At 39.5% G+C, this 112,336-nt stretch overlaps 1 protein-coding gene across 1 annotated transcript; it reads left to right on the top strand.

The window, feature by feature from the left end:
- Positions 1-4,978: 4,978 nt before the first annotated feature.
- PRKAR2A (protein kinase cAMP-dependent type II regulatory subunit alpha) lies at positions 4,979-108,816 on the top strand. The gene is made up of 11 exons (XM_037850474.1): positions 4,979-5,471; positions 52,025-52,060; positions 61,144-61,196; positions 64,431-64,514; positions 73,396-73,502; positions 78,100-78,253; positions 84,573-84,674; positions 84,853-84,927; positions 102,596-102,661; positions 104,521-104,662; positions 104,930-108,816. The coding sequence occupies exons 1-11, from the start codon at positions 5,216-5,218 to the stop codon at positions 105,061-105,063; spliced, it is 1,209 nt and encodes a 402-aa protein (XP_037706402.1). The 5' UTR covers positions 4,979-5,215; the 3' UTR covers positions 105,064-108,816.
- Positions 108,817-112,336: the final 3,520 nt, after the last annotated feature.

Here is a 112,336-nt window from a genome sequence, read left to right as displayed (position 1 = left end):
TTCCCTAGGAAATAGTTTCTTCATAGTACCCAGCACCGCACTGGGTGTCCTACAGCCAGCATTCCCTTGCCCCAGGCAGCACGACTTGATTGCCCTCTCCACAGCTGTCTGTAGGAAAGCTCTATGAGCTGCCTTCTACATGCAGGGCAAGTTCTAGGACAGGAAGTTCCTCTGGCCACCACCAGACAGACTGAGCTAGACATACATGTTCCCAATATGTGCCCAAGTGTTCCTCTTCTCCCTCTGGAACCAGGACTAGGGATCTGCACTGGGAGAGTGTGCCGGCTCAACAGGGGGGTAGGGCCAGCTGTGGCGCCCAGAGATCCGACCTTTAAGTTGCCTTTTTCTTGATTCAGTGCTTGCCCTGTGTCCGCAGTCCATTAACTGTTTTCTGGAGCTTTGAGAAAGATGTTTCTGCCAGTTCTTGGTAGTTGTTCAAAGCTTATGTTGGGGGATGGAGCCCTGAAGCATCTCACTTTGCCGTCTTGATCAGGGAGAGGGCCTCAGAATCACTTTTACAGCGTGTGCTTCTGGCTAATTTGCTCTTGGAAACATCTTCCATTTTAAAGTGGACTGTTTTGGTTCCTTGGTGTTAGTGGTGATAGATTCTTTTTTTCCTTTGATGTTCAATAGATGTTAAGTCAAACAAGGAAGCCCCTGGAGGCACCTTCGTGAAGAGAGCAGAGAAGATGGTGACTAACTCCCTCCTGGGTTGCACTTTCTTTTTATGGTGCACTTTGAAATGCCACCTGTTCTTGATATAGCTCTTCTTTTCCCTTTGGGAGCAAGAGGGGTTGTAGTGGAAGTTGGGGGTTTTCCCAGCAATTTCTCTGTCACGGAGCATCTTGAGTCAAAGCCAAATGGTGATTGTTAAAACACCCAACCAGTGAAAACAGCTTCACCCAGGCACAAGGAAGGGTAAAACTGGGGTGAGGGACAGGGCAGTTGTTGCAACAGCAGCCTGTTAGGAGCAGAGTAGCACCAGTTTTCCTATAAGTTTGTACCATCTCTATCTCGCAGTTCTTTCCCTATAGCCTTGAAGGTCAGAACTCCGTACAGACCACCTTTTCTAACCTCCTTATGGGTTCCTTATCCCTCCTAATTATCCTCATGTACCTCAACATTTAATGGATGGGGATTTTTAACCTCATTTTACAGAAGTGGGAGCAAGGACAGACAGGCAAGTTCATTGGCAAGTTTGTAATAGAGTGGGGATTGGTTTCTGGGTGTTCATAGGCCTGAAAAAGGCCCAAGATGTTATCAGAGTCTGTCTTGGGCTGCTTGACCAAGGCTCTAGGAGGCCTGTCCATATTGCAGGGTCAAAGCGCAGGCACTTGGCCTGTGGGTCAATCAGGCTAGGGATGGGACATAGAGTCCAGACAGGCACTGGGAAGGCCCCAGGGCCAGGTGCTCCCTGGGGGCTCTCTTTTCTCCTTTCTCTGCTGTGGTAGCATGCAGGCCTGTAGCTCTCCAACTGGGATCCCCTGTGCTTTCTAGAGTCTGTCCTTATCCTGAGGTGTTCCAGAGGCAGACCCAGGGTCCACTGTAGAGACTTTGACACTTTCTCAGGACAGTGTCTGGGAGAGGAGGGACTCACAGGTACAGAAGGAGATTGCCTGGGAATTAATTGCTCCCTGGAGCATGGATGCTTATTAAAATAGCCAGACCTCCTGGAACAAAGGCAGTGGCTTCATGAGGAAGGGCTGGTAGAGACTGAAGGATAGTTTGGGTGAGGGCAGAGGAAAGACAGCCCTCTTACCAATCCTTTCAGTCCATGGAGGCTCATGAACACTTCTAAGGAGAAATAGAAACTGATAGTGTTAGGTATCAAGACTGAACCAGGATTTGTGGGGGTGGGGTGGGGGAAGAGGGGGGTTGAGTGGCTGAGAGGAAGGGCCCTATTGGGCAAAGAAGAGAGAGCAGTTCTTTCTGGGGCTGAGTCCCCTCAGCAGGGATGGGGCAACAGAGAGGGCATAGCGTGAAGCTGGGGGGATCTGGGCCCAGAGGAGGCTTCCAGAGAAGTCTGGGAGGAATTTGGGCCTCTTCCTTCTTCCTGCAGAGAGAGAAAATAAAACATTTTAAAAATAATCCTATCAAGAATACATAAAATCCATTGTTTCATTGGAAAGAGCAGTTGGTACCCTACCCATGTTCCTTTTCACTGAGACCCACTGCTGTTGGGCTAAACAGTATGTGCCTCCATTGTGTAACTCTGCATCCATGGTTATAAACATCTCTGAGAATTGTCCCCATTGTGACCACATCTGTGCCTGTGGCTGGTGATGTGGCAGTCTCTGCAAGATGTTAATTGTCTGCTGGGTAGTGAGTAGGACTGGGTTGGGTAGAGCACCCCTCAGGGCTCTGGGACCTCCTCCTTTGCACCCCAGGCTCTGTATTTCCTTTGCTCTTGAGGGTCTGTGCTGCTGGCCTTTTTCACCCACTGTCACTTGCTGTTGGAAGCTGTTTCACAGCTATTGAATACACAAGGGTTTGGTTTCCTTGGTAACCCTCAGTACAGCTGGACAGGCTTTAATGTAGGCTGTTAGGCTGTCCTAGGAAGGTAAGGGTTGAAGGATGTGGAGCTCAGACCCCAGGGTTCTATCCTGCTCCAGAGTCCTGTTCTTTGGGGAGCTCAACTGGGCTTATATGAAGTCCCTTGGGGCTCTACTTGCTACTGAAGTGTTGCCTAGAAGGGTGAAGACTTCCTGGGGACCAGATGCTGGGGAAAGGGAGTCAGGCTGGGGCTGGAGGCTGGCTGTTCATCCTTCCTTTGAGTCTAAGGCTTGTCTATGGAGACAGATAGGGTTCCCCACTCACTCCGGAACCAGTGATGCCTTTTGAATACCATGTTTGCTGGATGAACGGACAGGAGAGATGGATGGCCAAGCTGTGGAGAATCTTGAGAACAAACCCTGCAGATGGTCCTGCTTCAAGTAGAGGTCAGTGGGACCCGCTGGCACTCAGCTCTGCCATTAGCCCTGGTGTAACCTCTCTCCAGCTCTCTTTCCCCTATTTTGAGATTAGTGTCCTAACTGTACAGGTACCTGTCCACTTTTAAAACATATAAAAACTGACAATATAGGCAAATAGAGAGCGGAGTTGTGAATTTGCCTTTCCAAAGGGTTGGTTGTAGGACTGCTTGAAGAGGAGCAGATTCCCAGGTTTGGTGGTGCAGGGGGGGGGGGGGTCATATCCTGGTTTCCTGGGTATCTTTGGCAAGGGCTGACCCCCAAAGTTACCGTGTCTCCCTAGAAAACTCTCAGATGGGTCAGTCTACCCAAGAACAGAGAAGAGTTGAGGGACCCTGTCCTGTCTCTCCAGCCCCTCATTGCCTCTCCTTAGTAAGGTCTTCACAGTCTGAGATAAGAAGCATAGCTTTAAAGCATAGGATCCCAGTTCTGAGACTGAGAGGTCAACACAGCAGTTTCAGTGGCTCTTTTTGCTGCATGGAAATTTATCATTCAGTTTATTCAGGAAAGTTCCAAGAATGTGCAATGAGGACCCAGCAAGGAACAAATCAGACATTGCCCCTTCCCTCACAAAGTTGATGGTCCAAGACTCCTCTCAGAGGTCAAGGGAACTTATCCAGGAAGACACTGTTGTCGGAATCGCCAGCCTGCCTGGCCCAGAGCCTAGGCTGGCCTCTGTACCAGCTGGGATCTTGTGCTCCTGCTGCCAAAACCTCAGTTCCCAGAAGTATTCTCAGCTCCTGGGTGTGTGCCAAGCCAGTAAGGGAGGTGCTACTGTGTGCGTTAATTAATACAGGGTAATTAGCAGGTGGAGCTTAACCATCCCGAATGCCCTTCAGGTTCCCAAGCCTATAGCTACTCACTTCCTGGCTAGGCCCATCAAGGAGAGGGAGGTTTTCATCCTATGCCCACTGAGCCTTTGGTCAGCGTCTAGTCTTTGACATGGACATCCCAGGAAGGTCTCCATCTTTTTCTGTTCCTTTCCAATTTGGCTGGGGTGGGGGTGTGCAATTTGGGAAACAGCCTGGCCTCTCCTGTCTACCTATACCCACTCCCTGGGGGCAAAGGATAGCAGTGCCTTACATTCTGCTCTACTCCATCAAGCAGTGCTGGCCCAGGGCCCAGGGTGGAAAGGGGAGGTGTGTGCAGATTTAGACCTGGAGAACTTGGTGGGAGTACTCAAGATGAGGAAGAGGCACAGTGGCACAAAGTCCCTCTTGCCCTGGCCTTATTCCCTTTTTTGTCCATACATGTTTGGTCACATAAACTCTTCCCAGGTTTATTTCTCTGCCTGTGGCTCCAAAATTACTATCTCACTCTAATACAATACTACTACTACTTTGACTACTACAACTACACACACACACACACACACACACACACACACACACACACACACGGCCTTCCCCATTTGACATCTCTCAGATCTCCTGCCAGCCTCCTAAGTGTCCTATGATCATTTCACCATTCCTCTCTGTGACCAGGGTGGCTCTGACTAAGCCAGGCCTTTTTCTGGCTGTCCTCTGTACGCAGATAACTTTCCTCCAGATCTTCCCCTGGCCAGATTCTACCAGGCCTCGGGGTCAGCTTGACTGTCACCACCTAACATGGGCCTTCTTAATCTCCACCAAAGCCAGAATCACACTGAGGTGGTTGTGCGTGTCCTAGCATTTGGTTCTTGGCGATACCCCTGGGTCCAAGTAAGTGCCAGAAAACAGAAGGCACTCAGAGTGTTCGGAAAGAATAAATGAAAGGTTTTATGAGCAGGTGAGAGGCGTTAACCAGAACCCTGCCTCACCGGTCGACCATTCATTTCTTCCTTCGAGGGTCGCGCGCCTGAAGGGAGAGGAGTCAGCCTGAGCCCTATCCCCGCAGCGATCCCCGACGGCCCAAGACGGGTGGGCGGCGCACGCGCACTGCGGGCTGGCGCTCGGCGGGGGCGCGCACGCCCGCGGCCAGGCTGCGTCACAAGGCGGGCGCCTGCCCCGCCCGTCCCGCCCGCCCGTCTGTCCCCGCGGCAGCCGCGGCGGTCCAGTGACAGCGGCGGCGGCGCTAGCTGGCCGAAGTAACGCAGGGTCGCGCGGCCCGGAAACGCAGACCCGGCCTAAGCGCCGCGCAAGTAAGGCCGGATTGGGGCCGCGCTTCAGATTACCGCGCGGCCGCCGGGTTAGGGGCCGGCGGGAAGAAGTGCGGGAGACACTGGCCGCTGGCGGCCCGTATCCGCCAGTCTCCGCGCCGCCGTCGGCATGAGCCACATTCAGATCCCGCCCGGGCTCACTGAGCTACTGCAGGGCTACACGGTGGCGGTGCTGCGGCAGCAGCCGCCTGACCTCGTCGACTTCGCGGTAGACTACTTCACCCGCCTGCGCGAGGCCCGCGCCTTGATCTCTGTCCCGCCCGCCGCCGCCCCTCCTTTCGGCCGCCACGAGCCAGAGCCTTATCCCGTCGCCGACGCCAACGCGGACGCCGACACTGAGGAGGACGAGGACGAGGACTTGGACGGTAGGCGGAGGGTGGGGCCGAGGTTCGCTGGGGACCCGGGGTTCGCGGTGGAGGGGCCGAGGGACTGCTTAGCGGTCGCTAGAGCTCTAGGGGCCGCTGTGGCCGGGTGTCGCACCGGGTCCGAGCCGACAGCCCTGGACCGGTATCTGGGCGCTCTCGAGCGGAGTTTCTTGGATTTCCCGGAGCCTCCGGCGTGATCCCCGCGTGCGCCACTTCCAAACCAGCGGTTCTCCTATTCGAGGAGTGTATGGAATGATTTGCCAGATCAACCGGGAACGAAACGTGCGCGCTTTTGGACTGGGTGGTCGCGTGGCGCTGGGGGGCGTGTGTGTGGGGGGGGTGAGTAGGAGCCCACGTCGGCCTCGTCTGAGGATCCTCACCTTTTTTTGGGGGGATCGTTCGCTTCGTTTCGTTCCGAAGACAAGAGTATTAACACTCAGTGACTCATGCTTCATTTTCAGGACAGTAACTTTGGAATTAATTCATTTTTTTAAAAAGTTACGAAAAACGTTCAGCACAGAGAGAAAAGGTGACATGAACCCTGCACCCAGATTCAACAGTTGTCAGTATTTGTCACAAATGTTTCAGCTATACCTTTTTCTTTTTTACCTTTGCTGACATATTTTTAAAAATTCCCAGGCAGGTCATTTCACCCCTGCATAATTGAGTGTGTATTTTCTTAAAATATGGACGCTGAGAATCTCCTTTATTATTATATTTTTAATTTGGCTAAAATAATTGAATCCAGTTTGGTGAAGGTGAACAGTACAAATCTTGTTTAGTGTGTGGGTTGAATGAAAAGAAGAAAAGTAATATTTTCTACAAATGGTTTAAGCAAGAATGTTAAGAAGCAATTCCACTTTCCTTGGTTGTTTCAGTATAGGCTTTATCAATATAACAATAGAACCATTCTGCTTTTACACAGCCAAAATTTAACAAAACTGTTAAAACATTTGAGAGACAAAGTTAGAGCCTTAGAGTTATTAGATCACACTGAAAAGCTACTACTTAGTTGACTCTGTCCTGGTCCTACATTGCAGCTACTGTTAGCAAGGAGTTAATTAACGGTCATTTCTGTGGGAAATTGTAACTTCTGTGTGCTGGACAACAGTCCGTAAGTTTATTCATGCTAAAAGAGTGGAAATTATTCTTCTGTGTTTCCCTTGACTTATTGCGTAAGACATTATGGGTTTTTAATCATAAACCTGGAAATCGGAAATTGTTTTTTTTCCAAATTTTTGCCACAGGTTTGCTTTTATGGTCTTAGACGAGTTGTTAAACCTGTTTCATGTCAGATTTACTGGTCTTTAAAAGGGGAACTGGGACAGCAATCTCCCAGGGATAAATGTTTTTCAAAAGCTTTATCTCAGGATGACTTCTGGGTTTTTGTGTTTTTCCCCACAGTTATTCTCTATAAATCACAAAGCTGTGCCCATTTTGCCATGGCTTTTATTTGCACAACACAGTAGTTCATAGGAATATTTTAGAAATTGGCCTCTGATGAATAAAAGTTTCAAAGTTTTTGTATCATGTCTTCATTCTTTCTCATCTTTGATATCTTTTTCAAAATTGAGTTGACTTAAAATCTTTGTAACACTGTGCTCTGTTTTATTGGTATTTATTTTTGGTTATTCCTCTTAGGTGGTTGTGCTGCTATAATTATAGAAATCAACACAAGGTGCACTATTAAAAATACATTGCACATCCAGTGACAACATTAGAATAATAAAACCACACTTCCAAAAGTTAGAAATAGGATATGTGGTGTTAGAACTGAATATAGTAAGGAGGTTTTGCTTAGTAAAGTCCTATATACTGGCATGACTAACCACCATTTCAGTTTATAAACTCTATGCTAAATAGGAAAGAAATAATTTATTAGCTGTTACTAATTTGTTTTAATAAAAACTTTGATGTCAAACTGTCTACCAAGGTATGAAGTATTATAATGGATATTTAACTCGTGGGAAAGCCTGAAGAGTTCAGACTTATAAGTTATTTGAACTGCATCCTCATAAGAGCAAGAAATTCTTATGTTTTTATTGAAACATAATAAATGTTTCATATTTGATGAATTAATTTCAGTAATTACCATAAAGTCATGATTCACTTTGGTAATTACCCTAAGATATTTTATACTTGTGGTTCTCCCCATCATTTTTTTGGTAACATCTTTGATGAGATAGAATTCACATACCATACAGTTTACCCATTGAAAGGGAATAAGTCAGTGGTTTTTAGTGTATTCACAGAGTTGTGCAACCATTACCGTAGTCATTTTAGAACATTTTCATCATGCCAAAAAGAAACCCTATACTCTCTAGCCATCACCTCCAACCTTCTCTCACACTACCCCCAACCCTAGGCAACCGTTTATCTACTTTCTGGTCTCTATAATTTTGCTCTTCTGACATTTAATATAAATGAAATCATATAACATGTGATCCTTTGCACCTGGCTTCTTTCACTTTGCTAATGTTTTCAAGGTTTATCCATGTTGTAATACGCATCAGTTCACTCCTTTTTTTTTTTTTTTTTCAGTTGCCATGTCTCTTTATTGAGGTATAATCTGCATACCATAAAATTTACCCACTCTTAGTGTATGGTTTGGTAAGTTTTAGTAAATTAACACAATTGTGTAGCCATTATCACAATCCAGTATCAGAATTTTTCTACCTCCCCCAAAGTTAAAAGTTCCTTCTTGCCCATTTGCCATCAGTCCCTCCTTCCATCTCCAGTCCCAAGCCACCACCATTTTGCTTTCTGAGTCTGTGATTTTGCCTTTTCTAGAAATTTTGTATGATTGGAATCATACATTATGCAGTCTCTTCTGTCTGGCTTTTGCAACGTCTCCTAATGTTTGTAAGTTTCATGCATGGTATCGCATGTGTCAGTAGCTTGCTCCTTTTCGTGGCTGAGCAGCGTTCCAATGGATGGCCAGATCACTTCTTGTTTATCTAGTTTCCAGTTTGGGGCCATCGTGAATAATGCTGCCATGGATATGACACACAAATCTCTGTGGGGACACGTGTTTCCGTTTCTCTTGCAGTTCACTCCTTTTTAAAAAGAAATTATTTTTAATTGTGATACAATATATGTTACATAAAAATCAATTTAACCATTTTTAAATGGACAGTGTACATTAAGTACATTGACTGTACTGTGTAACTTTCCCACCACTGTCTATTTCCAGTGTGTTTTCCTTATCTGAACCGAAACTCATGTCCATTAAGCAGTATCTCCCCAATCTTCCTTCCCCCACCCCTTGAAACCACTCTTCTCCTTTCAGTCTCTATGAATTTGCTCATTTTAACTATTTAATATAAGAGGAGAAATATAATATTTTTCTTTTTTTGTCTGGCTTATTTCACTCAACAAGATGTCTTCAAGGTTCATCCGTATAGTAGCATGTACCAGCACTTCACTTCTTTTTACGTCTGGATAATAGTCCATTGTATAGGTATACCACATTTCATTTATCCATTCATCTGTTGATGTATACTTTGGTTGCTTCTATTTGGGCTGTTGTGAATAATATTGTGATGAACATTACTGTGCAAACTCAGACTCTGTCTGAGTCCCTGCTTTCAATTCTTTGGGGGTATATACCTCGGAGTAGAATTGCCAGACCATATGGTAACTCTATGTTTAACCATTTGTGGAACTGCCAGACTGTTTTCCATAGCAGCAGGAATCACCCTTAGTGTGTTTGCGTGCAGAAAAAAAGGAGCCAGAGGAGGGGTAGCAAGTGATAGAGCAAGGTCTTAGAATGGGTGGGTGAGCCAGAACAGAGGGAAAAAAGTAGGGGCATCTCATATGCAGATACTGGAGATTAAGTGTTACTTGTCTTAGCTTGTTATTTAACCTAAATGCATAAATCAAGGTTTTACTTCTCTGTGCAATGGATTCAAGACCTTGTCTTTCACTTGAATCTCAAATAAGTGAATGTTTAAGCTAAGGGAGAATTATCTCTTTGAAACAGATTTATTGATTTTTCTAGCTTATCTGTCTGTTTTGAATGCCATGAATATGTGAAAGGGAAACAAATGCATTCATTTAAAGGTTTCTATAATATAAACTTTGTGTGGTTCTTTCTTTTTATTCATTGTTTTAATTGTGAACTTTAACATACATGCATAGCAGTGATAACTTTCGAAGTATGATTCCATAAGTAGTTAGAGAGCAAATCTCAAAGAATTTCATGGTTCACAGTTCCACAACTTCAGCCATTTCCATTATTGTAAAATATACATGTAGAAGGGTGTTACTTTTGATGTACAGCTCAACAAGCAGTTTATATAGGTAATTTCAAAAATTGTTAGGTTTACAGTTCCACAGTTTCAGTTCTTTCTTTATTATGCAATACAAGGTATAGACAGAAAGGTGAAGACCTTCTAGGCACAATTCAATGAGCAGCTATAGAGCAAATCCCAAAGGATGCTATAGGCTACAGTTCCACCATGTCATTTACCTCCTTCCAACCATTCCAACACCCCAGCACTCAAAAAAATATATAATTATATAATGTTTCAGTATTCATAGACCTTTGTTAAATCTTATCTTGTTTATTACTACCCCTTCCTCACTTAATTTCTTTCTCCATATTCAGGGTGTCTAGGCAGTGAGCACCCTAACTTGTTCGTATTGAAAGGGGGTGTCAACAGTATGGGGAAGGGGGCCGCATCTGATAGTTGATCTTAAAGAAGCTGTAGCCTCTGGGTTTTAGGACTTGTCTGGTATAGGAACACTCTGGTGGATTTAAGTTTCTGAGAGATAAAACTTAGTGAGTGCATCTTTTATAGAATCACAGGGACCTAGGTATTTGGGGACTACTTTTGGTAAGGGCATGGCATACTATGGCCATTTGGAATGTCTAGCTGGAGCTTGCATAAGAGAAACCTTCAGGATAGCCTCTCAACTCTGTTGGGATCTCTCAGCTACTGTGACCTCAGCTTGTTACTTTTCTTTTTTTCCGCCTTTTGGTCATGTAGGCATTTTCAATCCCTTTCTGCCAGGACAGGCTCATTCCTGGGAATCATGTCCCACGTCACCAGCGAGATTCATTCCCCTGGGAGTCATGTCTCTCGGGGGGAGGTTAATGAATTCATTTGCTGAGTTGGGCTAAGAGAGAGAAAGGCCACCTCTGAGCAACAAAAGAGGTTCCCTGGATGTGCTGGTTTGGATGTATTATGCCCCCCAAAACCCATGTTCTTTGATATAATTTTGTGGGGGCAGACATTATTAGTGTTGATTAGATTGTAAGTCTTTGAGTGTTCCCATGGAGATGCGACCCACCCAACTGTAGGTGATAACTCTGACTAGATAATTTCATTGGAGGTGTGGCCCTGCCCATTCAGCTTGGGCCTTGATTAGTTTACTAGAGCACAATATAAGCTCAGACAGAAGGAGTGAGCTTGCTACAGCCAAGAAAGATACTTTAAAGAATTCCCAGGAGCCGAGAGAGGAGCTGCAACTTCAGAGACATTTTGGAGACGGCCTTTAAGAGCAGTCTTTTGCTCCTGAGAGGACAGACATCACAAGAGCAACTAAGAGTGACATTTTTGAGGAGCTGAAGCCTAGAGAGGAACATCCTGAGAGGAAGCCATTTTGAAACCAGAACTCTGGAGCAGATGCCAGCCACATGCCTTCACAGCTAATAGGTTTTCCAGATGCCATTGGCCATCCTCCAGTGAACGTACCTGTGCCAGTTTGAATGTATTATGTTCCCCAAAACCCATGTTATTTGATATAATTTTGTGGGGGCAGACATTATTAGTGTTGATTAGACTGTACTTCTTTGAGTGTTTCCGTGGAGATGTGCCCCACCCAACTATGGGTGATGACTCTGATTGGATAATTTCCATGGTGGTATTACCCCACCCATTCAGGGTGGATCTAAATTAAATCGCTGGAGCCACATAAATGAGATGACAAACAGAAGGAACTCAGTGCAGCTGAGAGTGACATTTTGAAGAGGAGCTACAGTCAAAAGGGACAATTTGAAGAATGCACAGAAGCTGAGAGAGTAGCTGCAGATGAGAGACTGTTTGAAGACGACCGTTGAAAGCAGACTCTTCTTCCGGAGAAGCTAAGAGAGGACAAACACCCCAAGAACAACTAAGAGTGACATTTTTGAGGAACTGCAGCCTAGAGAGGAATGTCCTGGGAGAAAGCCATTTTGAAACCAGAACTTTGGAACAGATACAAGCCACGTGCCTTCCCAGCTACCAGAGGTTTTCCATACACCATTGGCCATCCTTCAGTAAAGGTACCCAATTGTTGATGACTTATCTTGGACACTTTATGGCCTTAGGACTGTAACTTTGTAACCAAATAAACCTCCTTTATAAAACCAATCCATTTCTGGTGTTTTGCAAAAAGGCAGCATTAGAAAACGGAACAGATTTTGGTACCAGGAGTGGGGTGCTGCTGAGATTGCAAATACCAAACATTTTGGAACTTTTTAAATGGATAAGAGGAAAATTCTGGAAGAATTGTGAGGAGCTTGATAGAAAAGACCTAAACTGCTTTGAAGAGACTGTTTGTGGAAATATAGACTCTAAAGATACTTCTGATGAGGCCTTAAACAGAAGTATTGAAAGTGTCATTGCAAACTGGAATCAGTTGACTGATGTTTAATAAACCAGCCTTCTGGTTTATTAAGCAGCCACAAATATCCTTGCAGTAAGGGTTAGGCCAGTGCTTGCTTGACAAAAAACCTGGCCACATTACCTGGCCAAGTTGACATATGAATCTAACCATCATAACAGGTATACTTGCCCATGTGAGAATCAATGAATTGATACAAAATGGCCTTAGTTTACACCTCTCTTGAAGGGTGAGAAATCATTTCAAGATTAGATATTACTCAGTAAAAATGGATCAGGGCCTCAAATAAAGCAACTTGAAGGAACATAATAGGGGAAATATTTTGCTCATTAAAAGAGTTTTTTTTTTACATTTTTATTGTGAAATATAACATATATACAGAGCAGTGATAACTTTCAAAGTAGGATTTAGCAAGTAGTTAGCAAATTTCAAAGAATGTTATGGGTTACAGTTCCACAATTTTGTTTATTTCCTTATTGTGAAATATATATACAGAAAGGTGAAACTTTCAAAGTATAATTTAGCAAGTAGTCATATAGGTAATTTCAAGAGATGTTGTGGGTTACAGTTTCAGTTATTTCCTTATTGTAAAATATAACATGTACACAGAATGGTGATAACTTTCAAAGTACAACCCAATGAGTAGCTATATAGTAGATCTCAAAGAATGTTATGGGTTACAGTTCCACCATTTCCATTCTTTCCTTCTAGCTATTCTAATACCCTAGCAATTAAGAAAAATAAAATTATCTAGAGATTCATTATTCATAATACTTTGTTAAATTCTATGTTGTTTGTTGCTACCCCTTCCTTTAGTTTAATTGTTTTCCTAATATTCAGGAATGTCTAGGCAGTGACCACCCTAACTTGTTTGTGTTGTTGGGGGAACATCTAGTCAATGTTCTTGAAGACGCTATTGCGTCTTATCTGGCATAGGACTTATCTATGGCATATTGGGACTTATCTGGCATAGGAACACTCTGGAGAATTTAAGTTTCTGAAAAATAAACTTAGTGAAACTTTTATAGGGTCTCAGATAGGGACCTAGGTATTTCAGGACTACTGTTGGTTAGGGCTTGGCATACTGTGGCCATTTGGGATATCTAGCTGGAACTTGCATAAGAGTAACCTCCATGATAGCCCCTCTGTTTGAAATATCTTAGCCACTGTAACCTTATTTTGTTATCTTTCTTTTCCCCCTTTTGGTCAAGAAGGCATTTTCAATCCTTCGATGCCAGGACCAGGTTCATTCCTGGGAGTTGTGTCCCATGTCACCAGGGAGGTTTACTCTCCTGGGAGACATGTCCCATGAAGGGGGGAGGTTAATGAATTTATTTGCAGAGTTGGGTTTAGAGAGAAACAGGCCACATCTGAGCAGCTAAAGAGGTTCTCTGGAGGTGACACTTAGGCATAAGTATAGATAGGCTTAACCTCCGTTTTACAGCCATACGTTTCACAAGAGCAAGCCTCAAGATCAAAGGCTTGTCCTATTAAGCAGGGGGTTCCTAATTCTAACATATATTCTGTCCAAGATGAACAATGACTGTCTCACATTAACTTCACTTAGTTGTACAATCATCACCACTATCAATTTTAAACAATTATAACACGGAACACCCAAAAATTTCATTAAGAATTCTTTTATAATGATTTTAGGTTATGTGGTTATAGGAATGAAAATAGCTATTGGAATAGTGTTTTTATGCAAACTTTATTGAGATACATTCACACACCATTTAGTCCATACAATCAGTGGTGCACAGTATCATCCCATAGTTGTGCAGTCATCACCACAATCAGTTTTAAATGTTTTCATTACTCAAAAAGAAAAATAACAGATAGAAATAAAAAAGAAAACCCAAAACACCCCAAACCCCGTATTCCCTCCCCTCATAGTTGACCCCTGTTTTTGGTGTGGTACATTTATCAATGAAAGAGTATTATGATACTACTGTTAACAATAGTCTGTAGTTTGCAATAGGTACATTTTTTCCCATATACCATTCAATTATTAACTCTTTGTAAAAGTGTCATACATGTGTTCTGGTTCATGAAGGAACTTGTTTATATTTGTAGTGTTAATCACAGATGTCATCCACCACAAGGTTCACTGTGTTATACATTCCCATATTTTAACCTCTTGCTTTCCTCTGGTGACATACGTGACTCTAAACAACCCCTTTCAACCACATTCACAGGCAGGTCAGCACTGTTATATTTCCAGTAATGTGTTGTTGTCATCTCTATCCATTTCCAAATGTTTAAGTTCAACCTAGTTAAAAATTCTGTATATACTGGGCAACCACTCCCCATTCTCTAGCCTCATTCTATCTCTTGGTAACTTGTATTCTAAATTTTATGGCTGTTTACATATTCTGATTATTTCATATTAGTGAAATAAAACAATATTTGTCCTTTTGTGTCTGAATTATTTCACTCAGCATTATGTCCTCAAGGTTCTTCCATGTTGTCGCATGCTTCGGTACTTCATTCCTTCTTACTGCTGAGCAATATTCCATCGTATGTATATACCACATTTGGAATAGCTGTTTTTTGGTCTTTTAAACATGTAGCCTGCTGGGATTGCTCTTGTATATCATACATTCACAATAAGTTTTTCTAATATAATTTTTTCCCATCTAGTATAAAATTGTGTGTATGGCTCTTTAAAATTAAAAAAAATGGTCAGAGTATTCATGGAGCTGTCTTCTGAGTTTTAGAGGACTAAGGGGGTAGGGTGGAAATGGGTCTTTGGAGGGAACTTCAGGAACAGAGAGATGTCAAACCTACTAGTGTGTATGTGGGGGAAGGAGAGGTGGCAAATGACAGTGGTTTCAGAATAAGTGGCTTTGTTTGCTGGATGTATCTGCTACGGCATTGCTTTGCAGGATGGGTTGTATCAGAATCATCCTGTCTGATAGTCCCCCACTCCCAGGCATGCTGGTTTTTTCCCTACTTGTTTTTAAAATGGAAAATGTCAAACATTGACAATAATAAAAAGAGTAGTATAATTAACTTCCTTCTACCAATCGTCCATCTTCAATTATTAACTCCTTGCTCGTGATATGATAGTAAATGTTTAACAAAATGGCTCCGATTTATAGCATTTTCTGATTCCGATTTATAGCATTTTCTGATTTCCCTGGGGTAAATGCTCTCACTATGGCTGGTTTCACATTACCAACATGATGTCACTAAACACAGATTTGGGGAAGGATTCTCAGAAGCAGTTCTCTCCAGCTGGTGTGAGCTGGCTCTAGCACATTAGTCATTCCTACTCAGACTACACCCCTCCCCATTACTTAAAAAGTCCCAGAAATAATTTTACCCCTAAGTATTTCTGCTTATTTATCTAAAGACTTTTTAAAATTATATGCAAAACTTTTAGTACTTGTAAAATAATTAAAAATAATTCCTTAGTATCAAATATCCAATCTGTGTTCACATTTCTCCACACATCTCCAAATAAGGTTGCTGTATCTCTTAAGTCTCTTTCAATCTATAGGATCTCTACCCATCTCTCTCTTTTACCTTTGAAGCTCATTTGTAGAAGAAAGCCAGTTTATTTTGTAGAATTTTCCACATTCTAGAGCTTGCTTTTTGCATCCCCATGATGCTTGCATCAAAGTTCTCCTGTCCCGTTTTTCCTCTAACTTGATAACTCTATAGCAGTGGCTCTCAAATAAGGTTTCGGGATCAGCAGCAATGGAATCACCTGGGGAAACTTGATAGAAAAACAAATTCTTGGCCCCACCCCAGACTTATTCAATCAAACTCTGAGGGTGAGACCCTGCAATCTCTGTTTTAGCTAGCCCTCCAGGTGATTCTGGATGCACTCTGAAGTTTGAGAACAGTGCTCTCCAGGCTTGATCAGATTCAGGTTTTTTTTTTTTTCCCTCTAAATTTATTTCAAAGCTGTTGATGTGTTTTCCATTCGGAGGCTCATAGGGCTAATCTTTTCGTTTATGATGCTTACAGTCAGGTTGATCATTGCCTGAACTAGATCCATTAATTCACTCCGGATTGCAAATGGCAATGTTCTAATTCTATCATTCCTTCCTTATGCATAAGCTGGAATACTTTAAAGAAAAACTTCCGCTCTCAGGTTATCCTACTGTATAGTTTGTTCAGGAAAGACAGGATAAATGCTTGAGATTTTCTTTTTATTTACTTATTTTCGGATTAATAAGTTGATTCCTTAGTATCTTTCAAAGGTGACCAATTTTTTTTTTTTTAAATATCAGTATGAACCCAAGAATTTAGCCATATTTCATGTTTCACCCCATTGCTATTTTGTTCTTTGAACAAATCCTTTGTCCAGTGGGAATCTCTTAAAGTTGCTTCTTGATTCCTTTTGACATGACCCTAGTAGTCTTCTATAGCTTCCTTGATTTCTGGTAGGAGATTTTCCAGTCATGTTCTAGACCTGGAATCAGCAGTTTCTTCCAGGAGCCCTATTTTCTTTTAGGCAGAAATGGTAGAGACCATAGACTGGATGCTAGATGTGCTGATTGCTTCTGGGGCTAGTTGTTTTTCCAATTCAAATTCAGGGCTACAGTGCTTTTACTTAACTTAACGTATATGCTTTCTTCAGTGCCAAAAAATCCCAGTGCTTGTTAACACTAACATAATTACCCTTTTACTTTATCCATAATGCACACATAACAATCTCTGAATTGTAATACTAGCAGTGTGATTTCTAAAAGCAGTTTAACATTTTCTTGAATTCTTTTTATCTTTAGGGTATACCTTACTAGGATGTCAAGTTAAATTCACATAAAATAGTTCTTCTCTGTGTGGTTCTCCTCCCAATTTAATATACAGTTAGGTTTATTTGCTTAATTTTCTTTGTTTTAGGGATTGCTTTTTAAAAATTTTATAATTGTATAAAATATTTACATAGTTCTGAAGTCAAATCTACAAAACAAGGTATATTCGAGAAGTCTGGCTTCTACTCCCCTTCACCCAGTTCCCTGTCACCCCTGTAGCAATGGTTTTCAGCCTTGACTACCCAGAAAATTCATTTGGGAACTTTTAAAAAATGCTGATACTCAAACCCAATATCCAAGCCATTGATTCTGAATTTGGGAGATAGTGAGAGTGAGACCCAAGCCTCAGTAATTATTTTCTTTTGCAAGTTTCTAGGTGATTCTTATGGGCAGTCAAAATTAAGAAACAGTGCCATTTAACTATCTTTTTTAAATAATAAACTTCCCAAATAAATAAATACACACACTCAGTGTTCTCCATTTCAATCCTGTCCCCCCTTTCTTAAATAACAGGGAGTGTACTATTGCACTTTTCATTGAACAACCTGACCTGGAGAGCATTTGTGAGACACTGTGCATTTAACAAGTTCCTAGGTTATCCTGCACTGGGCTGTAGCTAGAGAATGTCAACGTGTGATAGATAAAGGATTTTTTTTTTTTAAAGCCACAGTTGAGTAATTTTTCTTGTAAAATGTATTTTACAAATAGATAAAAGACATCCTAGACACGTTTATATAATTCTAAAAGTTAAGAATCCCTGGGTGGCATGGACACAAGTGTGACTTTCAGTCTGCATATTGATAAATGCATTTAAACACAGCATGATATATGAGTTCCTTTTTTTAAAATGCAATTTTATTGAGGTATATTCACACACCATATAATCCATCAAAGGTATACAATTAATGCTTCACAGTATCATCATATAGTTGTATATTCATTACCACAATCAATTTTAGAACATTTTCATTACTCCAAAAAAATAATTAACTTAAAAAAGAAATAAAAAAGAACACCCAAAATATCCCTTACACCTTATCCCCCCTGTTCTGGTTTGCTAATGCTGCCATTATGCAAAATACCAGAAATGGATTGGCTTTTGTGGAGTATCTACTTCTCCATTCATTGTTGTCAGTGTTTGACTCATATATTTTGGGGCACTCTGGCTCGGTGCCTAAATATTTATGATTGTTATGTTGTCTTGATGAATTGTCCCTTTTATTAATATACAGTGTCCTTGTTTCTGTTAATTGTTTTATAATTGAAGTCTAATTTGTCTCATATTAATATAGCTACTCCTGATTTTTTTTCTAGTTGTTGTTTGCATGAAATATCTTTTTCCAACCCTTCACTTTCAGCCTATTTTTGTCCTTGTGGTTAAAATGAGTTTCTTGTAGATAGCATATAGATGGGTCCTGTTTTTTAATCCATTCTGTCAGTCTATGTTTTTTTATTGGGGAGTTTAATCCATTAGCATTTAGTGTTATTACTGTAAGGGCAGTAGTTTCTTCTACCATTTTGTCTTTAGGATTTTATATGTCATATCTTATTTTTTTCTCTCCCTCCTTTTACCCTTCCTGATAGTCTTCATTTCTCTTATTCACAAACTCTCTCAGTGTCTGTCTGACTGAAAATATTTTAGTCTCTCCCTCATTTTTGAAAGACAGTTTTGCCAGATACAGAATTCTTGGTTGGCAGTTTTTCTCTTTCAGTATCTTAAATATATCGTACTACTGCCTTCTCGCCTCCATGGTTTCTGCAGAGAAATCTGTACATAGTCTTATTGAGCTTCCCTTGTATGTGATGGATCGCTTTTCTCTTGCTGCTTTCAGAATTCTCTCTTTGTCTTTGACACTGGACAGTCTGATCAGTAAGTTTCTTCGAGTAGGTCTTTTGGGATCTGTTCAGTTTGGGGTTCAGTGTACTTCTTGAATCTGTAATTTTATGTCTTAAAATTAAGATATAATTAAGAGTTGGGAAATTTTCATAAGATTTGGGAGATTTTCAGTGATTATTTCTTCTGTTATTCTGTCTGCCCCTTTCCCCTTCTCTTCTTCTGGGACACCCATAACGTGTATATTCGTGTGCTTCATGTTGTCATTCATTTCCCTAAGGCCCTGCTCATATTTTTCCATTCTTTTCCCTATCTGTTCCTTTGTGTATAGGATTTCAGATGTCCTGTCTTCTAGTTCACTTATCCTTTCTTCTTCCTCTTCAAATCTGGTGTTGTAAGCCTCCATTGTATTTTTCATCTCTTCTATTTTGCCTCTCTTTCCCATAAGTTCTGCCATTTGTTTTGGGTTTTTTTTTTTTTTTTTTTTTTTTTTTTGAACTTCCAAGCTCCTCCTTATGTTTGCCCAATGGCTTCTTCTTTTTTTTTTTTTTTACATTTTATTTTGAAATAAATTCAAAATTATAGGAACAGTTGCAAAAACAATACAAACCCCATACACAGAACTCCAGCATTCCCTGACACCCCCCCCTGATACCCCGATCCACTGACTTTCACATGTTGTCACACCACTATTTCTTTCCCTCCCTCCCTCCCTCTCTCTCTCTCCCTATCTATCATCCGTCATCTATTGCTCTGTCTTCTGAACATATGAGAGCTAGCTGCACATATCCTTGAACAAACACTATAATTCACATATACACTTCCCATGAACAAAAACATTCTTTTATGTAATCCCATTAAGCACAACTAAGAAGTACAAGAGAGTCAACAATGATACAAAGCTTACATTCTATATTTCCTTATGTCTCAACTGTGTCCCTTTGAGCCTCCTGTCATCCATCCTCAGATCCCATCCAGGGTCATCCTTGGCATTCAATTGTCATCTATTTAGACTGTTTTTTTTTTTTTTTCCCTCAATTGTGGAAACATATATGCAACCTAAATCTTCCCATTCCACCCCCTCCCTAGCCTTCCATTAGTGGGATTAATCACATTTAGAATGTTGTAATGCTATCACCTTCCCACCATCCATTACTAGAAATTTCCCTTCACCTCAAACAGCAACCCTACACTCATTTCTTAACTCCCCATTGCCCCTTCCCCCATTTCTCTTAACCCATACTCTACTTTTCATCTCTATCATCATATTATCTGATAATTTCTTTGTGTTTACCATGGGTCTTAAAATTATACTCTTAAATCCATAACAATCTTGTTTTTCTTTGATACCAACTTAACTTCAATAGGACACATAAACTATGTGCCTATACTCCTCCATTCCCCCACCTTTATATAGTTCTTGTCAAAAATTACATATTTTACATTGAGTTCAAAACCACTGATTTGTCATTAGAGTTTGTGTATTTTATATCATGTAGGAAGTAAATAGTGGAGTTACAATTCAAGAATTATTGACTTCTATTTGTATTCCATTGTTGTCAGAGATTGTGCTTTGAATATGTTCAATTGTTGTTGTTTTTTTTAATTTATTGAGGCTTGTTTTATGTCCCAGCATATGGTCCATCTTGGAGAAAGATCCGTGATCACTAGAGAAAAATGAGTGTCCTGGTGATTTGGGATGTGAGATTCTATATATGTCTGTTAAAATTCTCTGTGTCTCTGTCTCCTTTCTTTGTTTCTTTGTCGGTAGGGCTCCTTTTAGTATCTGAAGTAGGGCAGGTCTTTTACTGGCAAACTCTCTCAGCATTTGTTTGTGAAAAATTTAAGCTCTCCCTCAAATTTGAAGGAGACTTTTTCTGGATAAAGTATTCTTGGTTGGAAATTTTTCTCTCTCTGAGTTTTAAATATGTCATGCCACTGCCTTCTCGCCTCCATGATGGCTGCTGAGTAGTCACAACTTAGTCTCATGTTGTTTCCTTTGTATGTGGTGAATTGCTTTTCTCTTGCTGCTTTCAGAACTTGCTCCTTCTCTTCAGTATTTGAGAGTCTGATCAGAATATGTCTCGGAGTGGGTTTATTTGGATTTATTCTATTAGGAGTTCACTGGGCATTTATGCTTTGTGTATTTATATTGTATAGAAGGTTCGGGAAGTTTTCCCCAACAATTTCTTTGAATACTCTTTCTAGACCTTTACCCTTCTCTTCCCCTTCTGGGACACCAATAATATTTTATTTTATCTGTTGTATCCCTGAGATCCTTTTCAATTTTTTCGATTTTTTTCTCCATTCTTTCTTTTGTTCTTTCATTTTCTGTTCTGTGAACCTCTAGGACACTGAGTCGTTGTTCAACTTCCTCTAATTTTGTATTATGAGTATCCAGAGTCTTTTTAATTTGGCCTACAATTTCTTTTATTTCCATAAGATCTTCTACTTTTTATTTACTCTTGCAATGTCTTCTTTATGCTCTTCTAGGGTCTTCTTTATGTCCCTTTTATCCTGTTCCATTGTCTTCTTCATGTCTTTTATATCCTTTGCCATGTTTTCGTTTCTTGATTGTGATTGTTTGATTAATTGTGCCAAGTACTGTGTCTCTTCTGATATTTTGAATTGGATGTTTGGGATCGGGTTCTCCATATCGTCTGGTTTCATCATATACATTAAGATTTTCTGTTGTTTTGGCCTCTTGGCATTTGCTTTGCTTGATAGGGTTCTTTCAAGTTGTAAAAAAAAAAAAATACCAATCTAATTTTTCAGAAATACAAGTTGGTGGCTTACACTTTCTCCAGTTAACCAGCAGATGGCATCTGCGAGTCACCTATACCCCTCAAGTCAGTTCTCCCCAACTCTGTCTCTGTGTTGTGTGGGGAAATGATTTTTGTGGGGTTCGGTTGGTGAACTCAGTTTGGATTTGTTGTTGGAGCTGTCCGCCCTGAACATGGTGCATGTGTCTGGGTGGTTACAGAGGCAGGGCCACTTTAATAGTCAAACTTCCCAGGTGTTCCCAGAGATTCAAGGCTGTTGCAAGAGTCTAAGCCTTTGTTTCAGTTTTGCCCCAGCTTTTCTCTATCACTGACCCACAAACCACCGGCATTGATGTAGCATCCCTGGATTTTCCAAGCAGTCCCCCCTTCTCAGCTGTGATCTTCCAGGACCTCTGCTGAGGGAAGGCTGTGCTACGTCACTAGTGCGCGTCGTCCCTCAAGGGAAGCCCTGGGCTGCCGGGCCCTGCAGGGGCGCTCTCTGCCTGATGCAAAGATTAGCCTATAATTCTTGACTGGTGTAAGTTCTGAATGAAAGGCAGGTAGTAGAACTGGACCCCACCCCTTTCCTCTTAGAGAAGATAGATGCCCTAGGGGGAGGTCATTAGCATTTCAATGGTCTCTCTCTGCCTGTGCCACACCCCTGTCTGGGTCACAGAACTGGGAACTGAAAATGGCTGAGGCTTTCTCCACTGAGTCAGAAAAGGAACAGAGCTAGTCCGAGGCTACCCTCTGGTTCTCCAAGGTCAGTCATCACCCAAAGCCTCTGTCTACTTGTTGGGGATGCGTACCTCATAGTGAGCAGTTCCCACTCGCTAATTAAAACCCCAGTTGGAGCTCAGCTGAGCTATATTCGCTCACTGAGAGAAAGCTTCTCTCTGGCACCATGAGGCTTTGTAGCTCTGGCTGTGGAGGAGGGGTCTCCCGATTTGGATCTGCAGTTCTTACTTACAGATTTTATGCTGTGATCTCGGGCATTCCTCCCAATTCAGGTTGGTGTATGATGAGTGGACGGTCACATCTGTCCCCCTGCAGTTATTCTGGATTATTTACTAGTTGCTTCTGTTTTTTTTTAAGTTGTTCCAGGGTGACTACTTAGCTTCCACTCCTCTCTGTGCCGCTATCTTAGATCCTTCCATGCACCCCAGTGTCTTCTTTATATTCTTCATTTCTTATGCTGTGTCTTTCCTCAGCTCGTTGATTTGATTTTTTATTTGATTGAGATTTGTTTGATTATTAATTAGTTGTTTCAAGTTGTGTATCTCAGTTGAAGTGTTAGTTTGTTCCTTTGGCTAGTCCGTATTTTTGTTGTTTCCTAGTATGGTTCATTATTTTTAGCTGTCTAGGCATTTGATTTTCTTGTTCAGTTTATTCTGGAGCTCATTTTCACTCTTTTACCTAGGGTTTTTTTGTTGATCGGCTTTGTTCTCTATCCTTTGGCATTCAGTTCCATTTATTCTAGACCACTAACATAGCTTCTGTATAGTTGATCAGAATTTTTTCACCTCTTGTTTTTCTGGTTCTTGCTCTGCCTCTGTGTAACCTTTTTCTGAGAGGGTCTCCTCAGATATGATTGACCCCAATCAGATTTTCCCAGTCCAGATAGGCCCAGGTCTCAGGAGGAGGGTATGGAGTTTCCCTGAAAATGAGACCCCACAGGTTGTGAGACCCTCCTGTGAAACCTCTAGACTATGTGGTTTTCCTATCCTGTCCAGGAGAGGTGGTGCTTGTATGCCTGTGGCTCCCCACCAGTGTAAAGAGTTGTCACTTTAATTCTTTACTGACCCTGTCCCTGCCAGGGGCATGGCTGACTCAAGCTGGTTTCTGTTTTCCAGCCCCTGGGGCCTGAGTTCTCTGAAGGGGGGCCACCAATTGAGCTGGGCCCTGCTGCCTCTTTTCCTGGGGACATTATGCCCTTTAGGGAGTTGTCTCCCCCACTAGACTCATTGCTTTGCCTCTCAGACCTATTTTAGCTCTGCCCTTGCCTGGTCAGGTCCAGTGGCCACTTGCAAATATCTGAGGCTTTCTGTAATGAGCTACTTGGAATAGTTATTTCAAAAGAAAAGAAAAGAAAAAAAAAATCCCTTTTCAAGGCCTTTTCCCAGCCCCCAAGTTTTGTCAGTCCCAGTATGGGCTACTTTAAGATAAGCCCTTTAGGCTATTATCTCTCTCACCTGAACAGTGACTCTCAGACAGCTTTAATTCTTAAATCCACCCTTTCCCAAGGCAGTGCTGAAGCAGGAGCACTGATGGGCTATTGAAAAGTAAAAAGATAAAGAGTTGGAAAGCAAGAAAGGAAAAGAGGGAAAAAAAGAAAAAAAAGAAAAAAACCCTTTTCAGAGCCGGACCCCAGCTCCCCAGATTTGGAAGCCAGAGCCCTAATTGGTACCTGTTTCCATGTGCCCCTCCCCTTTTATTGGAGCCCAGCCCTTTTCCAGTATTCTGAACACCTCCAAATCCAAAAGTCTCTGTTTTTTCTGTTGTGGATGTCAGCCCCGCCTTCTCTCTGCCTGACAGATTCCTCTAGGATTCCTTTTGTGCTTGCTCCTGGTTTATCTGTGCTTGGAGTTTTTATTCAGCTGTCTGAATTTGTTAATTCTGAAGTTAGGGCTGGGTTGAGCCCCCCTCCTTGCTCCCATCACAGATTGTTTCTTTTTCCCTTGGGAAACCACCTCCAAGACAGTCTGCAGTGCCTTGTGGGGAGGGGTGCGAGCCCCCTGGCCAGGGAAACTTTTACAGTTTTTCATTGTGATCTCAGCCATTCCATCTGTTCCACATTGGTGTGCAATGAATGACCGGCACAGAAGTCCCCCAAAACACGGCTGTTCCAGACAATTCTTGGCTATTTACTAGCTGCCCTAGAGAAGTAACTAGATTCCACACCTCACCACTCTGCCCTCTTGTCCCGCTTCTTCACTGGCTTTTATAAGGGGGACTTATTAGGTTTCAAAGTTATAGTTCTAAGGCCATGTAAGTGTCCAGACTAAGGCATCAACAAGAGGATTCCTTTACTAGAGAATGGCCAGTGGCGTCTGGATTGCCTCTGTCAGCTGGGAAGGCATGTGACTGGCATCTTCTTGTCTTTTGCTCCTGGGCTGTGTTTCAAAATGGCTTTCTCCGAAATGTCTCTGGGCTTCTGTCTTCACTCCCCCCTCTCTCAGCTCCTGTGCATCCTTGCTTCTTTTTCCCAGGGCGTTTCTCTCTAAGCATCTTAAGGTTCACTCTTAGCTTCTCTGGGGCAAACTCTGGGCTTCATCTCTTAACTTGGCATCTCCGAATATCCTTCTGTCTGCATTCCAAGGGTCTCCAAATGTCAGCAAGCATCTATTTTGACTCTTGAGTTCTCTTAATAATCCAGGGAACCAGTCAAGACCCAACCTGAATAGTCATGGTCCATACCTCCATGAAAATAATTTAATCAAAGATATTACCCACAGTTGGGTGAGTCATATCTCCGTCGAAGCACTCAATCAAGAGGTTCCGCCCAACAAGGTTGGGTTAAATAATCATGGCTTTTCTGGGGTCCATAACAGTTTCAAACTGGCGCACCCCCCCATTATTTATTTATTTGTCCTTATTTTATTACCCCTCTGCCCATACACTGGATAAAAGGAGTGTCAGTCACAAGGTTTTCACAATCACACGGTCACATGATAAAAGCTATATAGTTATACAGTCATCATCAAGAATCAAGGTTACTACAGTTTCAGGTATTTCTTCTAGCTATTCTAATACACTAGAAACTTAAAAGAATATCTATATATGCATAAGAATAACCTCCAGAATGACCTCTCAAGTCTATTTGAAATCTCTTAGCCACTGAAACTTTTATTTTGTTTCATTTCTTTTCCCCCTTTCATTCAAGAAGGCATTCTCAATCCCATGATGCAAGGGCCAGGCTCATCCCTGGGAGTCATGTCCTACATAGAGGGGAGGTTGGTGAGTTTATTTGCAGAGTTGGCTTAGAGATAACAGGCCCCATCTGTACAACCAAAGAGGTTCTCTGGGGGTGACTCTTGGGCATAGTTTTAAGTAGGCTTAGCTTCACCATTGGAGAGATAAGTTTCATAAGGGCAAGCCTCTAGATCGAGGGCTTGGCTTTTTAAATTGGGAGCTCCTATTGCTTAACAGAATAGCAGGAATTCCCCAGGTGAGGAAGTTTAATAGTTCCACATTTTTCGCCATTCCCTCAAGGGGACTTTGCACATACTTTATTTTCTGCCCACGATATTCTGGAGTATATTGCGGCATTACATTAGCCTGTAGAGAATAACAAGATCTATTCCCTATTCTAGGTTCCATGTAATTATACATTGTTTAAATAAACTGACCAGACAGGTTAATTAGTGTGCTACAGAAAACGTAAATATTTTACCAAATAAACCTCTCTTCCTTTGGTCTTTCACAGAAGTTTAAGTTTTAAAAAACAGTCAGTATCATCCTTTACCCTGTATTCTAATTTTCCTTAGTCCTAACAAAGTCAGTTTCATTCATATCTCTAATTGTAGTCTGATCTCTTTTCCAGCTTCTTTAACGGTTGCTGTATGGAGTAATGCTGACTTCCATTGCTGCAGAACTCTAACTCTGAGTCTCGGATACACAAATTTCGAGGGAACTACCAGGTTATACACAAAGAACTCAGCATCTCAGAATTTAGAAATAAAAGTTAACACTCAGGAATAGATGTGACTGCTGTAAGAGCTTACAGTCTGGGCATCTTTACAATAAGTCTTATTGAGCATTCTGTACTCCTTAACCATCAATTGCCTAATCTCTGTCCCCATTCTATCCCAAGATAGCCTATGCTCTCGAATTCAGTTCTCAGCATTTGCTTATTATAGTTTGTATTAGTGAGGCTTACAATTTTTGTCCCTTCGTTTTGGGATTGTTTCATTCAACATAATGTCCTCAGGATTCATTCACCTAGTCACCTGCCTCACAATTTCAGTCCTTCTTGCAGCCACTCGATATTCTGTTGTATGTTCTGGTGTATGACCACCACAGTTTGCCCCTCCATTCATCCATCAGTGTACCCTTAGCCCACCTCCATCTGTTGTAAATCGTGAATAATGCCACCATCAACATCAGTGTGCAAATATCTATTTGTGACTCTGCTTGTGATTTCCTTTTGATTACTGGTCTGTAACTTGTACTTTGTGTTTTAATTGCAACATACGTGGAAATGTGTTAAGAAAATGAAAATGGCTTAATTTCTGTGATTGTTTTTTATTTTATTTTACTTTGGTAACATATATATATGTCAAAATTTCCCATTTTAACCATTTTAAGTATACAATTCAGTGTATTAATTATATTAACAACAATTGTGCTATCTATTTTATTTGATTTTATAGTTTTACTATATTTTTTGGCATCAATTACTGAGGGTGTTTTTTTTTTTCCTCCATTGTAATCCAAGTGCTCAATAGGTATTGTGAGTGCCAACTTGTGTTCCATGAACTTCATACGGTTCTGTGGCCACATGAGTTTGGTAAATGCTTCTCTGGGCTGGGGAGGGGCATCATCATGTTTGTATCCTAGGTAAGCACTGTGGAGAACTGGTCTAAGGCAGAACCAGGCTGGATGTGGGAAGACCCCTTTGGTCTCCATTGTAAATCATTGTAACAGTATAAGTGAATGATGATTGTGGCTTGAATTGTGCTGATCTAGAGTTAGGTTTGTTTTTCTGTTTTTCAGGTCCAGAAACTAGACACTTTAAATATACCCATATATGATCAGTCCCTTGATGACTGATTCATAGATTAAATTCACTAGAAACTGACTTATACAGGGTATCAGGTATATACTGGTACAGCCACTGACCTTTGGTATTTTTATTCTTAAAAGGAAAATTCTTGACTACCTTTCAAAGGTGTTGTGCCAGTTTGAATGTATTATGTCCCCCAGAAAAAGCCATATTCTTTGATGCAGTCTTGTGGGGCAGATGTTTTTGGTGCTGATTAGATTTGCATGGAAATGTGCCCCACCCAACTGTAGGTGATAACTCTGATGAGATATTTCCATGGAGGCATGGTCTCACCTATTCAGGGTGGGCCTTGATCAGTGGAGCCATATAAATGAGCTGACAGGCAGAGGGAACTCAGTGCAGCTGTGAGTCACATTTTGAAGAGGCGCTACAGCCAAGAGGGACACTTTGAAGAGTGCTCTAACACTGAGAGAGGAGTTTCAGCTTACAGAGACATTTTGGAGATGGCCTTGGAAAGCAGACTTTTGCTCCGGAGAGGCTGAGAGAGGACAAATGCCCCAAGAGCAACTAAGAATGACATTTTTGAGGAGCTGAAGCCTAGAGAGGAATGTCCTGGGAGAAAGTCATTTGAAACCAGAACTCTGGAGTAGGCACCAGCCACATGCCTTCCCAGCTAACAGAGGTTTTCCGGACACCATTTGCCATCCTCCAGTGAAGGTGCCCAATTGTTGATGACTTTCCTTGGACACCTTATGGCTTTAAGACTGTAACTTTGTAGCCAAATAAACCCCCTTTATAAAAGCCAATCCATTTCTGGTGTTTTGCGAAAAGGCAGCATTAGCAAACCGGAACACCAGTCTATGTTTTTGAGAGGACATAGGGAGTAATTAAAGCTATCTGGTGGGAGAGGGTGGTGGCACTGCCCCTGAGGTAGGGAGCTGGGAGGAGCAGGTCTGTGGAGGTGACTGTTGAATATCATTTGATTTTGTTGAGGATTTTTTATTTCAATTTATAAGGGATATTATTCTGTGAATAATAGTGATTCTTCACTATTAACATGTTTAGTAACACTTAACCCTTTTATTTTTTCTGGCTTCACTTAGCACCTTTAACATGGCTCCTAGCAGCTATATAACTTTCTGGTGATTGGAGTTAATTGAGGACAGTCTTTGTGGTCTCAAGGAAGATTTGAGACTCTCTTGCCAAAATCTCTGCTCAAATGGACTTCTCTCTTCTCTGTCCAGAAGCTAGAAAAGATACTTCCTGTTCTTTTCCAATCGGAATTATACCCTTAATTCCTTGTAATTTAATATGATGGAGTGTTGTGTCTAATTTACTACGACTAAGACAAGATTAGATAAACTTTTGCTGTCTGCAGAAGATAGTTGTGTTTACAGTTCTCGGAGTTACAAAAAATACCAGCATGTTTCAGAACTAAGTTTTATAAGTTTAAATAGAACACATGACTTCAAATAGAGTGGTAAAATCTTCTGTTCATGATTGCTATAACCCTAATTGAATAAAGGATGTGGACAATTACTTTCTTCTTATTATATTGCTACTGAGTTTTGCCTCTTTATATTTTGTTTGTTTGTCTGGCACCACGATTAAGCTCCATGGGGACAAATGGTTTGTTATGCTCTCCGGTTTAATTTCAGTGACTAGTATGTAGTAGGTGTTTAATAAATATTTGTTGAATGACTGGGGGAAAAGTTATATATTTTCCTCTTCTCTTTACTCTGTTTCATTTCCTTCCCATTTTACATTTACTTAATATTGATGTGAATCATGGCTAAGGACTTTCAATACTTTTTAAAAAGCTTTATTGTGGTATAGTTTACATGCTGTATAATTCAAACCCTTTTTAAATGTACAATTCACTTATTTTTAGAAAATTTTCAGAGTTGTGCAGCCATCACTACAATCAACTTGAGAACATTTTCATCATCCCAAAAGACCCCCTTGTGCCCATTTGCAGTCATTCCTTGTTCCCACCAACAGTTTTTGCCTTTTCTGGACATTTTGTATAAATGGAATCATATACTATGTCATCTTTTGTGCTGGGCTTCTATCACTTAACATGATGTTTTTGGTTTTCATCCATGTTGTAGCATGTCTTAATACTTCATTCCTTTTTATTGCTGAGTAATATTCCAATGTATGGGTGAACTACATGCTTTTTTTTTTTTTTTTTTTTTACAGAGGAGCAAAGTTAGGCGCTGTTTAATTTATCAGGGAAAGTTTTTTAAAGAAAGTGGCATTAGAGAACATTGAGGAAAAAGCTTGCTGCATTTCTGGGAGCCATCCAATTACTTTTCTACTCACCAAAGCCTGCCGGAGCAGAGGCAGAGAATGCTGCTCTGTGGGTGCAATTGTAGTGAATTTGTTTGTGATTACCTTCTATCAGGTTTTTAAGAGCTCACTTCATGGAGTATGGGAAGAATGAACCCCCAGTGCTGCTCAGAAGCATAAAGATTATTGGTTCACATGGGTCTCCTTGCTGTGAGTCTAGGCTACCACTTGGAATGAGCCTTGATGATCCTGTATTTCATTTCTCACTCCATATAGTACTGTGATTTGATACTCTAACCATCTCCCTACCCTGTCCTCTCCATTCTCTCTCCAAACTCCTTCCTTTCATGTTTAATTTTTTTTTTAATTAGAGCAGTTGAAGATTACAGAAAAATCATACAGAAAGTATAGAGTTCCTGCATACTCTCCCATCTCACACACAATTTTTCCTATTATTGACATTTTGCATTAGTGTGGTATCTTTATTAAAATAGAAACTATTAATTATAGTCCAAAATTTACATTAGGGTTCTATGGGTTGTACAGTTCTAGGAGTTTTTAAATTTTTTATTCTGGTAAAATATATATACCTAAATTTTCCCATTTTAACTCCTTTTAAGCATACAATCCAGTTAATGTTAATTACATTCACAATGTTGTGGTACCATTAACAAACAGTCTTTTACCAAAACTTTCTCATCATCCCAAACAGAAACTCTGTAGCAAGTAAGCATTAAGTCCCCATTCCTCGCTCCTACACCTACCCCTGGTAACCTGTATTATAATTTCTGATTCTGTGAATTTGCATATTCTAATTACCTCATATAAGTGAGCTCATACAATATTTGTCTTTTTATGTCTGGCTTATTTCACTCAACATGGTGTCTTCAGGTTTATCCATGTTGTTGCGTGTATCAGAACTTCATTCCTTTTTATGGCTGAAAAGTACTCCATTTTATGTATTTTGTTTATCCATTCATCTGTGGATCAGCACTTGGGTTGCAACCATCTTTTGGCAACTGAGTAATGCCACTATAAACATCAGTGTGAAAATATCTGTTCAAGTCTTGCTTTCACTTCTTTCAGGTATGTGCCTAGAAGTGGGATTGCCAAGTCATGTCGTAATTCTATACTTGTTTCTGAGGAACTGTCAAACTGTTTTCCACAGCGGCTATACTTTTTATATACCTACCAACAATGTAAGAGGGTTCCAGTTTCTCCACATCATTATAGACACTTGTTATTTTCTGTTTTTTTTTAGTAGTAGCCATGCTGGTGGGTGTGAAATGTTATCTCATTCTGGTTTTGAGTTTTATTTCCTTGATGGCTAATGATGTTGAGTGTCTTCAGTTTCTTCTCAGCTATTAGGATGTTTTCTTTGTAGAAATGTCTGATCAAGTCCTTTGCATATTTTTTAATCAGGTTGGTTGTCTTTTGTTTTACAGTTGTAAGAGTTTTTTTGTATAATCTAGATACCATACCCTTATCAGATATATGGTTTCCAAATATTTCTCTCATTCTGTAGGTTGTCTTTTCACTTTCTTGCGTGCTTTGATGCACAAAATCTTTCAGTTTTGATGCAGCCTCATTTATCTGTTTTATCTTTTGTTGGTTGTGCTTTTGGTGTAAGGCCTAAGAAATCATTGCCTAATACCAAGTCCTGAAGATGTTCCCCTGTATTTTCCTCTAGTTTTCTAATTTTAGTTGTTTCAGTTCTTTTATTTAGGTGTTTAATCCATTTTGAGTTAATTTCTGTACATTGTGTGAGGCAGGGGTCTACTTTGAGTCTTTTGTATGTGGATATCCAGTTTTCCCTAACCATTCTTTCCCCATTGATTGGAATCTTTTGCATGTGGATATCTAGTTTTCCCTGACCATTCTTTTCCCATTGATTGGACTAGGTTGGCACCCTTATCAAAAATCAATTTGCCTTGGATGTGAGGGTTTATTTCTGACCTCTCTTTTTGATACTGCTGGTTTATGTGTCTGTCCTAGTGCCCATACCATGCTGTTTTGATTACTGTAGCTTGGTAATAAGTTTTAAAAAAAGGAAAATGTGAGTCTTCCAAAGTCATTCTTCTTTTTCAAGATGTTTTTGGCTATTCTTATTCAAGATGTTTTAGCTTTTACATTTCTGCAAAGAAGGCTGTTGGAATTTTGATTATGCCTTATATCACTTTGGTCTGTGGGTTTGGGGGATTGAATTGTGTCCCCCACAAAAGCCATGTTCAGGCCCCAACCCCTGTTCCTGTGAAGATGAACCTATTTGTAAATTGGACCTTTGAAGATGTTATTGGTTGAGGTGTGCCCAAACTGAATGTAGGTGGGACTTAATCCAATATGGCTGAAGACCTTAAAGGCAAAGGAAGTTGAACACAGGGAGCAGCCAGAAGCTGGAAGAGAAAAGAGAAGACACTGCCATCTGCATTGCCATGTGACAGAAAAGCCAAAGACCAAAGATCACTGGCTTCCAGCCCCAGAAATGCCACAGTCTTTGGGAGAAAGCATTGCTTTGCTGTTGCCTTTGATGCTTTTCATGCTTTGCAGCCAGGAAACTAAAACAACATCCATTGTATGTAAGAATTAACTTCTCTCCTATGCATCTGGAATGATACTAGTCATATACATACACACACCATCCTTGGGAAAATTGAGGAAGTAGTAATTCAAATCATTTTTTAAGGGCTTAATTTTCTCAGGAAACCCTGACTGAGAAAACCTTCTCTGGAGCCTCAGAATCTCATGCTGGATCCTCTGCATCTAGTTGAAACAGGAGGGAAGAGATTGTAGAGGATCCTATGGGAGGATTTTTGGGGCCAGGCTGGAGTTGATACATCACTTCCACCTATATTCCATTGGCTTAAACTCAGTCACATGGTCCCTTAACTGCAAAGGAAGCAGGGAAATGCAATCTAGCTGTGTGTCCAGGAAGAAAAGGAAATAGGATTTGATGAACATTAGCAGTCTTCCATAAAACCCTTTCACTCTGCTCCCTTTCTGTGCTCTCCTTCTTCCTATTATTTATATCACATCTATTTTTTGTTTTATTTTCCCCATTAGAATGTAAGTCCCATCAAGTAGGGAATTTGTTTTATCAACCTCCTAGTACAATGTCTGGCACATAATAGGTCAAATCTTTAATTAATTTAAGCACTACTATAAAATGTTCCAGTATTAGAGGATTCTTGCCATTACTTGCCATCCTCCATCCAATAAGACAAGAGGAAAGGATATCTTGAAAAAGCTCATAAAATAGCAGAGGCAGTGAGGTATTGCTCCTCTTTTGTCAGTGTGAGAAAGGTTGCAGTGCATTCCAGATAAGCAGTTTTTGGCCTATAAGTTGGAATTTATTACGGAGTTTTGAAATCAACTTAGAGTATACTGACCAACATCATTAAAAAAAAAAAAATAGAATAGGAAATATCAGAGTTCATTGCATATAGTAAGGATAAATATTATTCCCTGAAACTTTTTTTCAGTTATAATTATATATAAATTCATATACTAGGTTGTAATATAAAATGTGATTTTTACTGTCAAAAAAATGTTTGAGAAATACTGTTCTAGGACAGCACCAAAACATTGCCTGCTCTAACTCAAACATCTGTGTGCTTACTGTGTGTCAGGCCACTGTGCTAGTTGTTAGAAGATTCCCAGATGAGAAAGATATGGTCCCTGCTTTTGAAAAGTTCCCATTCTACTTGGGGACAAGGACCAATAAAGCAAGTGCTGTTTGCCAGGCAGAGAAAGACAGGAAGACTTGGCAGACCAGGTTAAAGTAGAAGCAAAGGCACAGAAACCTCAGAGAAAAAGATCTCTGGCTTGGTGAGGCAAGAAGTGGCAGGCATTAAGACTAGGAAATTAAAATAAAAATCAGATTCTGAAAAGTCCTTGAAAGACAAGAGTTTGGACCTTGTCCAGAGATAATGACAAACTATCAGAGATTTTATTCATTGGGGGAATGATGTAGTTAGTGGTCTGTATTTGGAAGATTGTTCTGAGGTTGCATGGAAGGTACCTGATGGGGGTGTTTAAATTGAAGTTGAAGTTAGAGATGAGGAAGGCCAACCCTAAGGCAGAGACATAGAGTAAACACAGATTTCAGGGACAGATTCAACAAGCCTTGATGCTCAGTTGAGTGTGTGTGTGCGCGCATGCGCGCACTCACATGTATGTGTAATGTGAGGGAGAGAGAGTAGGTACAAATGTGTAGACGTTGAGTTTGGTGACTGAGAGGATGGTGAAGGTGAGGGGGGACTGAGTATAGACCTGGCCTTGGCCATTCAAGTGCAGAACTCTAGAAGCTACCAGAAATAGAAATCTGAAACTCGGGAACAAGTTAAGAATGTAGAAATAGATATAAGATTTTTTAGTGGATAGTAGCAGAATGAGATTGCCTTGAAGGATGTGCAGAAAAGATGGCTCAAGAGGGAAATGTGGAGCTTTTCAAAACTAAGGGCAGCAGTGGGAAAGAAAGCCAGTGAAGGAAAACAAGAAGCATCGAGAAAGATAGGAAGAGAAATGGACAAAGTTGGGGTTAAGCCAGTGGAATGGAGAATTTCAAGAAAGTAGGGCTATTCAATGATGGCAGATGCTGTAGGGAGCTCAAATAGAATGAGGAAGGACCAGAGGGCACTGGTGAGCTGCCAGCCTTTTAGGGAGCCAGAAGCAGGGCCCAGCTGCCTCCTGTGCTGAGTTCCACTCAGTAGAAACTTTATTTTCTAATGGAGGGTTCCACATGCTTTACCAAACTGCCTGGGCCATTGAGAAAATTTTATTTCTGAATTTGCTAAACTCACAAGCTTGGAAACATCTCTGTTAAGTTTATATCTCACATAAAGTTAAAGCCTCAATGTGAAAAAGTTACCAACTTTTGGGTATTGTTTAGTTTCTGCAGGTAGTCAGCATTGATACCTTTTAGACCTCTCTGCTAGCACACAAGATACGAAAGGCAAGTCAATTTCAGATGAAAGGATTTATCTGAAATTATTCAATGTGTTGATTTGATTTAGAAATTTTTGATTTAGAAATCTATGTACTTTCATAGATCACACAATGGAGAAAATAAAGATATTCCAAATTTTCCTTCTTTGGATTCTCAGTTTCCTTCCTTTTAGTGTCATTAAATGTATTATCGTTTCCTCCCGCAGAAGATGAAATCAACCACAAAAGTAGAGGAATAAAATAGTTAACACTTAAAAAAAATCTGGTTCTATCTAAATATTTTCTAATGGCAATTCCTTAGAAAATTGAAAATAGAATTAACATTATGAGCTGGCAGTCCCACTTCTTAGTACACACCCCAAAGAATTGAAAGCAGAAACTGGAACAGATATTTGTACACCAATGTTTATAACATTCACAATAGCCAAAAAGTGGAAGCAACCCAAGTGCCCATTAACAAATGAATGGAAAATACAATGTGGTATATCCACACAATGGAATATTATTCAGCTGTAAAAGGAATGAAGTTCTGATGTATACTACAAAATGGATGACCCTTGAAAACATCATGTGATCTGGTTAATACTAGGGCAAATTGGGCCAAAGGGTAAAGGCTGAAACTGACTGTGTGTTAAAACTTCAACTTTCATGTGAGACCAAGGGAAGAAATGTTTATTTGGCATAGGATCTATATTTTCTAAACAATATAACTGCTACAGTCCGTTTGTTCAAACACCACAGTTACATGGAGCTTTGAATAGGAAGTGAGATACGGTAGGTTAGTATAGGTTAGAGTGAAATAGCGACACATCCCAAAGTTATTTGGGTGGAGAATAAAAATATATATTCGGGGGCCCCCTGAGGAGCTGGGGGAGGATGCGGAGGTGTTGGACTTCCTCACCTGGATTGTTGCTGATGTCCTCATAAACACTGGGGACTGACAGCTTGACATGCTGAGCCCTCTGTCTTGGGGCTTGCCCCCGTGATGCTTGTTACTGCAAAGGAGAGGCTAAACTGTAGTTCACTCCTTAAAATATCATATAAGCCCAGTAAGCCACTTTTATAAAACAAAAATAATTCAATTATAAAGCATGGCAAGCTCAAGTTTCAAATAAGTATGTGAATACAAATATAAATACCAGACATCAGTTTGCCACAGGTTAAGAAACTACATTCCCAGTTTTATTTTCTTTCTTTCAAAAATATTTATTAAGTATTTATTGAATGCCAGGCGCTAAGCTAGGTATTGGGCATACAACAGTAATAGAGAAAGACAGGACCCTTTACCCTCCTGGAGCTTTCTGTCCTAGTTCAAGTTTGATCAATCCTTTGACCACTGAATCAACTAGATCTTTTGTACTGGAATTTTCCAATGCATTTTTTTAATAATTCAATTTTATTGAGATATATTCACATACCATGCAGTCATACAAAGCATACAATCAGTTGTTCACAGTACCATTACCAAAATTAATTTTGAACATTTTCATTACCACACACAGAAAAGTAACAAGAATAAAAATTAAAGTGAAAAAGAACAATTAAAGTAAAAAAGAACACTGGATGCTTTTTTTTTTTTTTTTTGCCCCCGTTTTTCTACTCATCCATCCATTCACTGGACAAAGGGGAGTATGATCCACATCACTTTCCCAATCACATTGTCATCCCTCTTAAGCTACATTTTTATACAATTGTCTTCAAGATTCAAAGGTTCTGAGTTGCAGTTTGATAGTTTCAGGTATTTACTGCCAGCTACTCCAATTCACTAGAACCTAAAAAGGGTTGTCTATATTGTGCGTAAGAGTGCCCACCAGAGTGACCTCTCGGCTCCTTTTGGAATCTCTCAGTCACTGAAACTTACTTCATTTCATTTCACATCCCCTTTTTGGTCAAGAAGATATTCTCCATCCCACGATGCCAGGTCCAGATTCCTCCCCGGGAGTCATATTCCACATTGCCAGGGGTACTTACACCCCTGGCTGTCAGATCCCATGTAGAGGGGAGGGCATTGATTTCATCTGCCAAGTTGGCTTAGCTAGAGAGAGAGGGCCACATCTGAGCAACACAGAGGCATTCAGGAGACACTTAGGCACAATTATAAGCTGGCCTAGCCTCTCCTTTGCAGTATAGTAAGTTTTGAAATCAGGAAGTGCGAGTTCTCCAACTTCCTTCTTTTTCAAAATTGTTTTGGCTGTTTAGGGACTCTTGCAATCCCATATGAATTTGAGGATCAGCTTTTCCCTTTCTTCAAAAAAAGACTGCTGGAATTTTCATAGAGATTGCGTTGAATTTGTAGATCACTTCAGGGCAAATTGACTTCTTAATATTAAGCCTTCCAGTCCATGAACACAGATGTCTTTCCATTTATTTATGTCTTTTTCTTTCCTAGGTTCACTTAATTCCTAGGTATTTTATTCTTTTAGATGCTGGTGTAAATGGAATGTTTTCTTGATTTCCTTTTCATATCTTGTTTATTTTTAACCCCACAAATCAGACTTCTATGTTTTGTATAGTCAAAATTTATTTGGATTCACCAAATATTTACCATTTTCTTTACTCATTATTATTTTTTTGCATCTTAGACAATATTTCCAGACTTATTTTTCTTCTGCCCTTCTGAATATCATTTAGGAATTCCCTTAGTTATGGTCTGTTAGTGGTAAGCTCTATCAGTTTTTTAAAAAATGTTTTTCTCCTTATTCTTTTTTTTATTTATTTTATTGAGATATATTCACATACCATGCAGTCATACAAAACAAAGCATACATTCAATTGTTCACAGTACCACCACTTAATTGTGCATTCATCACCAAAATCAATCCCTGACACCTTCATTACCACACACACAAATAACAAGAATAAAAATTAAAGTGAAGAAGAGCAATTAAAGTAAAAAAGAACACTGTGTGCCTTTGTTTGTTTGTTTGTTTGTTTCCTTCCCCCATTTTTCTACTCATCCATCCGTAAACTAGACAAAGGGGAGTGTGGTCCATATGGCTTTCCCAGTAACATTGTCACCCCTCATAAGCTACATTTTTATACAGTCGTCTTCAGGATTCAAAGGTTCTGGGTTGTAGTTTGATAGTTTCAGGTATTTACTGCTAGCTACTCCAATTCACTAGAACCTAAAAAGGGTTGTCTATATTGTGCATAAGAGTGCCCAGCAGAGTGACCTCTCGGCTCCTTTTGGAATCTCTCTGCCACTGAAGCTTATTTCATTTCCTTTCACATCCCCCTTTTGGTCAAGATGATGTTCTCCATCCCACGATGCTGGGTCTAGATTCTTCCCTGAGAGTCATATTCCACGTTGCCAGGGAGATTTACTCCCCTGGGTGTCTGATCCCACGTAGGAGGGAGGGCAGTGGTTTCACCTTTCAAGTTGGCTTAGGTAGAGAGAGAGGGCCACATCTGAGCAACAAAGAGGCATTCAGGAGGAGGTTCTTAGGCACAATTATAGGGAGGCCTAGCCTCGCCTTTGCAGCAACAGTCTTCCCAAGGGCAAGTCCTGTGGTAGAGGGCTCAACCCATCAAACCACCAGTCCCCTATGTCTGTGAGCACAGCAGCAACCATTGAGGTGGGGAAGCCCAATACCCCTGCATTCTCCACCAGCTCCTCAAGGGGGCTCTGCATAGAGTCTCCCTATTCTTAAAAAATAATTTTATTGGGTATATAAATTACAGATTGACATTAATTAATATTTTTTCTTATCATTTAAAAAGTGTCATTCCATGGTCTTCTGGTGTCCATTGTTGTTGAGACGTTACCTGTCAAGTCTGTCTTTTTGTAAATAGAAAAATTGCTTTTTGTATGATTTTTTTTCTCTTGCTACTTTTGAATTCTTCCCTTTGTCTTTGGGGTTCTGCAGTTTCACACTATATCCCTAGGTTTATCCTACGTGGGATTTGTTGGGCTTCATGAATTTGAGCATTCTGTGTTTCATCCAGTTCTGTAAAGTCTCTTGAAATAGTTTCTCCCCCTTTCTCTCTTTTGTCTCCTTCTGATACTCTATGTTACTTATGGTAACATAGATGTATGTTAGACCTTCTCACTTTATTCGTCATGATTTGTGATATCTCTTTCAAGCTTTTTATCAATGTACCTCTGTGCTGTAATTCTTTTAATTATATCTTCTGGTTTACCAGTTCTCTCTTTAGCTGTGTTTATTTGGCTATTTAACCCATCCTTTGCATTTCTAATGTTTTTGTTACAGTTTTCACTTTTGGTTCCTCTTTAAATCTTTCCCATTATTTTGTATGGTTTATTTTTCTTTGATATTTTCAATTCTTTTATTTCTCTAAATATTGTGTGTGTGTGTGTGTGTGTGTGTATTTTGATACAGTGATTCTGCTTTCTGCCATTTTTGAAGATCTTATTCTGGTTGTTCTTGCTGACTCTCATGAGTTATTTATTTTGTTTTCTTATTTATTTGTTATGTATGGTGAGGAGGATCTAAGATGGCGGCATAGAGAGGAGTGGAAGCTAAGCAGTCCCCCTGGAACAACTTAAAAAAAAAAACAGAAACAACTAGTAAGTAATCCAGAATAACTGCAGGGGGACAGACATGACCGTCCACTCATCATACACCAACTTGAATTGGGAGGAATGCCCAAGATCACAGCATAAAATCTGTAAGAACGAACTGCGGATGCAAATCAGGAGACCCCTCCCCCACAGCCCGAGTTACAAAGCCTCGTGGTGCCAGAGAGAAGCTTTCTCCCAGTGAGCGAATATAGCTCAGCTGAGCTCCAACTGGGGTTTTAATTAGCGAGTGGGAACTGCTCACTATGAGGTACGCATCCCCAACAAGTAGACAGAGGCTTTGGGTGATGACTGACGTTGGAGAGCCGGAGGGTCGCCTCGGACTAGCTCTTTTCCTTTTTCAACTCAGTGGAGAAAGCCTCGGCCATTTTCAGTTTCCAGTTCTGTGACCCAGACAGGGGTGTGGCACAAACAGAGAGAGACCATTGAAATGCTAATGACCTCCGCCTAGGGCATCTATCTTCTCTAAGACGAAAGGGGTGGGGTCCAGTTCTACTACCTGCCTTTCATTCAGAACTTACACCAGTCAAGAATTATAGGCTAATCTTTGCATCAGGCAGAGAGCACCCCTGCAGGGCCCAGCAGCCCAGGGCTTCCCTTGAGGGACGACGTGCACTAGTGACGTAGCACAGCCTTCCCTCAGCAGAGGTCCTGGAAGATCACAGCTGCTTGGAAAACCCAGGGACGCTATGTCAAAGCTGGTGGTTTGTGGGTCAGCAACAGAGAAAATCTGGGGCAAAGCTGAAATGAAGGCTTAGACTCTTGCAACAGCCTTGAATCTCCGGGGACACCTGTTAGGTTTGAATATTAAAGTGGCCCTGCTTTCCTGACCATCCAGGCACACGCACCACGGGCAGACAGTTCCAACAACAAACCCAAACTGAGTTCACCAACTGAACCCCCACAAAAATCATTTCCCCACACACCACAGAGACAGAGTTGGGGAGAAGTGACATGAGGGGTATAGGTGACCCGCAGGCGCCATCTGCTGGTTATTTGGAGAAAGTGTATGCCACCAACTTGTATTTCTGAAAAATTAGATTTTTTTTTTTTTTTTTTTACAACTTGAAAGAACCGTGTCAAGCAAAACAAATGCCAAGAGTCCAAAAACAACAGAAAATCTTAATGCATATAATAAAACCAGACAATATGGAGAACCCAATCCCAAGCACCCAAATCAAAATATCAGAAGAGACACAGTACTTGGCACAATTAATCAAACAATCACAATCGAGGAACGAAAACATGGCAAAGGATATAAAAGACATGAAGAAGACCAGGGAACAGGATAAAAGGGACATAAAGAAGACCCTAGAATAGCATAAAGAAGAAATTGCAAGATTAAATTAAAAAAAATAGAAGATCTTATGGAAATAAAAGAAACTGTTGGCCAAATTTGAAAGACTGGATACTCATAATACATGATTAGAGGAAGCTGAATAATGACTCAGTGTCCTAGAGGTCCACAGAACAGAAAATGAAAGAACAAAAGAAAGGATGGAGAAAAAAAGTGAAAAAATCAAAAAGGATCTCAGGGATACGATAAAACGTCCAAATTTAAGACTCATTGGTGTCCCAGAAGGGGAAGAGAAGGGTAAAGGTCTAGAAAGAGTATTCAAAGAAATTGTTGGGGAAAACTAACCTTCTACACAATGTAAATACACAAAGCATAAATGCCCAGCGAACTTCTAATAGAATGAATCCAAATAAACCCACTCCGAGACATATTCTGATCAGACTCAAATACTGAAGAGAAGGAGCAAGTTCTGAAAGCAGCAAGAGAAAAGCAATTCACCACGTACAAAGGAAACAACATAAGACTAAGTTGTGACTACTCAACAGCCACCATGGAGGCGGGAAAGCAGTGGTATGACATATTTAAAACTCTGAGAGAGGAAAATTTCCAACCAAGAATACTTTATCCAGGAAAAGTCTCCTTCAAATTTGAGGGAGAGCTTAAATTTTTCACAGACAAATGCTGAGAGAGTTTGCCAATAAAAGAGCTGCCCTACTTCACATACTAAAGGGAGTCCTACCAACAGAGAAACAAAGAAAGGAGAAAGAGGTATAGAAAATGTTATGTATGTATTTATTTTTATAAACTCATTGTGCTGGTTTGAATGTATTATGTCCCCCCAGAAAAGGCCGTATTCTTTGATGCAATCTTGTGGGGCAGACATGTTGGTGGGGATTAAGTTGGAACATTTGGATTAAGTTGTTTGCATGGAAATGCGCCCTACCCAACTGTAGGTGATATCTCTGATGAGATATTTCCATGGAGGCGTGGCCCCACCCATTCAGGGTGGGCCTTGATCAGTGGAGCCATGTAAATGAGCTAACAAACAGAAGGAACTCAGTGCAGCTGAGAGTGACATTTTGAAGAGGAGCTGTAGCCAAATGGGACACTTAGAAGAATGCACAGAAGCTGAGAGAGTAGCTGCAGATGAGAGACAGTTTGAAGAAGGCTGTTGAAAGCAGAGTCTTGCTCCGGAGAAGCTAAGAGAGGACAAACACCCCAAGAGCAACTAAGAGTGACATTTTTGAGGAACTGCAGCCTAGAGAGGAACATCCTGGGAGAAAGCCATTTTGAAACCAGAACTTTGGAGCAGGCGCCAGCCACATGCCTTCCCAGCTAGCAGATTTTCCAGACACCATTGGACATCCTCCAGTGAAGGTACCCTTTGTTGATGGACACTTTTATGGCCTTAAGACTGTAACTTTGTAACCAAATAAACCCTCTTCTGTAAAAGCCAATCCATTTCTGGTGTTTTGCTTTCCAGCAGCATTAGCAAACTAGAACACTTATGGTAGCTGGACTTTATCTCTGGTAAATCTCTTGAGACCCCAGGGCAGCTGAGGGACATGTGGGGGCACTGGCAACCAAGTTTCCCTTTACATTGGTTCTCTCCCTGGGGGTTTTCAGGCTTCACAGCAAGAGTGAATTCCAGTTCTAAACCTACCTTAGAGTGTGTTTGTCAATTTCCTTTCACCTCCAGTATGAAACGTAAACAAGGGAGTTTCTTTGCACTCTGTTATGAAGCAGGTTTTCAGAATGTCTACCATTAGTTAACCCTTTCACTAAATTTGTTGCCATTAGAGTTCTGAATTTATGGGCAGGTCTCGATCTGACCTACATCACACAGACCCTAGGCTTTGTCTCTTATTCTGCACTTTAGGATGCATTAAAACTGGCACCTCTCGGGTCCTAGGACTTGATTGGCAGTGTCCTCAGGCCTGCATCATCTTTCCACACTCTCCAGATGTATGTACTTCAGTCATTCTAAGCCTGTAACCCTTTCTCTATTCTTTGCCATGATAGCTAGACATTTAAATCAAGATTGTTGTGGTGGTTGTTGGTAGTGAGGTTTTCGAGATAATTTTCCCAGCATTTTCAGATGTTCTGTACTGAAAGAGAGTCTCTTGGGTTATAGTTTTTCATTTCAGTGACCATGTTTTGCTTTTTGTCCTAGAAATTCAATTTGTTTTTTTGGTCATAACTTATTCTCTTTATGCTTATGTCTTTGTTTTAAATATATTGTTCTTACATTATTACAATAATTCTGTAATCTTGATAACTAACCTTTGTTTGAGGTATCACCTGATATCACCTGTGCTAAATTATTTCATTGCATGTTTTTTTATTTTGTTTTATAATTATAATTTATAAAGGTGGGACTTTATGGAAATCCCATGAGGTCTGGGTTGAAGCCTTAAGCTGGGGTACACCTCAGCTTCCAACCTGAGTTAGAATAGGCACATGTGTTTCAGATGATCAAAGGAAACTCTTCCCCAACCCCGCAAGCTAGAATGCAAGCCCCAGGAAATCATGGGTCTTTGTTTTGTTCAGTATCTCTCAAATTGTCTAAAACTGTGCATGGCACATACTAGGCCCTCAAAATCTATTTGTGGAACTAAATTGTTGTCTTGCTATGCCTTGGTGAGTGGCTTAATTTTGATTAATCTGCCCTTTCATTGAGAAATAGTGAGAAATTGCTATAGGAATTTTTTTTTATTAAATTCAGTTTTATTGAAATACATTCACACACCATACAATCATCCATAATATACAATCCACTGTCCACAGTATGATAACATAGTTATGCATTCATCACCACAATCTATCTCTGAACATTTTCCTTACATCAGAAAGAACCAGAACAAGAATAAAAAATAAAAGTGAAAAAAGAACACCCAAATCATCCCCCCATCCCACCCCATTTGTCCTTTAGTTTTTTTTTGTTTTTTTATCTTCATTTTATTGAGATATATTCACATACCACGCAGTCATACAAAACAAATCGTACTTTCGATTGTTCACAGTACCATTACATAGTTGTACATTCATCCCCAAAATCAATCCCTGACACCTTCATTAGCACACACACAAAAATAACAAGAATAATAATTAGAGTGAAAAAGAGCAATTGAAGTAAAAAAAGAACACTGGGTACCTTTGTCTGTTTGTTTGTTTCCTTCCCCTATTTTTCTACTCATCCATCCATAAACTAGACAAAGTGGAGTGTGGTCCTTATGGCTTTCCCAATCCCATTGTCACCCCTCATAAGCTACATTTTTATACAACTGTCTTCGAGATTCATGGGTTCTGGGTTGTAGTTTGATAGTTACAGGTATCCACCACCAGCTACCCCAATTCTTTAGAACCTAAAAAGGGTTGTCTAAATTGTGCGTAAGAGTGCCCACCAGAGTGACCTCTTGGCTCCTTTTGGAATCTCTCTGCTACTGAAGCTTATTTCATTTCCTTTCACATCCCCCTTTTGGTCAAGAAGATGTTCTCCGTCCCACGATGCCGGGTCTACATTCCTCCCCGGGAGTCATATTCCACGTTGCCAGGGAGATTCACTCCCCTGGGTGTCTGATCCCACGTAGCGGGGAGGGCAGTGATTTCACCTTTCAAGTTGGCTTAGCCAGAGAGAGAGGGCCACATCTGAGCAACAAAGAGGCATTCGGGAGGAGGCTCTTAGGCACAACCATAGGGAGGCCTAGCCTCTCCTTTGCAGCAACCGTCTTCCCAAGGGTAAAACCTATGGTAGAGGGCTCAGCCCATCAAACCACCAGTCCCCTATGTCTGTGGTCATGTTAGCAACTATCGAGGTGTGGTAGGCCAATACCCCTGCATTCTCCACAGGCTCCTCAAGGGGGCACTACATCTTTTTTTCCTTGTTTTTCTTCTTTATTTTTTTTTTATTAACTTTCCCTTCTTTTTTTTTTTTTTTAAATCTTCATTTTATTGATATATATTCACATACCACGCAGTCATACAAAACAAATCGTACTTTCGATTGTTTACCGTACCATTACATAGTGGTACATTCATCACCCAAATCAATCCCTGACACCTTCATTAGCACACACACAAAAATAACAAGAATAATAATTAGAGTGGAAAAGAGCAATTGAAGTAACAAGGGAGTAAGAAAAAGACAACTAACCTAAGATAACTGCTTAACTTCCAACATGTTCCTACTTTACCCCAAGAAAGTTACCTAATATAGCAACATTTCTGTGAACTTGTTCCTACTATATCCATCAGAAATTAACAGACCATAGTCATTCCTGGGCATCCACAGAACGTTAAATAGCTTATCTGTTCTTCTTGGATTATTGTTCCCCCTTCCTTAATTGCTCTCTATTGCTAGTTCCCCTACATTCTACATTATAAGCCATTTGTTTTACATTTTTCAAAGTTCACATTAGTGGTAGCATATAATATTTCTCTTTTTGTGCCTGGCTTATTTCGCTCAGCGTTATGTCTTCAAGGTTCATCCATGTTGTCATATGTTTCACGAGATCGTTCCTTCTTACTGCCGCGTAGTATTCCATCGTGTGTATATACCACATTTTATTTATCCACTCATCTGTTGAAGGACATTTGGGTTGTTTCCATCTCTTGGCAATTGTGAATAATGCTGCTATGAACATTGGCTTGCAGATATCTGCTCGTGTCACTGCTTTCCGATCTTCCGGGTATATACCGAGAAGTGCAATCGCTAGATCGAATGGTAACTCTATATCTAGTTTTCTAAGGAACTGCCAGACTGACTTCCAGAGTGGCTGAACCATTATACATTCCCACCAACAATGAATAAGAGTTCCAATTTCTCCACATCCCCTCCAGCATTTGTAGTTTCCTGTTTGTTTAATGGCAGCCATTCTAATCGGTGTTAGATGGTATCTCATTGTGGTCTTAATTTGCATCTCTCTAATAGCTAGTGAAGCTGAACATTTTTTCATGTGTTTCTTGGCCATTTGTATTTCCTCTTCAGAGAACTGTCTTTTCATATCTTTTGCCCATTTTATAATTGGGCCGACTGTACTATTGTCATTGAGTTGTAGGATTTCTTTATATATGCAAGATATCAGTCTTTTGTCAGATACATGGTTTCCAAAAATTTTTTCCCATTGAGTTGGCTGCCTCTTTACCTTTTTGAGAAATTCCTTTGAGGTGCAGAAACTTCGAAGCTTGAGGAGTTCCCATTTATCTATTTTCTCTTTTGTTGCTTGTGCTTTGGGTGTACAGTCTAGGAAGTGGCCGCCTAATACAAGGTCTTGAAGATGTTTTCCTACATTATCTTCTAGGAGTTTTATGGTATTTTCTTTTATATTGAGATCTTTGGTCCATTTTGAGTTAATTTTTGTGTAGGGGGTGAGGTAGGGGTCCTCTTTCATTCTTTTGGATATGGATATCCAACTCTCCCAGCCCCATTTGTTGAAAAGACCATTATGACTCAGTTCAGTGACTTTGGGGGCCTTATCAAAGATCAGTCGGCCATAGATCTGAGGGTCTATCTCCGAATTCTCAACTCGATTCCATTGATCTATATGTCTATCTTTGTGCCAGTACCATGCTGTTTTGGCAACTGTGGCTTTATAATAAGCTTCAAAGTCAGGGAGTGTAAGTCCTCCCACTTCGTTTTTCTTTTTTAGAGTGTCTTTAGCAATTCGAGGCATCTTCCGTTTCCAAATAAATTTGATAACTAGCTTTTCCAAGTCTGCAAAGTAGGTTGTTGGAATTTTGATTGGGATCGCATTGAATCTGTAGATGAGTTTGGGTAGAATTGACATCTTAATGACATTTAGTCTTCCTATCCATGAACATGGAATATTTTTCCATCTTTTAAGGTCCCCTTCTATTTCTTTTAGTAGAGTTATGTAGTTTTCTTTGTATAGGTCTTTTACATCTTTGGTTAAGTTTATTCCTAGGTACTTGATTTTTTTAGTTGCTATTGAAAATGGTATCTTTTTTTTGAGTGTCTCTTCAGTTTGTTCCTTTCTAGCATATAGAAACATTACTGACTTATGTGAATTAATCTTGTATCCCGCTACTTTGCTAAATTTGTTTATTAGCTCTAGTAGCTGTATCGTCGATTTCTCAGGGTTTTCTAGATATAAGATCATATCATCTGCAAACAATGACAGTTTTACTTCTTCTTTTCCAATTTGGATGCCTTTTATTTCTTTGTCTTGCCGGATTGCCCTGGCTAGCACTTCCAGCACAATGTTGAATAACAGTGGTGACAGCGGGCATCCTTGTCTTGTTCCTGATCTTAGGGGGAAGGCTTTCAGTCTCTCACCATTGAGTACTATGCTGGCTGTGGGTTTTTCATATATGCTCTTTATCATGTTGAGGAAGTTTCCTTCAATTCCTACCTTTTGAAGTGTTTTTATCAAAAAGGGATGTTGGATTTTGTCAAATGCTTTTTTAGCATCTATTGAGATGATCAATTGGTTTTTCCCTTTTGACTTGTTAATGTGTTGTAATACATTGATTGATTTTCTTATGTTGAACCATCCTTGCATGCCTGGAATGAACCCCACTTGGTCATGGTGTATGATTTTTTTAATGTGTCTTTGGATTCGATTTGCAAGTATTTTGTTGAGGATTTTTGCATCTATATTCATTAGGGAGATTGGCCAGTAGTTTTCCTTTTTTGTAGCATCTTTGCCTGGTTTTGGTATTAGATTGATGTTAGCTTCATAAAATGAGTTAGGTAGTGTTCCATTTTCTTCAATGCTTTGAAAGAGTTTGAGTAAGATTGGTGTCAGTTCTTTCTGAAAAGTTTGGTAGAATTCCCCTGTGAAGCCATCTGGCCCTGGGCATTTATTTGTGGGAAGCTTTTTGATGACTGATTGGATCTCTTTGCTTGTGATGGGTTGGTTGAGGTCTTCTATTTCTTCTCTGGTCAGTCTAGGTTGTTCATATGTTTCCAGGAAATTGTCCATTTCCTCTACATTATCCAGTTTGTTGCCATACAGTTGTTCATAGTATCCTCTTATAATTTTTTTAATTTCTTCAGGATCTGCAATTATGTCACCTTTTTCATTCATTATTTTGTTTATATGGGTCTTCTCTCTTTTTGATTTTGTCAGTCTAGCTAGGGGCTTGTCAATCTTGTCGATCTTCTCAAAGAACCAACTTTTGGTGATATTTATCCTCTCTATTGTTTTTTTGTTCTCTATGTCATTTATTTCTGCTTTAATCCTTGTTATTTCTTTTCTTGTACTCGGTTTAGGATTGGTTTGCTGTTCATTTTCTAGCTTCTTCAGTTGATCCATTAGTTCTTTGATTTTGGCTCTTTCTTCCTTTTTAATATATGCGTTTAGTGCTTTAAATTTCCCCCTTAGCACTGCTTTTGCTGCATCCCATAGGTTTTGGTATGTTGTGTTCTCATTTTCATTCGTCTCTATATATTTAGCAATTTCTCTTGCTATTTCTTCTGTAACCCACTGATTGTTTAGGAGTGTGTTGTTTAACCTCCAGGTATTTGTGAATTTTCTAAGTCTCTGATGGTTACTGACTTCTAATTGTATTCCATTGTGGTCAGAGAATGTGCTTTGAATAATTTCAATCTTTTTAAATTTATTGAGGCTTGTTTTATGTCCCAGCATATGATCTATTCTGGAGAAAGTTCCATGAGCACTAGGAAAGTATGTGTATCCTGGTGATTTGGGATGTAATGTCCTGTATATGTCTGTTAAATCTAATTCATTTATCAGATTGTTTAGGTTTTCAATTTCCTTATTGGTCTTCTGTCTGGTTGATCTATCTATAGGAGAGAGTGATGTGTTGAAGTCTCCCACAATTATTGTGGAAACATCAATTGCTTCCTTTAGTTTTGCCAGTGTTTCTCTCACGAATTTTGTGGCACCTTGATTGGGTGCATAGACATTTACGATTGTTATTTCTTCTTGCTGAATTGCCCCTTTTATTAGTATGTAGTGGCCTTCTTTGTCTCTCAAAACATCCCTGCATTTGAAGTCTATTTTATCTGAGATTAATATTGCTACACCTGCTTTCTTTTGGCTGTAGCTTGCATGAAATATTTTTTTCCATCCTTTCACTTTCAGTTTCTTTGTGTCCCTGTGTCTAAGATGAGTCTCTTGTATGCAACATATTGATGGTTCATTTTTTTTGATCCATTCTGCGAATCTATATCTTTTAATTGGGGAGTTTAATCCATTTACATTCAACGTTATAACCGTGAAGGCATTTCTTGAATCAGCCATCTTATCCTTTGGTTTATGTTTGTCATATTTTTTCCCTCTGTCTATTAATATCCTTTATTGTACCCATATCGAATCTCTTTAGTACTGAACCTTTCTCCAAGTCTCTCTGTCCTTTCTTTGTTTCTCTGTCTGTAGGGCTCCCTTGAGTATCTCCAGTAGGGCAGGTCTCTTGTTAGCAAATTCTCTCAGCATTTGTTTGTCTGTGAAAAATTTAAGCTCTCCCTCAAGTTTGAAGGAGAGCTTTGCTGGATAAAGTATTCTTGGCTGGAAATTTTTATCACTCAGAATTTTAAGTATATCGTGCCACTGCCTTCTCGCCTCCATGGTGGCTGCTGAGTAGTCACTACTTAGTCTTATGCTGTTTCATTTGTATGTGGTGAATTGCTTTTCTCTTGCTGCTTTCAGAACTTGCTCCTTCTCTTCTGTGTTTGACAGTGTGATCAGTATATGTCTCAGAGTGGGTTTATTTGGATTTATTCTATTTGGGGTTCGCTGAGCATTTATGATTTGTGTATTTATGTTGTTTAGAAGATTTGGGAAGTTTTCCCCAACAATTTCTTTGAATACTCTTCCTAGACCTTTACCCTTTTCTTCCCCTTCTGGGACACCAGTGAGCCTTATATTTGGACGTTTCATATTATCTATCATATCCCTGAGGTCCATTTCGATTTTTTCAATTTTTTTCCCCATTCTTTGTTTTATGCTTTCATTTTCCATTCTGTCATCTTCCAGGTCACTGAGTCGTTGTTCAGCCTCCTCTAGTCTTGTACTATGAGTGTCCAGAATCTTTTTAATTTGGTCAACAGTTTCTTTAATTTCCATAAGATCATCCATTTTTTTATTTAGTCTTGCAATGTCTTCTTTATGCTCTTCTAGGGTCTTCTTGATTTCCTTTGTCTCCCATATTATGGTCTCAGTGTTCATCTTTAGTTCTTTGAGTAGCTGCTCTATGTGCTGTGTCTCTTCTGATCTTTTGATTTGGGTGCTTGGGCTTGGGTTATCCATATCGTCTGTTTTTTTTCATATGCTTTATAATTTTCTGTTGTTTTTGGCCTCGTGGCATTTGCTGAACTTGATAGGGTTCTTTTAGTATTTGTAGACCAATTGAAGTCCTTATCTCTAATTTATCAGATCTACAGCTTCGTGGAGTACACTTTCTCTAACTAACCAGCAGGTGTCGTCCACGAGCCACCTGTTCTCCACAAGCCAGTTCTCCCCTGCTTAGCCTTTTTGGTGAGTGGGGGAGTGAGTCTTGTGGGGTCCAATTGGTGTACCAAGCCTGCGTGTGTAGTTGGTGTTGCCTGCCCTGTATATGGGGCGTGTTTCTGGGCAGTCAGGGAGGGGGGGTGGCTCTAACAATCAAATCTCCCTGGTGATCCTAGAGTTTTAAAGCTGCTGCAATAGTCTAATCCTTCAGTTCAGTCCTGCCACAGTTTGTCTCTGCCACTGACCCACAAGTCCTTGGTATTGACGTATGGCTCCTGAGAATTGCAAGTGGGCCCCTCTTCCAGGCCGTGCACCCCGGGTCCTCTGTTGAGGGATGACTGTGCTATGTCACAGGTGAGTACCGTCCCCCCAGGGCAGTTCTGGGCTGCTGGGCTGTGTAGGGAGGCTCCCAGTCTGCTGAAATGATGGCTGAATGGGGCTTTGTTAATTCACACGGCTCTACCTTCCCAACTCTGGGACAATCAGCTGAGGTTGCAGGGAAGGCTAATGTCCACGCCCAGTTTTGTGGTGTGTGCCTGTTATTTGAAGCACTTCCGTCACACTGGGTTGTCTGGGGCAATTCTGGGCTATGGGGCTGGCGATGGGCAGGAGTGTTTCCTGTCCACCAGGATGATGGCTGTGAGCGGACACCCCCCTTTTCTTGGGAAGTTGTGTTTAGTGAATTTTCTCAGCCACTGGATTATTGCGTTTTGTCTCAGAGCTCTCCTAGTTCTGCTCTTGACTTGACCTGCCCAAATTGCAAGTCTTTGAAGCTTTCTGTATTGGGCTTCTTAGAGTAATTGTTTTAGAAAAAGAAAAAAGGATTTAAAAAAAAAAAAAAAAAAAGGGCCCTCCTCAGAGATCTAATGGGTTATTGAAATGCTAAGAGACAAAGCAACCAGGGCCATTAAGGAAAGGTCCACAGGGCAGAGAGATCAGCTTTTCTTCGGGATTTGCATATGCGCGTCAGGGCCCTTCCCCTTTCTATGTTCACCAGAACTCCAAAAATCCTCCGCTTTTATTTTGTAGTTTTTCGTGTTGTTTTTTTTCTCTGTGCCTGTCTCCTCTCTGCTGGGCTGGCTGTTCTCAGATTCTCTGGTGTCTGGTCTCAGTCTGTCTATGGTTGGAGTTTGGATCAGTAGAATGAGTTTCCGATAAGGGCTGCCACTGCAGTTCTCCCTTCTCCTTCCCGGAGCTGACAGCCCCTCCTCCCCCGGGACTGAGCCTGGCAGGGAGGGGCACGGGTCCCCTGGCCGCAAAAACTTGCAGATTTCGCTGATCTCAGCAGTTCCACGTTTTCATGAGTGTTGTATGAAGTATGCCCAAAGTCAGATTGCTCTGTGGTGTCCAGTCCACGCAGTTCCTGGCTTTCTACCTACTTTCCTGGAGGAGTAACTAAAACATAACAGCTCACCAGTCTGCCATCTTCAGAAGAAGAACGCTATAGGAACTTTTTATCCGTAATGGCTATGGTTTCCTTTTGAATTAATACCTATTTATTCCAGTAACCTGACTTTGACCCCACACTATGCAAAAAGATAATTCTAGTGTTATTATGATAAATGAGCATTTACCTCCTTCCTAGGCCTGTTTCTGTTTTGGAGGCCTCATTTTAGTTGAGTTTGATTCTCTGAGTCATCTTCAATTTGTTTGTCACTAATCCTCAAATTTCTCTTTTTGAGAGTGGGAAGGCATATTTTATGTATTGTTTTTAATAGAAGTAGAATAAGCTTGGAAGATAAAACCTTTTTCTAATGATATAGTTTAGTAGTAGGAATTTATATAACTATCAAATGTAAGGAATGGAAAAAATTAGAAAAGAGTAAAAAGACTTTAAGACAAGTAGCTTCTTTTTCTGATTAGCATGCTGATCATGGGCAAGAGAAAACCCATCCATATGGGGAAGTATATCTTAATGGTTAATTTATTCTCCATTTTAGTGTAATACTCATTAAATTATTAAAAATGAAATGAAATGTAAATGATATCTAGCAGGTCTGGGGATTGTTTTTAAGAGTACTAAAGAAGAAAATTTAACTACTTTGTGTATCATATTATTATCAATGAATTCCATAGATTTCTTATTTATTTGGTATGAAACAAATTAGATGGAACATGGATGCAAGCAGAAATAAAATTGCCACCTTCATTATCTTGAAGTTAAAGCTTGATTTCAAAGAGATATCATATATTCCATATTGTCTTGGCTGAGTATGGAAGAGTATGAACTGACCCACTACCTGGTATCAAGGTGCATGGTTCTAGTGTCAAAGTTCTTTGCAAAACGGGAGGGGGAAATGGGGTCATGTGGCATAATGATGTAAATGTTGCCTTCTTTGTTTTGCAGTTCCAACTCCTAGCAGATTCAGTAGGCGAGTATCAGGTATGTGTTGTCTTCTATTACATACCATTTAAAAGCTATTTTAAGATAGGATTATCTTAAAATAAAAATCAACTGATCTTTTTAAAATGTAAGATAAATTAACAGCATTATAGAATATTATGCTAAAAGTAAAATTTCCTGTAGTTCTTCTATTTTTATTTTAATATGAAATGAGTATATATGTACCTGTTTTTATATTGCTATATTTGGTGTGGTTTGTCTGTTTGCATTTATGACATTAATGTTTTTCCATGTACATAATTAAGATTTCTAAGAACAGTATATATCACATTACACTTTCTCTGATACTACATATTTAACTCTACCCCTTCCCCCACCCACATTTTTTGTATTCTAGATTATGCTGCCATTAACTTCTCACATACAGTTTTTGAGCCTTTTGAATTATTTCCACAGAGTCCTTGTAGTGGCATTCTCTGGTCAGAGACTGAGCATTGCCTTGCCTTTTTCTATGGATTGCTCTCTGGAGACAGTCAACAGAATAGGCCTCAGGGAGAAAGGCACCCTTCACAGGCCTCTCATCCACCATCATCTCACCAATATGGAAGGCAGACACCCCTTTAATTTTGATGCAAAATAGTTACTAAGATTTTTTTTTTTTGGCTTTTCTTTATTAGTAAAACTGAATGTTTTCCAATTGTGGGAAATTTATTTATACTTTCTTCTGTAGGACTAATTTTGTAATGTTTTGCCCATTTATCTGTCATGGTCCAGGTTTTAAAAAATTATAAATTTGTGTAAACTTTTCTATCATGATTTAAAAAAATTTTTTTAATTTTTTAAATGTAAAATTTGCCTAGTTGTTTATACTACTTATTTTAATTTTGGTATTTTTTTTAATTGACTTAAAGTTTTTAATATGTGACTTGTATTTCAAACACTGCCTGGCACGTAACAAGCCCTCAGTAAATATTTATTGAATAAATACTACTTCTCCCTCCCCCTCCCTCCTTCCCCTCATTCTTCTCTTCCCCCTCCTCCCCTTCCTTCACTACCCTTCTTTTATAGAGCTGATAAATATATTTTCTGAAAATGTTTCTGGTATCAAAAAGTCAAACATTTTAATTATATCTAGAGCCTGTTTAGGAATACATTTGGGATGATAAGGTGTTTCAAAATTGCTGTGCAAGCTACATGAATTATATCATCCTTTAATATCCCTGTGTATTGGGAAAGTTTCATGATTTTGAGTTGTAATACGATCTAATATCCAATAAGGCTAGGGATCCCATTTATATCTCTCAATCTTTGAGAAAATCAATTCTGTATGTTTTCATACAGAAAGACTTTAGTAAGATTCTACAGCAAAATTTATTGAAAGACGATTTAAGAAGGTGTATCTTATCTGTAGAGAGTCTGTTTACAGGCAGGAAACAGAGTAGCAATTAAAGTTGGTTTGCGACCCATGAGCTGTTCTCTCTTATTTCTGTGCACCCCCTTTTCCCCAAAAAGTTTAGTAATAGCCCTTGACATCTATAGGGCAGAGAGTATGGTGACACTCATCCAGAGGTCACAGACAGTACATGAACTGCCTGGGCCCTTTGTCAGTGTTGTTCAGTCCTTGAACCCTTGTGGAGGATATAGATAAGTACATGGTATTACCCTTCCTCCTTAGATTTTACAGTCTTATTAAAGATTTTCATGTCATTCAAATGTTGCAAAAACAAAGATTCTTTTGAGTGCAGTCTGTGTGCCATGTGCACCATTTTAAAGTCTGTCAGAATGTTTTTGTTTTGGTGAATATAATCCTCACAATAGCACTGTGAGGTACATACTTCGGTTATACAGATGAGAAAACTGGACACAGAGAGAAGATAAGTAACTGATAACATTTGAGGTGATAAAATGCCCAAAGGCAGCATGGGTCCGAAGTACTACCCTTCCCATCTATAAGACTCCTTCCTTGTACCCTGTAAACTCTTGGTCAGTCTTCAGCTAAATCCCCTGAATTCTCAGCCCCTTCTGTGAGTGTAGCCTTCATCTTTTTGCTTTGCTGGATCTTGGTTTGCCCTGCAACCTTCCCTGGTGTCTTCCACCTGCCCTATAGCAACGAAAGGAGATAGCTGAATATCTCTGTTGCCTCACTGCTGCTTCCAGTCTATTTGTTCTCCTTTCTTCCTAAAACCCTCAGTTTCAAATCCCACATTATATTCTACCGGCTGCTGCTCTTCCCTGTTTTAGTCATCTAACAATCCCTGATCATTCCGTCTTTTTTCCACATAGATAATCCTTCCAATGTTTGGCCCTTCCATTCCTTGACCTCCTCTCCTCCAAGGATCTTTACCTCCCCCCAGACTTTAGCCACTCACTCTCATGGGCCTACTCTAGTATGACAAGCATTGCAACTCTTCATACTCTAAATCAGGTATCCCATTTTCCAACCAGCTCCTGCTGTCTTCCCAGCTCATTCCCCACCCTTCTCAAACCCTGACAATCAGTTGATTCTGCCTTCTTTTCACTATCCTTCATTTCCTCCTTACTCACCTAAATTCCTTGATCAGTGATTAGAATTCCTCCCTCGCATATGTCCTCAATTTACTTTACCCCTTTTACGTGCTTGACTATACCATATCTTGGTTAAGCCCAACTCTGCTCACTCAGTGCCTAGACAAACACAGCTGAATTTGACTGGGAGGAAAATACATAGCCCTGCTCTTACTTTCAATTTATGATCATTAACCTCAAGTGGGCTCTTGATGCCAGCATTCACACTGTTTCCCTACTTCTTTCACTCTCCTGTTCTCTTAGATAACTCATACCTTCTCTTTCCCGAAGCCTCCAATACCTCCTCCCCCCATACTTATTCCTAGCAGATAATCTTGTTCTCTATTTCACCAAGGAAATAAAAGTCACAGAAGGGAATTTTCATAGACTCCTACTACATCTATCTTTCCTTACCTGTCTGAGTCATATTTTCTACCTGTGCACTGCCATTCTATTATCCTATCCCTTCATCCTGTCATCATGCACCTCTGTCCTGTATAATCTTTATCCTTCCTTTAGATTATTATTTTCAGCAAGTAAATGTATCATTAGCTCTCTCTTCTTCAAAAATAAAATTTCTTTGAACCACTCCTTCCTTTTCTAGCCACCACGCTATTTCTCTCTATGCCTTTACAACAACCTCACTTGAAGGGATTGTCTGTATTTCTTGTTTCCAGTGTCACTTCTATTCTCTCTTGAACCCATTCTTATCACACTTTTGCCCCCACATCTCACCAAAACTGTCTTTAAGGCTTGCTCACTCATGTTCTTCAGGCCTTCATTTGAAAGATACCTTGTCAGTAATACCTGTTTAAAATTACCCCCCTTCCCCACCCCACCCCCAACACACTTACCTATCTCCCTTCCTTACTTTATTTTCTCCTTAGCACTTTACCTATTTTAACTTATTTATCCCATTTTTTGTCTAGTTTCCTCTAGTAGAGTGTAGGTTCCATGAAGGCAGGGAATTGTTTTGTTCATGGTATATAGCTAACACTAAAAACAATGTCAGTAAATACTAAAAACAGTAAACAGTAAACACTAAAAACAATGTCAGTAAATATAGAAGGAAGGAAGGAATATAGATGGAAGGAAGGAAGGAAGGAAAGAAAGAAGGATAGATTACTGTGTAGGCAGGAGAAATCAAGAATCAGAAATTGCACTGGAGGTTGGAAACTATGGTTATTATTTCGCTAGTACAAGGAAGGACGCGTTCCAGGTGGAAGAATGCCTTAAAGACTTGAGAGGAGATGAACTGAACTAGGCTGCTCTAGCTGTAGGGGAGGAGGTAAAATAAGGCTAGAAAGAGAGGTAGGGGGTGGGGGCCCTAATGTGACCCAAGGACTTGAGGAAGAAGTAAATGTGTGAGGGAATGGTTTGTGTCAGACTGCAGAGAGACTTCATCCTATCAGCCTATCCCTTCATCCTGGATAAAGAATAATCTGGAACATAAAGGAACATAGGAGAATTAGCAGTCGTCGAGCTCCTCCTTTGAGCCTGGCCCTGTGTTTTACTTGTCACCTCCTATTATTAACTCTCTGTGTGGTTCTGATACTGTTATCCCCTCTTACCATTGAAGAGACCAAGGATTGAGAAATGTCAGGTGAGGGGTGGATGGATCCAAGTTCAGACTTCAGTCTGTGTGGCTTCAAAGGCGGGTTCTTCACCTCCTTGATTCTCCCTTTCCCCTGCAAAGCTGTCAGTTAGAAAAGCTGTGTCTTCCAAGTTCTAGCAGGAAGTCCCTCTACATCAAGTGATAAATATATCAAATGAAGAGAGTTCATGAGTTCTATAAATGCAGTTTTCTTGAAATAGTCCTAAATTAGTGTTTACTGCCTGAGTTTGAAATTTTAGTATGATATTATTAATTGAAAAACCTCATTCATTAAAAAAAGACTTTCACTTATTAAACTCATGTTGAAGCTTCAGAGCACATTAATGAGAAATGTATGTCGTCATCGTGCCACATTTAAGCAGGGAGTATCTGTCTAGTGATGAATGAGTTCACTGAGAATCTGGTGCCATGTCAGTTACTCATTTTTGCTTTGTAGGTGCTCTTCACCAAACACCCCTGGCCTCTTAAGGCTTATGTGCTTACAATGTATTTAAATCCTGATTTTTGTCTTGACTTCCTTTCTGAGTATGCATCCATAGCTATCTTCAGCAGAAATATTATTAAGCATTACTTAAAATAATTTAGAAACTCAAGCTGTCAGTTCTTCGTAGTTTGACAGTTACACTGTAAGGAGTTGCCCTCGAGCCTGTGACCAGGACCTGTGCTCATTTCTTTGTAGAAATAGGGTTTTTTTTTCTCACAGGTACATTTTAATGATTTACATTTCTAGGTGAAAAAAGCACGAGTTAAATTTTGGAAGGAGAATTTGTGCTTGATAATCTCTTGGTTGTCACTTTGTACAGTTTCATGTTACTGACTAGTGACATCTGCTGGTTAATTGGAACAAAGTAAATTCTCTAAAACAAGGGGCTGTGTTGCTCTTTTAGACTTCATTTTCAGTGGGTCTCGAGGATCACATGAGACACTGTCATTCTTGAGATTGTATAGATGATAACACAGATCCTGGACCAACTCCATGTAACTTATGTGCTTAGACAGGATCCCTGATGTGCAGAACCATAAGGGACACCAGACAAGTAAGCACTTAAAAATGAGTTTTTGTGTAGAAAATTAGGGAAGTAATTTTGGACCAAGACTGGAAGGAAGCAGAGAGGTAGGGTGGGAATAGAGCAAGAGGACAACAGGAGGTGAGTCAGAGTTAAAAAAAAAAAAAAAAAAAGAAAAGAAAAGAAAAAAAGGAATAGTCAAAACCTTTTGAATAATATTTAAAAAAAAAACAGCTTTGAAAAATTAAGGCGTAATGTTTTTCCACAAATAGAAAACATACTAATAATTTTAATGAAAATGACTACTTTTTAAATCATAGAAATGTGTCTTTATTCATGGAAGCTATAATTAACATTTGCTGCCTGAGTTTCATTAATGTCTAAAAATATAAAAATTATCTAATTTGCTAAAGTACTTTCCTCCAAAATCAGAGGAAAAGTAAGTCTGGCAGTAGGCTAGGCCAGGACTGTCATTATCAGTAAAATTCTGTCAGTCATCATTGAAGACTATTTTTTAAACTTTTTAAATGAAAATTTTTATACATCCATAAAAGTAGAGAAAGTTAGTATAACACCCAGGTACCCATGTATCTGCCAAGTGAAGTCTTATTTATTTATTTTTTTTACTTTATTTATCAAAAAATTTTTAAAATTCAAACAAAACAAAGGAATAAGAAAAACAAATAACCTAAAATAACTGCATTGCTTCCAACATGTCCCTACCCTACCCGAAGAAAATTTACAAACCATAATCATTCCTGAGCATTCCTATAGCATTAAGATTACCCTCAGTAGCTTATCTGATCTTACTAGATTATCATTCCCCTTTCACCAGTTGCTGTCTATCTCTAGGTCCCCTATATTCTACAATATAAAACATTTATTTTCCATTTTTCAAAGAGTTCACTTTAGTGGTATCATACAATATCTCTCTTCTTGTGTCTGACTTATTTCACTCAGCATTATGTCTTCAGGGTTCATCCTTGTTGTCATGTTTCACGACCTCGTTACTTCTTACTGCCGCATAGAATTCTGTCGTGTATATATATCACGTTTTGTTTACCCGGTGAAGTCTTTTTAAATACATTATTCTAAGCAGACAATTTGAAGTCCTAATCCAAGGAGTATCAGTTGAAATAGACTGAATAAAGGTAAAATATAAGGATATTTCTGAAGCAAAATTTGAAGTATTCATTGCATAGGAGGTGAAAGAAGAAAGTCTGTGATGAATTCTAGATGAAATATCTATTTTAGAAAACTGAGTTGATAATAAAAAATTAATTAAGGTAAAGAGTGCAGAGGACCAAGAGGCTTGCAGTTTAACATGGTGACAGGATAAGCACCTCTCAATGTAGCTTCCCCAATCTCCTACCAAGATGCTTACAAAGATGCAGACATGGCTAGAAATTCAGAAAGGTGTCTGCCTGAATCCTAAGGGCAAAATGGAGATAAACTTACCTTTGTTTCATATCATGGAAATAGGAATGGCTTGAAGTAAGGTAATGAGTCATTACCTATGACCCATTATTACTTCTCTGGCTTGGCAACTCAAGGCCTGCACCAGCCAGAGGGTAGGCAGCCTCTCTGTAGAGCATCCCCTGATGCTATTTCAGGGGCTGGAATGGAGTCTGCCCTTTTATTTCCCCTGCCGCCTAATTTTTCTCTATTTCTTTAAGGATTCTGGGTCCATATTGGGCAGGCAGGGTTTGATGGCCTGCACATGTAGGGTGGGCTCCACACAAGTAGAATAGTATAGTCTGGGCAGAGGAGAGTCCTGTTTCTAGGACATATGGAAGTCACCATTTCTCAGAGAGTCCAGAGAGCCAGGGAGGATGGGGAAGCTAGGAGCAGCTGACCAGGGATACACTAGGTAAATGCTCTAAGAAACTGGGAGTTAACGTGGGAGCAGTAGGTATCAACTTGTCCCCTGGTTGTAGATATATGGGGTTTTATGGGCATCACACAAATGAATTGAGAGTAAGTTCAAGAGCCATTAATATTCCTTGTCTGCTAATAAATACTGGATCTGGACATATTATTCCTTAAATCATAGGATGAGAGAGAAATAGACCCTAACAAACAGTGCTGAGCCTATGAGTGAACTTGGCAGATTAAGGACATAAGAGGTGTACAGTAGAATGGAAGGAGTCATTGCTTTTATGAATTGTGAGTAAAAAGCCAAAGGAAAGAATAGGCTGAGATGAAAAGGGAAATGGGTATGATAAGGAAAGATTTTAAGGAAACTAAGAACAATAAGCAGGAATTAAATACAGAGAGAAGATGATAAGTAAAATTGTTAAGGGCAAACTCTTTGGTGGGGGGCAGCCTTGAAGAAAGGATAATTGTTGGAAGAGCTGAGAGAACAAAACAAAGATAATATTCCTGAAAAGCAGAACAAATGGAACACAAGTAATTTTAGTAATAGCCAAGAATTTGGAATTTATTGCATCCTTACTGTGTGCCGGGTGCATTGTCTACTTGAATCCTTAGGAGAGTCCTCAGAGGGAGAACCACTACTGTTAGCCTCATCATATAGAAGAGAAGGTAGAGATTTGTAATAAGTCTAATTAGATACAGCTAATGCAGGCAATTGATGATTTATTAGAAGAAAACTCCCGAATGGAAATGACCTGTATTGTGAAGAAGAAACAGGTTTGCTGGCTCCAGGCAACACTGGTGATATCTAGATCATTCCTGGCAAAACAGTTTTGTTAGTGGTTACAAAACCTTTTTCATTCACTAGATGACTCATTGTCTCTTTAATACTAACAGCTAGGGTAAAATTTAAAAATCATGACTTGTACTGACACCTCCTGTTTTAATCCTTGCTCCAATCCATATTTGTATCCCTTCTCTCCTGTTAGAAGCCTGGTTCCCCAAAACAACCTGTGTGTTTACTTATTTATTTACCACTCTAATACATAAGCGTTTTGGAATCAAACTATCAGTACCACTTTCAACAGCAGTTATTTTCTGTCCTTGGAACATATCCCACTAAGGGTGAATAGTCAGATTACTATGTTCAGAAGCTCCTTGGAATAATGTTTCCTTTTATTCCTGTGGTTATGTAATCAGCCTTATATGTGGTTATGTAATCAGCCTGGTACATGGTTACGTGATTCTCTTTGTAGTCCATTTTAGGTCCCCCCCCCATCGTTATCAATTGGATTTTATTTTTTAAATATGTAAAACATTAACATGGCGTAAATGTCAAAATTTTGTGAAATTTTCTCAGAGATGTTTCATTCTCTTCCCTATCCTTTCTTGTTTCTACTTACCCCCTAGGAAAATAATTTTATTACTTTCTGTTTTTTTTTTTCCCTTGTTTCCTTTTGGAAAAATAAGCATATTTATTTATTTATTTCCCCCCCATTTTTAGCTCTCCTTTATCATGGGAATCCTTCAACACTTTTTTTTTTTCTTTTTAAACTTTTTCCTTTAAAACTTACTCTCTATTAGTCCATGGAGATGTTCCTCATTTTTCTTATAGCTATGCTACTCAAATAGTTACCTATGTCACTTAAATTCATTCTTAATTTTAAGTTATATATGTACATAATGACTTTGAACTATTTTAATTGATTGTTTTGGTAATTGCCTTCATATCACTATACTTACATGTTATATGTTACACTTCATGGTTTATCACCTCTGCACTCGTAACTCAGCAGAGGCAACACCTTGACACTACCAGAGATTTAACAGGTGATATATTTTATTATCTGTCTCCTATTTGGGACTATCAATTCCTAGAGAACTAGGTTTTCAGCACCTGACACTGCCTTGTACTAGTAGGTGCTTAATATTCTTATTAATTGAAAGAAGGAATAAAAAAAGATTAATAAAACTTTAGAAAACAGTGCATAGAAGGAAATTGTGTTCACTTCCTGTTTTCCCAGTAGAAGCACACATCTGTTTAATACATTTTTCTCTTTATCGTTTCTCTCTCAATTTAGTCTGTGCTGAAACCTACAATCCTGATGAGGAAGAGGAAGATACTGATCCAAGGGTAAGAACTATACTGAAGGTGTTAGGTAGAATTGTTTTATTTACTACAGATTCCCTTCTTCCATAAACACCAAAATCTAATCATGCTGGTAATCAAATGACTATAATTTAAAACCTCAAAGAGATTCCATTTTTAATCTAATAGACTGGCGGATATTAAGAAGAATAAAGAGCATTGGTTGAGGGCTTGGTGGGAAGGGGTGCCTAGGTGTAGCTGTCAGAAGCCTTAAACATAGTCAAGCCAATTGACTCAGCAGTTACCTGAACGAGAATTCATCCCTAACAAACAATTTTGGGTCATTCCCAAGGAATGACAAACAGGGATCATTGCAGTATTGTAATAGTGAAAAATGGAAACAGCCTATATAACCCCAAATAGGAGATTAGCAGGTGTTAAACTATGGTTGGTACATTCAAATCAAGAGACTCTGCGACCAGAACTCAGATACTCGTGACACTGAGTGATCTTTGTGTGAGGTGCACTTTATAGAGCATTTTGTAAAATAAATTTAAAATAACTTATTTATTTACTTATTTATTTGTACATATGTATGTACATGCAGGTAATTATTTCTGAAAGGATATATCCCAGATATTCACAATGGTTGTGACAGGACTGTGGTTGATTTAGTGGTGCTTTTTATAAAAACTCAGTTTTTTTAACTTTTGTAATAATTAACATAAATTACTTTTATAAAAGCAAATATAAGTCATCATTTTTTAAAAATTGATATCGAAAAAGAAACTGGAATCCATTTTGTATACTTTAAAATAAGCAGCCTAGGAAAGATTTCTGAAGTATTCTAATAAAATGCTTCCATTGTGTTAATATAATAGACATGTAGATTAAAAGATTTTTTCATTCTGAATATTATTTCATTCTGAAATTATTGATGACTTTTAATATTTAAAATTCAGTTTTTGCTAATTTTTTATATCAAATTTAAAACACTTGACATTTTTTATTTCTGTTATTTCTTGTCAGATTACATGATGTGCCTTTTTTTTAGGGTAAAAGCAGTATTTAGGAAGGAGCTTGGTATGCCTTTCAATTATGGCAGCAATATTTGCAATAATTATTTCTTTTGATTAATCAAATGCCTATGGCTGTAATAATTATAATAGTTTTTGAGCACCTGCTAAAATGCTGGAAACTGTTCTAAACACTCTGCATGTATTAACTCATTGCATCCTCATGACAACTCTAATTTGTAGGTACCACTACCACTCCTACTTCTGCTAATAATAATTTGTTGATGTTTGAACTCTAGGCTTATACATCACCCATTTACTATCTCCACTTAGATGTCAATAGGAAATTCAAACTTAACAATAGCTCCTGTTATTTCCCTTTAAATGTTCTTCTCCACCCAGTCTTCCCCAGCTTATTTCATGCCAGTTCCATCCTTCTAGTTGCTCAGGCCCAAAACTTTGGGATTACCTTCAACTCCTCTCATTCTTTCAAACCCATATTCAATCTTTCAGCAAATCTAATAGGCTCTATCTTCAAAACATCAGAATTCCACTACTTCTCAACACCTCCATGACTACCACTGTTAGTTTGCTAATGCTGCCGGAATGCAAAACACCAGAAATGAATTGGCTTTTATAAAAGGGGGTTTATTTGGTTTCACAGTTACAGTCTTAAGGCCATAAAAATTGATATCAGAAAAGAAACTAGAATCTATTTTGTATACTTTAAAATAAGCAGCCTATGAAAGATTTCTGAAGTATTCTAATAAAATGCTTCCATTGTGTTAATATAATGGACATGTAGATTAAAAAAATTTTTTATTCTGAATATTTTCAAATTATTGATGACTTTTAAAAGTTAAAATTCAGTTTTTGCTAATTTTTTATATCACAAATTCAACAAAGGGTACCTTCACTGGAGAAAGGCCATTGGCATCCGGAAAACCTCTGTTAGCCGGGAAGGCACATGGCTGGTGTCTGCTTGCTCCCAGGTGGCTTTTCAAAATGGCGTTCTCCAAAACGTCTGCATCAGCTTCCAACGGCTGCCTTCAAAATGTCTGTCTAAGCTCCAGCTAGCTATGAGCTCCTTCTGTCTGAGCTTATATAGTGCTCCAGTAAACTAAACAAGGTCCACACTGAATGGGCCAGGCCATGCCTCTATGGAAATTATCCAATCAGAGTTATCACCTACAGTTGGGTGGGTCACATCTCCATGAACACTGAACCAATAGGTTACAACCCAATCCACACTAATACATCTGCCCGCACAAGAATGCAATAAAGAATATGGCTTTTTCTGGGGGACATAATGTATACAAACCGGCACAACCACCCTGATCTAAACCACTATCATCTGTCACTGGAATAATTGTATTAGTCACCTGAATTCCACTCTTGCCTCCCTCCAGGTTTTTCTTCACTCAGCAGCCAATAAGATTCTTTTAAAACATCAATCAGGTCCCTTTCCATCCTTCTTCAGAACCCTCAAATGACCCCTGTGTCACTGGAGAAAAGTCCCACTCCTTCTGTGACCTATAGTGTTGTCTGTGATTTGGCCGCCACCCCTACCCCACCCCTGACCTAATCACCTCCTGATTTTTCCTCCTTATTCTGCATTATCCCCACCTGCCTCCTGGCTATTTCTCAAACATTCTATCCAGGCTTTGACCAATAAGGCCTTGTTTTCACCTGCTGGTCCCTCTGTTGGCATGGTGTTTCCATAGAGATACCCACATGACTTGCTCCCTCGGGTTGCTCTCACTCCCTTCAGATCTTTAAACAAATGTCACCTCAGTGAAACCTCATCTGGCCACACTTAAACTTCTTAACTCCCCTACCTTATTTTTCTCCTTAGCCTTATCACTCTAAAATATTTTATGTATTTATTGAATGTGAGGGTAAGTGGTTTTTTGTCTGTGTTGACTCCTGTGTCCCCAGATTTAGGATTGTGTTTGGCACCTAGTAGATGCTCAGATTTGTTGAATGACTCTATCGCTACCTCTTTATGGATAAGAACCCTGCGACTCCTAGGGGTTTTCTGACTTGCTGCCAGCCACACAGCCAGAGGGCAGCCCTCTTTACCCCCCTAACACATTGCCCTTCCACATTCAGGGCACTGCTTGGGATTTGTATAGAATTATAATTATAGTAAAAATCCTCTTATGTTTCACACTTTTTAGGAGAAAGAAATACACCAAATTGTAAGTGGGTGATTTTAAAATGGAACAAAAAAAAATTTCTCTGGTTTTATTTGGATTGGCAGGTGATTCATCCCAAAACTGACGAACAGAGATGCAGACTTCAGGAAGCTTGCAAAGATATTCTCCTTTTCAAAAATCTTGATCAGGTAACATTGATTTTTTTTTAATTTAATAAATTTTATTTTGAAATAAATTCAATCTTACAGGAACAGTTGCAAAAACAGTTCAAACCCTATACATAGAACTACAGCATACCCCGACCCCCCTCCCCCGATACCCCGATCCACCACCTTTAACATCCTGTCACACCACCGTTTCTTTCTTTCCCTCCCTCCCTCCCTATCTATCATCCATCATCTATTGCTCTGTCCTCTGAACATATGAAAGCAAACTGCACATATCTTTGAACAAACAATATAATTCACATATACCTTTCCCATGGACAAGAACATTCTTTTATGCAATCTCATTAAGTGCAGCTAAGAAGTTCAAGAAATTCAACATTGATATAAAGCTTACATTCTGTATTTCCTTTTTTTTTTTTCCTTGTGTCCCATCTGTGTCCCTTTGAGCCTCCTCTCCTCCATCCTCAGATCCCATCCAGGATCATCCTTGGCATTTAATTGTCATCTATTTAGACTTTTTTTTTTTTTTTTTCAATTGTGGAAACATATATATAGCCTAAATCTTCCCATTCCACACCCTCCCTATCATTCCATTAGTGGGATTAATCACATTTAGAATGTTGCAATGTTATCACCTCCCCACCATCCATTTCTAGAAGTTTCCCTTCACCCCAAACAGAAACCCTACTCTCATTTCTTAACTCCCCATTGCCCCTTCCCCCACTTCTCGGAACCCCTACTCTACTTTTCGTCTCTATGGTCATATTCTCTGATACTTTCTTTGTGTTTACCATAGGGCTTAAATTTGACATCTTAACTCTATAACAATCTTGTTTTTCTTTGATACCAACTTAACTTCAATATAACACATAAACTATGTTCCTATACTCCATCATTCCCCCACTTCTATGTGTTTCTTGTCAAAAATTACTTATTTTACATTGAGTCCAAAACCACTGATTTATCATTACAGTTTATGTATTTTAGATCCTGTAGGAAGTAAATAGTGGAGTTGTAAGTCAGAAATACAGTAGTATTGGTATTTATATTTACCATGTGATCTTTACTGGAAATCTTTATTTGTTCATGTAGTTTCAGTCAATTGTTTATTGTCCCTTCCTTTCAGCCTGCTCAACTCCCTTTAGCTTATCTTACAGGACTGATTACTGGTGATGAAGTCCCTCAGCTTTTGGTTATCTGTGAATCTTTTCATCTCCCCCTCATTTTTATCTTCTAGGTGTTTGTGGATTCTCCAAGTCTCTGATGGTTATTGACTTCTATTTGTATTCCATGTGGTCAGAGAATGTGCTTTGAACAAATTCATTTTTGTTGTTGTTGTTGTTGTTGTTGAGGCTTGTTTTTATGTCCCAGTATACGGTCCATTCTGGAGAAAGATCTGTGATCACTAGAGAAGAATGTGTGTCCCGGTGACCTGGGATGTAATATTCTATGTATGTCTGTTAAAATTCTCTATATCTCTCTCCTTTCTTTGTTTCTCTGTCAGTAGGGCTCCCTTCAGTATCTGAAGTAGGGCAGGTCTTTTATTAGCAAAATCTCTCAGCATTTGTTTGTCTGTGAAAAATTTAAGCTCTCCCTCAAATTTGAAGGAGAGTTTTGCTGGATAAAGTATTGGTTGGAAATTTTTCTCTCTGAGAATTTTAAATATGTCATGCCACTGCCTTCTCACCTCCATGGTGGCCGCTGAGCAGTCACTACTTAGTCTTATGTTGTTTCCTTTGTATGTGGTGAATTGCTTTTCTCTTGCTGCTTTCAGCACTTGCTCTTTCTCTTCAGTATTTGAGAGTCTGATCAGAATATGTCTTGGAGTGGGTTTATTTGGATTTATTCTATTAGGAGTTCGCTGGGCATTTATGCTTTGTGTATTTATATTGTGTATAAGGTTTGGGAAGTTTTCCCCAACAATTTCTTTGAATACTCTTTTTAGACCTTTACCCTTCTCTTCCCCTTCTGGGACACCAATGAGTCTTGAATTTAGATGTTTTATTTTATCTATCATATCGCTGAGATCCATTTCGATTTTTTCGATTTTTTTCCCTATTCTTTCTTTTGTTCTTTCATTTTCCGTTCTGGGGTCCTCAAGGAGGCTGAGTTGTTGTTCAAATTCCTCTAATCTTGTATTATGAGTATCCAGAGTGTTTTTAATTTGGCCTACAGTTTCTTTAATTTCCGTAAGATCTTCTATTTTTTTATTTACTCTTGCAATATCTTCTTCTTTATGCTCTTCTAGGATCTTCTTTATGTCTTTTATATCCTGTGCCATGCTCTTCTTCATGTCCTTTATATCCTGTGCCGTGCTCTCATTGCCTGTTCTTTGATTAATTGCGCCAAGTACTGTGTGTCTTCTGATCTTTTGATTTGGGTGTTTGGCTTTGGGTTCTCCGTATCGTCTGGTTTTATCATATGCTCTAAGATTTTCTGTTGTTTTTGGCCTCTTGGCATTTGCTTCACTTGATCTTTAATTTGTCAGAATTGCAGCTTGGTGGCGTACACTTTCTCTAACTAACTAGCAGAAGGCATCCATGAGTCAGTTCTCCCCACCTTTGTCTTTGTGGTGTGTGGGGATCTGATTCTTGTGGGGTCCAATTGGTGCACTTAATTTGGGTGTGTTGTTGGTGCTGTCTGCCCTGAATGAGGGGCATGTGTCTGAGTGGTTAGGGAGGAAGGGCAGTTATAATAATCAAACCTCCCAGGTGTTCCCGGAGATTTAAGGCTGTTCTCTGCCGCTGACCCAAAAGTCCTTGGTATTGGCGTAGGTTCCCTGGGATTTTCAAGTGGTTTCCCCTTCCCTGCTGTGCTCTTCCAGGACCTCTGCTGAGGGAGGGAGGGCCATGCCACGTCACAAGTGCGCACCGGCCTCCAGGGAAGCCCTGAGACACTGGGCTCTGCAGGGGCGTTCCCAGCCCACTTCAAACATGGTTGAATAGGATGCGTTAACTTCCCCCTTTCCGCACAGCTCCGCCCTCCCAGCTCCGGGACAATCAGCCGTGGGTGTATTAAAGGCCACTGTCCACAGCAGATATTGTGGTGTGCGCTGTGCTGTGGGAAAGACTCCCTGTCACACTGGGTTTCTTGGTGCGGCTCTGTGCTGTGGGTTCAGCCCCAGGCAGGAGTGCCCCCGCCCGCCGGGGAGATGGCTGCAAGTCGTGCGTTTTTTCCTCTTTTTGTCTCCCCTTTGCTCCCCTGGGCCCGAGACAATCAACAGTGGGTGTGTGAAGGGGTATCCTCCACACCAGACACTGAGGCATTAGCCCAGCCTGCTCCCGTCGTATCTGCAGCTGCTCCCAGGTTTTTTTTGTTTGTTTTGTTTTTTCTTTTTTAAAGAACTAGTCCATCTCCAAACGCCAGCCCACCATTTCCCCACACCGCAGCATGGCCGAGGGACTTTCAGCCTACTCACTCACTCGTTTCAGAATGCAGACTCCTGGTTTCACCAAATGCACGGTCCCTGTAGATTTAGCAGACCTTGTCTGGCTGGTGCTACTCTGGAAGTGGTGTTCTGGGTCACTTTCTGGTTTTTATCCAGTATTTTTCACGGAGGTGTTATTTTGCCCTGTCTTACCTAGCCACCATCTTAGGTTCCATCAACATTGATTTTTAAAATATTTTTTGCTATAATGGTCTCATAACTTTTCCCCCATTTGCCATTTAAACAATTTTTAGCATCTTAGCCACAGTCAGATGTGATAAAAAACTTGAGATACTTCTTACTTACAAATGTTTTCATTGTGTTGACCACCGTAACTCAGACAAAGCTTTTCATGTGACTTTAACTAATTTTCTCAGCTGCTTTGGTATTTGCTCCAGACAAATGAAAATAAATAACATTTGAGGACCATGCGATTTGGTCATATTGCAAGGAAATGATCAGGTTTGCATGACCCTGGCTTAGTTCAGAGAGTCTGGATTTATGCTACAAAAAGATTGATTTCTCTGAGGATGCCAGTTCTCTTCACTGGTAGTAGTTAACTTAACCAAAGTATGTGAATGCTTCTCAGCTAAGACCTCAGGCATGAGGCACCTCTTGCAAGTGATGTGTGTCTGCAGGGCCCCAGTGCAGGATCTGTGGCCTGGACCTGTCCTCCCTCCATTGGTAGTGGAGATAGGGAGGAGGGGCTAACTCCTGGGAACAGCAAATCTTTAGATTTCCTGTTTTCCCTCTATTTTGAGGGCCATACACTAAAGCCATGTGAGTGGCTAAGCAGCTAGGCCTGTGGGGGAATTCTAGAATGGCAAGGACTGGAAGGATGGGACTAGAACTCCCCTACTACCCAGCTTCTGGAAAAAAGACTCTTGAGAAAAGGACTGTGGGAAGATGGCAGAGTAGGAAGCCTCCAGAATCAGTCCCTCTACCAAAACAACTATTGAACAGGCAGGAACTGTGTGAATCAACTATTTTGGAATTTTGGATTCTAGTGGAACACTGCAACATCCAGGAAAGAGTTGGAAGAAGAGGCTGGTGAATTACCATTTATATCAGTGAATTTCACCCTCCTTGCATGGGCTACCATCTCCCATCCCCCAGCCAAATAGCAGGCAGCAGTGGGGACTGCAGCCCAGGCTCCTGGTGCAGTTTGCTGGTGCCAGGGTAAACTATAAGGACCTAGTACTCCAGAATCCAGGGGTGTGTGTGGTTTGATCACTGCTTACTATTTTTGATCAGCTGCTTCAGATCTCTGGAGAGACTGCTCTGTGGGTGGCTGTTTTTCCAAACCCTCTCAGGCAAAAGCAGCAGAGGACTCTTAAAGAGGCAGTACCTTTTTTTTCCTTCTCTTTTTTTCTTTCCATTCCCTGCTCGGGAGCAAAAGTAATTTGGAAAAGTCACAGGCACTTCCAGCCCTCAACAAGTACAAACACTTGGCAATCCCAGAGGAGTGGGAGAACTAGATTTCCAGAGTTATAACAATATAATATTCAGAATGTCCAGTTCTCAACAAAATACTACAAAACACAACAAGAAACAGGAAAGTATGGCCCATTCACAGGAAAAAGAATTTTCCAGAAAACATCCTGAATAATCTCATATGTTGGAATTATTAGCCAAAGACTTTAAATCACTATCTTATATGTGTTCAGTGAGCTAAAGGAATCCATATATAAAGGACTAAAGGAAATTAGCAAAATGTTGTCTGAACAAAATAAAGAGATAGAAATTATAAAAAGAAACCAAACAGAAATTTTGGAGCTGCAAAGCATAGTAACTAAAGTGAAAAACTCATTAAGCAGTATTTTAGTTTTCTTCGCTGCTCGAGCAAATACTGTGCAATGGGTTGGCTTAAACAATGAGAGTTCATTGGATCATGGTTTTGAGGCTAAGAGAAGTCCAAATCAAGGTACCATTAAGGCAATGCTTTCTTCCTAAAGACTGGCTTTCTAGGGCTGGTTGCCAGTGATCTTTGGTCCTGGGCTTCTCTGTCATATGGCAATGCATGTGGCAGCCATTCCTGGCCTCTCCTTTCTCTTCTGTGTTTTATTGACGTTCAGGTTCCTGCTTCCCATGGCTTTCTCTCTTTGTCTGAATTTCGTTCTGCTTATACAGGACTCCAGTAATAGGATTAAGGCCTATCTTGATTGAGTTGAGCCACACCTTAACTGAAGTAACATCTCAAAGAGGATCTATTTACAGTGGGTTCATACAGGAATGAATTAAATATAAGAATATGTTTTTCTGGGGTACTTAGCTTCAAGCCAGCAGTGGATCACCAGCAGATTTAAAGAAAGTATGAGTAAACTTAAAGACAAGACAATTGAAATTATCCAGGGTGAAGAACAGAAGGAAAAAATAATGAAGAAAAATGAACAGAGCCTGAGGGACCCGTGGGACACAATCAAACATAACAACATTTGCGTCATTGGAATCCCAGAAAGACAAGGGAGAGAGAAAGGGGCAGAAAAAGTATTTGAAGAAACAATGGCCAGAACTTCCCAAATCCATTGAAATACGTGAATACACACATTCAGGAAGCTCAATGAACTCCAAGCAGAATAGACTCCAAGAGCTGTAAACCAAGACATATTCTAGCAAAATTGTCAAGATCCGAAGACAAAGGATTTTGAAAGCAGTGAGAGAAGCAACTCATCACATACAAGGAGTCCCCTATCACATTAAAACTGGATTTCTCATCAGAAATCATGGAGGCCAGAAAAGAGTAGGATGGCATATTTAAAGTCCTTAAAGAAAAAAAACACCAAACACCTCTCATTTAAGATTTCTGTAGCTGGCAGAATTATCTTTCAAAAATGAAGAGAGTAACTACTCAGAAAGTTGAGTATAGAATTACCATAGGACCCAGCAATACCACTTCTAGATATATACCCAAAAGGTATTTACATACCAGTGTTCATAGTGGCATTATTTGAAATTGTCAAAAGATGGAAGCAACCCAAGTGTCCATCAACCAATGAATCGATAAACAAAATGTGGTATATGTACACAATGAATATTATTCAGCCATAAAAAGCAATAAAGTTCTGATACATGGCAACAGCATGGATGAACCTCGAAGATACCACATGGAGTAAAATAAGCGAGACACAAAAAGACAAATGTAGTATGATCTCATTGATATGAAATAATTAGAATAAGCACACTCATAGAGTCAGAATCCAGAATATAGGTTACTCAGGGGTCAGGGTGGGGGTAGGGAATAGAGAGTTAAAGCTTAAAATGTACAGAGATTCTATTTGGGACAATGGAAAAGTTTGGTAATGGATGGTGGTGATGGTAGCACAACATTGTGAATGTGATTAAAAGCACTGAAATATATATTTGAATGTGGTTAAAAGGAGAAGTTTTAAGTTGTATATATGATACTAGAATTAAAATTAAAAAAAATAATTCCATAGAACTGCACAAGACAGTGAACCCTAAGTTATAGACTATAGTTAATAGTACAGTTATTAAAATGTGCTTTCATCAGTTGTAAGAAATGTACCACACCAATGCGAGGTGTTAACATTAGGGTGATATATAAGAACCCTGTATTTGATGCATGATTTTTCTGTAAAGCCACGACTTCTCTAATAAAAAAGAAATGAAGGAAAAATGAAGACTTTTACAGATAAACAAAAGCTGAAAGACTTCATTACCAGAAGACATGCCCTACAAGAAATGTTAAAGGAAGTCCTTCAGGCTGTAATAAAAGGATACTAGACTAACTCAAAAACGTAAGAAGAAATAAAGAACATTGGTAAAGGTAACTACATAGGTAAATATAAAACCCTGTATTATTGTCCTTTTTGTTTGTGACTGCTTTTTACCCCCTATATGCCTTAACAGTCAAATGTTTAAAAAAAATTTTAAATCTGTGTTAATGGGCATACAATGTATAAAGAGTAATCTGAGACAATTAACTATATGAAGGCAGAGGGATGGAGATATATAGGAGTAGAGAGTTTAACACAATACCATGGTTAAACGAAACACATTTAACAATTATGTAATAATATCACTAACATACAATCCATATTCATATTTTCCCAGTGTTCCCAATAAAATTCTCTATAGCTTTTGTTTTGTTTTGTTCTTCAATCCTGAACCACATATTGCATAGGGTTGTCATGATGTCATCTTTAGTCCCCTCTAACTGGGACTCCCCCACCCCACCCCCCGTACGTTATTCTATATCTTAAAAACTCTGGTGTTTTTGAAGAATTCAGGCCAGAAGAAGAAAAGTTACTCAGAATAAGAGGCTACCAACTGACAGCCCACAGGCCAGGGACAGCCAGATACAGATGTGTTGTTTGGTCTATATTGTATATTGAATTTGTTGCCAGTATTTTAAAAGTCAGGAGATTTCTGGTGCCAACATTCTACATGAATGTGCATGGTATATGAGTAGTAAGCCATCCCTTTTAGTTTTTCTTGGCTTGTACAGTATTAAACACGTGGAATTATGGGACAAAAAAGATGCTTGCTGGTGGTACTCAATTATTTTAGGTAGCATAGTCAGACTAAATTAAATCACATGGGATTATGCTGCAGTAAAAGTACCTTGTCAGGTATTCCATCCACATTGCTCTGAAGAGAAAGCCTCTCTCTGAGTTGAAGCTGGTATTCTTTAGCACCACCTCTCTTACAGTCATTGATCTCCCTGCCTGACAGAGGAACCGTGTTCCATTAGAATTTAATTGCATTGTTTTGTTTGTTTTCATTATACTTAACGGTATATACTTTCTGGTCATGGCAGATAATATTGGTAAGTAAATAATTGTATGTATTATGTATAAATGATTGAAGCAGTATTAGCTATCTGATAATAGATCTCATTTATTGAGTACAATTGTGTGGTAAATATTTTACTTAGATTATTCTCCTTTAGTCATAAAAATTCATGCAGCATAAATTATTTTACCATTTTTACATATGAAGAGATTGAGGCTCTGAGAGATTAGATGGTATGCTGGGCTCGTCAGAGGCAGTTGTTTTTTATTTGGGACGAATGCTGCTTCATGGGATAATCTCCAAGGTCTTTAAATTTGGTGATTCTTTTAAGGTCAACACTTATAGCAAAGTGGCATCATGGCATTACATGTGACAGTGGAGCCATCAAGGCAGAAGATAGTCATGTGAGTGCAATCATGGGAGAATGGGAACCACGATTTAGGGTGCCTATTTTTGTGTAAATTACGGTATGATTTTTCAAAACAATGCTGCCTTAGAAGACTTGCCGGTTGTGTTGTGTATTGAGATACATGGAGAGCACAAAGCCGAATGGTCCCAGGAAAGCATATGTTTCAAATAGCCCTTAGGGTCCTGTTTGAATGAGGGGAACAGTTTGGTATGGGAACTCCTGTCACTTGATCACAAGCTGGAATAAGCCTGGTCACTGCTTTATTTTAGCAAATGTAAAAGCCATCTTTGCTTTTTGTGTGTACCCTGCAGGAACAGCTTTCTCAAGTCCTCGATGCCATGTTTGAAAGGATAGTGAAAGTTGATGAGCATGTCATTGACCAAGGAGATGACGGAGACAACTTTTATGTCATAGAACGGTAGGAAATGGAGCTTTGCAATTGTGTGGCCACACTCAGTCATATTCAGAATTCAGGGCAGATGCTTTGCCCCATGTTGTGTTCAAACCAGAGAGGACTTAAAGCCCGGTGCTCAAGTTGCTCAAATCCTTGTGAGAGTCCACAGCCTGCCCTTCTGTCTGCTGCTATCCTGAATCCTCAATACATCCTGTACTTGGGGAACCACCATCTATAATATAAAGTCTCTGCAGTCTGGCGAGATGTGCAGGGTGTGCTTTATAAAAACATAGATTATTTGCTGGTATTGAAGTTAAATGATTAACTTTATTATCCTATATTGTCTGGAACTTTCAATCCCAGCCTTTGTGTATATATATATGTATAATTATTAAATGTAACATAAATTTTATTGTATGTGCTTTTCTTTTTTTAAATGCATTTTTTGTGAACTTTAACATATATATGTAACAGTGATAACTTACCAAGTACGATTTAACGAGTAGTAGAGAACAAATTTCAAAGAATGTCATGGGTCACAGTTCCACAACTTCAGCTATTTCCATAATTGGAAAATACAACATACATATAGAAAGGTGTTAACTTTTGATGTACAGCTCAACAAGCAGTTTATATAGGTAATTTCAAAAATTGTTGTGGGTTACAGTTCCACAGTTTCAGTTCTTTCTTTGTTATGCAATATAAGGAGTATGCAGAAAGGTGAAGACTTTCAAAGCACAATTCAACAAGTAGCTATAGAGCAAATTTCAAAGGATGTTATAGGGTAGAGTTCCACCATGTCATTTGCCTCCCTCTGGCTATTCCAACACCCTAACATCTAAAAAATATATATATTTCTATAAAGTTTCAGTATTCATAGACCTTTGTTAAATCTTATCTTGTTTGTTACTACCCCTTCCTCTCACTTAATCTCTTTCTCCATCTTCAGGAGTGTCTAGGCAGTGAGCACCCTAACTTGTTCATATTGAAAGGGGGTGACAACACTATGGGGAAGGGGGCTGCATCTGATTGTTGTTCTTAAAGAGGCTGTTGCCTCTGGGTTTTAGGACTTGTCTGGCATAGGAACAGTCTGGTGGATTTAAGTTTCTGAGAGAGAAAACTTAGTGAGTGCATCATCTTTTATAGAATCTCAGGTAGGGACCTGTGTATTTGGGAACTACTTTTGTTAAGGGCATGGCATACTGTGGCCATTTGGGATGTCTACCTGGAGCTTTCGTAAGAGTAACCTCCAGGATAGCCTCTCCACTCAATTTGGGATCTCTCAGCCACTGTGACCTCAGCTTATTACCTTTCTTCCCTCCCCCCCCCCCCCCTTTTAGTCAAGTAGGCATTTTCAGTCCCTCACTGCCAGGGCCAGGCTCATTCCTGGGAGTCAAGTCCCATGTCGCCAGGGAGATTCATTCCCCTGGGAGTCATGTTCCTGGAATCCCAGCCTATTTTTACCCATGAATACATTGCCCTGACCTTCATTCTCCTAGCCCCTTCTGGCTCTGTTCCAGGTCTAAGCCATGTTGGGAGACATGAAATGTGTGAGTTTGACCTGCTTATCTTACTGTGTCCTGATTGCTTGAGCTGTTCATATACTCTGGAAGGTTCCTGTGACCCCTTCTCAATCCTGAAAGGAACACCCTCACCAGAGTTTAGGATCAATAAGATGCTATTTCACCCAATATCTTCTGTTAATTTAATTTTTTTTCTTTTGAGATAATTTCAGACTTAGAGAAAAAATTGCACAAATAGTACAGAGAATTCTTGTACACTTAGGTGCTCCATGTGTTGATGTTTCACATTTGTTTTATCAAACCATTTGAGAATAAATAGCAGATATAATGGCCCTTTATCTCTGAATTCTTCAGTGTGAATTTCCTAAATTAAGGACATTCTCTTACATAAACACAGAATTCTAAAAATCAGAAATTAACATTGATACGGTACTATTTTCTAATGTACAGACCTTATTCAAATTTTGCCAGTTGTTTCCCTTGTTTTGAGGTTCTTTTGAACTCCATCAAGTAGCTGCCCTAAATTCAGTTGGTCCCCTTTGCTTGTTCAGGTTCTTGAACAGGGTATGTTCTCACTCCCAGGGTAACCTTTAGGCCCTTGATACCTGTGACAAATTATTACAAATAGAAGAAATGTTTTATTTAAAAAATAAAGATGATACAAATATGTTCTCAAAGAAAACACTATTTTTTATGCTAATGTTATGCTATTGCATCCTACATAGAAATTCTGTGTATTATTTTGTGAATAATTTTTTGTTGTTATGTTACTGCCTCCAGCAGCCCCTTGGCAGTATACTTCCCCACCAAGGCAGAGGTCCCAATGCACACCTGCTATCTAGGAAATAAGCATCCATCTGCATATATCCACAGTTTACAGAATGAAATGGCCACAGTATGCCATGCCCTTACCAAAAGTAGTCCCCAAATACCTAGGTCCCTACCTGAGATTCTAGAAAAGATTCACTCACTAAGTTTTATCTCTCATGTTAAACATGTAACAACTGAGGAGGCTATCCTTTGTATGCAACCAAAATGATGATTAATAAGTAACAACGGCTATCAGTCAAATAAAAAGATCCAGTTCTTGACCTTAAAAAGCTCCTAGTCTAGTGGAAGAGATCAACTTCTACGTAAATAATTAATATAGTTGTAACAACAGTAATAAAAATGTGTCCCATTATTTGAAGGAGGACCTGAGTGGGAGAGGTCAGGAAAGGCTTTCTGTAGTGCTGCTGCCTAAAATGGTTCGAGTTATTCCCAAAGTTAAATAACTAGTGTCTTCTGGAGGAGAATCTAAAAACATATTTCTTTACTCTGAATTCCATGTTTCCAGTTCATGGCCTTATTACTTTTGCCTTGTCCACCAGGCCTAGTAGAAGTCCAGCAGGCCCTACTGAGTTGTGAGCTCCCTTGAGAGCAAGGTTGGTGCCACAAACTGCTACTTGAGTGGTTGATGTGATTCTCTGCTTTTTGTGTAACATGAGACTTGGTGATTTTATCAGAGAAGTGGAGTGCCTTTGTAATCAATTTAGAAAATACAAAAAGAATAGGAAAGAAAATAATTTAATCATATTTAATTACCAGAGTATATCCTTCTGTTGTGTTTTCCATGCTTTATTTTTGGTGGTCACCCAGCAGAGACGGGATGGACTCCCCACCCAAAATTTGTTTTGGACTTTGAGACTGATGGTGACAAACACACACTAAGGGGGTATGAAAAGGTGTATTACTCACATAATGAGTCTTTCTGGGGAGAGTAGAATGGCTCCCAAGCAGGTCCAAAAATGACTTGAGAGAGCAGGAAGGTGTGACTGACTTGGGGGTTTTATGGTGGTTATGAGGTGGAGCTGGTATGAGGGTTGCCTTACACATGGGCTAGGGCCTATACTGTTTGCAGTTGCCACCAGCACCAAAGGAGGGAGCATCTGAGCTTTCTTTTCAGCTCGCCCCAATGTAGGGCAACAAGAGGAATGGGGAGTGGAATGGTGGGAGTTGAAAGCTAGTGGCAATCAAACATCAAAATGGACTGAGACTATTAACATTTACATAGATATGTATTTTTACATTAAATATTTTTCATATATTGTTGTGTGACCTAACTTTTAAAATCTATTTTAAGCATTTTGCCACAGCCTGCATTATTTTATGTCATCACTTTTAGTGACTATATCATGTGACCACATCAGTTTAATGACTACATGTTTACTATGAGCAGATTAAATTCTAATTTTTTTACAGTCATAAATACTATCTGGTGAGCATCCCTGCAGTTAAAGCGTTTTAAATAGCTTTATCTCCCATGGAATGCCTTGAAACGGAATTGCTTGTCAAAGGGTCTCTTTAAGGTATTTGCTGTATTTTGCTAATTATCCTGCAGAAACTGAAGTTTATGTTTGCCCCAGTAGTGTGTTGAGAGTGCCTGTTTTCTCCAAATGGTTGCCAGTTCTGAATATTATTTAGCATTCATTACCAATGAATAAATAGAAAATTGTTTCTTTTGGTGTTTTCATTTTAAAAGAAAAACCATATGAATATTTTAATAGATGCAGAAAAAAACATCTGACAAAATTCAACAGCCTTTCATGATAAAAATTCTTAGCAAACTAGAATATAAGGGATCTTCCCAACTGGATTAAGGGCATTTGTAAAAACCCTACAGCTAAATCATACTTAATGGTGAAAGACTGACTCCCCCCCCACCCCCGCCCCACCAAGAGGGAGAACAACACAAAGATATCTGCTGTTATCACTTGTATTCCACATTGTACTAGAGGTCCTAGCCAATGCAATAAGGAAAAAAAATTTTTTTAATAAATAAAAGGCATACTAATTATAAAGGAAGAAGTAAAATTGACTTTGTTTGCAGTCCTCTATATAGGAACTCCTGAGTGCTGCAAAAAAGCAACTAGAACTAACAAGTGAGTTAAGCAAGGTCACAGAATATAAAGTCAAAATATAAAAATCGATTGTATTTCTGTATACTAGCAAAAATCAGTTAGAAATTGCCTATAACAATATTTTATATTATATTTGTCTTCTATTCCTGTACCACCACCAGAAGTAATTTATGTAATTGTTTCTTGTCGTTCTTCCAGGGGAACCTATGACATTTTAGTAACGAAAGATAATCAAACCCGCTCTGTTGGTCAGTATGACAATCGTGGCAGTTTTGGAGAACTAGCTCTGATGTACAACACCCCAAGAGCTGCTACCATTGTTGCCACCTCAGAAGGCTCCCTTTGGGGACTGGTGAGTGAGGGAAATGGTTCCCCTTGTTTGACAGAGTATTATTCTCCTTACTCTGTGGTTTCTGTCCTTGGATCTTGGTTGACACCATATTTTATAGCCAGTTGTCTGAAAGAAGGTTTTGTGCAAATGTATTTTTCCATTTCTCTGAGATGATTTGTCAACAAACTATTATCTCTAAGTTACAAGGACAGGACTGGGTCTTATGACATTGTGGTAGTGTACAGCTCTTGTTATTTTTACTGTTTATGTTTTTATCAGACAAGTGGAGAGAAAGAGGGGATAATGTTCATATGAAAAGAGGCCTAGAAAGTATCTTGAAAGTTCTACCAACAGTGTTTTCCATCTCTAGGTCTCCCAGGACTAACTCTTCTCTATGTTCAGCCAACCAGTTGTTCATTGACCCATGTCAGTAGTCAATAGATTTAGATTTTCCCAGAATGTCCTATGCGTAGCATTGCTGTGGTCCCTCATCCTCTGGTATACATGACCTACCTTGCTTCCTTCAGCATCACACCTTCAAAATATATAATTATCTTTCTTGATAAACAAAATAATTGTCTTCTTGTTCAAATTCCAAAGCTTGCTTTTAAAATGTTGACATCTGTAGTAGTTTGTTACCCTTTACCTTACAAGCAGAATTAAATGTTATAGCATAGAATATCCATATATTTCCTCAAATGAAATCACACATTAATGTCATGAAAATCACATTCCATAGACATGAAAGAGCATTTTACTATTATATACTGATGAAGAATTATGAATGCTCCTGGGAAATAGGAGATATAATGGCTTAAGAATAGATCACACTTGGGGACCCAATGATTGAAAAACTCAAGGACAGATCAATAAATAATGGAGGAAAATAAACTCAGTTTTAAAATGTGTTGATTCCAACTACTGGCTCATACCAAGATAGAATAATCCTATTCTTCTGTAGTTTTCCCTCTTACAACTAAAAATTCATGGACATAATACAACAACCAAGGAAGACTCTGAAAGGTGGAAAGAAGGTAGACTAGCTAAAGTTCTCAGGACTTGAGGAAGGACGTGGCAGTGAGTTCCCTGGGTCTCTTTATTGCTTCCCACATAACCCAGATGGGTGCTGGAAAAGCCTGCAAACCAAGAAAATCCTGCTCCCTCTAGCCAAAGGACCAGGAAAACGGCAGCCTAGCAGATAATACCAGCTCTACTCCAGCCAGATGCTAAAGGAAAAACTGGCCCTACCTCCCTGTGGTATCAGTGGGGCCAAGTAGGAAGCTGGACATGCACCTCTACTTGGACATGCACACTACACCTAAATAGGGTGACTGACTAAAAAAAAGAATCTTAAATAGGACCCAGAGTTTTGCAATGTAATACTCAAAATGACTAGGATGCAATTGAAAATAATTTGTTGTACTAATGAGGAAATTCTCAACTTGAATGAGAAAAGACAACCAATAGACACCAAGACCAATATGACACAGATGTTAGAATTAACTGACAAGAATCTTAAAGTAGCCATCATAAAAATGCTTAAATAAGCAGTTATGAACACATTGGAAACAAATGAAAAAATAGGTCTCAGCAGAGAAATACAAGATTAAAAAAAAGAACAGCTAAGTGAAATTTTTAGAACTGAAAAATTCAATAACCAAAATAAAAACTCACTAGATGGGCTCAAGAGTAGAATGACTATGGCAATGGAAAATATCATTGAACTTGAAGATAGAGCAATAGAAATTACCCAGGCTGAATAAGAAAGAGAAAAATAGACTGAAATGAAACAGAGTCTGTGGGAAAAGAAGATATAGCATTCATATCACTAGAGTCCCAGAGAGAGAGGAAAAAAGAGTATGGGGCTGAAAACTTTCCATATTTGGTGAAAGACATAAACCTACAGACTTAAGAAGCTGAATGAACCCCAAATAGGATAAACCCAGAGAAATCCATGCCAAGGCATACCCTCATCAAACTGCAGAAAACTAAAGACAAAGAAAAAATACTGAAAGCAGCTAGAGAGAAATGATATCCTTGCCCATGGAGAACAAAGTATCATATGACAGAGGATTTCTCATTTGTGGAGGCCAGACGGAAGTGGCACAGCATTTTTCAAGTCTGAAAAAAAAGAATTATCAACCCAGAATTCTATACCCAGTGAGAATACATCCTTCAGGAATGAAGGTGAAATCAAGATATTCTCAGATGAAGAAAAACTAAGAGATTTGTTACCAGCAGACCTATCCTAAAAGAATGGCTAAAAGAAGTTCTTCAAACAAAGGAAGTGATAAAAGAAGGATGTTTGGAACATCAATAATGAAGAAATTATAGAAAGAGTAAACATATGGGAAAATATAAAAGGTTATTCTCTTGAGTTTGCTAAATTATGTTAAGACTGTTGAAGCAAGAATTATAACATCTGATATGGTTCTCAGTGTCGGTAGAGGAAATAATTTAAGACAGTTATACTATAAAGGAAAGTAAATTTTAAGCTAAGTGAGGTTTCTACTCTTTACTCAAACTAGTAAAATGTTGACACTAGTAAATTGTGATAAGTAACATGTAGTTTAATACCTAGGGCAACCAATAAAAAAATCTTTACAAAGAGATACACTCAAGAGCTCTATAAATCAAAATGGAATTCTAAAACATGTTCATCCAACCCACAGGAAGACAGGAGAAATAAAACAGGAACAAAAAAAAAACAGAAGGAAACAACCAATAAAATGACAGATTTAAGCCCTAATATATCAGTAATTACTATAAATAAAGTAAATGGTCTAAATATATCAATTAAAATGCAGAGATTGATGGAATGGATTTTTTTAAATGACCCAATTGTATATTTGTCTACAAGAAACTCACTCAAATACATGATATAGGCAGGTTGAAAGTAAAAAGATGAAAATAGGTATACCACGCAAGCATCAATCAAAAGAAAGCAACAGTGGTTATATTAACATCAGATAAGTTAGAGTTCAGAGCAAAGAAAACTACCAGGGACAAAGAGGAACATTACATAATAATGAAAGGGTTAATCTGCCAAGAAGACATAGTTCCCTAAGTATGTATACTCCAAACAGAACTTCAAAATATGTAACGAAAAAACTGATAGAACTGAAAGGAAAAATAGGCAAATCCACAATTGTACTTGGAGACTCAACACCCTCTCTCAACAATTGATAGAACTGCTAGGAAAAAAAATATATAGAGAGAGAGAGAGAAAGAGAGAGAACTTAACACCATCAACCAACAAGATCTCATTGAAATTTATAGAACATTACATACAACAACAGTATAATACACATTCTTTTCAAGCCCACAGAACATTCACCAAGATAGACCATACCCTGGATCATAAAATAAAATTTAACAAATTTAAAAGAATTGAAACCAGACAAGTATATTCCCTGACCATAATGGAGTCAAAACTAGCAATCAATAACGGAAAGATATCAGGAAAATCTCCAAATACTTAGAAATTAAGTAACAGACTCTTAAATAATCCCTAAGTCAAAGAGGAAGTCTTAATAGAAATAATTAAAAAAGAAAATACACTCAACATGAGGGTGAAATGGTTGGGAATAAAAGAAGTGGCTTTCCCTGTGCCTGACACAAGGTGGGTGCTCAGAATGGTGGCACCTGCTTTCTGTGGCTAGCTGCTGCTTACTACCCATCTCTTTCTAAAGTTTTACCCTCTCCTGGGATCTCTGCCCTGCCTGTCTATGTCTTAGCTTTGTCCTTTGCAGTCTTTTCTTCCTCTCCCCTGCTGTCTTAACCAAGAGATACCCTTTTGACCTCTGCTTTTCTCCTGCTTTGTTCTCTTGGCTTTGCAAGCCCAACCCCTCCCAAAACTTGAGTTCCTTCTCCAGGAAGCTGACTCCCAGAAGGTCTTCTCCAGCCTGACTTCTTGTCTGAAGCCTTCCAGGGCCCAAGCAAGGAGGACTTGGCATTGTCACTGAGTTTCTCAGGTTGAATCCTACCTTCTGCCCTTACAGGGGACAGCTGTCACTATGGCCACTATATTAATCTCTGTTTCTGCTCCCTCTTGCCTGGGAAAGGAAAGTCAACAGAAACTTCCCTGGAAAATCCTGAGCTGCTGGATAAGATAGCACTCCTTTCTCCTTTAAACTTAAGGGCTATTTCTTGAATTTGAATATACTGCCTCAGGGAGCTACCATTTCACGGGTGGGAGTTTCCTCTTCACTGCTCCGTTGGAAGCTCTCTGAAGACTGGGTTAGTGTCTGGTGCTTTTTTATACCTTCCACAGCCACAGGAACTGACCTTGCACGAAATGAAAGGGAAGTTCTGAGAAGTGTGAAAGCATACATAGAAGGGGTTGGAACCTAAATAGAGAAGTCACTGTAAGACATATCAGTTGTTTTCTCTTCAGCTAGAAATGCAGTTTGCAACTGCAATTGTAATACTCATTGTAACATTATAGCTGGTGTATTAGTCAGGGTTCTCTAGGGAAACAGAACCAACAGGAGGTATCTGCAAATACTAGATTTTTTATAAGAATTGTTTCCTGTGACTGGGGATGGGCAAGTCCAAATTCTGTAGGGCAGGCCACAACTGGGGACTTTGAAGAAGGTTTTTGGTGAATTTCCCAGGAGAAGCTTGCTGGCTGAAGTAGAGATGGAAATCCTCTCTTCTGACTGCTAAAATTATCAAAGCCTTCAACTTTATAAAGTCCTCAAATTGATTATAGATGTAGTCAGCCGTCGGTGTAATCAACTTACTGATGATTTAAGTCCACGAAATGACCTTACAATAACAGTCAGGCCAGTGCTTGCTTAACCAAACAACTGAACACCAAAACCAGACCAGGGTGACACATAAACTTAACCACCACAGCTGGATTTACAAAATACTGCTTTTTTTGACAATGCCTATTCAAGCACAAGAAAGGGAACTTCATAATTCTCATTTTCTCAGTCTTTCTTGTCCTCCTTATATACAGCACTCCTAGCCTAGCTTGAGCCTATAGAAACTGAATTGTAAAGAGAATAGAGTAATATTCCTGGGTATGGAAATAACCTTTTAAATGATGCATCCTTAACCAGGGACTTCTTCAAAAAAGCAATGGCAAATGATGCAGCCCTTTAGGACAATCAGAGATCAAATTGCTCTTTTTAAAGCAGATGGATGGAGAACAAAATGAGCAGAATCTAGAGGAGATGACTGGCTGAATGCTGGAGAGCAGACATTTGTGCAACAGTTCAGGGGCGGGGGTAGGGGTGGTAGGAATCCACCACTGCTCATTCTGGGAGTGTAGGGTGCGATAAGTGACTTCTCTTGTTAGGTAGATGAAACATGGCATGGGATAGGGCCTGGGAATTCTGCAACTAATGGAACATGAGCTGGCGAAACCTATTTATACATCTCAGCTCAGTTGTCTTCTATATGATTTATCCACCTATTCCATCATCAAGAATGCTAAAATAGCTAACCCATAGCTAAACCATTCCCTTGATGTTTTTCATTCTTCAGCCTTTGGGGTTTTAATACTGTTCTCTCAAAAAAATCTTTCTACTCCTGACAGTCTTAAATAGAAGGAAGATACAATTAACTAAGGACAAATAACCACTTCCCTTAGGAACCTAATACTAAGCATTTAAAATTCTCCTGCCTGTCTTGCCCATACACAGACATACACATATCTGAGAGGTACTTGGCTGTAGCTCCTATTAACTGTCTCCTGAGTCAGAATCTGTGACTTGCCAGGATCAAGGTACTTTTCACTTCATCTTGAATATCTTCCTTCATCTCTCCATTAATTTAAATCCTACCTCTCCTTCACATCCCAAATTTCTGTTTTTGCTCCAAAATTATCCCTGATCACTCCAGCCTACTGTGATCTCTCTCTCTCTCCTCAGAATTCCTGAGGCCCTTAGTGTCTCTACAGGTCATCTAGCACATTTTATGTGCTGTCGAACAGTCTTCCTGTATATTTTGTTTTGTCTTCCCCTTGAGATTGTCAGTTCCTTGGAGAAACCATGTGATTGTTTTAGCTCTTCCCTTTTTTGAAGGTGTATCTTTTGACATTGAACACACAAATTTTTGATTAGGAATTTTTTTAGTTTTTATTCTATTATGACCCTTAGGTGGCAACCTTTAAGCACTAAACAGCATGTGACTGCATGTGGGGCATCTTCCTGTCTCAGGTTACAGATCTTCTTCTAGTGATGACTCAGGGATTGAAATATCGTTATTTCAAGCACTCAGTTGTCAGAGTACCTTCCATAATCCCCTAATATCTGCTGTGACCCAGTTAATTAAACCGTAGATGTTCTCTTACAGGCATTTACCAGATATTTCATATTCTTTCTTGTAGGATCGGGTGACTTTTAGAAGAATCATAGTGAAAAACAATGCAAAAAAGAGGAGGATGTTTGAATCATTTATTGAATCTGTGCCCCTCCTTACATCACTAGAGGTAAAGTCTGTTTGAATAAGAGTCTGTTTACCAGGATTTAGGAAAAGCTGTTAAAATTATTCTCTTTAGGTTTTCAAATCATACTATTCTAACCCATTTCTGTGTTGAATAGATAATAATTTTGACTTTCATTTGAGGCATTTCCTTATGATTTGTGAGTGTGTGTCCATTATTTCAGGTGTCAGAAAGAATGAAGATTGTGGATGTAATAGGAGAGAAGATCTATAAGGATGGAGAGCGCATCATCGCTCAGGTGAGTAGGGGCCTTGCACAGCTCCTTTCCTGGAAGTCACTGCCTGAAGGACTAATGCCAACATTTGTTTCACAAAATTTCCAGATCATCCCACTGTTGAGTGCTCTCATACTGTGAAGGTACTAGGTCACACTTCCTGCTGTCCTCTGAAACCCACTGATGTCTGTCTCACTAACATGCATGTCTCTTGCTGCCATTTACCTTTCCTTGGCTTTCGGTGTTTATTTGTTAGGATGTCCCTCTGTCCAGCCGTCCCTCCATCCCTCCCTCCACCCCACCTCCTCCTTCTCCCCCATCTCTCCTCCTCTCTGTTTCTTCCTTTCTTTCTTTAATTTTTGTGGCAACACATACACAACACAATATTCCCCTTTTAACCACAATTATGTGTACAATTCATTGATGTTAATTGCATTCACAATATTATGCTAACAACACCACCATCCATTATCAATATTTTTTTATCAACCCAAACAGAAACTCTGTACCCATTAAGCAATAACTCCCCACATCTTTTAACCTGTAATCTAGTTTCTGTCTCTATGTATTTGTTTATTCTAGGTATTTCATATCAGTGAGATCATATAATATTTGTCCTTTTGTGTCTGGCTTATTTCACTCAACATGAAATCCTCAAGGTTTATCCATGTTTTGACATGTATCAGAACTCCATTCCTTTTTATGGCTGAACAATAATTGTGTGTGTATATTTATGTATACATATGTACATACGCACATACCACCTTTTGTTTATAGGATGTCATTTTCTTTTCACTCCAAGTAAGCTTCATTCATTATAAATTGTAACAAATGTTCCACCACCAATACAAGGTGTTGGTGGTGGGGTGGTACATGGGAATCCTGTACTTTATTCATTATTGTTCTATAAACCCCCACAAAAAAATGACAGTACCATTTGTATTCCCACTAGCAGAGCAGTTGCTCTGTATCCTCACCAACACTTAATGTTGACAGTCTTTTTAATTTTAGCCATTCTAATGGGTATGAAGTGCTATCTCATTTTGGTTCTAATTTGTATTTCCCTAATATCTAATGATGTTGAGCAGCTTTTCCTGATTGCTTGCCATCTATATGTTTCTTCATCAAATATCTATGCAAATCTTTTGCCCTTTTAAAAATTGGTCTGTTTGTCTTTTTGTTATTGAGTTGTAAGTGTTCTTTATGCATTCTGAATACAAGTCCCTTACCAGGTAACTGATTTGCAGGTATGTTCTCCCAGTCTGTGGCTTGTGGCTGATACCTGTTTTCTTAAGGGTAGCTGTTGAAGATCAAAAGTTTTAATTTTGATGAAGTCCAGTTTATCATTTATTTCTCTTATAGTTAGTACTCTTTGTATCCAGTTTAAGAAATCTTTGCAAGGTCAATGAGATTTTCTCCTATATTTACTTACTACCAGCACTGTTCAGTAGGAATATCGTGTGTACCACATACATGATTTTGAATTTTTTAGTAGCCAAATTAAAAAAATTGAAAGAAAACAGGTGAACTTAATTTTAATAATTTATTTTCTTTAACCCAATGTATCTAAAATATTATCATTTCAATATGTAGTGATATAAAATTTATCAAGATATTTTACTTTGTGTGTGTGTGTGTGTGTGTGTGCACTAAGTCTTTAAAATCTGATGTATTACCTTACAGAACATCTCAATATGTCCTAGCCACATTTCATGTGCTTAATAGCCACATGTGGCTCAAGTGGTTACCATAATGAGGAGTGTGGTTTTTGAAATTTATAATTTTAGCTCTTACATTTAGGTCTATGATCCATTTCAAGTTAATTTCTGTATGTGATATAATTTTTGTATATGTATGTCCCAGTTTATCTAGCACTATTTTTTGAAGAGATTATCATTTCTGCATTGTCTTGACACCATTATTGAAAATCTGTTGGTTATGTGTTTGGATCTATTTCTGGTCTCTTTTCTCTTCCATTGATCTATATATCTGTCTTTGTGCTAATACCGCATTATCTTGATTACAATAGCTTTATATAGTAAGTCTTGAAATAAAATATTTAAGCCCTCCAAATTTGTTCCTTTTCATAATTGTTTTAGCTATTCAGTGTCCTTTGCATTTCTACATAAATTTTAGAATCAGCTTACCAATTTCTACAAAAAAAAAGCCTGCTGAGATTTTTTTATTGGAATTGTGTTGAATCTGTAGATCAATTTGGGAAGAACTGACATCTTAACAATAGTGAGACTTCTGATTTGTGAGCATGGTATATCTGTTTATTTAGATTTTCTTTAATTTCTCTCTGTAGTGTCTTGTGGTTTTCAGAAGTAGTGTTCAGGTCTTTTGTATCTTTGTTAAATATATCCTTGAATATTTCATGTTATTTACACTTTTGAAAATGGCATTGTTTTCTGTTTGTGTGTTTTTTTTCCCCTCCAAATTTCAATTTCTGATTGTTGCTATTTGTACAGAAATATAGTTGGGTTTTGTGAATTGCTCTTGTGGTGTTCTGCAATCTTGCTAACCTCATTTATTCTAGTAGCTTTTTTGTAGAAAGTTTTACTTCTTTTCTAATCTGTAACACCTTTTTAAATTTTTAATTTTATTTTTTGTCTTACTTCAATACCATGTTGAATGAAAGTGGTGAGAGCAGATGTCTTCTCTTTCTAGTTTGCTGAGAGCTTTTATCATGAAAGGGTATTGAATTTTGTCAGGTATTTTTTCTGCATCTATTGAGATGTTCATATGGCTTTTCTTTTTTAGTTTGTTAATGTGGTAAGTTACACTAATTGATTTTATTTTATTAGTTACACTAATTGATTTTATTTTATTTTATTGATTTTTATCATTACCATTTATGTATTTTAGATCCTGTAGAAAGTAAATAGTGGAGTTACAAATCAAAAATATAGTAGTATTGGTATTTATATTTACCATGTGATCTTTACTGGAAATCTTTATTTCTTCGTGTGGTTTCGGTCAGTTGTTTAGTGTCCTTTCCTTTCCGCCTGCTCAATTCCCTTTAGCATTTCTTATAGGACTGATCTACTGGTGATGAAGTCCCTCAGCTTTTGAGTATCTGGAAATGTTTTCATCTCCCCCTCATTTTTACCCTCCAGGTATTTGTGAATTTTCTAAGTCTCTGATGGTTATTGACTTCTATTTGTATTCCATTGTGGTCAGAGAATCTACTTTGAATAAATTCAATTTTTTTGTTTAAATTTATTGAGGTTTGTTTTATGTTCCAGTATATGGTCTATTCTGGAGAAAGATCGTGATCACTAGAAAAGAATGTGTGTCCTGGTGATTTGGGATGTAAGGTTCTATATATGTCTGTTTAAAGTCTCTATATCTCTCTCTCCTTTCTTTGTTTCTCTGTTGGTAGGGCTCCCTTTAGTATGTGAAGTAGGGCAGGTCTTTTATTTGCAAAATCTCTCAGCATTTGTTTGTCTGTGAAAAATTTAAGCTCTCCCTCAAATTTGAAGGAGAGTTTTGCTGGATAAAGTATTCTTGGTTGGAAATTTTTCTGAGAATTTTAAATATGTCATGCCACTGCCTTCTCGCCTCCATGGTGGCTGTTGAGTAGTCACTGCTTAGTCGTATGTTGTTTCCTTTGTATGTGGTGAATTGCTTTTCTCTTGCTGCTTTCAGAACTTGCTCCTTCTCTTCGGTATTTGACAGTTTGATCAGAATATGTCTTGGGGTGTGTTTATTTGGGTTTATTCTATTTGGAGTTCGCTGGGCATTTATGCTTTGTGTATTCATATTGTGTAGAAGGTTTGAGAAGTTTTCCCCAACAATTTCTTTGAATACTCTTTCTAGACCTTTACCCTTCTCTTCCCCTTCTGGGACACCAATGAGTCTTAAATATGGATGTTTTATTTTATCTATTGTATCCCAGAGATCCATTTCGATTTTTTTCCCCATTCTTTCTTTTGTTCTTTCATTTTCCATTCTGTGGTCCTCAAGGATGCTGAGTCGTTGTTCAATTTCCTCTAATCTTGTATTATGAGTATCCAGAGTCTTTTTAATTTGGCCAACAGTTTCTTTTATTTCCATAAGATCTTCTGTTTTTTTATTTACTCTTGCAGTTTCTTCTTTATGCTCTTCTAGGATCTTCTTTACGTCTTTTTTTTTTATCTTCATTTTATTGAGATATATTCACATACCATGCAGTCATACAAAACAAATTATACTTTCGATTGTTTACAGTACCATTACATAGTTGTACATTCATCACCTAAATCAATCCCTGACACCTTCATTAGCACACACACAAAAATAACCATAATAATAATTAGAGTGAAAAAGAGCAATTGAAGTAAAAAAGAACACTGGGTACCTTTGTCTGTTTGTTTCCTTCCCCTATTTTTCTACTCGTCCATCCATAAACTAGACAAAGTGGAGTGTGGTCCTTATGGCTTTCCCAATCCCATTGTCACCCCTCATAAGCTACATTTTTATACAACTGTCTTCGAGATTCATGGGTTCTGGGTTGTAGTTTGATAGTTTCAGGTATCCACCACCAGCTACCCCAATTCTTTAGAACCTAAAAAGGGTTGTCTAAAGTGTGTGTAAGAGTGCCCACCAGAGTGACCTCTCGGCTCCTTTTGGAATCTCTCTGCCACTGAAGCTTATTTCATTTCCTTTCACATCCCCCTTTTGGTCAAGAAGATGTTCTCCACCCCACGATGCCGGGTCTACATTCCTCCCCGGAACTCATATTCCACGTTGCCAGGGAGATTCACTCCCCTGGGTGTCTGATCCCACGTAGGGGGGAGGGCAGTGATTTCACCTTTCAAGTTGGCTTAGCCAGAGAGAGAGGGCCACATCTGAGCAACAAAGAGGCATTCGGGAGGAGGCTCTTAGGCACAACCATAGGGAGGCCTAGCCTCTCCTTTGCAGCAACCGTCTTCCCAAGCGTAAAACTTATGGTAGAGGGCTCAACCCATCAAACCACCAGTCCCCTATGTCTGTGGTCATGTTAGCAACCATGGAGGTGGGGTATACCCCTGCATTCTCCACAGGCTCCTCAAGGGGGCACTACATCTTTTTTTTCCTTGTTTTTCTTTTTTTTTTTTTTAACTTTCCCTTCTTTTTTAAATCAACTGTATGAAAAAAAAAAGTTAAAAAGAAAACAAACATACAATAAAAGAACATTTCAAAGAGACCATAACAAGGGAGTAAGAAAAAGACAACTAACCTAAGATAACTGCTTAACTTCCAACATGTTCCTACTTTACCCCAAGAAAGTTACATAATATAGCAACATTTCTGTGAACTTGTTCCTACTATATCCATCAGAAACTAACAGACCATAGTCACTCCTGGGCATCCCCAGAACATTAAATAGCTTATGTGTTCTCCTTGGATTATTGTTCCCCCTTCCTTAATTGCTCTCTACTGCTAGTTCCCCTACATTCTACATTATAAACCATTTGTTTTACATTTTTCAAAGTTCACATTAGTGGTAGCATATAATATTTCTCTTTTTGTGCCTGGCTTATTTCGCTCAGCATTATGTCTTCAAGGTTCATCCATGTTGTCATATGTTTCACGAGATCGTTCCTTCTTACTGCCGCGTAGTATTCCATCGTGTGTATATACCACATTTTATTTATCCACTCATCTGTTGAAGGACATTTGGGTTGTTTCCATCTCTTGGCAATTGTGAATAATGCTGCTATGAACATTGGCGTGCAGATATCTGTTCGTGTCACTGCTTTCCGATCTTCCGGGTATATACCGAGAAGTGCAATCGCTGGATCGAATGGTAACTCTATATCTAGTTTTCTAAGGAACTGCCAGACTGACTTCCAGAGTGGCTGAACCATTATACATTCCCACCAACAATGAATAAGAGTCCCAATTTCTCCACATCCCCTCCAGCATTTGTAGTTTCCTGTTTGTTTAATGGCAGCCATTCTAACCGGTGTTAGATGGTATCTCATTGTGGTCTTAATTTGCATCTCTCTAATAGCTAGTGAAGCTGAACATTTTTTCATGTGTTTCTTGGCCATTTGTATTTTCTCTTCTGAGAACTGTCTTTTCATATCTTTTGCCCATTTTATAATTGGGCTGTCTGTACTATTGTCATTGAGTTGTAGGATTTCTTTATATATGCAAGATATCAGTCTTTTGTCAGATAAATGGTTTCCAAAAATTTTTTCCCATTGAGTTGGCTGCCTCTTTACCTTTTTGAGAAATTCCTTTGAGGTGCAGAAACTTCTAAGCTTGAGGAGTTCCCATTTATCTATTTTCTCTTTTGTTGCTTGTGCTTTGGGTGTAAAGTCAAGGAAGTGGCCGCCTAATACAAAGTCTTGAAGATGTTTTCCTACATTATCTTCTAGGAGTTTTATGGTACTTTCTTTTATATTGAGATCTTTGGTCCATTTTGAGTTAATTTTTGTGTAGGGGGTGAGGTAGGGGTCCTCTTTCATTCTTTTGGATATGGATATCCAACTCTCCCAGCCCCATTTGTTGAAAAGACCATTATGACTCAGTTCAGTGACTTTGGGGGCCTTATCAGAGATCAGTCGGCCATAGATCTGAGGGTCTATCTCTGAATTCTCAATTCGATTCCATTGATCTATATGTCTATCTTTGTGCCAGTACCATGCTGTTTTGGCAACTGTGGCTTTATAATAAGCTTCAAAGTCAGGGAGTGTAAGTCCTCCCACTTGGTTTTTCTTTTTTAGAGTGTCTTTAGCAATTCGAGGCATCTTCCGTTTCCAAATAAATTTGATAACTAGCTTTTCCAAGTCTGCAAAGTAGGTTGTTGGAATTTTGATTGGGATTGCATTGAATCTGTAGATGAGTTTGGGTAGAATTGACATCTTAATGACATTTAGCCTTCCTATCCATGAACATGGAATATTTTTCCATCTTTTAAGATCCCCTTCTATTTCTTTTAGTAGAGTTATGTAGTTTTCTTTGTATAGGTCTTTTACATCTTTGGTTAAGTTTCTTCCTAGGTACTTGATTTTTTTAGTTGCTATTGAAAATGGTATCTTTTTCTTGAGTGTCTCTTCAGTTTGTTCCTTTCTAGCATGTAGAAACATTACTGACTTATGTGCATTAATCTTGTATCCCGCTACTTTGCTAAATTTGTTTATTAGCTCTAGTAGCTGTATCGTCGATTTCTCAGGGTTGTCCAGATGTAAAATCATATCATCTGCAAACAATGACAGTTTTACTTCTTCTTTTCCAATTTGGATGCCTTTTATTTCTTTGTCTTGCCGGATTGCCCTGGCTAGCACTTCCAGCACAATGTTGAATAACAGTGGTGACAGCGGGCATCCTTGTCTTGTTCCTGATCTTAGAGGGAAGGCTTTCAGTCTCTCACCATTGAGTACTCTGCTGGCTGTGGGTTTTTCATATATGCTCTTTATCATGTTGAGGAAGTTTCCTTCAATTCCTACCTTTTGAAGTGTTTTTATCAAAAAGGGATGTTGGATTTTGTCAAATGCTTTTTCCGCATCTATTGAGATGATCAATTGATTTTTCCCTTTGACTTGTTAATGTGTTGTAATACATTGATTGATTTTCTTATGTTGAACCATCCTTGCATGCCTGGAATGAACCCCACTTGGTCATGGTGTATGATTTTTTTAATGTGTCTTTGGATTCGATTTGCAAGTATTTTGTTGAGGATTTTTGCATCTATATTCATTAGGGAGATTGGCCGGTAGTTTTCCTTTTTTGTAGCATCTTTGCCTGGTTTTGGTATTAGATTGATGTTAGCTTCATAAAATGAGTTAGGTAGTGTTCCATTTTCTTCAATGTTTTGAAAGAGTTTGAGTAAGATTGGTGTCAGTTCTTTCTGGAAAGTTTGGTAGAATTCCCCTGTGAAGCCATCTGGCCCTGGGCATTTATTTGTGGGAAGATTTTTGAAGACTGATTGGATCTCTTTGCTTGTGATGGGTTGGTTGAGGTCTTCTATTTCTTCTCTGGTCAGTCTAGGTTGTTCATATGTTTCCAGGAAATTGTCCATTTCTTCTACATTATCCAGTTTGTTGCCATACAGTTGTTCATAATATCCTCTTATAATTTTTTTAATTTCTTCAGGATCTGCAGTTATGTCACCTTTTTCATTCATTATTTTGTTTATATGGGTCTTCTCTCTTTTTGATTTTGTCAGTCTAGCTAGAGGCTTGTCAATCTTGTCGATCTTCTCAAAGAACCAACTTTTGGTGGTATTTATCCTCTGTTGTTTTTTTGTTCTCTATGTCATTTATTTCTGCTTTAATCCTTGTTATTTCTTTTCTTCTACTTGGTTTAGGATTGGTTTGCTGTTCATTTTCTAGCTTCTTCAGTTGATCCATTAGTTCTTTGATTTTGGCTCCTTCTTCCTTTTTAATATATGCGTTTAGTGCTATAAATTTCCCCCTTAGCACTGCTTTTGCTGCATCCCATAGGTTTTGGTATGTTGTGTTCTCATTTTCATTCGTCTCTATATATTTAGCAATTTAGCTTGCTATTTCTTCTTTAACCCACTGATTGTTTAGGAGTGTGTTGTTTAACCTCCATGTATTTGTGAATTTTCTAAGTCTCTGATGGTTATTGACTTCTAATTGTATTCCATTGTGGTCAGAGAATGTGCTTTGAATAATTTCAATCTTTTTAAATTTATTGAGGCTTGTTTTATGTCCCAGCATATGATCTATTCTGGAGAAAGTTCCGTGAGCACTAGGAAAGTATGTGTATCCTGGTGATTTGGGATGTAATGTCCTGTATATGTCTGTTAAATCTAATTCATTTATCAGATTGTTTAGGTTTTCAATTTCCTTATTGGTCTTCTGTCTGGTTGATCTGTCTATAGGAGAGAGTGATGTGTTGAAGTCTCCCACAATTATTGTGGAAACATCAATTGCTTCCTTTAGTTTTGCCAGTGTTTCTCTCATGTATTTTGTGGCACCTTGATTGGGTGCATAGACATTTACGATTGTTATTTCTTCTTGCTGAATTGCCCCTTTTATTAGTATGTAGTGGCCTTCTTTGTCTCTCAAAACATCCCTGCATTTGAAGTCTATTTTATCTGAGATTAATATTGCTACACCTGCTTTTTTTTGGCTGTAGCTTGCATGAAATATTTTTTTCCATCCTTTCACTTTCAGTTTCTTTGTGTCCCTGTGTCTAAGATGAGTCTCTTATATGCAACATATTGATGGTTCATTTTTTTTGATCCATTCTGCGAATCTATATCTTTTAATTGGGGAGTTTAATCCATTTACATTCAACGTTATAACCGTGAAGGCATTTCTTGAATCAGCCATCTTATCCTTTGGTTTATGTTTGTCATATTTTTCCCCTCTGTCTATTAATATCCTTTATTGTACCCATATCGAATCTCTTTAGTACTGAACCTTTCTCCAAGTCTCTCTGTCCTTTCTTTGTTTCTCTGTCTGTAGGGCTCCCTTGAGTATCTCCAGTAGGGCAGGTCTCTTGTTAGCAAATTCTCTCAGCATTTGTTTGTCTGTGAAAAATTTAAGCTCTCCCTCAAATTTGAAGGAGAGCTTTGCTGGATAAAGTATTCTTGGCTGGAAATTTTTCTCACTCAGAATTTTAAGTATATTGTGCCACTGCCTTCTCACCTCCATGGTGGCTGCTGAGTAGTCACTACTTAGTCTTATGCTGTTTCCTTTGTATGTGGTGAATTGCTTTTCTCTTGCTGCTTTCAGAACTTGCTCCTTCTCTTCTGTGTTTGACAGTGTGATCAGTATATGTCTCGGAGTGGGTTTATTTGGATTTATTCTATTTGGGGTTTGCTGAGCATTTATGATTTGTGTATTTATGTTGTTTAGAAGATTTGGGAAGTTTTCCCCAACAATCTCTTTGAATACTCTTTCTAGACCTTTACCCTTTTATTCCCCTTCTGGGACACCAATGAGTCTTATATTTGGACGTTTCATATTATCTATCATATCCCTGAGGTCCATTTCGATTTTTTCAAATTTTTTCCCCATTCTTTGTTTTATGCTTTCATTTTCCATTCTGTCATCTTCCAGGTCACTGATTCGTTGTTCAGCCTCCTCTAGTCTTGTACTTTGAGTGTCCAGAATCTTTTTAATTTGGTCAACAGTTTCTTTAATTTCCATAAGATCATCCATTTTTTTATTTAGTCTTGCAATGTCTTCTTTATGCTCTTCTAGGGTCTTCTTGATTTCCTTTGTATCCCGTACTATGGTCTCAGTGTTCATCTTTAGTTCTTTGAGTAGCTGCTCTAGGTGCTGTGTCTCTTCTGATCTTTTGATTTGGGTGCTTGGGCTTGGGTTATCCATATCGTCTGGTTTTTTCATATGCTTTATAATTTTCTGTTTGTTTTTGGCCTCGTGGCATTTGCTGAACTTGATAGGGTTCTTCTGGATTTGTAGACCAATTGAAGTCCTTATCTCTAATTTATCAGATCTACAGCTTCATGGAGTACACTTTCTCTAACTAACCAGCAGGTGGCGTCCACGAGCCACCTGTTCTCCACAAGCCAGTTCTCCCCTGCTTAGCCTTTTTGGTGAGTGGGGGAGTGAGTCTTGTGGGGTTCAATTGGTGTACCAAGCTTGCGTGTGTAGTTGGTGTTGCCTGCCCTGTATATGGGGCGTGTTTCTGGGCAGTCAGGGAGGGGGGGTGGCCCTAACAATCAAATCTCCCTGATGATCCTAGAGTTTTAAAGCTGCTGCAATAGTCTAATCCTTCAGTTCAGTCCTGCCACAGTTTGTCTCTGCCACTGACCCACAAGTCCTTGGTATTGGTGTATGGCTCCTGAGACTTGCAAGTGGGCCCCTCTTCCAGGCTGTGCACCCCGGGTCCTCTGTTGAGGGATGACTGTGCTATGTCACAGGTGAGTGCCGTCCCCCCAGGGTGGTTCTGGGCTGCTGGGCTGTGTAGGGAGGCTCCCAGTCTGCTGAAATGATGGCTGAATGGGGCTTTGTTAATTCACACTGCTCTACCTTCCCAACTCTGGGACAATCAGCTGAGGTTGCAGGGAAGGCTAATGTCCACGCCCAGTTTTGTGGTGTGTGCCTGTTATTTGAAGCACTTCCGTCACACTGGGTTGTCTGGGGCAATTCTGGGCTATGGGGCTGGCGATGGGCAGGAGTGTTTCCTGTCCACCAGGATGATGGCTGTGAGCGGACACCCCCCTTTTCTTGGGAAGTTGTGGTGTTTAGTGAATTTTCTCAGCCACTGGATTATTGCGTTTTGTCTCAGAGCTCTCCTAGTTCTGCTCTTGACTTGACCTGCCCAAATTGCAAGTCTTTGAAGCTTTCTGTATTGGGCTTCTTAGAGTAATTGTTTTAGAAAAAGAAAAAAGGATTTAAAAAAAAAAAAAAAAAAGGGCCCTCCTCAGAGATCTAATGGGTTATTGAAATGCAAAGAGACGAAGCAACCAGGGCCATTAAGGAAGGGTCCACAGGGCAGAGAGATCAGCTTTTCTTCGGGATTTGCATATGCGCCTCAGGGCCTGAACTCTGCCCTTCCTCTTTCTATGTTCACCAGAACTCCAAAAATCCTCCACTTTTATTTTGGAGTTTTTCGTGTTGTTTTTTTTTTTCTCTATGCCTGTCTCCTCTCTGCTGGGCTGGCTGCTCTCAGGTTCTCTGGTGTCTGGTCTCAGTCTATCTATGGTTGGAGTTTGAATCCGTACAATGAGTTTCCGATAAGGGCTGCCACTGCAGTTCTCCCTTCTCCTTCCCGGAGCTGACAGCCCCTCCTCCCCCGGGACTGAGCCTGGCAGGGAGGGGCGCAGGTCCCCTGGCCGCAAAAACTTACAGATTTCGCTGATCTCAGCAGTTCCACGTTTTCGTGAGTGTTGTATGAAGTATGCCCAAAGTCAGATTGCTCTGTGGTGTCCAGTCCACACAGTTCCTAGCTTTCTACCTACTTTCCTGGAGGAGTAACTAAAACATACAGCTCACCAGTCCGCCATCTTGCTCCGCCTCTCTTTACGTCTTTTATATCCTGTGCCATGCTCTTCTTCATGTTCTTTATATCCTGTGCCATGCTCTCATTGTTTTCTTTTAGATCTTTGATTAATTGCGCCAAGTGCCGTGTGTCTTCTGATCTTCTGATTTGGCTGTTTGGGTTTGGGTTCTCCATATCGTCTGGTTTTATCATATGCTTTAAGATTTTCTGTTGGTTTTGGCCTCTTGGCATTTGCTTTACTTGATAGGGTTCTTTCAGGGTCTACAAAATACCAGTCTCTAATTTGTCAGATCTACAGCTTGGTGGCGTACACTTTCTCTAACTAACCAGCAGATGGCATCCGCGAGTCACCTATTCCCCTCAAGTCAGTTCTCCCCAACTTTGTCTTTGTGTTGTGTGGGGATCTGATTCTTGTGGGGTTCAGTTGGTGCATCAAGTTTGGGTGTGTTGTTGGGGCTGTCTACCCTGAACGTGGGATGTGTGTCTAAGCAGTTAGGGAGGCAGGGCAGCTTTAATAATCAAACCTCCTAGGTGTTCCCGGAGATTTAAGGCTGTTGCTAGAGTCTAAGCCTTCACCTCAGTCCCACCACAGATTGTCTCTGCCACTGACCCACAAGTCCCTGGCACTGGCATAGGGTCCCTGGGATTTCCAAGTGGGCCCCCCTTCTCAGCCGTGCTCTTCCAGGACCTCTGCCGAGGGAAGGCTATGCCACATCACAAGTTCACGCTGGCCCTCAAGGGAAGCCCTGGGCCACCAGGCCATGCAGGGGCATTCCCAGCCTGCTTTAAAGATGGTTGAATGGGAAGTGTTAATTTCCCCCTTTTCGCACAGCTCTGCCTTCCCAGCTCCGGGACAATTATCTGTGGGTGCCCTAAAGGCCACTGTCCATGGCCGATATTGTGGTGTGTGTGCGGTGCTGCGGGAACCACTCCCCGCCACACTGGGACCCTTGGCGCGGCTCTGGGCTATGGGTCCAGCCCCGGGTAGGAGCATCCCAAGACTGCCGGGGAGATGGTTGCAAGGGACACAGTTTCTTTCTCCTTTTGGCTCCCCTCTGCTCCCCTGGCCCCGAGACAATCAGCAGTGGGTGTAGGAAGGGCTATCCTGCACGCCAGACACTGAGGCGTTGGGACAGCCTGCTCTTGCCGTGCTTTACTGTGCGGTTCTTAGCGTTGCATCCACTGTCAGTCCCAGGTTTTTGTTTTGTTTTGTTTTGTTTTGTTTAAAAAAGAACTAGTCCATTTCCAAACGCCAACCCATGGTTTCCCCACACCGCAGCACAGCCACCGGACTTTCAGCCGGCTCACTCACTCGTTTCAGAATGCAGACTCCCGGTTTCACCAAATACACGGTCCCTGTGGGTTTAGCAGACCTTGTCCGGCTGGTGCATAGCTGGAACTGGTGTTCTGGGTCACTTTCTGGCTTTTATCTAGTATTTTTCATGGAGGTGTTTTTTTGCCCTGTCTTACATAGCCGCCATCTTGGGTTCTCCTCAATAATTGATTTTAGAATGCTAAACCGGCACTGCATCCTGGGATGAACCCCACTTGCCCATGAACTAGTCTCCTTTTTGTATATTACTGGATTAGATTTGCTAAAATTTTGTTAAGGATTTTTGTGTCTGTTCATGAGGATTATTGGTTTGTAATTTTCTTTTATCATATGGTGTCTTTGTCTGGTTTTCATTATCAACAAGACCTCTAGGTGATTTTGATATTTGCTGAAGTTTAAGAACCACTGCTCTAGACATTCCAAAGTGTGGTAATGCCCTTGCATTAAAAATACTTAGCAGAAAAATTGGGGAAGCTCTTTCAGAGGTTTTGGGAGGGAGAATAATATGATGAAAATGTTATTTTCAAAGCATAGTTCTAGCATCATTGAAAAATAAATTTGCTTCAGCTTCTGTAAGTAATCAAGGAAATGCAAACTAAAATCCACCATGAGGAACCATTTTCATACCCATTAGCTTGGCAATAAATTGGGAATCTGACAGTTTCAAGTGATGTAACAGGAACTTTTATTCACTGTTAATAGGAGAATAGTTTAGCTGAACCACTTTGGAGAGAAATTTGACTGTATCCTGTAAAGTTGAGTTTATTCCATAACCTAGGAGTTTCTTTCCTTTATACCCTTAGACATACATACAAAAAGGCTTGTGCAAAAATATTCAAAGAAGTATTGTTTGTGATAGCAAAAAATCAGAAACAGTGTAAGTATTGATCAACAGAACAATGGATAAATAATGATATTTGGAGCAGTGAATATAAGTGAATGAGAGTAACAAGGAGCAACCTGGATGGATCTCAAAACATAATAGACAATGAGGTAGTAAGGAATACAAGGCAGTGTGAGAGCATTTGTAGTTTAAACATGCAAAAAATCCTAGTTTTGTGTATTATAAAAGTAAAAGTAAATGCATAGGAATAAAATAAATACCAAGTTCAGGAGACTGGTTTCCTCTGGTAGGAGAAGAATGGGAATATGACCAGGGACAATGACAAGGGGGTGGCTTCAACTTATTTGTATATTTTATTTTTTAAACTTGGTAAAGTGTTTCATAGAATTTATCATTCAACATTTTGTAATTTCTGAAACATTTCATAATAATGTTTAATAACTCACCAAGATGGTACATTGCAGTTAGAGAAGCCCACTGTGAAGGTCCACTTTGCACTCCTGCTGTGTTCCAAGATGCATGTTGGGTCCTGGGAACGTAAGTGTGGAGGAGCTCTTCCTCACAGAGGAAGAGGGCCAGGGAAGCATTCCAAGAGCCATCTGTGGTCCAGGCACTTGCCAGGTGCATGGGGCACATGGGGGCAGGGGGCTCTGAAAAGAAAAATGCTTCTGAAAAGAGAGGGGGAAGACAGCAGCAACCCTCTCAAGCTTCAGAACTCAGAATGGAGACCTAGAAAGGCCAGAGGGTTTGAAAGTTGGAAGGCCAGAATATCCAAATAAAAACATAACAGTTAATAATCTGTTTAGGCCCTTTATAAAACCTTTTTAAATTGTGAAATGTGCACAGAGAAAACTGCATAATAAAGACACAGTTTTGCAAATAATTATAAAGAGAGCGTCTGTTCTTGATTACCATGTAGGTCAAGAAATACTTTATTTAATATTTAATGCAAGAATATTTTCATGTCAGAAGCCACCACCACCCTCACTACCAGCCCGGTATGAGTTCCTTCACAATTATAGCCCCTTCCAGTGGTTGCTGATAGAGCCAACCACTATCCTGACTTCTGGTAGTAAGGTATTTGCTTTTCTTTATAGTTTTTACCACTTATGTCTACATCCTAAACAATATGTCCAACTCTTAGTTGTTTGTTTTTTCATTTCTATAATTGGAATTACAGTGTATGTATTCTTTTATTTGTGTCTTGCTTCTTTTGCTCAGCAGTTTGCCACAGTGTTTTGTGCTGCTATATTTTGTTCCTTTTCGTTGCTGTGTAGTATTCCAGTATATGAATATAAACTATTTACTTTTCCACTGATGATAAACATTTGAGGTTTTTCTGGGTTTTAGCTATCACAAACAAGACTTCTCTCTTCTCAACCCTGAATCTACTAGATATTCCCATTACCTCCTACAGCAAAGTTATTTATCCTCTGAGCTTCTGAGGAAACTCCTCTGTAAAATGGGGCAGGGAATAGTACAAATGTTATTAGACTTCTTTTGTGATTGTATGAAGCAATGCACATAAAGTGCTTACCAGAGTGCTTGCTGGGAGTTGAGCACACAGCAATGTTAGCAGTTTCTATTCTATTTGAGCTCCTTTGTTCATCTTGCTCTTTCTTCTCATCCTGTATACATGCCCAAGTCTCTCCTGTCCTCCAAACATACACACTCTCTCACTTCACTTTGATTCTACTCTAGCTACTACCCTTTCTATTTCCTTTCGCAGCCAGGCACTTTCAAAGTGTGATCTAATAATGTGGATTGAGGAAACGATACACAAAAGAGAATGTACTGTAGGATTCCATTTATCTGACGTTAATGAACAGCCTAACTAGTCTGTGAGGATAGAAATAAGAATGTGGTTATCGCATAGGAAGTCGGGGGTGGGGGATGGTTTTATCTGAGAAAGGGCAAGAGAGAACCTTCTGGAGGCTATTAGTGTTTTCCCTTTTAATCTAGGTGGTAGTTACAAGGGGCAAATACATAAGTAAAAATGTATCAAGCTGTAGCCTTGAAATTTGAGCTTAGTAAATTGTGGATGTTATACATGTATCTAAACAAAAGGAAGGCCCCAGACCTTGTCCTTCACCACTGCCACCTCTTCAGATCTTTCCTATCACTCACCACCTCCTAAAACACCCTTTTCTTTGTCACTGATATATTTCCACATATTTGGGTCTTTATTACTCTTGACTTACTAGTGGCACTGAGCACTGGTGACCACATCTCCCTTTCTAAAACTCTCTCCTTAGACCTAAAAACACCTCTCCCTCCTGGTGACTCTTCCTCTTGCTCTTTATTAGTTTCCTTCATGGCTTCCTTTTCTTCATCAACCCATGTGATGCAGCTGTTTCTGTAGTGCTAGAACTTATTTGGCTCTGCTGGGTTTAGGGTACCTACTTAACATAGCACAGACTTCCCTCAGTAAACTGGTGGCTTCTCCTCACTTGGGGCAGTGATCAGTATGTGGTGACCTAGGATGGGATTAACTCAAGATCATTACCTTCAGCTGTGTATGGTGCTCACTTGGCGCTCTGTGTGGTGGTTGAAGGTCAGAAAATCTTATCCATGCTCAGAAAAAAACTAGAACTTCACTAGAAACATAAGACTCACACAGAATGAGAGCACATGATTAGTATTAAATTACCCAATATAGATTGTCATTGCTTCAGAAGAGTGAGGGATTGGAGACTGAAGCATGCCTAAAACCTTCTCCCATATCTACTTGCCTAATTCTCTCACTTCCTTTCAGTCTTTGCTCAAATCTCCCCTTCTCAGTGAAACGCTGTTGTATACTATAGCCATCCTCTCCCCCAGAACCCTGGATTCCACATTGCCCATTCCCTGCTCTATTTTTTTTTTTCCTATAGCACTTATCACCTTTTTGCACAACAGTAAAATTTATTTTCTTATTATGTTGGCTATTTATAGTTTGTTTATACTGCTAGAAGTTAAGTTCTGTAAGGGCAGGGATGTTTGTTTTGTCCAGTGATGTATCTCTCGTGCTTATTATAACTGTGCCTGGCAGTGTTGAATTTGCTGAATTACCTGAATGACTGGTTCAGTCAGGTGTTTTAAAATCAAAACAAACAAGAAAAACTTGAGGCTCATAAAGGTGGCATGAACCCATATCAAAGCACCTCCCTCACCATAGCAGATGATCCACACTGCTGATCCACACTGTCCTCTCCTGATCCACACTGTCCCCTCAAGGGCTGCACTTGATGATCAAGTTTGACCCTGATCCCCATACCCCAGGGGCAGGCAGAAGTCACCTTGACACTGTCTGCAGCAGAGTCTTGGCTACTGTCTTGAATAGTGATGCTCTGTACACTTGGCAGCCTGGGCACATTCATGGAGATAAATGTGAATATTCCATGTAAGGAGGTGGAAAATGCATGTCAGTTTAATTTGGCTAACATCCCTAGTGATCAGGATCCTCTCATTTTCTTCTGGATTTGTTAAGCAAGTCAATTCATTTGTAGAGTTAGAATGTAAATTCACATCAGAGCCCAGGAAATAAGAAGACAGTATTTTTCTGGGTCCCTCTTCATTACACATGTATGGCTCTGATCTCACCTCCTCTCCCCTTTCAGGGTGATAAGGCTGATAGCTTTTACATCATAGAGTCCGGCGAAGTGAGCATCTTGATTAAAAGCAAGGTAAGTTTATGTGTGATATGCTGTGAGTTTCACCAGCAAAGATCCAGATGCCAGGTGTACACACAAGAAGAAGCTGTTTACTTTAAATAATGTGAAGTGTGTTTGGTGTTCCAAAATTGTCATTGGTATGTGAAGTGTGTGACTGACAAAGACCCAAATCAAGAAGAAAAAAATAAACTGCCTAATAGAATATGGGAAAATTATATATAATAAGAAAATACAGTGGCCAGTGAATATGAAATGAAGCCTCCTTTCCAGATCACTACCAGGGGAGGTTTCTGGGACATTTATTTTTATGGCCGTTTGTTAGATAGAGGGACCTAGAAGACTCATGTCCTAGTGTTGGAAGGAGTGATTCTTACCAGTAAATCCATTATCATCAGATTTTCATGTTTAAAATTATTTTGGGGAATATAGAATTTGTTAAAATAGTGAGCTATATATAATACTAACTTACATCAACTTATTTTGGAACTTTTTGTAGAAAATATGTAGTAAAAGTTACTAAGTATGGAGAAAGAGAAATATGATTATTGTAGCTGTAAGATAGCTTGATTCCTAATGAAAACTAGATTTTGTTTCAGATCAACAGTTTGAAACTTCTGTGTTCTTTTACTTATGATTTTTGGACTATGATCTATGTTCGTACATTTTTCAACTATTTATTGATACCTGCTGTGATCACAGCATGGTGCTGGGTGCAAAGGACCAGCAGCATCTCAGTATTTGAGGAGTTTGTCAGCATTGCTGAGCCTTGGACTGTGCCCTAGACCTGCTGGGTCAGAATCTGCATTGTTACAAACCTCCACAGGGTTGGTGTGCAAGAGAAAGTGATAAGTGCTGCTCTAGAGAAGCAACTAAGTGGGCAGGAAAATGTCTACAGTCTCAGAGAATGCTACAGAAATTGGAAAGAGTGCATTCGCTCTGATGGGGCGGACCAGCTGCACTGAACAGAACATAAAAGGTTAGGACAGAAGTATAGAAGGAGGAATGGTGGAGCCATGTAAACTAGTATAGCACTTTTATTTATTTATTTTTAATTAGCCTCCAAAAAGAAAATACAAATAGTATCTATCTGTCCATAATATAGAGTGGTGCTTGGAGACCAAGAATTATTCCTATTAATAAATTATAAATAGTTTTTGCATAAATTTTAGTTGAGCTTTGTATAGCAGGTAGATTTGTTAAAAAAAAAATAAAAATAAAAAAGCAAACTCCAGATATTAAGTAGTACTATATATTACATTATTTCCAGTAATTTGATAAGCAAAATTGGTTTCTTAATTCAGCTTTAAACCATCAAATTTCAGGGTCGAATATTATTAAAAAAAATTACTCATCTAAAAAATATGGAGGCAGGGGAACCACTAACTAAATTAGCAAGGAAAGATGCGGATAGTATTTAAAAAGAAAATTTGTGACTATAAAGTGTTACCCAAGAAAGGCTCTGTCTCAGACCAGTCACAGCCCAGGATTGTCACTTACTACCTAAGAGAAGCTTGACTGTTTAGAAAGAATTAGCAAAACACCTTGTCTTTTCCCCTGTGTCTCAGAGCTCAGCATCCCCCAAGAGGAGGGTTTTGTATACATAAAATCTTGCGAAGAAAATGATCTGTACCTCACCTCTTAATATTTTGTTATTACCTGAAAGATGTGAGGACTAGGATAAAGTCCCAGGTAAAAGCCAGCTCCTCTGATTAAACCAGATCTCTGAGATTAGCCCATGCAGTTTAAAGGGTACAAAGTCTCTGCAAGGTGAATTTCTCAGTAATGTTTGGGTGTGCTGAGAAGGTATTGGGAAGGGAATGCAAGTGTGAGATTCTGGAGTCATCTTGGGTCATGTTCTCTGCCTGCTGTAGACTAAAGCAAACAAGGATGGTGGGAATCAGGAGGTCGAGATCGCCCGCTGCCATAAGGGGCAATATTTTGGAGAGCTTGCACTGGTCACCAACAAACCCAGAGCTGCTTCAGCTTATGCAGTTGGAGATGTGAAATGCTTAGGTAAGAAAAATTCTTTGTGCATTAATACTTTTTTTTCCTAGCATGCAGTATTTTTTCCTGTCTGCAAGCTTTGACTTACTCTGCCAGCTCTCACATCTAGACCTGGACAGTTTGTGTGATCAGTCAGAGATGGGTGAATGTATTCTTTTTCCAACGTCTAATCTCCTGTAACATGAGTGGATGTATTTAAGAAAGGTTTGTGCGAGGGAAATGACTTGAGTCATTAGTGTAGAGAATTCATTCTGTCATCTCTTTTTCACATGGCAGTTATGGATGTACAAGCGTTTGAGAGGTTGCTGGGGCCCTGCATGGACATCATGAAGAGGAACATCTCTCATTATGAGGAACAGCTGGTGAAATTGTTTGGCTCCAGCATGGATCTGATCGACCCCGGGCAGTAGGTGTGCCACACCACAGAGTCTTCTCAGTGTGACACCAAAACCTTCTGGTCAGCCACAGAACACACCTGGAAAACAAACACAACAGAACAGTTCCTGCTGTTGCCACCGCCACTGCCACAGCTATGGCTGTGGGCATTTAGATTACTTGAAAGTCAGCACTGAAGGATGGGCAAAGGTTCAACCCATGCCCCCAGTTTGCTTCTGAAAGTCCATGATTAGACCACTTGTAATGATTAACTCCAACTCAATTTCTACATCTTTGGTTCAAAATGGCATGTCTCTCCAACAGTTTAAGTGCCTGATACAAAGTCCAAAGTGTAACCATCCTCCTTTCCCTCTCTTGCTGCTATGCTTTTGGAAGTTACCACAGGGTCTGCAGAAATTTGTTGTGTAACTGTAGATATCCTTCCCCAGCTTTTCTGAAGGGAGGAAACTCCTCATTTCTCCTTTGAGAAAGTCCACCTTTGTTCACAATTGTAGCCTTTGGTTTTTACAATGGGAAATGATGGCAGATGTGATGGAGGGCTGTGGTCCTGTGGCATTGTGCTGTCTGCTGCACACATTGCAGCTCTCTCCAAGCCCACAAAGAAGCTTAGGGAGAGGCCCTGCCCAGGGCCCAGCAGGTCAACACCCAGAGCAAACTGACCCATCAGTGGAACCTATGTCAGAGCAGAAAATTTGGGTTCTGCATATTTTACAAGTAGCAGAGAGCCAGGGAAGGTTTTTCTGGGTTGTGGGTTTTGCATTTTATTTTTTTTAGTAGATTTTGTTTCGTTTTGTTTTTTAACCTCTGTGCAGTTTGCCTGAATTAATTGTCCTTTTATAAAGAGTCAGGGTTTGGCAATACCATCACTTTATCTGACCCAAATACTTTCCTAGGCAACTCTTGCCATCCCTTGCTTCCGGTGGTCCCTGTCAGCTGATGGCAGTGTACCGACAAGAGATTGTGCTACAGAGAGAGCCCTTTTTTGCTACTCCATAGTTGTTGCATTGCTTTGCTGTTGTACCACCAATTTTTAAACTCGTTAAAGAGGAAGAAGCTGGTTTTGTTAGCTCTACTTAGGGAATTCCCCTCAGACATATTCATACATGTGGAGTTTGTCAACTGACTCAGCATTCATCCCAAAGATCTTTGTTAGTTTTCAAAAATTTGCAAGCATTCTCAGTTTCACAGAATTACTACAAAAGCTTTTCTAAAATGAAAAGCCTTTTTTGAGATGTTGGGATATCCTAATTGCTGATCCCAGAGGACGGTAATTTAGCTTATATTTAACACTTTTTGACCTATTATCAGGTAGAATTCTGATGAATTATCTTAATTAACTAGCTGTATTTCAGAATGAAAGTTATTTTTCATCAGAGTGACATAGAATTAGACGTTACAAGGGATCCTAGGAGCAGTGTGAAATTTTAATAAAAGATAAATTTGAATGTCATAGCCAAGTTTATATTAAATTAAGAGGCCCTTTCCAATATCTTTTTTTTTCTTGTTAACTTTTATAACTCAATAAATCCCTATGAGATTACTTACTGGGGCTTGAATATTCCTGTTGTGGATAATTACCGAGCCCACATAGTCACCTTCCAATGTCCACAAGATCCAAGCCCTCTGCTTTTGGGCCTGGATAGTGTGGCTAAGAGATTTCCAGAGTGGGTTACCCACTATAACCTTGGTAATTCTCCCTTTTTCCTGTGCTCCATGAAGTTAAAGTGGAAGGACTCTTTTCAGACTGCCCTGGATAACTGGCATTGCAGCTCTCAGAATTGTGAAAGGTTATGCTCCAAACAGGCAGCTAGCTCTGGGAAAGGCTGTGTGACAATCGCACATTTTCCCAAGGTTCATCTTTTCTACAGTGTTGTTTTATTATCAAATAAATCCAGAAAGCAGGTCTTAGACTTTTAACAGGCAAAAAACCATACCTGTTTCTTGCAAAAGTAATAGATACATTGGGCCTCAGGAGTGACACAGAGGTCCAGCCCCAGGCTGTGTGAGGCCTTTGAACCCTGAGCAGACACCCCTCCTGCATCCCGCATGCCAGCGTTAGTGAAGGCTGGCTGTGAATTCCATGCCAGAGAGACTCCAGCAGGCTGCTAGGGATGGGCCTTCTCATCCCATTCTATCCTCTAATACATCTCAGTCTAGTCTTCCCCTTCACAAAGTCCTCTTTGACACCACTGACTCACTGATGGCTGCTGTTTTGCTGAGTAGGATCTGTCGAGTTTGAATACTCCTGCTCTAAGTACAGATTGATATAAGGATCAGCATCTAGACCCTCACTGCATGTGCCCATAGGGTTCCAGCTTGAGAAAGGGAGACTTTAAAAGGACCAGTGTGAGTGAAATGGAACAGCCTTTACCGGGGTGCCAGGAGCCTGACAGCTTTCCAAGGTGCTTTGCAGCGTGGGGAGTCAAAGGTGGCAGACCAAGTTCCTGTCAGGACTGTGGTGCCTACCTTGTGTCAGGCAAGCCCCGCACTGATGGTTAAGCCTCATGAGGAGGAACATGTCTTGGGAACAGGTTCCTTTGTTAATTGTTTTATGTTGTTCTCCTCTATGGGTAAGAGCCTCATGCTGTCTTTTCTGACTTTGTTATTGGTTTTAGATGGTAGAGAATATTCCTGAGAGTTTTGAGGTCTAACTTGCAGTATTGTCCTTCCTTCTGGCCCCCAGCTTATACCACTCACTCTCTTAACTTGATTGTATTCTCTGAAGGAAGGTTACACCTGCTTTGACCTTCTTAGTCAATAGTCCTCTTATATATGTTCGGGTTGTATTTCCTAAGGATTCTCGGAAATCAGCTTAGAGCTTTTCTTTGAGCAGCTTAATGAGTGAAATCAGCAGCAGAATCAATAAGACATGGTTCTCCAGCCAAGAAAGGTCATGCTCTTCCTCTGTTAGCTGTTCACAATGTTGGAGAAGTCGGTGAGAGGTTCCACTGGCACCCAGGAGCACCCTGGGTTTTCATGTCGTATCACATTGTACAAAAGCCCTCTTTTCATTCAGAAAAAATGGAAAGGCAGATTTGCACAGAGAAAATGACCCATGAATGTCATTTTGTTAATTTTTGTTTTCAGTTGGCTGATATTAGAATTTTTGTTCTTGACATGCACTTGTAAACCAATCTTGCCAAGATACAAGTTGTTCTGGTTTTTCACTACAGTTACCTCTTGTTCCTCCTGTCTTGACTGCTGACATTTCTCAGTGATTCTAATGTCTATTTTATGGGCAGCAGCCTTCACATGGGTTTCCTTTTACACACTGCAGGGCTATCTTTGTACTTCTTTAAAAAAAAAGAAAAAAAAAAAGAAAACTGTCACTAACTTCATGGGGGGTTTACAGAAAACCATTTAGCCCACCTTGAACAAATCGTAGATTCTTCATTGTGTTTTCTTAAGTTCATTGTAATAAGAAAAAATTCTAATTCAGCATTATTGTGCTACCTCAAAGGTAAAAATGTTTTAAGGTCTTCTTTGGTCCTAAGTTCAACGCATAGTGTTTGAAATGTTTTTCAATTGGAATTATTTTTTAAATCATTGGGGGGAATCTTATTTAAACCCATTTTACACTTGTATTTTAATCTCAGAAGGATAAGTGATTAGAAAGTGATCAATTCTTGCTCTGTAGTATTGAACATATAATTAAAAGTCATTAAGAATTGAATCATTGTTTGCCATAAACAAGGTTGGTTTTTTAAAAGGAAACTCTAGGGCTCGGCTTCACTCTTAGTTAATAAAGGCTGACAAATCATGTCTGACTTTCTGGTGCAGCCTTGTGTCATGTGTCTATCCTCTCATTTCAGAGCTCCAGGCCATCACAATACTCATCTGGCAGAAAATCTGTTGGGATTGGGTTATGAGCCCCTGAAAAGTAGGGAGGAGGCAAGGACATGATATTCAAGTTTCTGGGGATGACATGCACGGGCATCTAATATACCCCTTGCCAGGGAAGCTATATTCACCAAGGAGGCCCAGTAGAAAACATCTCCTGTCTGACAGAATTACTTATATTATTTCCTTCTCTGTAACATGGCTATAACCACAACCAATAAGAATGCTCTGCTAGTCTATTCTGCCTGAAGTTTCTTTCCAGAAGGACAAAGGAAACTTGTTCTGCAAAACTATGACCCCAGAGTTATCTCACTCTTATCTTGGCAGAAACACCTGCCTTTACAAAAGGGCCAAGTGGTGTGACCATACAAAATACCCATCTGGAGTCCAAGAAACTGGTTGTTGAACTTAGTCAAAGCCATATCAGTCGTGTTTCAAGGCTTTAAAAATAGAATGTGATTCATTTTTTTGTGTGTGGTTTTGGTGGTAATGTTGCTATGAATAGTTACTCAAGAAATTCCAGGACAGTATCAAGACCGTATATTCCACAGTCTTAACCTTGAAGAGGGAACATTACATGAGTATTTTGCTTTCTGTATCAGTATGTTTTAATAAAAAGCTAGAAATTAATCTTATCAAAGTTACCTGCATATATCCTCAGTGATCTTGATGAGTCATTTAATTTTATAACTACAGATTTAAAGCAGTATTACTCATAATGTGGTAAATGAGATTGGGGTCATTTCACAAGGCATCATGTTAAGTATGAATTTTGCCTTCCTTTACCCATCCTTTCTACATACAAATGCCCAATCACAGATGATGGCCAGGGTTACCTACTGTTACTTGATTGCTTTTGTATATGCAGATAAATTGCAGAGTTTTGACCAGGAACATAGTAATCAACTGTGAATTTCAAGTGAGTATTATCCAAGTTTTAAATTAGAAAGCCAGAATTTCTATGGATCTGACTCAGCTCATTCATTGAACAAGCCCTGCTGATCAGCTGCGAGCATTCCTGACACTGTTTAAATCCCAGGATCCTCATGACAATAGTGGTGCTGAGGTCTGCTGGGGGGTTCCTGGGCCTTTCCTCAAGTGCTAATAGAACTTATTTTCCAAGTTTCTGGACTGAGCAGCTCCAGACTCCCATTTCAAGCATGACTGTGCTCCCAATGCCTACTGTTGCCCATGATCATGCTCTTCACTCTGGGCTGCCACTGTCTCTTCGTTAAGTAAGTGGTCTGGACACAACAGCATGCAATGTCTCTTATTGCTGTTGCTCACAAAGGCATCCTGGAGGAGTTGTGGAAGGAGAAGGGCAACATTTAAGATTTGAAGGAACACTCCCCTCAGATAAGGACTCCTCAGAGATTGTCATTTTCATGCTAGTCATCCTAAACATGAAGCAAGTTGGCCAGAGATACCTTTTTGGCCTGGGCTGCCTTCTGTGATGACAGGTGCTAAGAGTCAGAATTTTTCTGAAGGTTCCTTTTCTGTGACATTTCTATCCCTTTCATTTCTTCTCAACCAGAATCCTTGATCCCATGGGCACTTCTTTTCTTCGAAATCAGTTTCCTGACCTGTTTTTTAGTACACAGAGTCAGGCAGTGGCCAGTCTTTCTGGAGACCAAACTCAGGTGACTGGCTGGATTGGAACATGATACCAGAGGGGAGCTGGGAGCTATTCCAAATACCAGGGAAACCAGCAGGACTCGACTCTTCACCAGTCAGGCCATTCTGGCAGCAGAATGGTTATTCCAGTCAACTCTTGAGCAGATGAAACAGTTGGTACCAACCAAATCCCTGTGGTCTTCTTGTCTCTGGGTCCATCCCTTCCTTACACCATGAAGAAATATCAATTCAAAAAGGAACAAAGACCTTATTATAGGAGCCAGAACTATCAAACTCCTAGAAGAAACATGAGAAGCATCTTCAGGACCTTGTGTTAGGCAATGGTTTCTTAGACTATACACCCAAAGCACAAGCAACAAAAGAAAAAAATAGATAACTGATACCTCACCAAAACTAAACACTTTTGTTCCTCAAAGGACTTATCATGAAAGTAAAACAACCACCTATATAATGGGAGAAAAAATTTGGAAACCACATATCTGCTAAAGGATTGGTATCTAGAATATATAAAGAAATCCTTCAACTTGACAAGAAGACAAACAACTTTATTTAAAAGTGGGCTAAAGATTTGAACAGACATCTCCAAAGAAGATACACAAAAGCCAAAAAATATTAAAACGTACATTGTGCAACAAAAGAAATATGAGACAAAGAAACAAGAAATTATGGCCCATCCAAAGGAAGAGGACAAAAATCCAGAAAACACCAACAGAGATGAGAATGTAGATATACCAAACAAACCTTTTAAAAAAATGATCTCAAAAATGCTTAAGGAACAACGTCAAACCTTATGGGATGCAGTGAAGGCAGTGCTAATAAGGAAATTTATAGCCCTAAATGCTTACATTAAAAAGGAAGAAAGAGCTAAAATCAAAGACTAACTGCACATCTGGAGGAACTAGAAAAGGAACAAAAACATTCTAAAGCAAGCAGAAAGAAAGAAATAACAAAAAGCAGAAGTAAATGAAATTGAGAACAAAAAACAATAGAATCAATAAAACCAAAAGTTGATTCTTTTAGATCAATCAAATTGGCAAACCTTAGCTAAATTGACAGAAAAAAAAGAGGGAAGACGCAAATAAAATTAGAAATGAGGGTGGTGGTGGTGGGGGAGGACATTACCACTGACCCCACAGAGATTATTAAAAAAAAGGATCATAAGAGGATACTATGAACATCTGTGTATCAACTAATTATACCACTTAGATTAAATGAACAATTTCCTAGAAACACAAACAACCTACAATGTCTCTAGAAGAAATAGAAGACTTCGACAAACCAATCACAAGTAAAGAGATTGAATCAGTCATCAGAAGCCTCCCAAAAAAGAAAATCCCAGGACCAGATTGCTTTACTGGGGAATTCTACCAGTCATTCCAAGAAGAATTAAAACCATTCCTGCTCACACTTCAAAAAAATTGAACAGGAGGGAACACTACCTAACTCATTCTATGACCATAACATCACCCTAATACCAAAACCAGGTAAAGAAACTACAGGAAAAGAAAATTACAGACCAATGTCTCTATTGAATATAGATTCAAAAACCCTCAACAGCAAATCAAATCTACAGCACATTAAAAGAATTACACCATGATCAAATGGGTTGTATTCCAGTTATGCAAGAATGGTTTAACACAAGCAAATCAATTAATGTAATATGTCACATTAACAAATCGAAGGGGGAAAATGACATGATCATATCAATTGATGCAGCAAAAGCATCTGACAAAATCCATCATCCTTTCTTAATAAAAATACTTTGAAAAATAAGAATAGAAGGAAACTTCCTCAAAACGATAAAGGGCATAT

This window comes from Choloepus didactylus, chromosome 1, assembly GCF_015220235.1.
Source record: "Choloepus didactylus isolate mChoDid1 chromosome 1, mChoDid1.pri, whole genome shotgun sequence".
NCBI classification, from domain to species: domain Eukaryota; kingdom Metazoa; phylum Chordata; class Mammalia; order Pilosa; family Megalonychidae; genus Choloepus; species Choloepus didactylus.
This window is presented reverse-complemented; position numbering and strand designations above follow the sequence as displayed.

What these genes read in the sequence shown, in the direction of transcription:
- PRKAR2A (XM_037850474.1), top strand. Translation starts at nt 5,216, where the DNA reads ATGAGCCACATTCAGATCCCGCCCGGGCTCACTGAGCTACTGCAGGGC. An exon ending in TTTTCAAAAATCTTGATCAG is followed by an intron (nt 64,515 to 73,395) that starts GTAACATTGATT and finishes TGTACCCTGCAG; the next exon opens with GAACAGCTTTCTCAAGTCCT. An exon ending in GAGAGCGCATCATCGCTCAG is followed by an intron (nt 84,928 to 102,595) that starts GTGAGTAGGGGC and finishes CTCCCCTTTCAG; the next exon opens with GGTGATAAGGCTGATAGCTT.